Here is a 129,368-nt window from a genome sequence, read left to right on the forward strand (position 1 = left end):
AATTTACCCAAGTGGCTCAACTGATGAAAATCACTATTGGAAAAGTAACATCTCTTACATCAGAAATAGAAAACAATATTTTAATGTGAGAATACACGTCAAATCCTCCCACAATACATCAATTACAATTGTGTCTTGAGTTCCTAGTTGATACCGACTGACTTGAAAGCAGTATTTGATGCATTAAAATTCACTTGTAAGAAAACAATATATTTAGTCACTTGTAGGGAGTTAATCACGATTTTTTTAAGCTCTAATTATCTTACTGTTAACTTTGTTTCATTAAAGCAAAATAAAACACCTAAGTGGTCCAAGTGGTGATGAGATAGCCTGGGGTATTAGAAGTCAGGGAGTAGTGGGGAAAGACTTGGGGCTAGGTTGTGGGGTTTTTTTAATTTTTTTTTTGTGGTACGCGGGCCTCTCACTGTTGTGGCCTCTCCCGTTGCGGAGCACAGGCTCCGGACGCGCAGGCTCAGCGACCATGGCTCACGGGCCTATCCGCTCCGCGGCATGTGGGATCTTCCCGGACCGGGGCACGAACCCGTGTCCCCTGCATCGGCAGGCGGACTCTTAGCCACTGTGCCACCAGGGAAGCCCTAGGTCGTGGTTTTTCCTTGTGCTTCTCAGTTTTGTGACTTTGGGGGAGTCAGCCAACCTCCTGAGCTTCATTTTCCTTATTGAATGGGGATAATAAAACCCCTATGTGTATATGGTAGGCCATTTGTGGATATTAAATAAGGCAAAAGGTATATGCATAGAAGTTTGTAAGCTAAAGTGCCAGATAGATGAATCTAGCAGTATAATTAATATTATTGTGTAATTATGATTAGTCATCTTAAATAGTTTGTGGCTCTATTTCACTTCAAGAACTATGTTGTTTGGAGATATGACATAATTGCTTCTTCAAAGTCTTTTTCTTAGCAGTGCTATATTTGTACCTCTTCTGAGCCACCAGAGGGAACTGTGTCCACTTGTTTTGTATGCCTCTCCTGGGTCTCTGAAACTCGGGAAAGTTAGCTTTGTGACTACATTAGGAGTAATTAAAGATGCTTGAACTTTTTAATAAGAATCTCAAATTAATTTGAGCTCTGGAGACCTAAGTGACTCTTTTTAAATTGAGAAAAACCTTTTAAAACATCTTTTGAAGGACATTTTCTCATAAATTGTTTGTGAATTCATTTGAAATGAGTTGCTGTTTTCACAATGGGGTAAATTTAAATTATTAAAGAGAAATTCTTTGTATGATTTCTGAAGACTTAGATGGGATATTAAGATTTCCAGAGCTTGTTTTGCACCCTCCATTCCATGCTGCCTTTTAAAAAATGTTATTTTAGGTATAAGAAAAAAGTGCTTCAAAGGAATATTTTACGAGATAGAACATGGGATTAAATTTGCTACTGTGTAGCACAGAAGCTTTTCCATATTCTTGAATTAATTTCTTACCTTCGTTTAAAATTTCCTAAAAGGTCCATGTTCTGTTATAATGGGGCAAATAAACAGATCAGGGCATTATGACTGAAAACTGTTAAATGATTAATTTGTTTATGAACTTGAGCTCTAGAGTCAGACTTCTCAGTTCAGTCGCAAGTCATTTTGTTTCCTTGTGCTTGACTTCTCTTAACTTTTCTCTACCTGTAATTATAGTCTTTAAAATGTATAACAGTAGTACCTATCCCGTAAGGTTATTGTGAAGACTGAATGAATTAATACACATAAAGCACTTAGAATGCTTGGTCAAAGTAAGTCTAAAAGAATGTTACTACCAATATTCATTATTAACTATTATTCATCCAACTTTAAGCTCTAATTTTATATCATGTGGCATGAACTTAAAATTGTATGTTAATCAGTTGGAAATCCCATGAAAGGATAGTACAGTTCATAAGCTAACTCATTCTACTCATGCCTTGAAAATTATAGAGCAGTTGTTCTCAACATTAGTACAATAGAGTCATCTGAAAAGCTTTTAAAAAAATAAACCTCCTATTCTTTCCTGCTTCCTCTGTCCTTCCCCCAGCCCCTCTCAATTGTAATTGATTTGATCTGGTGCCTGAGTAACAGTATTTTTAAAAATCCTTTATTATGGAAATTTTCAAGGCATATTCAAAAGTAGAGAGACTAGTATAATGAACTCAATTTACTCATCCCCATGCTTCATTAACTATGGCATAGATATTTCCAAAAAGCTGTTGTACATCCAGGGCTTGAAGCTTATGCATTTGATTTAGTAAACATTATATTTATTTGATTTTTAACAAATATGTGTTAAGTGCCCACTATGTGCTGGGCTCTTGGTGTACATTAAGGAAAAAGAGTAGATCCCTGCTCTGACTGGTTGCCCTATTCATGCATAAATTCAGTAGTTTATGATTTGAATAAGATTTACCTCCTTATTTCCCTTACTAATATATATATTGTTTGTTTGTTTGTTTTTTGGTTTTACATTTTCTCTTATAGCTAAGAGCCCTGTCTCACATTTTACGAACACCAATAGAGATAATACAGGCAGATTCTCCTCCTCTTGTAGTTGGTGAAGAATATCCAAAAAACCCATTAATACTTGTGTAAGTACCTAGAAATTCCTACTGTTAGTATTTTTCATGATTAAGACAAAAAGGATTATGAAAAAATTTTAGGTTATATATGTTGATTAATCGAAACAAGTCCATCTTCAGCAGGATTAATTATGCTTATTTTATGTAAAAGGCAATTACAGAATTAGAAAGCATTGTCAAAATATGTGATTTAGATAATTGTTTAAACCTCTAGTGATTTAATCTTGTATATGAGTTAAGAATAAAGTCATTTCTAAAGGTTACAAAATTTTAGGATTAGTTCTCATGTTGTTCTGGTTTGACAGTAATGCTAAAAGTTTCAACAGGTGTAAAAGCTGAAATACATTCATGTTGCCTGATTGTTTATTCCTTAGAGATTTTTTTCTTCATATTGTAAAAACATGTTACATAATTGAGAGTTCTCTGAAACAGCATGGAGAGTTTGCCATTGGCTTTAGTGTTCATTAGCTAAGCGTACTAGGGTAGTCATTAATGTCTTGGGTTTAGGTAATAATTTAAGCTTGTTGAGCACTCAGCATCTCAGTTTCTCCTTTTTCACTCCAATGATTGTGTTTTACCTGACAAATTCAGCAGACAGTTATTGAACCAGATCTTACTGACTGCTGATGCTTTTCAAATGGTGTTGAACTTTTAAGTAATGAAGTCTATTGAATGATACCCTGTGAAGTGATTAATTCAAAATACTTGGTTTTATATACATAATAAACATTTATATACAGTGAATTGAATTACTTTTATCTAAATTACTTATTTCTCCTTTTTTTATTTCAGTTATATGAGACATGCATATGGCTTAGGAGAACACTACAATTCTGTTAAACGGTTGGTGAACACAGCTAGTGAAAATTGCAGCTAGTCTATAAAATGTTGCTGTTATGTTTTAGTACAGCGTGCTGATCTGAGTATTAATACCAAGTGTTGGATTGTTCTAAATGTTTCTGGAAAAAAAACAACTACCTTAAATCAGTTTTATGGCAAAGGTACTAACAGGTTTTTTTAAAATGTGTCAAAGATAAACTTTCACCAATGTCCCCTTAGTGGTGTTTTAAAAAACAGTTGTAAGTCCCTTGTGGAGAACATAATTTATAGACCAAGACGGTACGCTGTTTGCTGATATTTTTATTAAATATAGGATCCTGAACATTCTGTTCTGTGTTGAAATAGTTAAAATTTTTTTTTCTCCCTATTACTGAAAGCTTTCAGTAACCGTGTCAGTGTAATTTTTCTTGAAGAAGTGAAATGACTCAGTCTCTTTGACATTGCAATAATGTGGTGTTGGTGATAGCAAATTTAATGAGTGCTTATAAACGAACGTGATTGCAGTAACTTTGGTGTTGATGGGATTAATGCTCTGACGCTTTTTATATAGCCCCATCAAAGTGCAGCTAAGAAACTTGCTTTAATAAAGAATTTAAAAATATTTATTCAGATGGGAATCAGTGGTTATATTTTAGGAAATGAGACAAATTCATAGGTAAATATGTTTCCAATCAGATTTAAACCTCTAAAGAAGTACAGATGTCTTTTATTTGTATATAACTTAAAACGACTCAGCAGATTATTGCTTTTCTAATTCATTTGTTATTCCTTTCTGTTTCTTAACTTCAGAATGGTTGTACCATCATTTCTTGATTATCTTCTTAACTATAAATTTTTATATCTTTGTTGTATTTTCTCCATCACTACTCAGCTACTTTGCTTGCCTTGCAGTCTTTTCCACTAAGAAATAGTTTTTAGTTTCTCTTATTCTTTAACTTGTGAAAATTGAAGGAGTAGCAATATAAAAGGGTCCAAGGCCAAATTTACTTCAAATTCTTCCTCTTTTACAATTTGTCTTACAAGATCTCTCCCTTTGCTTCATTCTCTAGTATTAGAGAATGCCTTCGTTAACTTGTTATTTTGTTAGCCTTATTAATGTCACCTTTCCTCAAATATTTGAGAATATTTGTCTCAAGTATTTGGGCATTTTTTATGTGGCTGAAAGCCACTGTTGAGCCATGACTGTATAATAAAATCAGTACAATACTTTTCAGTTGAATGATTTGTCTAGCTCAGATTTTAGGTTACTTGTAACAGTATTCTAAGAAGATAGTACCCATATGTACAAATGTGTCTGATAATTTGTTATGTAAGGGGGTATTATAAAAATGAAACCTTTCTGGTTTGATCTGTTTTTCTCAAATAAGAAAATAACTAGTAAGATTTTGCATCAAGTTTATGAAATTTGAATTTTTTCTCCATGAATGCGACTAATTTTTATAAGTAAATATTGGGTTTTATAATATTAAAAACAGGGTATCAGTATCACATGCCCAGCAGGTGACTGTGTGGGAACCTGGCAGGAGCCAGGAGCATGGTCATCTAGAGCAAATAAGTACTACATGAAGGTATTCAACTGCCAAAGATTAAAACCATTCTGCTTGCCAAACAAAATATATTCTGAAGGCTGCTTGCTTTGTAATCCTTGATCTGAATTTTTTTGGGGTCTGAAATTTATAAAAGAATGATATTGTAAAATACTAAGCAGCTTGGCTTTATTTTGAAGTAATCCGCTACTTTAAAAGAGAAGCATTAAGAAGTAATAAAACAAGATACAAAGATATCTAGTTATTATAAATTCCATCTATATTTAAAGTATTCTAAAATAACTTATTGGTAGCTATTCTTTTTCCTAGCAGGATGAATAGAATTGTCGATTGTAGATATATTTTTTAATTTTTATTATTTTTTATTTTTTAAATGGCCAATATGGTAATGAACAGGGTTTGTATGGTTAGCTTCTCTTCTTTATTAAAACTTGAGATAAAAATTATTTTAGCTGTAACCTAAATACTAAAATTAAAGTCTTTAAAAAATGGCAGATGTTAACTTAATAGCAGCATATACTAATTTAATTTGCTGTATGATGCTGGTCTCTTAGGGCAGTTTGATAAGCTTTCTTTTGTCCTAACTCAGAAAAGTATATGTTAGAGTTCTGGAATATGTCTTTAGCCAAGAATTTTATCCACTTAAATATGTTTTTTAATTTATATAAAGCAAAAAAGAATGTGTGTAACTATAGTGAGCAATAAAATTTTGTTCATATTATCTGATGTTTGCTAAAAGAAAAATAAAAGATGAGTGGATTAAATCAACATTTGTTCAAATTGTTATTCTTTAATAATTTTAGAAGTAGAGAAAACTTTTGTTTTAGAATTTTATTCAGCTTTTATTTTGTCCTCATATATAATTGAAAATAATAGTCACAGATTCTAATATTTATAACATTTATATTATTTTAAAATTATGAAAGGCAAATTAATTAGAAAAATATCTAAAACTATTGGGTGTTAAAGAAGAAAAGAAAAATGAATAAACATCTGTGTGTAAGAATATGAAGCAGTAAGAAGGAAATCTGTGCAAATTAGTGCTGCCACATATTTGTTAATACATTGTCTTGGTATAGGTTGTCATGAACTAGCTGAAGGACAGTTTTTTTCTGAAAATTTAGTTTGTAATTTCATACTGTTTTTACTTTTACTGAACAAATGAGAGAGGGATGTTTCTTCATGTTCGTGTGTTTTTATATACGTTGATTCTTCTAAGTCTTGTTTGAAATATATCTTTCTCTATCTTATGGAAAAAGTAGAACTCACAGGGTTTCTAATTCATTTTTTAAAGTAAGTTTTAGAAACATCAGTTCTTGTTCTTTACCCCGTCTTGTTCCCTCCTGTAAGACCTTTGAACTGACATTCGGAGTTGGGTGCAACCTGCTTCACCTAGCTTACTGTCCTGGTCTCAGCTTAAATAGCACCGACCTAGGTAAGTTCCCCAGAGTTCTCCTACCTGGGCTAGGTTAGGTACCCCACTTGATGCATGTTGTTTTCTAGTAACTCTACACTTATAATTAGTTATTTACATTTAGTTGTTTATTATTGTTGTTATTATTTCCCCTTAGTCTTTAAGTGCTTAGAAACAAGGACTTGCTGATTACTATTAAAATATGTAACACATTGCTTGGCCTATATATTAAGTGCTTAATGTTTGTTGATTGTTGTAAGATCAGCTGAGAGGATAGGATATGACTCTGAGGAGTTTCATTAGGCTAATGGAATAGGACAAGATAGTGACTTAGAATTCTGCTTGCTCACAGAAGGGCTGCTTTCTAATTTATATTACCCTTGGATGAATTCTTAAGTCTTCTGGTTAGTTGAAAGGAAGAATGGAACCCAAGAAAGGAAGAATGGAACCCAAGAGAGCTTTCTTTTTTCTTAACTTCTGATAGTGTGTTACAGTTAATTTACCTTCATGTGTCAATTAAGACAATTTGATTTTAACGAATCTAAAAAATATAATGGTCCTCTAAAATAAGTATACAGACCAAAAAGAAAACCTTGGTTAATATACTGACCAAGAAGAAGATTACAGTTGTCTTATTTCAGTGTAATCAGGATGACTAGTATACCTTACTGAAACAAATTACTGCCTTTGTACAAGCCTGCTGAATTTATTATTTTTCTGAACAGGAATGACTTATAATCTTTCTCCCGATTTTGCTTAAAATACCAACCCCTGCCTTCTGTAAGGATTAAATAAGTCCACTTATATAAAGAATTTAGTACACTGCCTGACACAGTAAATTCTCAGTAAAGGTAGTTACGTTTTCTTTTGTACAGCTTCACATAGACATTTAAATCAAGATCTTCACCTTTTGTTAAATCTAAAGTGTGCAAGTACTACTCTTGGGACTGATAGAAGGTGCTAACATATGCCTCTTGCACCAAGGACTTGTCTCCCTGCTGTGTGTTAGGTTGAAGTAGTGATAGATAAGGAAGAGGATAGTGGAGCTAAGGTCCAGCAGGGGTTGTTTTGCCCAATACCCTGTTTTCATAGATAATGGGGATGAGACTTGAAGAGGTTAAGAATGAATAACTTGCTAAACCATACTGCTAGTAAATGGCAAGGCTGACCATAGAAGGCAGGCCTTTGAGAATCCAAAACCCTTTAAATCAAAACTTCCATTTCCATATTTAAACAGAAAACCAAGAGAAATACAATAGCCTTGTTTATTACAGAAGAGAGAATTTCTACAGTAGATTTCTAGTACATGAAGCATCTGCTTATGTTTGGAAACTTCTACCTTGGGACTATCTGTGCCCCAAGTCTCAGACCACATTTTAATCACAAAATAAGCTTGTCAGAACAAATCAAATAAGTGTATTGGTTTCTGCCATAACCTGTATTTATGAACTCCAGTTTTCCATGCATTTCTCTAGCATTCAAAGCTTTTTTAATTTGTCATAGGGACCCCTATAAGAGTAGGAATTACCCAGGTTCTCTGTATTATAGAGTATTAATAAATGGAACAAGCCCTCTCTGTGTTAATAAAATTAGTGAATTTTTTAACTTTAAGGTCCTTGAGATTCTAGAATGCTATATAGTTTAGCATTCTTATAGCACTTTATCCTTCCACAGTAGTTTACAGTCATTAGTTAGATATTTCTCACACATCTCAGTGGAATAGTTTGGTATCCTTTCTTGTTGTTTTACTGATGACAAGACAAATATAGCTTAGTTTGACTGACTTATTTAAGTTTCCATAATAAGTCAATTGCGCCGTTTGGATTAACATTCAATTTAAGGTTCCTTGTCCTGTGCTGAATTCACAGGATGATGCTGTCTCAAAACCTGGTGATTTTTCATCAGATTATCCTGCCAAATAGATTGATTTCTGGTTGCTAGGAAAGCTCTGGATGCTGACATTCTACAAAGCTAACACATACAGCAAAGAAAGCAACCCTTTCAGCTGGGCTTCCATAGGGAATGCATTTAAGATGCAGGTCAAAACTCAAAACGTTGAAATGGTGAACCCCATCTCCTTTTTTACTTTTCCTATGTCTTCATAAAGCTGGACCTGTGCCACAGCCTGACCCTGCCCAACTCTTATTTCCCAACTCACATCCTAAATTATGGTTCATCCCATCTAATGTACCTATGAGATCAGGTTCTAGTCACAATCTTACCTACATTATGCTTTATCATTTCCTCTCTATCCCTTTTTCTCTTTCACCTAGAATAGTACAGAAGCCTCATAATTGCTGTCCCTCCTCCAGTCTTAACTCTCATAAACTCTCCCTTCATGCTGCTGTGAACTGCCAGAAATGCAAATCTGGCTACTGTTTTCCCTACCTAAATTTTCCAGTGGCTCCCCATTCCTATGGGATGAAGTCCACATTCCTTATTGTGGCATTTAAAGGAGATCCTTCACGACTGGTCCTACATACCTCTCCAGCATCAACTTCCATCACTCCTTTCTTTAGACTTACGCACTAGAATTATTTATATTCCCCATGGCCCTGTGTATTTCATGCCATGAACATTTTTTCATGCTCCTTTTATTTAAATTCTTTCCCCCCTCACATTTATTTCATCAACTAGTTAGTCCTTTTAAACACATTATGACTGGACTCAGCAGTCAACAGCAAGAAATCTTCCTTGAACCAACAAATCAGATTTTTTGCCACTTTGTGTATTTATTTAAATTAGCATTTATTATATTGAAATGTTGGCTTCATGAAAGAAATGACCTATCTTGTTCCTTACTATGTCCCCCGTGCCGCAGTGCTGTAATGCTGCCTAGGCATGTAATGGGCACTTGATAAATATGTGATTATTGTAATATTTGCAACATATACATATACCAAAGCATTATGTTGTATAGCTTAAACTTATGTACTTACAATGTTAACTGGAAAACTTACAATGTTAACTGGAAAGCTTACAATGTTAACTGGAAAAACTGGAGGCATCTAGTGTTAATATCACGCATCCTTCACTAGTGTGAAGTAACAGTTGAGCCTGTAGCTTCTCCCACTTCTTTTGGATATTTGCTTAAGCATCTCAATTCTGGGGCAGGCATAGCACCAGACACAAAAGCAACAGACCTACACAGATGGTTTAACCAGCTTCTATAATTACCTAAGGTCAAAGTCTATATGATTCCTAGTTGGACTTTTTCTCTGATTGAACCCTGATACAGAATTTGCTGCTATAACAAATTATCTAAACCACGTAATGGGCTTTGGGACTGGGCCTCAGGTGTAAGTAAGAAAGGCCTTGAAGAGATTGTTAGCAGGGGCCTGTTGTCAGTCCAGGAGACTGTTGGTGAGGGTTTAAAGGAATATGAGGAAAATGTTATTGGAACCTGGAAGAAAGGTGACTTCTCTTACATAGTAGAAGAAAGTTTAGCAGTGATGCCAGCAGCATTAACATGGAAAATAAGAAGTATATCTCATCAACTGGATGATCTACCTAAGGAACTATCTGGATTCTTCTAGCTGCCTATAGTAAATGACGGGAAAGGCAAGCAAGAGGACAAATTATTAAATATAAATGAGCCACGAATTTTGGGGTTTGAAAAACAAAACAAAACTTTCTCATTCCTAGCCTCTCCAGACAGTAAATGATGCTAAAATTAAGGAATGAATTCCAGATAGGGAACTGTCGCAAAAATGAACTCCAAAGATGAAGCCAAGAGCATGACTGTAAAACGCTTTGTTAAGACTTCAGGAAGATTAAAGACATTTTCTAAACAACAGATGAGAGAGCTTCTAAAATTCTTAAGGCTATTGTCCCACAGTAGTTTCACATGGAAACCCAAAATAGAGAAGGGCAATTGCAAAGAGATTTTGGGGTGTTGCTTTTGTCTGATGGAGTGAATTATGAACTGTTTCAAGGCAAACATACAAAGTTTTTAAAGGGATTGTATCAGTTTGGGTCAAAAGTGACAGTATAAAGTGAAAAGATGAACCCTCATACATTGCTGGTAGCAATATAAACTGATGCAGCCACTTTGGGAAACAGTCTGGCAGTTCCTCAAAGGGTACCATATGACCTCTCCTATATATATGCCCAAGAGAATTGTACACAAATGTTCATAGCATTATTTGTAATAGCCAAAAAGTAGAAACAATCTAAATGTAAGTCAACTGATAAGTGGATAAATATAGTATAGCCATATGATTGAATATTTTTAGTCAATAAAAAGGACTGAAGTACTGGTACATGCTATAACATGGATGAACCTTGACAACATTATGTTGAATAAAAGACATATGATTCATCTATATAAAATTCCCAGAACAGGCAAATCTATAGAGACAGAAAGGAGAGTAGTGGTTACTAGGGCTGGGTGGACGGGAAGAATGGGGAAGTGATTGCTAAAGGATCCAGGGTTTCTTTTTGGAGTAATAAGAATATTGTAAAACTGATTGTGGTGATGGTTGAACAACTTGGTGAATATACTTAAACCAGTGAATTATACATTTAAATGGCTGAATTGTATGATATGTGAATTATAATTCAAAGTTGTTACAAAAAAATAAGAAAATGAAGAGAGGCCTTTGGACTCTTCTATGGACAGGAAGCAGTCTGAGGAAATTCAGCAAACATGGGCTGTGTTTTATGGAAAGAGAAAAACAATTCAAGAGCCCTAATCAAGGAACTGACAACATATATCTAGCTGGGTTCCAGAATTGCTATGATCCAGTGGCTGCTTTGTGCCTCTAATTTTCTTCTTTTTTGAGTGGAACTGTCTATTGCCTGTTCCATGTTTCACCAGTTGTTAAATTCTGGTTATGTGGGGACAGATATCTTGGCTCTTTAGCTCATAGGTCTTCAGATCAAGATGAGCTGTACTTGAGCTGGACTTAAGGAATTGCCCCAGAGAAGCCACATTCACTATGTACCTGATTTAGATGACAAGATTTTGGGATTTGATGCTCTAAATAACTGAAACTTTTGGGGAGGTGGGCTCTTGGTAGAAGGCAACTCTATTTTGTGTGTTGGAGGAATATATGTAACTCATGGCCAGGGGATAGACTGTTTTGGGTTTTAAGACATGTCTACTTACCATCAAGAGGCTGGGTCTAATTCTTCTTGCTTTGAATATGGGCTGGCCTCAGTGACTTGTTTCTAATGAATAGAATGTGGCAGAAGTGATGCTGCATGACTTCTGAAGCTAGGGCAATATAACTTCTGCTCCATTTTCTCTCTTGGGATGCTCTCCATTAGAACCAAGCCACTGTGTTGGGAGGAAGCTCAGGCCACATAGGAGAGGCTACAGGTAGGTGTTCTGGCTAACTGCCCTAAAGTTCCAGCCAACAACCAGCACCTACCACCAGATATGGGTGAATGAGCCTTTAATTTCTTCCCCAGACCCCAGCTGTCACCAAGAGGAACATTGACAAGCTGTCCCCATTGAGCCCTGCCTAAATTGTAATTTGTGAATAAAATAAATGTTTTAAGCCATTAAGTTTCACAGCAGTTTGTTATTTAGCAATAAATAACTGGAACAGGCAGTATTAATAGGATTGATTGCATATTGGAAGTAAGACAGGAGGAGGAATTAAGAATGTTTACCAGATTTTCTATGTTAAGCAAATGAATAAAAAAGCAGTATTCGATTGTGGTGGCCTCTTTACCCATTTAAAGCAGGAAGAAATCACCAGGGTTTAGGTAGTGTCAGCTGCGGTACAGGCCATACAGTGTTACTTTAGAGGAGATGAGTGTCCATGAGACTTTTTTTTTTGAAAAAAGAACCAAAGCTTTATGATCACTTTGTTTAGATAGTAACAGCATGATTGTTCTTAGGAAACTAAAAGAATATCAAAACAAAGACATTGGAAGATAGGTTTGGAAGAGATAAAAAGAGCAGTGATTAAGTATCTGAAAAATGATTTTATCATTTTAGCAATTGGAAATCTATTAATCAGTACCTCTTTTTTTACTGTTATGATATTGATGTTCATTATAATAGCCTGTTATAAATTTAATGATTCTTCTTTAGGACTTTGGCACTTGCTTTGCCCTCTTATTGGAAAAGCTCCTGTCTCTAATAGTACCCTTGCAGTAAAGCCTTCCCAGGTCATCCTAACATTGCAAACTCCTCACTCCCACACTTCCTAGTTTTTTTTAACCTGTTTTTATTATTTTTTCCTAAGCACCCAACGCCATCTAATGTACTAAGTTTACTTATTTATCTTGCTTTCTTTTCTCCCCCTTCTAGAATGTGATTTCATTGAGAGAGGGGTTTTTGTCATTTTAATTCACTCCTCTATCCCCAGTGTCTGGAACAGTGTTGCACATAGTAGCTACTCCTAAATGTTTGTTGAATGAATGAATGAAGGGATTTGTGAATTACAATGGAAGATGGAATTGTGTTCTGACTACTTTCAATGTGGAATACATTTTACAGTATTCATGTTTTTGAAAATCAGCAGTCTAAATGTGATATACATATGTAGCCCAAATGCCTCCAAGCCTCATAACTGGCCCAAATGGGGTTCTAATCAAATATCATTGGCTCCATCTCCTCTCCCTTAACTCTTTTGTCTTTGTCCGAATCTTTCACTTGGAAATTTTCAAATATTATACAAAATATAATAAGAATAGTATAATCAACCCCTATGTACCCATTACTGAGCATCAATAATTACCAATGTTTGGTCAATCTTATTTGATCTGTTTCTTCCACCCACGTTTCTGCCCTGCTTATTTAAAAAGAAAATTCAAGACATCATGGCTTTTCACTTGAAAATTCAGATGCATTTCTAAATGTTAGGTACATTAAAAAAAATACTACCACCATGTAATTACTACACATAACAGAATTAGCAGTTCCTATCATCTAATACCCAGTCCATGATCAAATTTCCTCAGTCGACTTAGAAATATTTTTATTCAAATAAGGATCCAAACAAGATTCACAGATTGCATTTGGCTGTTACTTTTCTTAAGTCTCATTTCACAACAGTTTCCCCTTCTTTTTATTAATGACATTGATTTGTTGGTTAAACATTGTGTCATTTGCCTTGCAGAATTTCCCGTGTTCTAGATTTGGCTGACTGCTTGTCTGAGATTAATTTAGCTTGTTTTCTAGTCCTCATATTTTCTGTAAATGGTATTTAGATATAGAAACATGATTAAACTCAGATTCAGTTTTTAGGCAAGAATATTTTATAGGTGGCACTGTGTAATTTTTACTGTATGACATCATGAGACTTAAAAACAATAAATGATTGTCTCAATTTTAGTGGTGCTAAAATTGATTAGTAGGTTAAGTTATTAGCCTGATTTCTTACTTGCAAATTTCCTCATCAACCTTTCACCTAATGCTTTTAGCACCCAATTATGATCTTTACGTATATTCATTATTTCATTAGATTTATCAAAATGGTGATTTTTTCTAAATCTATTTTTTTCTTCCTCATTTATTGGCTTCTATTTTTCTATGAGTAAGAACTTTATTAGGTTACACCAAAATGCAGTTTGTACTGGAAAAGCAGAATAAATGCTTCATTTTTTTTCCTTTATCATTTTTCAGTCTTATGAGTTGGTTCCCTGGCAAGTCCCAAGGTAGTCAATGGGTTTCTTTTATTTTTATAATAACATTATGAGTTCTTAGATTTTAATTATTTTGATGTTTCGGTCCACTCATCATTCTTTCTGATACTCAAATATTCCCATTTTAGACTAGTGGGAGCCCTTAGAAGTGGCTTCTGTGTCCTTTGATGTGATCTCATTAGTCCTTGGTAACTTTTGTCTCTGGCACAAGATATTCTAGGCTCATCTTGTACATTTCCTGCCCCAAACCCGGAATCAGTTATTTTCCCTCCGTACCTTTTACACAGGAACCTATCTAATGCCTCCCACCTTCAACATGGTAGATCTCAGAATGTTTTTGTTTCCATGACACACCAATTCTACAATTAGAGGTTCTAAAGATGTGTAATAAGGAAGCTATTTCTCTTCCAAGCCCATGGCTGAAAAGTTGTTAATAAGAGCACTGAAGGGCGGTAAAAGCACTAAAATTGTTACCTTAAATGGAAAGAACATGACAAAGATGCCCTCAATGTTAGAAAAACTGCCTGGCTTGAAGACTCTAGACCTTCAGAATAACCGAATCCCCAAAGTGTGCCCAGAGATAAGCACCTTGACCCAGGTGAGGAACAGCATTATCTTTTTCAATTGAGGATGGAAAATAGGAGGAGAGAAAAGAGTTGAGAAAACAAGAAGCCTTCAATCTCTGGAGACTTAGCTCCCTGGAGACTAATGTGGATGGTTGCTGGAAAGGGATCAGAAGGCTTTCTCCCTTAGTGAATTACATATGGTAGGGAGAGAAGATTCAACTTATCCATGTGTTCTATGACCCACATTTGGAATCAGAGGGTTAGGTCTCTGCTATACTCATCTTTCTGGAGGCTGTCATCTGGAAAGGGGTGGGGAGCCTGGATCTACTTGTCTACCTTGGGGGTTCCATCTGGAAGTGGGTTTGAGGATCCTGGAGATGCTGTTCACCCTGGGTACCATCCTGAAGCTTTTGCATGTGGAATGAAGAGATATTTCTGATGTAAGAAAGGAGTTCTTTTCAATTTCCTGGAGCAGGCTGAACATTGAAATGGAGTGTTCGCAGGAAATGGGAAGGAGGGAACATTCATTTTTTCTGAAGTAGTCTTTAAAAGAAGGTTAGTATTTTAAATAAAGAATATCCTTAAAGAGCAACAGGATGAATCCCAGATGCTTGTGTTAAACATTTCTGCTGAACAATGTGAAACTCCAGCTGCTAACATCTTGAGGTTGGGAGAAGGCAAGGGATATTAACTTTGCAGTTTTCTTTTTCTTCACTTCTAAACTGTCATCAGCACTGAAACAACCTTATAACAGCCAAGTCACTGTAGTTCATTATAGTTCATTACTTTTGAGTTCAGAGTTACAAAAAAAAAAAAAACAAAACAAAACTCTAGTTTCTTACCTTCACCTACCTCATTTCCTCTTAGTTTTCCAAAATTATTTGAGTTTGTAGTCTGTGGCCATATCTTTCCAAGAAATATGGTAATACTCAAAAACTCCCCCTTTAATAATAACTTCCAAAAGTGCATTTGTAAAACAGATTTGGACTTTTTTCCCCCTGAATTTTATTTATTTATTTTTATACAGCAGATTCTTATTAGTTATCTATTTTATACATGTTAGTGTATATATGTCAATCCCAATCTCCCACCCCACCCCCCACTGCTTTCCCCCTTTGGTGTCCATAAGTTTGTTCTCTACATCTGTGTCTCTATTTCTGCCTTGCAAACCAGTTCATCTGTACCATTTTTCTAGATTCCATATATACACATTAATATATGATATTTGTTTTTCTCTTTCTGACTTACTTCATTCTGTATGACAGTCTCTACATCCATCCACGTCTCTACAAAGGACCCAATTTCATTTCTTTTTAATGGCTGAGTAATATTCCATTGTATATATGTACCACATCTTTATCCATTCATCTGTTGATGGGCATTTATGTTGCTTCCATGACCTGGCTACTGTAAATAGTGCTGCAATGAATATTGAGGTGCATGTGTCTTTTTGAATTATGTTTTTCTCAGGGTATATACTCAGGGGTGGGATTGCTGGGTCATATGGTAGTTCTATTTTTAGTTTTTAAAGGAACTTCCATACTGTTCTACACAGTGGCTGTATTGGTTTACATTCCCACTAACAGTGCAAGGGGGTTCCCTTTTCTCCACACCATCTCCAGCAATTATTGTTTCTAGATTTTTTGGTGATGGCCATTCTGACCTGTGTGAGGTGTAGTTTTGATTTGCATTTCTCTAAATATTAGTGATGTTGAGCAGCTTTTCATGTGCCTCTTGGCCATCTATATGTCTTCTTTGGAGAAATGTCTATTTAGGTCTTCTGCCCATTTTTTGATTGGGTTGTTTGTTTTTTTTAATATTGAGCAGCATGAGCTGTTTATATATTTTGGAGATTAATCCTTTGTCTGTTGATTCATTTGCAAATATTTTCTCCCATTCTGAGGGTTGTCTTTTCATCTTGTTTATGGTTTCCTTTGCTGTGCAAAAGCTTTGAAGTTTTATTAGGTCCCATTTGTTTATTTTTGTTTTTATTTCCATTACCCTAGGAGGTGGGTCAAAAAGATCTTGCATGATTTATGTCAAAGACTGTTCTTCCTATGTTTTTTTCTAAGAGTTTTATAGTGTCCAGTCTTACATTTAGGTCTTTAATTCATTTTGAGTTTATTTTTGTGTATGGTGTTAGGGAGTGTTCTAATTTCATTCTTTCACATGTAGCTGTCCAGTTTTCCCAGAACCACTTATTGAAGAGACTGTCCTTTCTCCATTGTATATGCTTGCCTGCTTTGTCATAGATTAGTTGACCACAGGTGCATGGGTTTATCTCTGGGCTTTCTATCCTGTTCCGTTGATCTATATTTCTGTTTGTGTACTGGTACCATATTGTCTTGATTACTGTAGCTTTGCAGTATAGTCTGAAGTCAGGGAGCCTGATTCCTCCAGCTCCATTTTGTTCCCTCAAGATTGCTTTGGCTATTTGGAGTCTTTTGTGTCTCCATACAAATTTTCAGATTTTTTTGTTTTAGTTCTGTAAAAAATGCCATTGGTAATTTGATAGGGATTGCACTGAAACTGTAGATTGCTTTGGGTAGAATAGTCATTTTCACAATATTGATTCTTCCAACCTAAGAACATGGTATATCTCTCCATTTTTTTGTGTCATCTTTGATTTCTTTTATCAGTGTCTTATAGTTTTCTGAGTACAGGTATTTTACCTCCTTAGGTAGGTTTATTCCTAGGTATTTTATTCTTTTTGCTGCAGTGGTGAATGGGATTTTTTCCTTAATTTCTTTTTCTAATCTTTCTTTATCAGTGTATAGGAATGCAGGAGATTTCTGTGCATTAATTTTGTATCCTGAAACTTTACCAAATTCATTGATTGGCTCTAGTAGTTTTCTGATGGCATCTTTAGGATTCGCTGTGTATAGTATCATGTCATCTGCAAACAGTGACAGTTTTACTTCTTCTTTTCCAATTTGTATTCCTTTTATTTCTTTTTCTTTTCTGATTTCCGTGGCTAGGACTTCCAAAACTATGTTGAATAATAGTGGTAAGAGTGGATATCCTTGGGATATGGACTTTTCTAATGAGACAGAGGAGTTTCTTTGCAAAGGAATTTAAAATTTGACTGAACCAAGAGCCAATTCTCCACCCCTGCTTGAATTTTTTTCCATTAAAGTAACAGTGCATTGTTTTAAAAAAATCAAATAGTATAAAAGGTTTATAATAAAAAGTAACTCTCTTCTGTTCCACTCCCCCTCACCCACAATTAATTTTGACCTCTATTTATAACCACTTTTAATTTTTTTGTTTTCTTGATTTGTCCATTTTAGATATCATACTCCTTCATCTTCCAAATATATTTATATTAATATGTTTAGTTTCTCCATAGTTATCTTTTAAATTTAATATTATTACACCTTTGTTTCTTTTTTTAAGTTAATTTTTATTGGAGTATAGTTGATTTACAATGTTGTATTATTTTCTGCTGACAGCAAAGTTAATCAATTATACATATACATATACCCACTCTATTTTATATTCTTTTCCCATCTAGGTAATTACAGGGTATCAAGTAGAGTTCCCTGTGCTATACTGTAGGTTTTTATTAGTTATCTGTTTTACATATAGTAGTGTGTATGTGTCAATCCCAATCTCCCAACCTTTGTTTCTTTCTTCATCAACTACAATCTCTTTTTATTCCCCACTTGGTAAGATGGCAATGTTGGCATCTGTAATCCACTTTCAGCTCTCCTTCCCTCTTCCTCTTCACAAATTATAAACTTCTTACTTTTATGAGATGTATAGTATTTATAATCTATTCAGTTATCACCATGATTAAATCTTTGTCTCATGGAGAATTCTAAAATTCTAAAACATATACTTTTAATAAGTAAATATCATTTATATGGAACCAATTAATATACTATGATTATATTTTCTTCCTCAAATACTATTTTTGTTTCCTTGGGGTTTCTAATTGTCTTTCACTTATTCTTGTGCCTTTTGCCTTTATCATGGCCTCATTTTATTTTAAATGTGATCATATTACATACCCTATCAAATATGCTTTTTCCTTGAGTAACTTCCTTCCAGGAGCCTCTGTCCTCCTGCCCCAATTTAAGCTGCTTACTGTCTAGGTTTGCTGAATACTGTCAGCCCGGATATCCCTTTGTGGCTCCTGACTTGGACCCACTGTTACCTGGAACCATGTTTTCCCTCTTTTTTCATTCACTCACTTATTTTGTAGAAATAACTCTCCAGATAACACCCTAGTCTAGGTATGTGGTAATTAAATTTTTTGAACTCTTGCATATCTGAAAACATGTGCATCCTTCTCTCCTGTTTAATAGTTGTTTAGTAAAAAAGTTACAGATTGTAGGGCTTCCCTGGTGGCGCAGTGGTTGAGGGTCCGCCTGCCGATTCAGGGGACACGGGTTCGTGCCCTTGTCCGGGAGGATCCCACATGCCGCGGAGCGGCTGGGCCCGTGAGCCATGGCCACTGAGCCTGCGCGTCCAGAGCCTGTGCTCTGCAACGGGAGAGGCCACGACAGTGAGAGGCCCGCATACCACAAAAAAAAAAAAAAAAAAAAAGTTACAGATTGTAAATTATACCCCCTCAGGAAAAAAAGCCGAAGAGTCTGACCTTCATTACTTTGTCTTCTTGTGGCTCCCCCATTACTCTCCTCCTCATCCTTTGACTATTTAGGAGAGATCCTAAATTTTGACTTCCCAATTCAATTTCCTTAAACAGGGTGTTGGCTCAGCTCAGCCCTTACTTTGAAAGAAGAAGTCACATTTTACTTTTAAAGAAGAATTCAACTGATTAGAAACTAGGCTTCTTGTGGTCTATCTTTAAAGTGCTTTACAAGTCAGACTCAGGCTAATGGCATTATTGTTTCACTGCTATGAACTAGCAATTTTTTTCATGTAGAGTTTCCAATGTTGTGGAGTTTTGAAGAAAATCTGTTTTCCCTTTATAATGGGAGTTCTAGAAGCAGCTTGAATAAAATGTGCTAGAAACCCTCAAAAGATGGATAGAGATTATTTACACAGTTCAGAAATACTGCTCATTCTCCCAGCTGCTAATAGAAAGGGAAGACAAAACTTTCAGAAAAGAGAGAGCTTAGAGAGCTGCAAAGAGCCCTGGAAGAGTGTCTGCAAGTCCTGATACTTCAACCTTTTCAGCCACTCACCAACTAAACATAAGATATTTAATCTCACTGGGTCTCAATTTCTGCCTTCATTTATTCAAAGCCACACTTAAGTATTGAGCACCATCTATGTCTCAGGTAATTTGGCAATTAAAAAAAAAAACAGATGAAAATACCTGCCTTCATGGAGCTATGTTCTAGTCAGAAGAGATGCAAGAAAGAAACATGCAAAACAGATGGGAGGTAGTATTAGTGCTAAGGAGAAAAATATAGCAGATAAAGCAGGCAGGGTGCATTGCGGCATTCAGCTGAAATGCTGCCAAGTGTCCTTGTGGTCTTCATATCTTGATGATACTTATGTCATAGTTCAAAGATGATCATGATTCTTACTCTAACAATTTTCTATAAAATCCCCGAATGTGTTTTTTAAAAGTTAGTTTGAATTCTTTCTTGTGGTGCTACAGGTCATGCTTTTAATAATGATTGAAACTCCCCCTATCTTTTTTTTTTTTTTTTTCCTTTGGGTCTAGACTCTGCTTGACTTTTGGGTTAGTCTTTCTTTTATCATTATAGGAAGTCCAGTTTGCACCAATATACTGATTTTTTTGGGTTATATTTGCCACAGAATGCACAGCATTAAAATAGTCTTGATATTTAACTTCCTAAAACAAAAGTAATACTTAGAAAATTTTTGCACTCACAAAATGGTATCAAATAGAATAACAGCATCCACCATACACTGAGAGCCAGGCACAATGCTAGGAACTCTGTTCATTTTCAAGGAAGTTATAATTATCACTCTCATATGGTTAATAACATTTATGATTCAGAAAGGTTAAGTCATTTGCTAAGGTCAACCAGTGAATACATGTATAAAATGAGGTCTCTCTTTTTTTATTTTTGCGGTACGCGGGCCTCTCACTGTTGTGGCCCCTCTCGTTGCGGAGCACAGGCTCCGGACGCGCAGGCTCAGCGGCCGTGGCTCACGGGCCCAGCTGCTCCGCGTCATGTGGGATCCTCCCGGACCGGGGCACGAACCCGTTTCCCCTGCATCGGCAGGTGGACTCCCAACCACTGCGCCACCAGGGAAGCCCTGAGGTCTCTTTTGAGGTTGTTTTCAGCTGTATTGTCTTATTATTCTATACACTTGGTGTGAAATTCACCAGGGTGTGTTTTTCAATTTATAGTTCCTAAAAACAAAAATTGGATTGCCTAAAGGTGGCAGGTTTGAACAATACATGAATTGTTCCCACTCTCCATTTGTTTATATATCCATTCTTTTGACAAATATTTACCATTCATCTTCTTGTGTCTATGGTGGTCCTGAGGACGCAGATGTGAAAAAAAAGTAAGGTCTTTGTCTTCATTTGGGAATTAAATTAAATGTTAATATATGTAAGCTCAATGCCTGACACTGAAACTTTGAAATAAATTAGAGTTGCTATGGTGGTATAACTAGCAACAATGATAAAATGGAAGGAGATTCTTTAGAGAATACAGATTCTATTCTTTTTTTTCTTTGCTAATTTGACTAATGAAACTGGAAATTTTCAATCACTTCTAATGACATGATAAAAATGGATTAATGTCCTATAATTTATGGTGAATGCATTTGGCCTAGGACTAATGAAGTGCTGGTATATCAACAATTTTCAAAGATGCACTTTATTATAACTCTTTAGGGTGGAGACCTTTGTCTTGTCCCTAGTGCCTGGCACTTAGTAAACCATCAAATGTCAGTTTGAGTGAAATGGGATGTAAGCCATTTTCTAAGTCCAACTTAATCAAACACAGAGCTATCATGATAGGTTTAAAATCTCCAAAGAAACAAATAGCCATTATCTCTAATTGTGTACAGCATTGTTGACATGCATCATAAAGTCCAGTGGTAGTACAGCAATGTTTACCTTAAGTGGTTCACACGTGTAGCTGTCCAGGACAAAGATGTGGTCTGCCATAGCTTTTTATTTGACCATAAACAATTGACAGTAAATAAAGGCAACTCTAAGCAGAGTTGGGTAGTTTGTAAATTGTTATTGCATCCCTAGTCTCTCCTTTTCATACTTTTACTGTCCTTTTGGAGGACCCCCTAACCCAATCACCCCCCTCCCTTCCTCCTTCCCTCCCTCCCTTCCTGCCTTTCTTCTTTTCTATGTTTAACAAATAGTTATTGTGCCTGCCAGTAGTAGACTAGCACTCTGCTAGATGCTGATAATACAAAAAGGAATGAAAACATCATGTGTCCCAACTCTCAGGTTTAGTGGAAAAAGGTAATCAAATATACAGATACATGTAAAATTATAATTGTGAAAAGTGTCATGAAGAAGAATTATATTGTGTTATGAGGAGTTGTAGTCAGAGAAATCAGGGAAGGTAGACCTGAGAAGTGCAACTGAGATAAGATCTGAAGGATGGGAGTTATGCAGAGGAACACAAGAGGAAAACCATATGCAACAACTTTCCCTATCTCTCCCTCCTTGGGCATTCTGGGTCTCACTAAGTCTGGCAGAACAGAAAGGATCTGACATTGTTTTTACTGTTTGTCAGCGTCAAGCCTGTCCTTTCCCTGTCCCATCCACTGGAAATGCGCTCTTCCTCCATCGAGTAGGTAACACCTCATGTTTTCTAAGCCTGGCTTTGCTATAAAAACAAGGCTTTCTTATACTTGTTTATTGTATCCTGTCCTGGCACACAGACACCTAGTGAATTCCTTCTCTCTACACTACTTTCATTCCTCCTTTGCCTCTGCTTGTATGCCCAAGCCTGCATTAAGCCTCTTGAACCCCTACTGGAACTTCTGCTTCTTCCTCTAGCTGTCAGATGTCTAGAAGAGCCCCAACCCTCTTCTCTGACTTGCCAACTGAGCACATAATCTCTCTGTGCCTCCCTTGATTTATCTCATGTATAGTGTCTTAACCATGTAGGTTACTCAGAAAATTTTAGCCTCTACCCCAACTCAAACATACAATTGCTTAGTTTTTCCAAACACTTGAAAGTTTTACATTTTACTTGAATGAGTTTTGTGTTGCAATTCCCCTTTTCCAAGATTTGGAACTCTAATCCTTGCTTCTTTAGTCTTTCCTTTAGAAGCTTCCGACAGGATGCTAAAAGGTAAGCCTTGTTAATGCTTCTGCTGTGAATGCCAGAGATTCCTTGTAATACTGTTGAGTAGGAAGTGCCAATTTCATGACACTGGGATTAATTTGGGGCTCTAAGGGAACAGGTCTTAGGGGTCACAGGGATTCTCTAGAGATTAGATGGACCTTGATACTATTTCCAATGAAACTATAATTGTTTTGAGAAATCTGACTTGATGTATTGGGTTGTCCAAACAGCTCTTTCATTTTTGTTCCTGTAAGATGACTCTAGTAGCACTTAGTTGTCTTTAAATTCATTCAAAACAACTTTGTTAGACTGTATTGTGACAGCTGTAATATCAGCGTGAATTAAAAAAAAAAAAACTTATCAAAATTGGTGATTTTTTACCCTCAGAATGGGAGAAAATATTTGCAAACGAATCAATGGACAAAAGATTAATCTCCAAAATATATAAACAGCTCATGCAGCTCAATATTAAAAAAACAAATAACCCTATCAAAAAATGGGCAGAGGGGCTTCCTTGGTGGTGCAGTGGTTGAGAGTCCGCCTGCCGATGCATGGGACACGGGTCCGTGCCCTGGTCCGGGAGGATCCCACATGTTGCGGAGCGGCTAGGCCCGTGAGCAATGGCCGCTGAGCCTGCGAGTCCGGAGCCTGTGCTCCGCAACGGGAGGGGCCACAACAGTGAGAGGCCCGCGTATTGCACACACACACAAAAAGTTACTGAAAAATTAAATAATAGTTTTGAAATTAGCCAAGAATAAGCATGTAGAAAACAAACTATGATTACTAGGGTGGAGGGGGGGAGGGATAAATTGGGAAATTAGGATTGACATATACACGCTACTATATATAAAATAGATAACTAATAAGGACCTGCTGTATAGCACAGGGAACTCTACTCAATACTCTGTAATGGCCTATATGGGAAAAGAATCTAAAAAAGAGTGGATGTATGTATATGTATAACATTCACTTTGCTGTACACATGCAACTAACACAACACTGTAAATCAACTAAACTCCAATAAAAATTTTTTTTAAATTTTCCATTAAAAAAAAAATAGAATTAGTAGAGTGAGCCCTAATGCTGCCCTGTCCCACATACCTTGGCCATATACATAACTAAAAAATGTAAATGTCTTATTTTTCTTTTATTAATTTGATTCAATTATTTTATTAAGTAGTTTACAGAATGTGACACTATTTAGGTACAGTGAATGGAAATATTCCATGTCTTTTAAGGAATTTAAGGATTAATATTTCAAATACCAGCTCAAACATATTTGTATATGTTACAGGTGAATGATTTAACAGTTTGTTCCAAAATGGTATCACCAAGCCATAATTTAGTTTAGAAAGACTTCCCATTAAAAATGGACATTTGAGCTGGTATTTTTTTACATAAAAAAAAAATTTATCCAAGTTAGTCATGGAAATCATTTTAAAAGTCAAAAAAGTAATTGAAAGATATAATAAATAGCATAGAGTTTTCTAGTAATAATTAATAGCTACAAGCACAGCATAATTAAATGTTAGGATACCTGGCCCAAGTTCTAGGCATACATATGATAGGCATCTCATTGAATTGATTATAGGGGTTATTGAGAACGAGCAGATGGTTAGAATAAAGAAGGCATGCAGCCCATTAGAAGGAAGTGAATCCAGCTGGGTAGATTGGCACTGACTGAGCTCAATAGATACTTGATTTTGAAAAAAGACAAATGATGTGGAGCCATAATGAGTATCTTCACAGTTTGAACCATTAGCTTATTAAAGAAATGATCTAAGCAGACAGCATTCAACTAACATTTATTAAACAGCTATTGTATTCCAGACACTGTTTTTTGAATGCTGGATGAATTACAGATACCCTATCATTGCAAAATTTCCAACTTTATAGTAAAGGTAAGATATATACATGAGTCCCTATAATACACAGCAGAAGATAATAATTGGCCATAGAAAGTACACAGTGTTATGCAACTACAAAAGGAAGATGGCTTCCTGGAGAAGGTGATATATGCCAAGGGGGAGCATTAAACACAGAAATCCATTATAATATTTGGAGAACCAAAGTATAGTGATAGTTTAATGGAAAGAGAATCCTAACCACATTATCACTGTAGAAATAACAAAAAAAATTTCCAGCAAAATTAACTGATTAACAGAAAGTCATTATTCCTGTGGCCAACAGAATAACAGAGATAATTTTCTCTTTCCTGAAAATATCATTCATAAGTGGCTGTGAATTTAGAAATATTTCAAAAAAAGGAGTTAGAAATCATTAAGAAAACAGGTTTAAAAATTGAAAACTGAGTCAAAGTGTCAACATATATACTATATGAAGCATTCCTAGCATCATGTATGTCTAACATCTTGTTCCATGGTCTTCTCCTGAGTCTAAAAGATTATAGTTAGCGTTTCATAATATCCACTATTTGCCAGGTACTTCATTATATTATCTCTAATCCTTAAGGCAGCCCTGAGAAGTTGATGCTAGTATCTCCATTTTTAAAAAAAGAAAGGGAGACAGGAATTTAAGTGACTTTCTTGAGATCCCATAGTGAGTACATTGCATAGCAGATGGTCTCCTAAGCCTGTGCTTTTGCCTACTGCAAAATACTGACTAAATGGTGTAACCCACAGAACAAGAATATTTAAAATGAGAAATCCATGTATTGCATACAATTCTATTGTGTGTGTGTAATGGGTGTATGTATGTATGAATGAATGTATATATTATGTGCATATATATGATCGTTCTGAGCAACAATAAATTCTTTTTAAAAAGTTTAAAGTAAATAGTGTAATGTAGAAATTAAGAGTATAGGCCATTGAGTGAAGCTATGTTATTTCACCATAAATCACAGCCTGTACCTCAGATCCCTTTTCTGTAAATTAAGGGTACCTTGAAGTCCACCTGAGGCAATGTACAAGGTTGCATGGCACATTATTTGGCATATATTAAATTCTATTTAAATGTTAGTCATTAGTATTAATAAGTTAATCAGTACTTTTTCTTCTCAAACTTCTTATCATCTTCTCTCTTTATCCAAAGATTGCTACACATTAAATCTAGAGTCTATAACCCAAAGGCATCAATGGACACTGATATGCTTACCTCATATCCAAAATGTAAGAGGAAACACACACGTCCATTTCAAGGCAGGCTACAGACAGGTTATAACTTAGAGGTATGGGTAGGCCAATGCAATTAAATAAATCAAATCAAATTTAGGACGAGTTGGGATACACAGACACTATTTGGGACAAGCATACAAAGATGAGGAAAAGGCCACAGGGAGCCAAGAAACATTTAGGACATACTAAGTAGGGAAATTCCTCATGGACTGATTATTTGGGCAACTCTTTATATATAATCCAGTAGGACAGGTAAAAGGAGTTTAAATGATAAAATAGCCCGTTCTTTACATTCTTAAGTTAGGTAATGCTATAGGCAGGCAGTAATGAGGATTAGTGTTAGGGTAATTGCAATGAGAGTTGAAAAAGTTGCATCTAAGAGGCATTTTGAGAATAGGACTTGGTTACTGATTGAATTTAGGTGGCGAGAGAGAGAGAGAGAGAGAGAGAGAGAGAGAGAGAGAGAGAGAGAGAGAGAGAGAGAGAGAGAGAAAGTTCTAGGTGATTCCAAAGTTTGGCTACCATATGATTATGAGAAAGATGAGTACATTAGCCAAAGTGGGGAGGGGAAAAACAGATCTCATTTGTCCACTGACATTGTCTAATTTAGATTCTGAATTTAGAGTGAGAGCATCACATCCACTTATGTCTCTTGAGCCAAAACCAACAAGATGACATTTTTACAGGGATAACCGTAAATTCCTACATTTAAGTTAAGAAAAGCATTCAATTGCACAAGTTCAGGATGTGAGTTATCTCCTTGACAGTAGGTTTTTCTTGGCCACAGACAAAATTAATTATGCACCAACCATGTGCCCCATTTCTGAAAGAGTGCATGTTGTAGTCATGTTAGGCTGCAACAGAAGTATAGTCATCTGCCTGAGGCAAATTCCATGGTCCCAACAGATCTATGCTATGAGATCACATTTCCTGTCTCACTCTAGGTACCATGTTTCTAGAGAGGAGTACTTAGAAAAATAAGAGTGTAACCAGGATGGTAAAGGGTCTGGAAATTATGTCCAGAGGGAAATGGTTAAGGAAGAATGGAACAAATTCAGGGGGAAGTCCCTGCTCTTATCCAAGGCTATCACCCATTTGTATTTTGGATCCTATCCTTGCTCGTCTACTAAAGGATTTTGATGCTGCAATTATCCCTGTCCTTATATCATTAGTTTCTCACTATCTATAAGATTATTTTCATCCGCATATAAATAAGCTGTACTATATTTTATTTTAAACAAAATACAAACCCTCCAGCTCCCTCCTAATTTTCTAGTGTCCCTTCATAACAAAAGTTCTTTAAAGAATTGTATTTTAGTCATTGTCTTCACTTTCTCACATTTTCTCCACAGCATACTTCAGTTTCCTCCTCAGCACTTCACCCCTGTTATCAAGGTCACCAATAACTTTAACGTTGCTAAGTCCAGTGGTTACTTGTATGCTTTTATTTTACTTAACCTTCCTTTGGGATTTGACTTGAATCTTCCTCCTTAAAATAGGGGTGTGTTGGGGACCCCTGGATTAGAGGATCTAGAGGATCTTTCTAACTCCTTTTTTGTTGGAGTTTTTTTTTTTTTTTTTAGATGTTGGGGGTAGGAGTTTATTAATTAATTTATTTTTGCTGGGTTGGGTCTTCGTTTCTGTGCGAGGGCTTTCTTTAGTCGTGGCAAGCGGGGGGCCACTCTTCATCACGGTGCGCAGGCCTCTCACTATCGCGGCCTTTCTTGCTGCGGAGCACAGGCTCCAGACGCGCAGGCTCAGTAGGTGTGGCTCACGGGCCCAGCCGCTCCGCGGCATGTGGGATCCTCCCGGACCGGGGCACGAACCCGTGTCCCCTGCATCGGCAGGCGGACTCTCAACCACTGCGCCACCAGGGAAGCCCTCTAACTCCTTTTATGTATCCTTCCTATGTCTGACCAATCTGATGTTAGTAGGTACATAGGGCAGATCTTCCCTACCCTACCATATCATGCCAATAGTTTCTCTTATGAACTTTGTGATCACAGAGTGATGTTAAAGGCCACCCTCCCACCCCAGCCCCATCCATGTATTATAGAAATCTTATTGGCCTAAGTGAAAAAGCTCATTTGGGATTAGTATGACAGAAGGACCTCAGATCTCCAGCTAATTTCTGATTTCAGGAAATTAGCCCCTTTGCTGAATTTTTAATGTTAGGATACTCCTGAGTTGCTCAAGTGACTTATGAATGGATCATTAATTGTGTTTTTGAATACCCGTGAAATGGTTTGTAATACAATTTTAATGAAGTTAAGTACTTTAATTGAGAATTAAATTGTGCTTAAATTAACATAAACTGTTTGAACATGAACTCAAATGACCTTTATTTATATAGGTAATTTTAGGTACATGTGTAATAATTAAGATTATGTTGTTTTTTTAGGTTATATGTATCTCAGCAAAGGGGCTTAATTATTTCTTTTTTCTCATGTAAAGTGGATAATGTATGAGTTCATTAAATCTCTATATGTTTGCAGTTGACAGCACTAAATCTGGGAAACAACCTTTTGGAAGAAGTTCCAGAAGAGATGAAATACCTTACATCCTTGAAGAAGCTCCATTTATTTGGAAATAAGATTCATAGATTTGCATCTGGAGTATGTGGTGAGTCAGACGAGCATAATTATAGTGTCAAACTTAATTTCCTTATATTGAACAATTTGAAAGTAAAGGGAAAAAGGGATTTTACGTTTTAATCTTTCTTGGTTGGAGATATTTACACTTGAAATTAGGGAATTTGGGGAACAACTTTTTTTCCGACTACCATATTATGTATTTCTTTACATATAGATCTAAGAAATAAATAAGCATTAGTGTTAGTAAATTTTCCCCTTTTCAGAATCAGTGTACATTTAGACTCTCAAATCTGGGCACCCTTTCTCTGGCCCAGAGAGAAAACTAGTTGAAAATCAAATAAAGAAAAGCTCTACACAGCTCTCCTTGTTCTTTACACTTTTTACACTGTCTCAAACACTAAGTCACAATCTTTGCTCAGGATGTTAAGCGTAAATCAACTTGGGGAGAATTTTAAAGAAAAGATATGAGATTCAATAAATGGCATTTTTTATTTTTTTCTTTGTGTTTCCCTTAAACTAATAATTTCTCCATTTAATATGACATTTTTCCTATTTAATATAGGTAGAGTATGCTTAAGGACAGAACACAGGACAGAGATCCAGATAATTTTTATAGGTTCATTAACTCATGTAAGGCATTTTACTACTATGTGTCCCCAATAGTAAAATTAGAACTATATAATAGAATTTATAAAGTTCTGTGAACTTTTGAGGCATGGGTGCTATATATTATCATTGTTATCATTGAGCAGCATTTATTAAGGGTATTATTTCATGGGCCCTCAGTTAGAGGTATATATGAAAGAGCACAGGTAAATTCTGGTACTATCTCTTTAAAGTACTTTAAAATATTAGCTCATGTATCTTGCAGAAATATTTTTCCACAAAAAATGAAACTCAAGTGCATAGTCCTCTAGTACATCGACTTTGTCTTGAGCTCCCTGCAGAAGCTGGTGACCCAAGAGGACCTGCTCCCCACTAAATACAGCAAGAGAATTCCCCAGCTCCTTCCAGTCTCCGGTGAAGAAGATCAGCAAGTAGCTGTTTCACGCACCAGCGCCCATCTACTTCTTCCACTTCAAGGAGACTCTGGCTCTGGAATAGAGTTGAACACACTCTATGTCCACTTCGCCCTCTTCGCCAGGGAGTTGTGGGCCGTGGTGCATTGGGCTGGTTTCCCGTGCGGTTTTCATGTTTGGTGGATGAGTTCGGCTTGTCAGGAAGACCCTTTGGTCGTCATTCATGCATTTCACAAACATTTGTGGGACTACGGTTCTGAGTTTCAAAAACAAAACTAAAACCCTGGGTTCCAGTGCCTTTTATAATAGTTTCTGGTTCCAGTTTGTGGTGAGTTTGGCCCTCTATCCTCAGGTGCCAAGACTTAGCTTTCTAACTGGGATAAATTATGCCTTTTTGATTAAGTTAATCTGAGAGGGTATCAGTTACCAGCAACCCAAAGAGCCTTGGCCAAGGCAAGAAACCAGAAGGAAAACAAAGGTGTACAGAAAAGTGACTAAAAATTATTTTCTAACGGATATCTAAAGTGACTAAAATTGTTTTCTAACAGATGGCTTACAAAATTTGATCCTGCTTAATCTGAACAACAATCAGATTACATGGATTCCTCAAGAAATCAGCAGGTAATTTTGTTTCTAGTGAGAGCTGGTTACCACTACTCCCCCCCACGCCCCCGCCCCCAAGCTGCCATTTCTCCCCATCCTGGTCATTTGAACACGGTATGCCTAGCCTCTAGTCCTTGTGGGATTTATACATAGTGAAGCGGCACCTGAAGGACTGAGGCAAGCCACTGATTTTAAGCAGACGATTCTTTAAACACTTCAGAGAAATGAGAAAGAGCATGACTTGGTAGTCTAAGTATAAAAGTGAGGGTTTGAAACAAAGTTCTAAAGTTGATTGTGTTATTGATTTCCTAACTGGGGGGTTCTTGGAGCTTGCTCTGTTACAGAATTGGGGACATTAAACTTTACTGTAAAACATTTTCAGCTTGATGGAGAAGGTAATATGAAAGCAAAGATTTTAAAACCAATATGTCATTTTCATTAAAAAAAACACATTTTATTATCATTAACAAAAACAAAAACAAAATGTTATTTTTCCTCATCCTGCACATTTGCACAGATGAGCTGCTGTTACAGTGACTTTCTGGAGCCAGCTGAGGGCCTTGTCCTTCTGCAGACAAAACACCCTCTTGGGCTTTTCTTCTGACAGATGGAGACAGAACCCTACTCAGGTTTACTTTGGAGACTCTCTTTATTGCCTGTCAAACAGAAACAGACGTATTACAACATAAGAACATCCAGATTTTTAAAGGATACAAAACTATTAATAGTTCTCAACAAAGGGCTTTCTGCAACACCTAAAGTCTATTCCAATTTACTTGTCTATACCTCTAGCTAATGTATTTTTCCCCAGATAGATTTTTACAGAAAAAGTAATGTTTTAAATCAGAGCAACTAGAAAAAAATTTGAAGCTATCTAATTTATGAAGAAGAGGAATATTTATGGTAATGAAAATGCCAATAGTTGTCTGCTTGCTTTTTCACTCATTCAGCTTATCAACTGATTTATGTGTTGGTCATGTAATGAAAAAAGGACACCTTGGAAGATCTGGTGAACTAGGTTCAGGTCATAATTTTGTGCAACTAGCCTTATGACCTTGGCCAAGTAATTTAACTGTCTTGGACCTTGGTTTTCTCATCTCTAAAGGAAGAATTGTGAGGAGATGAACTTTGAAATTCTTGCAGCTATAACATGTTAGGATTTCACAATTTAGTAAGCTTAGCTCTGTTTGGAGAACAAAGTACAATATTGTCTTTTGTTAAATGTATTCTTAACTATTTTAAGTGCTTTTTTATGTTATTATAAATGGAATTTTGAAAACTTTTATTTTCAGTTGTTTGTGGCTACAATATAGACATAAAGTAGATTTTTTAATAGTGACTTTGTAGTCTGTGACCCTTCTTTTAGTTCTAGTAGGTTTGTTTGTTTTTTTTTGCAGTACCTCTCTTTAACATTTTGACTATCTTTCTAATTTTGAAATACTCTCCTCTCATACCTTTAGAAATTCCTTGTTAACCAGGTTCATCTATTTTTCTGCTCATGCCTTCTCTGGGTGCCTTTGGTTTTCGTTTGTTTGTCAGATGTTCATATTTCTCAAGAATCTTTCCATCTGCTTCCTCTCTATCTCCTTCTGCTCTTTTGTAGTTGTTATTCTTTCTGTCAGTCTCATGTATTCACGTGGCTTCCACGATAGAGTTCATAGAATCTTCCCCCAAATGTCTTTTACTAGCACTGACTATTGTTGTAAGCAACAGTCCCCTATTTTAAACTGTCTAGAAATGTCACCTCATTATGTTACTAATTTAACTTCAACAGCTTGAGAGCATTATAAATCTTCATTCTTAGCTTTGCAAGAAGACACATCTGCATTTGAATCTTGACATGGTTTTCTGATGTTTAAGTTGGGCAAGTTATTCACTGCCTCTGATCCTTTATTTTCCTCATTTCTGGATTAAGGGTGATAACTCCAGCCTTAGGGTTGTGCTGTAGATTAAATTTAATGCACAAGTACATAGTTGGTGCTCAGTAGTGCTAATTTGTTCCTGCTTCTTTATTCAAAATACTAATATTTTCTCAGTTCGCTATGCCTTCCTGTTGCTCTAATTTTACAGGTTCTATTATTCAAGGCCAAGTTCAAAATGTTGTTTCTTCTGAAATGCTTCTGAGGGACCTCAGGTACTATATCTGCAATTACAGACTCAAATCTTAACCCTTTTCTCCTTGTTTGTTGGCATTTTCTATCCTCATTTTATGGCTCTATCTAATATCTCCTTCTAGACAATGATATACATAAAGGCAGAATTTGTGACTGATCTGTCTTTGCATCTTCCACAGCAACTAAGTGGTACAGGATGTATAATCTATATCTAAATCTATACCTGTCTATATCCATGTGTGTGTATATGTTCTCCTTTGTCCTCTGGCTTCCTCTTCAGTATAGCTACTGTATATGTACAAAGAATAAAGATAGAATTTTTTTTTCTTAAATATAAGTTTTGATTAGATAAAATTTTAACTTTTAACATAAACCATCTGATTATAAAAATCTTTAAAAGTTAAATTACAACAAAGTTTTTTTATGCTCAAATGATTCATAGTAGTTGTGAACACTTGACTGAAGAAAAGCTCAGGTGAGCTACAAAAAATATGAATTGATGCATGGTTCTGATAAGTGGGGTCTGTACAATGGACTTTCTTATTCTTGTGAATTTCATTCATACACTTTGTTTATTTTTTAGATTAAAAAGCCTTACATATCTGAGTATAAATCATAACCAGCTAGCCAGCATTCCTAGGGAACTTTGTTTCCTTGAGAATCTTTCTGAACTTCAACTTAACTACAATCAGCTCATTTGTATACCCAAAGAGATTAATTTCTTGAAGAAGCTCCAGAAGCTTCTTCTGGTCAGGAACAACATTGAATCTTTGCCAGAGGTAAGCAAAAGATGGAACCAAATTTTCTTTTGTTGGTGAAGAACTCATTACACCATGATAAGGAGCAGTTGAAGAATAGATTTGTGCATCTGAGTACAAGAGGTCATTTGCTTTCCCTCTGATTAGGTATAATCAGTTCCCAAATCCCTATGACAAAGGAAGGTTATAACCTGGATTTTTTCACAAAGCTAGGGATGCCAGATTTAGTAAATAAAAATACAGAATGCTTAAATCTGAATTTCAGATTACCGATGAAGAATTTCTTTTAGTATAAGTATGTTCCAAATATTACATGGGACATACTTATATGTTTTAAAAATCTTACTTTTTTTGTCTGAAATTTAAATTTAAGTGAGTGTCCTGTATTTTATCTGGCAACTCTATATACAGCACAAAATATTAGTACTTTTTGGTTTTCAAGTATGTGCTAGATATCTTTCATTTTTTCTTTACATCCACTCTCCATCCTTTTCCAACCTGCTCTGTGCCTGGGAGACTGACCCGTATGGGCATCAATGAGCTCCTTTGTCCTCAGGCTTCCTCTAGGATATGGCCAATGAGGGGCAATAGCAGGAGGTGAAAGGGCAGGGGGATATTGAGTACCATATAGTTTTCCCCTGGTGTTCTCTCTAATAGGGTGCTGTGAGTTGCCTGCATGCTTTTCTGGAGGGTCATAGCAAATGTCAGGTGATCCTCAATGGACATTATTACATTCCCTTGACTCTTTAGGCCTGTGGTATTACAGAACTCCCTGCTGTTGCTAGCTTTTGGGAACCTTGTGGTTTTAGGGAACTACCTTTCTTGGTTTAGGGAACCTCGTTGATTTCCCTGAACCCTGTCAAACTTTTATAAATAGTGGCTTTATTAAACTCTCCTCAAATTTCCCAGTTTAAGAGTACCGTTTCCTGTTAAGAACCTGTCAACAGCTTTACCTTCCTTACTTATGCAAATTAGAATTAATTTGATAGGAGGAAATGCATGGCATACAGTAACTTGAGGAATAAAAAAACAGATTAATTCCTACTGTTTCACTTTTCTCTCAAGAAGATATTCCCTTGGGACTTCTCTGGTGGTCTAGTGGTTAAGAATCCACCTTACAATGCAGGGGATGCGGGTTTGATCCCTGGTCGGGGAACTAAGATCCCACATGTTGTGGGGCAATTAAGCCTGTGTGCTGCAACTACTGAGCCCACACGTCACAACTAAAGAGCCCGCCTGCCGCAACTACTGAGCCCGCGTGCTCTGGAGACTGTGCGCCACAACTAGAGAGAAGCCCATGTGCTGCAATGAAGAGCCTGCGCTGCAACTAAGACCCGATGCAGCCAAATAAATAATAAATGAATAAATTTTTTAGAAAAGAATATATTCCCTTTAAAAGGTCTGTGCACCCTGTAATGTGATATGTAAAAATATACCAAGGTATAGGCTATAAATAAGTATATTTCGAAAATTTTATTGTTATATTCCTTAAAAATTTGACTTACTATAAACAAGTAAGAAAATGTCTTGGAATTACAGATTAAACCTATTAAAAGCATGTCTCCCTCATTTGAGGGAAAAGCAATAACAGCAGCAATAGGATCATCATGAAGCATTACATTACTTAGTGTTCATAACAACTTTATAATGTATCTCTTACTATACCCATTTTAGAATAAAGATCAGAGAGGTTATGTGACTTGAACATAGTTTGCAAAAGTCAGGAAAAGAGCTCAGATCCATGTCTGTCTAACTTAAAAGTCCGTACTTCAAATCAATAGTCTTACAATTTTATAAACCCAAGGCGTTTAGACTTTAAAAAATTTGAATGCTAGTAAGTCCTGTCCTGAATTATCATGTAAAGAATGCCTATAATCATTTATGTCCTTGTACATTTAATACATTTCAGTCTATCATTGTTCTTTTTGGTCTGAATTATAAATGATAAGACATTACAGAAAATACTCATTTGTTTTGTTACTAAACATATTATGAATCATTTTCTGGTACATTATAAATTATGTGTATGTCTGCACACATGCATATGAAGGTATATGCCCATCCAGTCACATCGGGCATGTGGCTAGACTAACAGATTTCCCTTATAAGGAAAAGGTTGTGTTAGCACAATGCCACACAAAAGGTAGATGTGAAATAAATACCAGTGGAATTGTTGATAGAAATAGCTTTCTAAGATTATGTCTGTGTTCTGTCTCCCAAAGGTTCTTTCTGTTTTAATGATAGAAATGTCCACTAAGTGCTCACTATGTATTAAGCCCTTCAGTAAGCCCTTTTGATTAGTAATTTATTTAATGCATTCAGCATCCATATTGAAGATAGTGGCTTCCATTAACATTTCCATGTTACAAATGGAGAAACTAAAGTACAAAGATTAAGAAATTTGCCTATAGATATATAGTAAGTGTTGGAGGTGAATTTGAACCTACAGATATTTACTACAAATACTCTAGTTCTTGGTCACCATGTATGTTGCCCTGGAGTGGTCAGAGGAAATGGAGAATTGAAAGAATCTGGTGATCCAGACCTAGTGATCTCCCTGGGGAGATATACTGAAGAATTGACCAGGTAATTAGGAAAGGTGGTCAACTTCATCAAGTTTAAGCTTACAAGAAATGTTTGTGATTCTACATATTAGACTTTTAAAAAGCTCTCTCCCTCTTTTGTTTCCTGACACAGGGACTTTGTGATCTTTTGAACCTAAGAATCCTAGACATAGCTGGAAATGTTATTCAGATATTTCCACCAGGAGTAAGTAGAGTCAACTTGAAATATAATTGAAAAATAATTTTGTTTATGCTATTGGGAATAGGAAAAATAGGCAGCCAGTAAAACCTATAGTAATTGGAACCTTGAATTATACAGATAACTCAAAGATTTGCTTTGTTCTGGAATTTCAAGACCTGTTCTTTCCCATTCCTTCCTTTGTGTTCTGTGCCTGCTGAACTTGTTTGAACTGAGTGAACTCTGATTGTTATCATAAATATTTTAATATACTAGCTATGGTTAAATGGTTTTTTTTAATCATATACTGTTTTTGGTCACCTCAGACTTTTTGAAAATATTACGTTCCAGAACATATTTTTATCTCTTGAAATTAATCCAAAAGAGACACTACTATTAGTTGTTTTTAAGTCATAAACAGTGGCTTTTTTCATTTGGAGATGAATTTTGACTTTGCTTTATATCAAATAACTGAGAAGCAGTTGGTCTTAGCAACTTGTAACTTCTGGGAAAGAAATGGCAGTTTTTCATGTTGGCATGAACATGTTTCCACTGCAAGGTAGTAATTAGAAGCCCATCAATCCACAAGGTATTCAATAAATAGTTGTCAGTCCATTAATTACTTTTTCTGATTGATCAACACAAAATTGAGATTTCAGTCCTTTTTACCCACTGAACAATATTTTACACTGAAGATGACTCAAATAGGAAAAATGAGTGTAATTTCTGTGTTTTAGAAAAAAATGTAGAGTTTTTTTGTGGTAAATTATACATAACATAAAGTTTACCATTTTAACCATTTTTAAGTGTACAGATCTGTGGCACTATGTATATTCATGTTGTTGCATAACCATCATCACCACCTGTCTCCAGAAGTTTTCTATCTTTTCAACTGAAACTGGACCCATTAAACACTATAACTTCCCATACCTCCCTCCCTCTAACACCTGGCAACCACCATTCTACTTCTTGTCTCTAAGAATTTAGCACTCTAGGAATCTCATATGAATAGGATCATACAATATTTGTCCTTTTGTGACTGGCATATTTCACATAGTATAATGCCTTCAAAGTCTGTATATGTTATAGCCTGTGTCAGATTTCCCTCTTTTTATGGCTGAATAATATTCCATTGTATGTATATGCCACATTTTGTATATTCATTCATCTGCCCATGGACAATTGGGTTGCCTCCTACTTTTGGCTATTGAGAATAATGCTGCTGTGAATATGGGGTACAAATATCTGTTCAAGTCCCTACTTTCACTTCTTTTGGGTATATACCCAGCAGTGGAATTGCTGAGTCATATGGTAATTCCATGTTTTAGTTTTTTTTAAGGAATTGCCAAACTGTTTTCCAAAAGTACAGTTTTGAATGTTTAATAAGCACTGGATGTTGTTAATGTTGACCTGGTAAATGATGCAAGATTTTTTTCATCCTGCTACAAGATATTATTCATGTCTTCATTTAACTCTTTTTCTGCCCTATGATGCCTTCTCTGATTGCCAAAGCAGCCTTCTGATGCTAATTCTTCTCTGGTACCATTATAGTTTGTACATACCACAAAGTAGAGTAATTCTTTTTAAGTCTGTCTTCCCATTAGACTGTAATTTTACAGAGGAAAGGAGTACTCTTTTTAACCTTTATACCTGCAGTGCCTTAAATTTCAATTGAATAAATGTTAAACAAATAAATAAAAATAATGTTCTTAAACTACATTCAGTATTTGCCTTCGTAGTATCGTGAATTCACAGTTTCTTCTACAGTGATTCTGTACTTACAATTTTGATAAAACACCATTATTTAGATCCCATTAATTTAGAGTAATTTTGGCAGAATCTGAGTTAGTATCACCTTTGTAACATCTATTTCAGAATTTTCTGAAAACTCTGAAGTAAGATATTCTGTGAATTCATCTGAGCTTTGGTCCAACTGGTTCAAGTTATTAAAATTTCCACATTTTATTAGATGGGACAACTAATGGGGAAATGATGAACACAGAGGATAAATGACTGACTCTAGGTTATGCCATGATTATCAGTGAAAGAGAGTAAGTTTCAAAATAATGGTAGTGAACTTTAAAAGCAATTAGACCATCCTTTTCAGGAAGCAACATAGTATAGAAATGAAGAACATGGACTTTGGGGTCATATACACGAGTTTAAAGTTCTAATTTTCTATTTACTAACTTTGTAATTTCTAACAAGTGGCTTAACTTCTCTGAGTTGCTGTTTTATTTGTCAGATGGGTATATTAATACCACTAACTTTAGGAAGGTTGTTAAGTTACATAATGATTTAAAGCATTTTGTACACAGTCGGCATTCAAGGAATGGAAGCTCTAATGATTATATGTTGTATGTACAATATATACCAATAGTGAAATACTACTAATATGTATAATTATAGTGATCATCCACTGTCTACTAGCATTAATAGGAAGAATTAACCTTGTGAGGTGCATGTCCTAAAAACTTATTTTTATTATAAAAACTTTCAATCATACATAAAAACAGAGAGAAAAGCAAAAGGCAATTCCATATACCTATTGCCCTGAAGTGTAGTATTAACCCAAAGATTTGAAAATGTGCTCTGTAGAAGTTTCTTTAAGTGGCTTATTGCTTACAGCTATTGCTTTTTCTTTTTCTTTTTCTTTTTTTTTAAATAGGGCTTTATTTAAGTCTGTTGCTATTTTATGACCTGAAACTTGGTGTGCTATTTGGAAAATGCAGTTGTTTCACAGAAGTTTGGTTTTTATTCATATGGCTTTTAAATATTTGAAACTGAATTTTCACCAGGATTTTTGTATAAGAGTATACATTAAATGTAGATCTGCAGTAAGACAGTGGGACTGTTATAATTATTTGTTCATATGTGTTGAATACAAAGAATTTCTAGATTATTAAGAAAAATGCCATCATGATCAGATAGTGAGTTAGCTGTATTAGAAATGCATTGGTCCTTTTATTACCATGTAGTCAGATCTAGTACATTGAGACTTTAATTTCTTTCCTTATCTCTTTTTTTCTCTTCTTCATTTAAACTTAAAACTTTTTTTGAAAGTTGTACAAATTATACATTCTTCTTAAAGTTTCAAACAACAAAGAAATACAGAATAATAATAAAAGTATCCATTCCAGGACCTCTACATGTGTGTTCTTTAGAAAAGTCTGTTAAAGCATATATATATATATTTTAAAGAATTTTAAGGGAGTTTATTGCCAGAAAGAGCCAGCGTCTGAAAAGAGAGCTATAAATGCTCCTAAGCAAAGGTAATCACCATCCTTTCAAAATATGCCAACAGGAAAAGAGGTGCCAAAGCAATGTAGTTCCAGAAAGGGAGTCTTCCTCCTGCTTCCTTGAGGTGTGGCAGGAAGGTCCTCAAAATCAGGCTGTCCCCTAAGGACTTCATTCTACTACAGAGCAGGAAGTCACTTCACCTCTCCATGGCCCTTCTCCTTCTCTATCTTTCAAATGGAAGATCTTTTGGTGATAATGATATTGTTTATCCTTTCCTGTGTATTGTGAGCTTGTTGGGATGATCACATTCATCATTTAGCTGGACCATTTACCGTTTGCTGGACCATGAGGAGCCACATTTGAAACCCACCAAGAGGGATTCACAGCCCATGGAGATCTTAAACTCAGAGCACAATTCAGAAACTGGACATGATTTTGGTGTCTTTCTTTGAGAAGAGGATGATACATTTTCAGTTGGGCATAGGTATTTGAATGAGATTAGATGTGCCATTTTTGGAATTAGATATATGGAAAAAAGAAAGTGTGTGGATGTGGGCACTGAAGAAGGTGGTTAATAATGAATAATACGTTTTTCACGTTATGCTATGTCTGGATTGGTTTCATGATACTTAATTTCCCAGTATAAATTTTCTTATTTATTTATTTATGGCTGTGTTGGGTCTTAGTTGTGGCACACGGGATCTTTCGTTGTGACACATGGGATCTTTCATTGCAGCACACAGGCTCCTCTCTAGTTGTGATGCGTGGGCTTCTCTCCAGTTGTGGAATGTGGGCTTCTCTCTAGTTAAGTGTGCAGGCTCTCTAGTTGTAGTGTGCAGGCACCAGAGCACATGGGCCCTGTAGTAGCAGCACGTGGGCTCTCTAGTTGTGGCATGCAAACTCAGTAGTTGTGGCACTCAGTCTTAGTTCCCCGACCAGGAACTGAACCCGTGTCCCCTGTATTGGACGGCAGATTCTGAATCACTGGACCAGCAGGGAAGTCCCTGAATTTTCTTTTTAAAGAAGTACCATCCAAGTATGTAAAAGTTGTCATTGGTAGTAGAAAGATCAGTAGAGAGAAAGCAAAACTCTGGGCCTGATTTCTTGATTTGATATACCATTGCACACTTTGAGGAAATTTTCAGTGCCTCAGATAAAATTATTTGATATCCAATTCCTATCTAAGACATGTCAAACTTATTCATTTTAATAGTTTGCAAAGTGTCCTGTGCTTCTTGGATGAATAGGGATTGTTAAGATTTTTTTTAAGATAAATTTTTTTTCTCCCATTTAGTTCTCTTGTCTTCAAATAACCTGTGTAAATAACATTTTTCTGGTCATAGAAGTAATTAATTCATTGTAGAAAATCCAGAAAATAAACAAGGATAGAAAGAGCCAAATATAAGGTATCTTTAGGTTTGTCTCCCAGAGTATTTATTGCTGTTTTTTTTTCTTCAAGTATCTTATTTTTATATGTGCACTTAAAAAGTTGAAAGCATATTTCATAAGAAATATGTATCTTGTTTTTTCTTTTAACATTATATATTGAGCACTTTCCTTAAATGAAAGTTCTTCAAATATGTGACTTTTAATGACTGGGTGCCCTTTTACCTTTTCTAATCATATGTTCACTTTTTCTTACATTTTTTATTATATTGATGGAATTGGATGTGGATTTTGAATGAACAAGCCTTTGAGGAAAAGGATGATCTGAAACAAAATGTCTTTTATTTGTATCTCTTTTGGAGGGAGTAACAATTTTGAGACATGGCCTGTGATGGATAGTGAACCATAAGGAAACATTGCCAGTTGCTCAGATAGTGGGGGAAACAGTGATGCTTGGTTTACGAGTTTCCTAGTTCTGCTGTGATGAAGTACCACAAACTGGGCATTAAAATAACATGTCTTTGTTTTCTTATAAGAACACCAGCCCTAGGATTAGGGCCCACCCTAATCTAGTATACTCTCATTTTAACAAATTACATCTGTAAAACCTCTTTCTAAATTAGGTCACATTCTGAAGTTCTAGGTGGACATACATTTTGGGGGTATGTCTCATTATATTTGGGTAGAATAACTCATTATATCTGGGTAAAACAACGAGTTTTAGTATTCTATCTAGCACCTGTATGTGTGAGAGATATAACTCTCCTAAGTGAGGCTTATATGACAATTCAGTTCAACCAAGCTAAACTCTCTTCTGTGATTTGGTCATGAAGATTTGAAGAATTTCTATCCTCAGGAATTTCTGGGGAGACAAGTAAACAAATATGAATGTTGTTCTGTAAGAACTTTGGATTTCATGTTTGAAGTGGGCCATAGAGAGATCATAAGAAAAATATAAAGACAGAAATTTAAAAGTAGAAAAATTAAAGAAAGTGGCATTAATTAGCTTGGAAAGAGAAGGGAGGTAGGTAGGTGCTAATTTCATTGTTAAGTTCATTATATGAAGGGAGACAGCAACCAGCTGCCTTAATAACTTTTTTTTTTTAACTTTTAATAATGGAGAAAAAAAACCCCACACTGTGATTTGCTGCAGAAGGGTTTTGGATTAAGATATTATAGAGGAATTTCTAGGAGGAAAGGGTTACCAACCTCTTTCTAGATTCTAAAAGAAAGAATAGAAAACTCAGTCTGAAGTAGTTATGATTCAGCCATTTCAACAGGGAGAAAAGTAAGTCACTGAGTTTTTTAGTTACCTTGAAGCAATTATATATATATATATTTATCTTTAAGAAAGATTTTTCTCTGGCTCCTGTTTCCCTCAGGAGACTGGTTGTTTCTCAAACTGCAGTCATTTGAAAAAAAGTTGACCTGACAAAAGTGAGAAAAAGTTTTAATGGTCATCATCAGGTGGTATAATGATGTTTATTTTTGATGTGAAGTATAGAACAAAATATTATAACAGACAAAATAGACTTTAAAATAAAGACTATTACAAGAGACAAGGAAGGACACTACATAATGATCAAGGGATCAATCCAAGAAGAAGATATAACAATTGTAAATATTTATGCACCCAATATAGGAGCATCTCAATACATAAGGCAAATGCTAACAGCCATAAAATGGGAAATCAGCAGCAACACAATCATAGTAGGGGACTTTAACACCCCACTTTCACCAGTGGACAGATCATCCAAAATGAAAATAAATAAGAAAACACAAGCTTTAAATGACACATTAAACAAGATGCACTTACTCGATATTTATAGGACATTCTATACAAAAACAACAGAATACACTTTCTTCTCAAGTGCTCATGGAACATTCTCCAGGATAGATCATTTCTTGGGTCACAAATCAAGCATTGGTAAATTTAAGAAAATTGAAATCATTATCAACTATCTTTTCTGACCACAATGCTATAGACTACATATCAATTACAGGAAAAAACTGTAAAAAATACAAACACATGTAGTCTAAACAATACATTACTAAATAAGCAAGAGCTCACTGAAGAAATCAAAGAAGAAATCAAAAAATACCTAAAAACAAATGACAATGAAAATACAACAACCAAAAACCCATGGGATGGAGCAAAAGCAGTTCTAAGAGGGAATTTTATAGCAATACAATCCTACTTCAAGAAACATGAAACACCTGAAATAAACAACCTAACCTCACACCTATAGCAATTAGAGAAAGAAGAACAAAACCCCCCCAAAGTTAGGAGAAGGAAATAAATCATTATAATCAGATCAAATATAAATGAAAAAGAAATGAAGGAAGTGATAGCAATGATCAATAAAACTAAAAGCTGGTTCTTTGAGAAGACAAACAAAATTGATAAACCATTAGCTAGCCTCATCAAGAAATAAAGAGAGAAGACTAAAATCAATAGGATGAGAAACGAAAAAGGAGAAGTAACAACTGACACGGCAGAAATACAAAGGATCATGAGAGATTACGGCAAGCAACTCTATGCCAATAAAATGGACAACCTGGAACAAATGGACAAATTCTTAGAAAAGCACAACCTTCCAAGACTGAATCAGGAAGAAATAGAAAATATAAACAGACCAATCACAAGCACTGATATTGAAACTGTGATTAGAAATCTTTCAGCAAACAAAAGCCCAGGACCATTCACAGGTGAATTCTATCAAACATTTAGAGAAGAGTTAACACCTATCCTTCTCAAACTCTTCCAAAATATAGCAGAAGGAGGAACACATCCAAACTCATTCTATGAGGCCACCATCACCCTGATACCAAAACCAGACAAAGAAGTCACAAAAAAACACTACAGGCCCATATCACTGATGAACATAGATGCAAAAATCCTCAACAAAATACTAGCAAACAGAATCCAGCAGCACATTAAAACTATCATACACCATGATCAAGTGGAGTTTATCCCAGGAATGCAAGGATTCTTCAATATATGCAAATCAATCAGTGTGATAAACTATATTAAAAAATTGAAGGATAAAAACCATATGATAATTTCAGTAGATGCAGAAAAAGCTTTTGACAAAATTCAACACCAATTTATGATTTAAAAAAATCTCCAGAAAGTAGGCATAGCAGGAACTTACTTCAACATTATAAAGGCCATATATGACAAACCCAGAGCCAACATCATTCTCAGTGGTGAAAAACTGAAACCATTTCCACTAAGATCAGGAACAAGATAAGGTTGCCCATTCTCACCACTATTATTCAACATAGTTTCAGAAGTTTTAGCCACAGCAATCAGAGATGAAAAAGAAATTAAAGGAATCCAATCGGAAAAGAGAAGTAAAACTGTCACTGTTTGCAGATGACATGATACTATATAGAGAGAATCCTAATGATGCTAGCAAAAAAACTACTAAAGCTAATCAATGAATTTGGTAAAGTAGTAGGATACAAAACTAATGCAAAGAATTCTCTTGCATTCCTATACACTAATGATGAAAAATCTGAAAGAGAAATTAAGGAAGCACTCACTTGTACCATTGCAACAAAAAGAATAAAATAACGAGGAATAAACTGACCTAAGGAGACAAAAGGCCTGTATGCAGAAAACTATAAGACACTGATGAAAGAAATCAAAGGTGATACAAACAGATGGAGAGATATACCATGTTCTTGGATTGGAAGAATCAAAATTATGAAAGTGACTATAATACCCAAAGCAATCTGCAGATTCAATGCAATCCCTATCAAACTACCAATGACATTTTTCACAGAACTAGAACAAAAAGTTTCACAATTTGTATGGAAACACAAAAGACCCCGAATAGCCAAAGCAATCTTGAGAAAGAAAAACAGAGCTGGAAGAATAAGGCTCCCGGACTTCAGACTATACTACAAAGCTACAGTAATCAAGACAGTATGGTGCTGGCACAAAAACATAAATATAGATCAATGGAACAGGATAGAAAGCCCAGAGATAAACCCACACACATATGGTCACCGTATCTTTGATAAAGGAGACAAGAATATACAATGGAGAAAAGATAGCCTTTTCAATAAATGGTGCTGGGAAAACTGGACAGCTACATGTAAAAGAATGAAATTAGAACACTCCCTAACACCATACACAAAAATAAACTCAAAATGGATTAAAGAGCTAAATGTAAGTCCAGACACCATAAAACTCATAGAGAAAAATATAGGCAGAACACTGTATAACATAAATCACAGCAAGATCCTTTTTGACCCACCTCCTAGAGAAATGGAAATAAAAACAAAAATAAACAAATGAAACTTAATGAATCTTCAAAGCTTTTGCACAGTAAAGGATGCCATAGAGAAGAGAAAAAGGCAACCCTCGAATGAGAGAAAATATTTGCAAATGAAGCAACTGACAAAAGATTAATCTCCATAATATACAAGCAGCACATGCAGCTTAATATCAAAAAAACAAACAACCCAATCCAAAAATGGGCAGAAGACCTAAATTGACATTTCTCCAAAGAAGATATACAGATTGCCATCAAACATATGAAAGGATGCTCAACATCACTAATCATTAGAGAAATGCAAATCAAAACTACAATGAGGTATCACCTCACACTGGTCCAAATGGCCATCATGAAAAAAGTCTACAAAAAATAAATGCTGTTGAGGGTGTGGAGAAAAGGGAACCCTCTTGCACGGTTGGTGGGAATGTCAATTGATACAGCCACTATGGAGAACAGTATGGAGGTTCCTTAAAAAACTAAAAATAGAACTACCATATGACCCAGCAATCCCACTACTGGGTATATATCCTGAGAAAACCATAATTCAAAAAGAGTCATGTACCACAGTGTTCATTGTAGCACTATTTACAATAGGTAGGACATGGAAGCAGGCTAAGTGTCCATCGACAGATGAATGGATAAAGAAGATGTGGCATATACATACAATGGAATATTACTCAGCCATAAAAAGAAATGAAATTGAGTTATGTGTAGTGATGTGGATGGACCTAGAGTCTGTCATACAGAGTGAAGTAAGTCAAAAAGAGGAAAACAAATATCATATATTAACGCATATATGTGGAATCTAGAAAAATGGTACAGATGAACTGGTTTGCAAGGCAGAAATAGAGACACAGATGTAGAGAACAAATGTATGGACACCAAGGGGGGAAGGGGGAGGGTGGGATGAATTGGGAGATTGGGACTAACATATGTGTACTAATATGTATAAAATGGATAGCTAATGAAAACCTGCTGTATAGCACAGGGAATTCTACTTCACTTTGCTGTGCAGTAGGAACTAACACAACATTGTAAAACAACTATAACCCCCTCCAAAAAAAAAAAAAAAAAGAATCTCTGGAGTGCTTGTTAAAACCCAGACTTCTGGGCCCTACCCCTAGAGTTTCTGATTCAGTAGCTTGGAGAGTCCAGGAATTTTCATTCCCATTAATTTCTTAGGTGATCCTATTGCTTTAAGTCTGTGGACCACACTTGGAGAGTCACTGGTCTGACGTATAGAGCTGTGGTAGAGCTTGGACTTGCACTCAAGACTTTTGCTGCAAGCCCATATTAGAAGCCTGCCTCTGAGAGAAAATAAATGCTGGGGAATCTATTCTTTGTCTCAGGAGTGACAGGTAGGGGCAATCCCTGTTATGTTACACAAATAAATAAGACATTTCTTTCATCTCAGTGAGTATTTGGGTTCTGAAGATTTCCCTGTGTCCTTGACTAAAATGATACTCAAGGAACTATAGAATTCTTGTATACTCTGGAAAGTACTTTACATAGAAACTAGGATTTTGGTATGTGAGCACAAGGAATGCCTATAAAGTTGGAAGCTGAATCCTCTTCAGCCACTCTGGATGTAGTTGGTGCATATATGCCATTACATAACCTCTTAAATATGTATTCATCAATCTAAAAATTGGAGAGGTTTCTAGCATATGACTTTAAACACTAAGTTTTATTTTGGAGAAAGCTTGGCAAGGCCAAATCTTTACCATGTAACTTTTAGTTGTTTCTGAGTTTTGTCTTCATAAAGTTTCCTATTTACATTGGATCTAGAAGTGAAACTCAGGTTTAGCTAAAACATTTACAAGGACACGTATAAATATGACAACTTGTGAGAAGCACTTTGTGGTGAATAGACATTGAAGAAATGTTCTTAAAAGATATAAATCACAGCCAATGCTACATTTTCTAAAGTTGCTGCTCTTTCAGTTTCAAATTCATATTAACAATATTCATTTGAATCTGTGCTCTCCATAAACAGATTCTGTGTCAGAGTTAAGAATCGTAAGTATTTGTATATCTTAAAGTTGTGTGGGCACATAGTGTTTTTATGAGAAAAATTATGTTTCGATTATTTAAGGGGGATAATGGTTATAGTACTTAGTCCATTTCATCAGTGCTCCTTTTTTTCCTTCAAGAAACACCAGAGTTATCATAAGTCAAATTTGAGAATAGTGTGAGCACTTTCCCTTTTACAGTATGAGAAACACAGGAGAGAAAAACAAAATGTAAGCAACTTTCCCAGAAGCACAAATCGTTTGGATGAAGAGAAGATTTGAATATACTGTTCCCAAACAAAAATTAAATATGCCTAGATTATCAATTTACCAGTTGTGTGACCCTGAGCACATAACTCAATTACTCTTTGCCCACCCCCCCTTTTCCCTCTGTAACTTAAGGATGGTAATAAACAATTGTATCATAACATTGCTGGGAAAGTATATGACACAACAGTTGGTGCTTAGCAAATATAGAACAAACAAATGATTAAATGAGATAACATATATAAATCCTTTACTAATGCTTGGTCCATGATAGATATTAAATGTTATTTTCTTTTAATTTTAAAGTTTGGTCTGAGCTACCTGCTGCTGAATCCATCCCAAATGCAGGGATGTCTTTCCAAGCCATGAGAACACCTGAAAGTTTCTAACTTGCAATTTGCAGGGTAACAACTGTTCTGTATGCAAGGGTATAGGGGGAGGTGGGGGGAGTGCAGTCTCTGTTAGCAGCACACTATTTTGGGTTATTTTCCTCTACAGACCAATACATTCTTCTGGCCTACTTTAGTTAATCAACAAAATAGTACTAATAAACTATCTCTCTGAAAGAGGTCCCTCTTTCCCTGGATCTTAACCTTTGATTCTCTGTTTATTTCTGTCTCATCCTTTCCCCCTTCCTCCTGGCTGACTTGGTTTCTGATTGTCAAACGAGATCCCTCTGAAAACAGGACCCCTTGTTAATTGAATTCTCCTTTTCTTAGACCCTTTACACAACTTGTCACCTACTACTTATCTCTATGTCCTTTCCTTCCTTGAATACTTTTAATTTAAAATGGTTTCTCTGACATAGAGAATGGACTTGAGGACATGGGAAGGGGGAAGGGTAAGCTGGGACAAAGTGAGAGAGTGGCATGGACATACATACCCTACCAGATGTAAAATAGATAGCTAGTGGGAAGCAGCCACATAACGCAGGGAGATCAGTTCCATGCTTAGTGACCACCTAGAGGGGTGGGATAGGGAGGATGGGAGGGAGATGCAAGAGGGAGGAGATATGGGGATATATGTGTATGTATAGCTGATTCACTTTGTTATAAAGCAGAAACTAACACACCATTGTAAAGCAATTATACTCCAATAAAGATGTTAAAAATATAATTAGACAATTATTATTGAAGATCATATGTGATCAATTATGTGAAGATCATAAAAGAGAAGGGAAGACTGAGAAATGGTCACAGGTTGGAGAGACTATGGAGACATGACAACTACATGCATTGTGTGATCCCCAGACTCAACCTTGGACTAGGAAAAGGAAATTAGTGGGAATATTGGTGAAATTTGCATAAGGCCTGTGTATTAGTACAACCTATAGTATTGTATCTGATAATTCCCTGGCTTGGGCCATGTACAGTGCTATGTAAGATAGCGACATTTGTGGAATTTTAGTGAATGGTTTATGGGACTTCTTGGTACTTCTTTTGCAATGTTCTGTTATTCTAATATTGTTTCAAAATGAAAGTAAAAATTAAAAGTAAAAATAAATAAACAAAATGGTTTCTCTGTTCATAAGCAATGCTGATTGATTTTTTTTATTGAAGTATAGGTGATTTACAAAGTTGTGCCAACCTCTGCTGTATAGCAAAGTGACTCAGTTATACACATAGAGTTTCTTTTTTTAATGTATTCTTTTCCATTATGGTTTATCACAGGATATTTAATATAGTTCCCTGTGCTATACAGTAGGACTTTGTTGTTTATCCATCCAATATATAATAGTTTACATCCGCTAATCCCATACTCCTAGTCCTTCCCTCCCTTACCCCCCTTCCCCTTGGCAGCCACAAGTCTGTTCTTTATGTCTGTGTCTGTTTTGTAGATAGGTTCATTTGTGCCATATTTTAGATTCCACATATAAGTGGTATCATATGGTATTTGTCTTTCTCTTTCTGACTTACTTCACTTAGTATGATAATCTCTAGTTGTATCCATGTTGCTGCAAATGGCATTATTTCATTCTTTTTTATGGTTGAGCCATATTCCATTGTATATTTGTACCACATCTTCTTTATCCATTCATCTGTCAATGGACATTTAGGTTGCTTCCATGTTTTGGCTATTGTATGAATAGTACTGCTATGGACATAGGGGTGCCTGCATGTTTTTTTGTTTTTGTTTTTTGTCTTTTTTGCAGTACACGGGCCTCTCACTGTTGTGGCCTCTCCCATTGCGGAGCACAGGCTCTGGACGCTCAGGCTCAGCGGCCATGGCTCATGGGCCTAGAAGCTCCGCGGCATGTGGGATCTTCCTGGGCCGGGACACGAACCTGTGTCCCCTGCATCGGCAGGTGGACTCTCAACCACTGTGCCACCAGGGAAGCTTGCATGCATGTTTTTGAATTATAGTTTTGTCAGGGTGTATGCCCCAGGAGTGGGATTGCTGGATCACATGGTAATTCTATTTTTACTTTTCTGAGGAACCTCCCCTGTTTTCCATAGTGGCTGTAACAACTTGTGTTCCCACCAACAGTGTAGGAGGGTTCCCTTTTCTCCACACCCTCTCCAGCATTTGTTATTTGTAGACTTTTTTTAAAAATAAATTTATTTATTTGTTTTTGGCTGCACTGGATCTTCGTTGTTGCGTGTGGGCTTTCTCTAGTTGTGGTTAGTGGGGGCGACTCTACATTGCAGTGCATGGGTTTCTCATTGTGGTGGCTTCTCTTGTTGTGGAGCATGGGCTCTAGGCACACAGGCCTCAGTAGTTGTGGCACTTGGGCTCTGTAGTTGTGGCTCGCAGGCTCTAGAGCTCAGGCTCAGTAGTCGTGGCACATGGGCTCAGTTGCTCCATGGCATGTGGGATCTTAGTTCCCTGACCAGGGCTCGAACCTGCATCCCCTGCAGGTTGGCAGGCTGATTCTTAACCACTGCACCCTATAGAACCTGGTTTAGTGTTGCTCTTGGCTTCATATTTGTCTAATTTCTAAAGCCTAAATATTTCACAAATGTTCTAGTGCCTTTTGCTTCTTTACTTTTTTGTGCTTAATCCAAAGTCAAGTGATGAAAGCCATTTTATTTTTGTATGATTCTCATCATTTCCAAATGATCTCAACTGGCTTCAGTAGAATTATTTCCAAGTATGAGCAGTTACACAAAAATATGTTCACATACACACAGGGAGGTCATTTAGCTTTGGATTAAGATAAATATTTTTGTGAAATAGACTGGACACTTTGAGAATTGTTATATACACTTTCAACATGTCTATAACCAAAAATGTCCTTGAGTGGTCAAAAGCCCAAGACAGTTGTGGGAAAGGCACTTGGGAAAATTAAATTGTGATGTTTGACTTGTACCAAAATTTCTATCAAAACTTTTGAAACTCTTTTGCAAGTATAAAAGTGATATTCAGGAGGGCTTCCCTGGTGGCGCAGTGGTTGAGAGTCTGCCTGCCGATGCAGGCGACACGGGTTCGTGCCCTGGTCTGGGAAGATCCCACATGCCGCGGAGCGGCTGAGCCCGTGAGCCATGGCCGCTGAGCCTGCACATCTGGAGCCTGTGCTCCACAATAGGAGAGACCACAACAGTGAGAGGCCCGTGTACCGCAAAAAAAAAAAAAAAAAAAAAAAAAAAGTGATATTCAGGGAAACATTCATAAAGCTGTGGACAAGAACATCTCCAAATATCTCCACATTCTAGTGATTTGGTTTGAAGTATTCACTCTGCTCAAATAGCCATGAGATATTCCAGTTGTCTACCTCCATCCCCTTTTCTTTTCTGCCTCTTTTGAATAGCAACATTAGAGATTAACTTTTTTCTTGTTCCATGTCTATAGTTTATTTTCTGTCTCAGTTGAATATTAAGGAAAACTGTACCCTATCCTTGAAGCTTATTACATCCTCTCTAAAATTTGACTTTAATTTGAAAATAGTATATTTTTCCTTGTCAGTGCTGCCTTCAGTGACTCAATTTATTAGGAGATACACATTTAAAACAACATTCAATTACCTTTAAAAAATGGGACACAAGTCAATGCTTGACTAATGAAAACCGCTTGTGGGCTCTATCGTTTTATGTAAGTGATGTAAGCTTAGCTAATATAGAATTAGTGAGTTCCAAAACTTGACTACATGCTTCGCCTGTCACTACTTTTACAAGAATGAGATCATGTTTTCTGCTTTCTAATATGGGGGGGGGCAAAGAGAAGGGTGTTGGATTATATGTGATTGCTTCTTTTGCCATTCTAATTTTAAAATTTCATGAGATAGATGTTTTGAAATGAAAAACATAGAGAAAATCCATAAAATATTACCCTGGATGCCATGAGGGTTTTGTTAAAACTCTGATTCAAAAATTGAGGGCTTAAAAAAATCTAAGTTAGGGGGTATAAATGTTTTTCCCTGTTTAGCTAAATTAAATAATCTGGGTTCTGCCTTTCAACTTCTATATGTGCTATGGAATTAAAGACAGGCTGGTCCTGGATGCCTGTAAGTGCTTCAAAGGACCCTATTCCACATTTACGGTGGTTGGTGAACAGTGTTTAGCTATCATTTAGTTATTCTTGGAAATATTTTTCTTCTAGTCAAGTATATAAAGAAAATGATTCAAGAGGTAAAAATGACGCTGCTTATCTTCAAAATGGGGATTCCAAAATTTAAGCTACACCCACTTCACTTGTTGGGAGAAAGGGAGGTTAAGGTTATTTGCTCAAAAAGAGAGTCAGAGCTGCTATCTTTTATGCTTTGTGATAAAAGTGGAGTTTAAATGACTTCAAAATGAGTGCCAATATTTTTCAAGGAGTAAACCTAATAAAAAATGAGAAAACTTGTAAAGAAAGGCTTTGATTGAAATCCAGTAATGCAGCTCTTATGAAGCCTATTTAGACATTGGTTTTCATTTAGATGTTGAGTCCTTTCTGTTGACCCCTCCCCCGCATACCCCCATCAACAATGTAAATGTAAGCTCTATGAAACCCTGGTTTTAGGGATTTACTATTTATTCTTCTATGGTTTTCCAGGCTATAATTCTTATAAAATATATCATTATCAAATAGATTTTAGAGTGCATAAGAATCAGTGGTGCTTATTAAAATTTTGATGCCTTGGCCCATGCCCATATATTCTGAATATGGCTAATGCTTTTTGCTTTAAAGTTTAGTTTTCTTATATTAATTTAGCTATATCAGCTCTATTTTGATTCATATTTGCAGAATACATCTATTTTAATTCCTTACTTTCAACCTTTTTATATCCTTAGGTTTTAGATATATTCCCTATAAATAGTATATGACTCTTCAATTTTTAAAATCCAGCATGATAATATTTGTATTTAAATTGCAGCATTTAGTTCATCTGAGTTTAATGTAATTGCTGATTTATTTGGGACTAAATCAATTTATTCCTATATATATTTAATTTGTTCCACTTGTTCTGTATTCCTTTTTCTAACTTTTCTTCTTTCCTTTTGAAATGATTAGATATTTTTACAAATCCATTTTAAAATATGTCTAAGGGAATTTTGTACAAATTATTTTTTTAATTGACTACCTTAAAATTAAAAAAAATCTTACTTGCTTTATGAAAGTTAATTATTAATTGATACTTATACTCTTCATTTTAGACAATGCAAGAACTTTATGACAGTTTTAATCTATTTACTCACCTCCATTCTTTGATATTTGGTGTGTATTATAATTCTTTTTGTATTTTCAAAGATTTTGTTATTATTTTACACAAATAATATTCAGTTAGATTTATCTGCAGGTTTAACATTTTTGTTGTTATTTTTTCCTGTATCTCCAATCTTCCTTTAGGGATCCTATATTTACCTTCAGCTCAAATTACATTTTTTAGCCTTTCCTTTAGAATGAGTCTACTGATGGTTTATTATTCCAGTTTTGGTTTGAGTTAAACTATTTTTATTTTAGCCTATTCTTGAAGAATAATTCTTACATGGTATACAATTCTGAATTGACAATATTATATTTCACTAATTCCAAAATTTCATTTCACTATCTTCTAGCTTCCATCTTTGATGTTGATAGGTCTGCTGCAAACACTACTGTTTTTCCTCCTTAATCTGTTTTTCTTTTCCTGGCAGCTTTACAATTTTTCTCATTATCTTTATATTCTGCATTTCAATTATGATGTGTGTAGGTATAAATTTCATTTTATTTATCCTGCCTGGAATTTATTTGATTTCTTAAATATGTAGATTGATATATTTCATTATTTTTGAAAAAGCCTTAGTCATTGTCTTTTCCAGTATTGCTCTGCCTTCCTCTCTCCTTCTTTGGTAATTCTAATTCCCTATATGTTATTACTTCTCACTTTATCTTTTTTTGTCTTATCTTTCCCTTCTCTGTTTTTGATCATTTTGTCTCTCTGTGCTTCATTCTAGATAGTTCCTCCTGATATATTTCACAGTTTAATAATTTACTCTTCACCTGTGTCTAATGTGCTATTTAAATTTTATTGATTTCAGTTTTATTCAATGTTACAATTTCTGGTTGGTTCTTTTTCAAATCTACTACATTACTTTTTTTAAAAAAGATTTATTTATTAATTATTTATTTAATTTATTTTTGGCTGCATTGGGTCTTAGTTGCAGCATGCAGGATCTTTGTTGAGGTATGCAGAATCTTTCGTTGTGGCGTGTGGGCTTCCCTCTAGTTGTGGCGTGAGAGTTTTCTCTCTCCGGTTGTGACACGCAGGTTTCAGAGTGCGTGGGCTCTGTAGCTTGTGGCACACAGGCTCTCTAGTTGAGGCATGTGAGCTCAGTAGTTGTGGCACGTGAACTTAGTTGCCCCGTGGTATGTGGGATCTTAGTTCCCCGCCCAGTGATTGAACCCGCATCCCCTGCATTGTAAGGCAGATTCTTTACCACTGGACCACCAGGGAAGTCCCTACTATGTTATTTTTTATATTTTTCAGTTATCTACTGAAATTGTTGAGCCTGGCTTTTATTTCCTGGAACACGTTAAGTGTAGTTGTTTTAATATCTGAGTCTGGTAGATCCAATATCAGAGAGTATTTTTGGGTTGATTTCTGTTCTCTGTTATTTGTGAAGTTTCATTTATCCGTATCAGAGTTCTCCAGAGAGACAGTATTCAACACAGTGCACCATATTTTCTTCTCATATGCTTGTTTAGATTTGATTGCATCCTGGACGTTGTATTTGAAACATTATTTTTGAAAATAACTTGAGACCTCAGATGTAACTTTCTAGAGAAATTTTCATTTGCTTTTGCCATGTGGAAGCAATATGATACCTCTTTAGTAAGATGGAGACATTAATAATTTGGTACTACTTTAGTCTAGTTTCAATGCTTAAGAGTCACCTAGAAAATTCAAAGCTGGGCTTCTATCTGTGGGGGGCTGATTTACTTTTATTCTTATGTGAAAATCCATTTCTGGTCTCAGTGTGGTAAAGTGGTTTTAAATGTAGGACTCATTTCTCTAGATATCTGTCAGCTCCTAGATTTTGTCTTGGTTATTCCTGATGGTCTTATTAGCTCTTTGATGCCCTTAAGAAGATTTTTAATATATTTTGACTTATGTAAAATGTACTGGGAGGTTTTGTCTGAGTTACCTTGTTTTCCGTTACTGAGAATTGGGCATTTTTGATAGATTTCATTAAGATACTGAGAAAACTTGAGTAACTTCATTCTGAAAAACTTACTTACCTTCCTCAATAACCTATACAATTCCTTTTCTTTAATGAGCACTAACCTCTACTCATTTCTAGGACTGTTCTACAGGTTTCAAAATTTGAAGTTGCAAAACACTCTTACTCTGGCTCAAACCATTCTCTTGGTGACACATAGGTACTAGGTCTGGTTCTCTAATTAAGTGGCATTATTGTCTCCTTCTCTCCTGCCTCTCTGAGGAATAATAATCTTCTCTCTGATTTTCCTATTGCTGGCTCTTTTGTATCACAACAGGTCTCAGGTCAAATATTAACTCTTCAGAAAAATCTTCCCTGACCGCCCAACAAAGTAGCCATCTATCTCATCATTCTGTTAAAACAGTTTATGAATTTTCTTTATGGCACTTGCTATTGTTATAAATGTTTATTTATTTATTTGTTTACATGTTTATTGTTTGTCTTCATGCTCCATTCTTTTATTCCCAATGGAATGTAGTTCCCATGAGAACAGGACACTTGCCTGTTTATTCATTGTTATATCCTTATTGCCTAGAATAGTGCTTGGCAAATAGTAAGCATGCAATATATATTTGTTGAATGAGTAAGTGACTGAATGGCATGATCTTAGCCATTGTTTGATTTTCCTACTCTTCTTATAATGCCCATAAGTCACAAGCATTTAGAAGGTCTCAATAAATCTTCTCTTTGGTGTGAGAACACTTATCTGAATTTTGTCCCTAAACTTCTACTGTATTTGCTTGGTCAGATACTGCTTTCCTGCTCCATTTATCCTCCAGAGGACTCTGTGTTCCTGTCTTCCAGACTTACTTAAGGTAAATCTCTGTTTAATAGCTGCATTACATTTCTATTAAAGTTCTATTTCCTTTTTAATTTTAAAAGATAAAATAATTATAGAAGCCCTTTAATAATCTTTTTGACTTGGATGCCAAGAAGTTCAGAACAAAATTTAGAGATTACAGTTTTAGAATCATCTTTTCCTATATTTTTGAACTCTAATTTTATTGGCATTAATGTATAGGTCTTCTTTATATAATAAACCATCTAAAGTTCTAGGAAGATAATTGAGAATATATTAAAAGACAAACAAAAATAAAAACTCAAGTCCTGACTGAGAAGGTATCCCTAAGAACCTAGGGGCAGGACAGGAATAAAGACACAGATGTAGAGAATGGACTTGAGGACATGCGGAGGGGGAAGGGTAAGCTGGGACGAAGTGAGAGAGTGGCATGGACTTATATATACAACCAAATGTAAAATAACTAGTGGGAAGCAGCCACATAGCACAGGGAGATCAGCTCAGTGCTTTGTGACCACCTAGAGGGGTGGGATAGGGAAGGTGGGAGGGAGACGCAAGAGGGAGGAGATATGGGGATATATGTATGCATATGTATAGCTAATTCACTTTGTTTTAAAGCAGAAACTAACATACCATTGTAAAGCAGTTATACTCCAATGAAGATGTTTAAGAAAAAAAGAATTTCAAAGCTCTCTATATAAAATTGCATGGCGTTTCAGAACATTTTATTTATAATCAGCAATCAAGGTAGGAGGGAGGAGCATCAATTTTCTCATTATTCCTAGGATTTTTGTGAAGTGAAGATCAAATAAATTTATGGAAAACTGCCTGCTACTCCAAAAATTTAGCTTTCTCTTGCTTTTTCCTCTAAGTGCCATTAAGCAGAAAATCACACTGTAGTGTGCAGAGAAGGCATAATGGTGAAACAGGTATAGTGATTAGTGACAGTAAAGACAGAAGGTTCTAGAACATAATAAAGGGAAAAAGTCACTTCTCTATCAAGAAGACAACTACCCAGAAGTGTCAGAGAACTAGGCCCAGAAGGCACATAGTTCATTCTTTTGTTAGAACTAGTGCAGTTTTCCTTTAGGAAATTCTGGCAAGAAAATTCCATGGATAATTAGGGAAAAACCATCAGGGATAGGCAAAGGCCATCACAGGAGGGATATACTCAGGATTGTTAGTGAGAGTTTCATCTACCTAGGTCACAGATGCTTGCTAGAAACAGTAATATGCCAAGGGAGATATGTAAAAGTTACTATATAAAAACAAACAATATTCTTTGAAAAGTATGTGGTTGGTTTTGTGCTAATCACTTTAGGACCATCATCTTATTTAATCCTCATTATAGTTCTATAAAGTAAGTAATATTACTATTGACATTTTACAGATGAAAAAATTGAGCTTTGGAAAAGATTACTGTACTTTTCCCAACATTATATAGAAGAGCTGAAATTAAAACCTAGATTGCTTCAAAGCCAAAATATACTTAATTACTAGTAGTACTTTTAGAAACATACCATGCCAGATTATCATATATTGTTCCTGTTTGTTAAGATTGTATGTTCTTTTAATTATTTTGGAAGGCATGGCTGAGCTGAACTAGCCAGAGAAAGGACGGCTCTCTGAACCCTCTTTCCCCTGCTGCCTAGCCCCCTATACTCCTATAGTCTCTAGCTTACTTTAGAAAACTGAAGTCAAGACTCCTGGAAATGTGTTCTTTAGGAGAACTAAAAACATAGGTTCATTTGAGGTGAGGAGTTGAGATTAGCAGTTGACTCTGAAAGCTCTTGCTGTAACAGACTTTTTGTGCCTGGTAATTAGGAGGAACAGTTGGTAGCATCCGGAGTCCCCCCTGCAAAAGGAACCTCTAAATTTAACTGTTGAGAGGAAGAAAGGATATTGGAGCTGGACAGTATTTTCAGACACCATATCTGAGAGTCTGTTGCTGGCATTCCTGGCATAAAGGGGAACTTCAAATAGATTGCAGGTGTGTCTTTCTAGGAGGATACACTTAACAAGAAAGCAGAGCTATAAGTCAAGGAAATAATTACAAACAGAAGACACTGTGTTAGTAGAAGACTTAGACAATTAAGCTGTGTAGTGGAAGTCACAAAACTGACTCAAAGGTGTGAAGACAGTAGGTGACACTGAGGAAAGTTGAATGTGTCACTGTGGGAAGACTGTGAGGCTTTTGATATTGTAGTTTTTTGTTTCAAAATATAAAAGTTTTGCTTACTTTCCCTTTCTTATGTTTTAAGTAGGGTGTTGGTGCTAATCTCTTAAAATCGCTTGGTGGCTAGATTCTTCCAAGTGTTTGAGTGGTTATCTGTTCTTGAGACTTTCTTCCATGTGTATCTCTGTCCCAAGAATTACAGCTGCATCAAGTCACATGCACAACTCTAATAAACACATGCAGTTAATAAGTATTCCATTTCCATGTAATATTGGAGATATATATATATATATATATATATATTTTTTTTTTTTTGCAGTACGCGGGCCTCTCACTGTTGTGGCCTCTCGCGTTGTGGAGCACAGGATCTGGACGCGCAGGCTCAGTGGCCATGGCTCACGGGCCCAGCCGCTCCGCGGCATGTGGGATCTTCCCTGACCGGGGCACGAACCCGTGTCCCCTGCATCAGCAGGCGGACTCTCAACCACTGCGCCACCAGGGAAGCCCTATTGGATATATTTTGATCTTTCTTTTTTACATTAGTGGAAAAGCATGATGTGTGAAAACAGCAGGCAGACAGAATCTGGAACCAGACAAGCCTGGCTTTGCATTCTGGCTCTGACACTTATGTTTGATTTCCTATGATTCCCACAGATAACAGGCCATTGCAAGAGATACCTGAGTTGGCCATAGAAGAAGACAGGTTTTTCTTGGTGGATTTACAAGTTAGCTTTCCAAGGGAAATGTGGTGAGTCAAGGTTTTGGTAGTGACTTCTTTTTTAGGTCATAACAGAATGAAGAGCAGCTAGTGTGCTGTCTTCACTGGAGGCGGCATTGTGTAGTAGAAGACACATGAACTTTCATGGGCTGTATGTGAATTCCAGTTTTGGAACTTCCTAGTTGTATGAATATAGGCAAGTTTTTTAAAGCCCTGAACTTTAGTTCCCTTATCCAAAAAAAAAATGGGATATTAATACAGATGATCCTGGCTGCTGTGATAAATGACTGTGCTAGCAAATATAAAGCACCAGAAACATAACTAGTGCTTTATGTGTTATTTTAGTCCTAATTCCTATCTTTGCCTATCACCATCAAAGCACAAGAATGTTCTCCCACCCCATACACACTATTACAGTGATATGAGACTGCCGCCATGATGCTGAGGTCTTAAGATAAGTTGTGCTAGAAAGTGTAATTATTGCTTCCTCCCCTACTTTTTCTCCTAGGGTTAGGGTTCCTTACATATTCCTTACATATACCTGGGTCAATCTGACCCAGACTGTGAATGAATGAATGGGAAAAAGCATTGGGAAAAAATTGAACACCGGATGAATATTGTTGAAAATCTAATTTAATATTAGAAGTTTAAAAAAAACTGTATGGCAGGAAGAGGAATTATAATGTATGTTCCTGGATCAAAGACATACTCTGTAAAGCAAGAATGAGATAAAATAAAACACACATATATCTAGTGTTTAATATTAGAGTGGAAGCAGCCACTTAATGAAATTATTTTACAGCACTCCCATATAATTTTTATTCAGGTATTCACTGTTTTAGAATACAAGTTCCATTGAATGTCTTTTGGGGAATAACAAATAGAGTCAGTCAAGCACTAACTCCTCCTTGGATTAAGCCCAGGACTGCCAACCATGAGCTGTCTTTCAAAGGTTCTGCTCCGGCGCATTTTCATAGACACAGAGCTGGTTATAAATTCTGTTGCTCTCTTTCCCCACCTATATCCCAGTGACCTTGCCCGCTTTGCTTGTTGAATAGTCACAATTTTTAGTTTTTATTTGCTCCACCCTGGTTGGGCTGTGATTCTTGTTCAAAGATTTAGAGATTTGGAAATTGGGGAAAGCAAAAGAAGGGCATCATGCTGAAAACTCAGTGAGTTTCCACAGAAGCAGCCAAATAAAGACTGCTCATAGGGAGAGAAATCTGGATAGCTCACGTATGTGCTTTTAGCATTAATAGAGACAAGGAAGTGGGGTGGGAAGGAAATCTCCAGTGGTTTGCCGGCAAATGTTTAGTAACCAGCTCTCTGGTCAGGGAAGGGAGCCCTGATTTGTGGAATCTGCCAGTTGCTGGGAGTAAATATTTCCAACATAGACTGTTTCAAGTTACCAACATGATATCACTTAAAGCTAGGTTGCAAATTGATGTTCATAATTAGCTCTCCTGAGCCAATACCAGTCAGCACATCAATAGTAGTAGCCTTGGCACTGCTGATTGAGATAAGGAGGATCTGGTATGAATTTTAAAAGAAAATGTCTTTCTTTTGTGTCAGAGATTCTTAAAATATTAGCTTTGCCACTTATTAGCTGTCTAATCTTGGGTAGAAACCCTTAAATTCCCCAAGCCTAATTTTCCTCTTTCAGTATTTCATTTATTCAGTATGCACTTGCATGTTTTTGTATGCCAGGAACTGTTCTAGACAATCTGAAGACAGAGTTGAATAAAACAAACTCCTTACCCTGTTAGAGCTTACATTCTAGAAGGGAAGACAGATAATAAGCAAGTAAACAAAAATATTATAATTTTAGGTAGTTTATAAAGAAAACACATAGGGCACTGTAAGCCCAGGAGAGGACATTTTGTGTGTTTTGTGCACCTCTTTATTCTGAGTGCTTACAACAGTGCAAGAACAAATCAGGACATAAAGGAAGGGTCTGCTACTCTAAGTGGTACTGTCAAGAAAGGCACTTTGAGGGGCTGATATGTAATCAAAGAGACTTAAGTGCTTTTGGGTAGCTGGTTGAAGCCCCCATCTCCAACCTTCTTCTCTTGCACTACTTACAGGGGGAGTGGCCATGTGTCATAGCTCTGGCCAGAGAAAAATAAGTAGAAATCTTTTGGGTGAGACTTCTAGGAAAACTTTTATTTTCCCAGTAAAATTGGACAGACTTATCTGGTTCGCACTAATCTCTCTTACCTCTCGCCAACTTAGATCTTTCCTTCTCTAAATTGCTTGGACTTGATTGAGAATTATCAGCTATTATGAGACTATAAAGTGACAAACATGAAGATAATATTATAATGCATACTCAATATTATAATTTATTAATATATCTTAATTAATGCATGTTCTTCATATTATAAAGGACTCAATAAGTGATAAAAAATGGTTAAATATTTTTAACCCCTAATTTGTGCTTTATTACAGAAGTCATAATAATGTGAATGATTCCAGAGTCAACTTTAAAAAAACTTTATCTAAGATCTTGGGGTGATGTTAATAGCTATAAGTATACACTTCTTCAAAGCTTTAAACACTTATATTTGCAAACAAAAAGCAATACAATGCTTAGAAAAAAATCTAGCACTTTATAAAATATTCTTTTTGGTCTAGAAAGTTCAATATAGAAGCGAGCTATTGAAGAGCAAATGATAGAGCTTTCTAACATAAAGAAACATGTGTACATGTATGTGTGTGTACATGTGTAATTAAAAAATAAAAGTAGTGAATACTTTTATTCTAAGTTCTAACCAAGAGAGAGGTTATAAGAAAAAAAAAAGAATTTGAGTTTTATGTTCTAAAGCTGAACCAGTGTTTCTCAGCCTTTTTTTCATTGTCCTCCTCACCTCCAGGAGCATTTTAGACATTTTTCCTCCTAATAGCCCTTCCCCAACCCCATTAAATTTTAGTACCAGGTATATACTGTATATGTGTTTATACTGTCAGGCAATATTGAGTTTTGAGGGCCACAACCCATTGTAATATGTAATATTTTTATCTCCTCCCCCCAAACCAATTTTCACCTCCTTGGGGGGTGCTGTCAGCTCTGACCCTTACTGTTGAAATGTATGAGCTGAACCAGCACAGGACCTGACAAAGTATTTCTTACATTCCTACTTTTATACTTCATGGGCAAGATACGTGGGAGAGTTTTCAAACTTCTGAGAAAATCTTAGAATCACCACAGATGTTGAGATAGCTCTTGAAATCCTTGAAATAGTTTTAGCCCTGGGAAAATTTTATTCACTTCGGGGTAGTTGTATTTCCAGTCTTTTAACCCAGTATAGGATGAGTCTGTGTCTGTTGCTGCCATTCCCAAATTTATCTTCTGAAGGTTTGCAGATTGGTAATCAGAATTAGGGTAATGTAAGTTATATCATTCCTGGAAAAACATTTAAAAATTTCTTTTCACTGTGGTTTATTTCTTCCTGTTCTTCCAGGTTTTTTTTTAAAGTCTGTGAATGCATGTGTACACATGCACATATAGTTTTTTCCCCAAAATGGAGTATTCACACATGTTAATGTGTTAGTATTATTAATATTATTGTATTAGTGTATTATTCACGTACGTGTTTCATAACATTCCTTTTCAGTTTTTATTGTAAACATTTCCCCATGGTTTAAAGTATTTTCCTATATCATTATTTCTAATGGCTGCATAGCATTGATATTGTATATATTTAAGCAGTCCTCTATATTTTGACAGGTAGGCTATTTCAAACTTCTTGCCACAGTAAAAAAAGCTTCAATGAATGCCACTGTAGCTAACCTTTGTACAGAGCATTGATTACTTCCTTAGGAAAGATTTCTTGAAGTGTTGTCGCTGGATCAAAACTTGTGCATACTTTTACTGACTTGATAAATATTGCCAAATTTTGATTCAGAAAGCTTATATAATTCAGCATTTCCAAGTTTTAAAATTGGTTCTTATTCTTCCTTTGAGCAAGCAATGTTTCACATATCTAGTTTGAAGATATTAATTGTACTATTTATTTTACAGTCCTGTCCTATTAGTTTTATTTCCTGGTATAAATTCTTGCATCTGTTAACTCTAATGATATTGGCACTCACTGATTATCAGGTAATTTCATTTTTCAATTTTCAGCTTATTTAATTTGAGACACTCGAGATTACCTGAAAGACTGCCAGCTGTCTTTTCACTTCAAGTTATGGGAGAAGAACAAGTTCTTACAGGAGCTTGCATTGGTCAGTGTATTGAGAGTGAAAAATGGTTGGATATTCCAGCAGGTATACTGCATTCTGATAGGTCCTCAGTCTTCCCTGGTGTTGCTAGCCCCGCAGGGCCCAATCTCACCTTTCCTCTAGTCTTTCTATAATAAATTTATTTATTTATTTATTTATTTGGCTGCGTTGGGTATTCATTGATGCACGCGGGCTTTCTCTCTATTTGTGGTGAGCGGGAGCTACTCTTCACTGCCGCTGCGGGCTTCTCATTGCGGTGGCTTCTCTTGTTGCAGAGCACAGGCTCTAGGCACACGGGCTTCAGTAGTTGTGACACATGGGCTCAGTAGTTGTGACTCGCAGGCTTTAGAGCGCAGGCTCAGTAGTTGTGGCGCACGGGCTTAATTGCTCCGCGGCATGTGGGATCTTCCCAGACCAGGGCTCGAACCGTGTGCCCTGCATTGGCAGGCAGATTCCCAACCACTGAGCCAACAGGGAAGTCCCTCTCTTTTTTTAATTGGGGTATAATTGTCTTACAACGTTTTGTTAGTTTCTACTGTACAGCAAAGCGAAGCAGAGTACCCTGTGCTACACAGCAGGCTCTCATTAGTTATCTATTTTATACATATTAGCGTGTATATGATAGTCCCAATCTCGCCATTCATCCCAACCCCCTTTTCCCCCCTTGGGGTGCATAAGTTTGTTCTCTACATCTGTGTCTCTATTTCTGCCTTGCAAACCAGTTCATCTGTACCATTTTTCTAGATTCCACATACATGCGTTAATATACGATATTTGTTTTTCTCTTTCTGACTTACTTCCCTCTGTATGATGGTCTCTAGGTCCATCCACATCTCTAAAATGACCCAATTTCATTCCTTTCTATGGCTGAGTATATTCCACTGTATATGTGTACCACATCCACTTTATCCATTCATCTGTCGATGGACATTTAGGTTGCTTCCCTGATCTGGCTATTGTAAACAGTGCTGCAATGAACACTGGGGTGCATGTGTGTTTTTTTTTTTTAACATCTCTATTGAAGTATAATTACTTTACAATGGTGTGGTAGTTTCTGCTGTATAACAGAGTGAATCAGCTATACGTATACATATATCCTCTTATCCCCTCCCTCTTGTGTCTCCCACCCACCCTCCCTATTCCACCTCTCTAGAGGGACACAGAGCACTGAGCTGATCTCCCCGTGCTATGCAGCAGCTTCCCACTAGCTATCTATTTTACGTTTGGTAGTGCATATATGTCAATGCTATTCTCTCACTTCGTCCCAGCCTACCAGTACCCCTCCCCATGTCCTCAAGTCCATTCTCTAGGTCTACGACTTTATTCCTGTCCTTCCCCATGGTTCATCAGAACCATTTTTTTTCAGATTCCATATATATGTGTTAGCATACAGTATTTGTTTTTCTCTTTCTGACTTACTTCACTCTGTATGACATTCTCTAACTCCATCCACCTAACTACAAATAATTCAATTTTGTTTATTTTTATGGCTGAGCAATATTCCATTGTATATATGTGCTACATCTTCTTTATCCATTCAACTGTCAGTGGACACTTAGGTTGCTTCCATGAACTGGCTATTGTAAATACAGCTGCAATGAACATTGTGGTACATGACTCTTTGAATTATGGTTTTCTCAGGGTATATGCCCAGTAGTGGGATTGCTGGATCATATGGTAGTTCTATTTTTAGTATTTGAAGGAACCTCCATACTGTTCTCCATAGTGGCTGTATCAATTTACATCCCCACCAACAGTGCAAGAGGGTTCCCTTTTCTCCACACCCTCTAGAGCATTTATTGTTTGTTGACATTTTTATCATGGCCATTCTGACCAGTGTGAGGTGATACCTCATTGTAGTTTTGATTTGCATTTCTCTAATGATTAATGATGTTGAGCATCCTTTCATGTGTTTGTTGGCAATCTGTAGATATTCTTTGGAGAAATGTCGATTTAAGTCTTTGCCCATTTTTGGATTGGGTTGTTTGTATTTTTTGATATTGAGCTGCATGAGCTGCTTGTATATTTTGGAGATCAATCCTTTTTCAGTTGCTTCATTTGCAAATATTTTCTCCCATTCTGAGGGTTGTCTTTTCATCTTGTTTACAGTTTCCTTTGCTGTGCAAAAGCTTTTAAGTTTCATTAGGTCCCATTTGTTTATTTTTGTTTTTATTTCCATTTCTCTAGGAGGTGGGTCAAAAAGGATCTTGCTGTGATTTATGTCAAAGAGTGTTCTGCCTATGTTTTTCTCTAAGAGTTTGATGGTGTCTGGCCTTATATTTAGGTCTTTAATCCATTATGAGTTTATTTTTGCGTATGGTGTTAGGGAGTGTTCTAATTTCATTATTTTACATGTAGCTGTCCAGTTTTCCCAACACCACTTATTGAAGAGGCTGTCTTTTTTGCACTGTATATTCTTGCCTCCTTTGTCAAAGGTAAGGTGACCATATGTGCATGGGTTTATCTCTGCCATATGTGTGTGGGTTTATCTCTGGGCTTTCTATCCTGTTCCATTGATCTGTATTTCTGTTTCTGTGCCAGTACCATACTGTCTTGATTACTGTGGCTTTGTAGTATAGTCTGAAGTCCGGGAGCCTGATTCCTCCAGCTCCGTTTTTCTTTCTCAAGATTGCTTTGGCTATTCAGGGTCTTTTGTGTTTCCATACAAATTGTGAAATATTTTTTCTACTTCTGTGAAAAATGCCATTGGTAGTTTGATAGGGATTGCATTGAATCTGTAGATTGTTTTGGGTAGTATAGTCATTTTTCACAATGTTGATTCTTCCAGTCCAAGAACATGGTATATCTCTCCATCTGTTTGTATCATCTTTAATTTCTTTCATCAGTGTCTTATAGTTTTCTGCATACAGGTCTTTTATCTTGTTTGGTAGGTTTCTTCCTAGGTATTTTATTCTTTTTGTTGCAATAGTAAATGGGAGTGTTTCCTCACTTTCTCTTTCAGATTTTTCATCATTAGTGTATAGGCATGCAAGAGATTTCTGTGCGTTAATTTTATGTCCTGCTACTTTACCAGACTCCTTGAATAGTCCTAGTAGTTTTCTGGTAGCATCTTTAGGATTCTCTATGTATAGTGTCATGTCATCTGCAAACAGTGATAGTTTTACTTCTGTTTTTCCCATTTGGATTCCTCTTATTTCTTTTTCTACTCTGATTGCTGTGGCTAAAACTTCCGAAACTATGTTGAATAATAGTGGTGAGAGTGGGCAACCTTGTCTTGTTCCTGATCTTAGTGGATATGGTTACAGTTTTTCACCACTGAGGACAATGTTGGCTGTGGGTTTGTCATATATGGTGTTTATTATTTTGAGGTAAGTTTCCTCTATGCTTACTTTGTGGAGTGTTTTTAACATAAATCAGTGTTGAATTTTGTCAAAAGCTTTTTCTGCATCTATTCAGATGATCATATGGTTTTTCTCCTACAATTTGTTAATATGGTTTATCACACTGATTGATTTGCATATACTGAGGAATCCATCCATTCCTGGGATAAACCCCACCTGATCATGGTGTATGATCCTTTTAATGTGCTGTTGGATTCTGTTTGGGAGTATTTTGTTGAAGATTTTTGCATCAATGTTCAGTGATATTGGTCTATAATGTTCTTTTTTTGTGTGGTATCTTTGTTTGGTTTTGATATCAGGGAAATGGTGACCTCGTAAAATGAGTTTGGGAGTTTTCCTTCCTCTGCAAATTTTTCGAAGAGTTTGAGGAGGATGGGTGTTAGCTCTTCTCTAAATGTTTGATAGAATTCGCCTGTAAAGCCATCTGGTCCTGGACATTTGTTTGTTGGAAGATTTTTAATCACAGTTTCAATTTTAGTACTTGTGATTTTTTTTTTTCATATTTTCTATTTCTCGCTGGTTCAGTTTTGGAAGATTATACCTTTCTGAGAATTTGTCCATGTCTTCCAGGTTGTCCATTTTATTGGCATACAGTTGCTTTTAGTACTCTCTTATGATTCTTCCTATTTCTGTGGTGTGTGTTGTAACTTTTTCATTTCTAATTTTATTGATTTGAGTGCTCTCCCTCTTTTTATAGATGAATCTGGCTAAAGGTTTATCAATTTTTTTTTTTACCTTCTCGAAGAACCAGCTTTTAGTTTTACTGGTCTTTGCTATTGTTTTCTTTGTGTGTATTTCATTTATTTCTGATCTGATCTTTATGATTTCTTTCCTTCTGCTAACTTGGGGTTTTGTTTGTTCTTTTTTCTCTAGTTCCTTTAGGTGTAAGTTTAGGTTGTTTATTTGAGATTTTTCTTGTTTCTTGAGGTAGAATTGTACTGCTCTAAACTTCCCTCTTAGAACTACTTTTGCTGTGTCCCATAGGTCTTGGGTTGTTGTGTTTTTGTCATTTGTCTCTAGGTATTTTTTGATTTCCTCTTTGATTTCTTCATTGATTTCTTGGTTATTTACTAGCATATTGTTTAGCCTCCATGTGTTTTTGTTTTTACAGTTTTTTTTTCCTGTAATTGATTTGTAATCTCATAGCATTGTGGTCAGAAAAGATGCTTGATATGACTTCAATTTTCTTAAATTTACTGAGGCTTGATATGAGACCCAATGTGTGATCTATCCTGGAGAATGTTCCATGTGCAGTTGAGAAGAAAGTGCAATGTGCTTTTTTTTGGATGGAATGTCCTATAAATATTGATTAAATCGATCTGGTCTCTTGTATCATTTAAAGCTTGTGTTTCCTTATTAATTTTCTTTCTGGATGATCTGTCCATTGGTGTAAATGAGGTGGTACAGTGGTTAAGATTCCACAGTCCCAATTCAGGGAGCCGGGGTTCAATCCCTGGTGAGGGAACTAGGTCCCACATGCATGCTGTAATGAAGAGTTCACATGCCACAACTAAGGAGGCTCCAAGCCACAACTTAGACCTGGTGCCAGTAAATAAATAAAAACTTTGGACTTCCCTGGTGGTGCAGTGGTTAAGAATCCACCTGGCAATGCAGGGGACACAGGTTCGAGCCCTTGTCCAGGAAGATTCCACATGCAAAGGAGCAACTAAGCCCGTGTGCCATAACTACTGATCCTGCACTGTGGAGCCCATGAGCCACAACTACTGAGCCCACGTGCCTAGAGCCATGCTCTGCAACAAGAGAAGCCACCACAACGAGAAGCTTTTGCACTGCAATGAAGAGTAGCCCCTGCTCATCACAACTAGAGAAAGCCCGCATGCAGCAATGAAGACCAAATGCAGCCAAAAAAAAGGCCCCCTCTATTATTGTGTTACTGTCGATTTCTCCTTTCCTAACTGTTAGCATTTGCCTTATGTATTGAGGTGCTCCTATGTTGGGTGCATATATATTTATAATTGTTACATCTTCTTCTTGGATTAATCCCTTGATCATTATGTAGTGTCCTTCCTTGTCTCTTGTCACACTCTTTATTTTAAAGTCTATTTAATCTGATATGAGCTTTGCTACTCCAGCTTTCTTTTGATTTCCGTTTGCATGTAATATCTTTTTCCATCCCCTCACTTTCAGTCTGTATGTGTCCCTAGGTCTGAAGTGCATCTCTTGTAGACAGTGTATATATGGGTCTTGTTTTTGTATCCATTCAGCCAGTTGACTTTTGGTTGGAGCTTTTAATCCATTCACATTTAAGGTAATTATTGGTATGTATGTTTCTATTACCATTTTCTTAACTGTTTTGAGTTTGTTTTTGTAGGTCCTTTTCTTCTCTTGTGTTTCCCACTTAGAATAGTTTCTTTAGCATTTGTTGTAGATCTGGTTTAGTGGTGCTGAATTCTCTTAGCTTTTGGTTATCTGTAAAGCTTTTGATTTCTCCATTGAATCTGAATGAGATACTTGCTGGGCTATGTAATATTCGTTGTAGTTTTTTTCCCTTTCATCACTTTAAATATGTCCTGCCATTCCCTTCTGCCCTGCAGAGTTTCTGCTGAAAAATCAGCTGATAACCTTATGGGGATTCCCTTGTATGTTATTTGTTGCTTTTCCCTTGCTGCTTTTAATATTTTTTCTTTGTATTTAGTTTTTGATAGTTTGATTAATATGTGTCTCGACGTGTTTCTCCTATCCTGTGTGGGACTCTCTGCACTTCCTGGACTTGATTGACTATTTCCTTTCCCATGTTAGGGGAAGTTTTGACTATAATTTCTTCAGATATTTTATCATACCCTTTCTCTTTCTTTTCTTCTTCTGTGACCCCTATAATTCAAATGTTGGTGAGCTTAATGTTCCAGAGGTCTGTGAGAGAGCCCTCCATTCTTTTCATTCTTTTTTCTTTATTCTTTTTATGTTTCCACCAATCTATCTTCCAGCTCACTTATCTGTTCTTCTGACTCAGTTATTCTGCTATTGATTTCTTCTAGAGTACTTTTAATTTCAGTTATTGTGTTGTTAATTACTGTTTTTTGCCCTTTAGTTCTTCTAGGTCCTTGTTAAATGTTTCTTGTATTTTCTCCATTCTATTTCTAAGATTTTGGATCATCTTTACTGTCATTACTTTGAATCCTTTTCAGGTAGACTGCCTTTTTCCTCGTCATTTGTTTGGTCTTGTGGGTTTTTACCTTGCTTCTTCATCTGCTGCATATTTCTCTGTCTTCTCATTTTAGCCTACTGTTTTTGGGGTTTCCTTTCCACATGCTGCAGGTTCCTAGTTCTTCTTACTTCTGGTGTCTGCTCCCAGTGGGTGAGGTTCGTTCAGTGGCTTGTGTAGTCTTCCTGGTAGGAGGGACTGGTGCCTGTGTTCTGGTGGGTGGAGCTGGATTTTGTCCCTCTGATGGGCAGGGCCGCATCTGGTAGTGTGTTTTGGGGTGTCTGTGAGCTTAGTATGCCTTTAGGGAGCATGTCTGCTAATGGGTGGGGTTATATTCTTGTCTTGCTTGTTGTTTGGCATGTGACGTCCAGCTCTGGAGCTTGCTGGCCATTGCATGGAGCCGGGTCTTAGTGTTGTGATGGAGACCTCTGGGAGAGTTCTCAACAATTAATATTCCATGGGGCTGGGAGTTCTCTGGTGAGCCAATGTATTGGACTCGGCTCTCCCACCTTGGAGGCTCAGGCCCTATCCCTGGCCCAGAGCACCAAACCCCACAAGCTGCATGGCATGGAAGAAAAGGGAAAAGGAAAGGAGAGAAAAAAATAAAAGAAAATGAACAGACAGACAAAACCCCAAGACAAGTGGTAAAAGCGAAACTGAACAGACAAAAACACGTAAAGAAACACACACCCACACTGAGAAAAAGAAATAAAGAAAAAGAAAAAGAGAAAACAAAAAAGAAGAAAGCAACCAAACCAATAAACAAAGCCAATAATGAAAACAAACACTAAAAACTAAACTAACAAAAACAAAAAATCTAAAACAAATCAAATGCAGAGCAAACTAAAAAAAGGAAAGGAAGCGTAAAAGAAACACAAAAATGATTTAAAAAAGTAAAAACAGAAGAAAGAGGAAAATAAAAAGATAAATAGAAAACAACAAAGAAGTAAAGTAAAAATAGAAAAATGTAAAATTTAGTTTAAGACAAAAACGAAGCAAAACAAAGGAAAAAAGAAAAACAAGGAAGAAACACAATATAATGAAAAAGTACAGTAGAATAGGAAAACAATAAGATAAAAAACATATTAAAAATCAAAGCATAAAAGAGGAGGGCTTCCTGGTGGCACAGTGGTTGAGAGTCTGGCTGCCAATGCAGTGGACACGGGTTCATGCCCCGGTCTGGGAGGATCCCACATGCCGCGGAACGGCTAGGCCCAGGAGCCATGGCCACTGAGCCTGCGTGTCTGGAGCCTGTGCTCCGCAGTGGGAGCGGCCACAACAGTGAGAGGCCCACGTACCGCAAAAAATAAAAAAATTTAAAAAAAGCATAAAAGAGAAAAGAAAAAGTAAATTAAAAAATTAAAAGAATAATAAAAAAAGAGCAATAATAGAACAAAATGAAAAAAAAGAGAAAGTATATATAATAGTAATAGTAGTTATATTTTCCTGTGGCCTTGGTTGTCAGTGTCCTTGCCCCCATGGTGAGCCACTGTTATTCCCTGCCTACCCAGGAAATCCTCCAGTACTTCTAAGTAGGTCTCTGGCCCTGCTGTGGGCACTGTGGGGCCAGCTCAGACTCTGATCTGGCCTTACCTCCCCCATCTAATTGCTCCCAAAGTCCACAGCCTCGATTGTGGGAACACTCATTGTCTATTCATATATTCCACAGAGGCAGGCTTTACCAAGCCAGTTGCAGGGGTTTAATCTGCTGCTCCTGTGGCTGCATGGAGAGATTTCCCTTTGGTCCCACAGCCCCTGGAGTTCAGCTTTGGTTTTCGCCCTGCCTCTGTCTGTTGGCCACCCTCAGGTGTCTTTTCCCTGCCCGGGCAAGAGGCTGTGTAAGCAGTGACTGATTAGGGCTCACTTGCTCTCTCAGGCCAGGGGAGGGGAGGGAGGGATACAGCAGTCACAATTGGGATGTGCAGGGACTGCCTGTGGTGACAGAGGCTGGTGTGAAGTTGCTACAGCCTGAGGTGCGCCTTGCGTTCTCCCAGGGAAGTTAGTCCCGGATTGTGGGACCCTCAGCAGTGGTGGGCTGCACAGGCTTCCGGGAAGGTGTGGGCAGTGACTTGCGTTTACACACAGGACACTTGGTGGCAGCGGTGGCACCCATCGATCCCCTCTCACGTCAGAGATAACAACCATGGTTTGTGCCCACCTCTGGAGGTCACGTAGGTGGTGCCCAGCTGTCTGTGAGCGCACGGATCAGGAAGCTCCTATGGCGGGCCCACCCCTCTCCTCATGCAGACCACAACAATAGATTCCTGACTCTCTGGCAGGCCTGATTTTTTTCCCGGACTCCCTCCCAGCTAGCTGTGGTGCACTAGACCCCTCAGGCTGTCTTCATGCCACCAACCCGAGTCCTCTCCCTGGGGTCTGACCTCCAAAGCCAGAGCTTCAGCACCCATCCCCCACCCGCCCCGGCAGGTGAGCCAATAAGCATCTCAATCTGGTGAGACCTGGTTGGCACTGATCCTCTGTGCAGGATTCTCTCCACTTTCCCTCCACACCCCTGTTGCTGCCCTCACCTCTAGGGCTCCTCTCCCTCCCATCTCCTCCAGTGAGGGGACTTCCTAGCATGTGGAAACTTTTCCTCCCTCACAGCTCCCTCCCAGAGGTGCAGGTCCTTTGTCTCTTTTTCTTCTTTTGCCCTACCCAGTTATGTGGAGAATTTCTTGCCTTTTTGGAAGTCTGAGGTTTCTGCCAGCATTCAGTAGGTGTTCTGAAGGAGTTGTTACACATGTAGATGTATTTTTGATGTATTTGTGGGGAGGAAAGTGATCTCCATGTCTTACTCCTCCGCCATCTTGAAGCTCCTCCACCTTTCTCTATTCAAAGCACTGTTCTCACCAGGCTATAGGTGTGTGGGATTCAGGGAAAGGAGCTATAGGAGTGGGAGGTAGAGTGTGGCCATGGGGATGAGAGTGGGTAGGTGAGTTCACAGTGTCTGCCTGCTTCTGAAAGAGTACAGTAATATTGCTGTTTCTTGTTCTACTATCCCATACTTCTCTGGAGGCCTCTACTACCTCTGTGTATCGAGTTACCTCAATTCCATTTCTTTGTAGGAATTCTTCCTCTGGCTTCCATGTTCATCCTGGGTTGATGCTTCCTCCTTCACTTGATACTGTCTACACATAGTTTCTGTTCCTGTGAGAATTTATCATCCTGTTTTTAAGTGGTTATTTATTTTCTTGAAAGTTATCTTCTTATCATTTCTAGGATTTGGCATGGGAGAGGAAGAGTGCTAAATGTGCTTAGTTTTGCCTTCTTGAAACTAGAAGTACACGTATCAGTTTGCTAATAGATTTGCAGCATATGAAATTGCCTTTATCCTTGTCTGGTAGAGCTTAAATGAAGCAAAGTAATGAGAAAAATGGAAGACAAAATATTGGCTGACCCTAACAAGACTCTTCTGTTGAGAGAAAAGTAATAAATATGACTTGCCTACTTTAGACAATGGACTACATGCTGGTGTAGTACCTCATTTTTCTAGGATGTCTCATAGTTTACCAAGTACTTTATACATTCCTTATTTGATCTTTAAAATCCAGTGAGATGGATATTATCATATCTATTTATACATGAAGAACAGGCTCGGATATTTGAATGACTTGTATGGGGGGGTTGTGTGGATGAAATGAATTTGAAACCAGTCCCCAGCATTTGGGCCCAGTGTTTTCTCTATTCTACTATTAAGTATAGATGAAGTTATATGAAAAGCTTAAAAGAAAAGAATGTTTGGTAAAAACAGCAGTCACTTAAGAGAAGGTAAATAAAAACAGTCAAGAATCCCTTGAAACAGTGATATTTAATATGAATGAAGAAGAACAAAGATATATCAGGAGGAATTAAAGGTGTTATGCCTTTGAGAGGCTTTATTTAAAACAACATTGGGGCTCATTTGGAAACCAAGGGAGAAGCTACAAACTGACGTTCTTTCTGCGGTTCCCATTATGAATCTGGTTACTCAAACTTTAATTTCCTGTCAGAATAAAAAAATAGAAGATCAAAGATCTCACAATTGGTTTTCAGACCATAAACAGCTTTCACAAACTCTGAATATCTTTTTTCTAGTTCAGTGGTCTGAATTGTTGCCTGGTCTGACTAAATTTTAAAGTGGAATTTTTCAGTTTAAATCATAGACTATCCCAGGGCAGGGGTTGGGAACTTTGATTTCTTTGTTACTGCCTTTTATAGTTTGCTTACTACTACTTTCTGCTTTTTCTCTGTAACCAGGTCTGTGAGGTTTAGAAATATGGGTGAAAAAGCATCTCTAGATATATGGCTCCCCTATCCAGTGGAGAGGTACTAATTATATATTTTGCTTTCAAAACCTGAAAAGAAGATTGCTTCTAAAGAGTGAGTGACTAAAGTTTGGAAGTCTTATCTAGATTTAGAGAAGGAAGAGGTAGATTTTTGTGTTTTGCAAAGGAGGATTCACAGAAAAGCACATAAGAAGGTTACTTTGAGCAATTCAGAGACGTTAGAATTGTCTATCTGCTGATGGTAGAGCAAGAGAATTCTATGATGTTGAAATTAACGTGCATGTTTTCTTTTGGTTCTTTGGCTGCATTTTAAATGGAGTTTAATTAAAGTTTCAGAAGGAAGAGTAAGGAGGATCTCATGGGGATTCAAGCAGGGAATATGGTAAGGCTGGGCAGAGCTCAGAGATACTGAAGCAAGTGTGTGGTTCTCAGGTCAACAAGCTTCTGGGATTCTTAGAAGCATGAACTGTTAGTTCATCACACTTATTATACTGTTGGAATAATGTAGCCATATTCCAAATGCTTGCTCTACTTATACCTTGTTTCTGTTCCCCTTTAACATCAATCTATACATAGCCCACTGTGGACTCTCCAGCTCCTTGCCATAATAGTTGTTCTGTTCCAGTTTCCAGAGCTAAATGGCAATTTTCCATGTTTCTTGTTCAAATTTCACAGAGTATATGATTAGGAATGGAAAGACCTGAACAGATTCAAGAGACATTTACGAGGTAAATTTAGAAACAGTGATGGGCTTGTGAGCTTTCTATAGTCCAAGATAGAAAACACTGGAAAAAGACCAACTCTAGGAGGGCAGATCATGAGTTCAATCTTGGACACAGTGAATTTAACATATATTTAAGACATCCAAGTGAAGATTTTGAGTAAACAGTTGGCTGTAGGGTGTGGAACCAGAGTCATTGGCATAGAGATTTCACTGAGTCATGGAAATGGTTAAGATTGCCAAGGGAAAAAAAATAAAGTGAAAAGAGAATGTGCTAGGCTCAGGGGAGAACTATTTCATGGTTGGGCAAAGAAAGATGAGCCAACAAAGAAAACATGGAGTTGTGTTGACTAGAGGAGAATTTCCAGCAATCACTGAGGGCATATTGGAAGTTGGTGAAGATGAATTTATTGTGATTCTAGCCTGCCCTAAGGTGTAACTGCAAACAGCACTTATTTGCTTGTGTACAGAGACAGGGAAAGCTGATGGCATGGATGACCCAGGCTTAGGTTTTGCTAGACATAGAGAGTGAAAAGGCAGAATACCTGAATATTACATGTGTAATATAACTTATCATACATTTTTTTAATATAGGAAAGGATTTTAAAATTTTAAATAATTCTGAGAAACACATATCGTGTATACGTATTTGCTCCCATTTCAAATATTTTTTTGGATGAATTCCTATCAGTAGAATTAACAAAGAGTAAAAACAATTTTCACACTTTTTAATGACATTGCAAATTTTCTTTTTTTGCAAAAAACAGATTGCCCCAATCTTGTTTGTATTGGGGCAGTGTGCATTCGACTTTTTATTCTTTGCATTTTGACAGGCAAAATGAATGTATTACCCAAATTCTTGGTTTTTGTTACTCTCTTTCAGTTACTGTGTCTTGAGTAATTTTCTTTGGTTAAGGTACATAGTTCATGCATGTGAGAATGTCTTTCCATTGCCTCTGCACATTAATGAAAACTTGTCTGGTTATCAAATCCTTGGGTCATAAATGTTTCCCCTCTCAAACTGCTAAACATATGATTTCATTTTCTCCTGAGTGTTAATGGTATGGACAAATCTGAGACAAAAGTGTTCCAAGAAGAGGGAAGTGCAAAGGTCCCAAGGCAAAAAACACTTGGAAAGAAAGCCAATGTTGCTAGAGGGGAGAGAGAAATAAAGAGAGAGGGAGAGAGAGAGGGAGGGAGAGGAGGAGGGAGGAGAGGGGAGGGGGAAGGGGAGGGGGAAGGAAGAGGGATAGGCAGAATGGTAGGATATAAGGTCAAAGAGATTGTACAGGGTCCAATCATAACAGAGTCCTGTAGGCCAGCTTGAGGGCTTTGCATTTCGTTCTGAATGAGAAATGAGATGGTTTTGAGCAAGGTAGTGCTGGATGGTTTTGGACTAGGTACTGCTGTGATCTGATTTACATTGTAAGATCACACTGTTGGAGTTGGAACATACAGGGCAGAGTGGAAGCAGAGGCCTCTTCAGTTACTGGTTCTCAGGTGGTTCAAGGATAGAAGTGGGGTCTTATGCAGGTATGGATGGGGATTGTGAGGCAATAACAAATAAGTCCTCCCAGATCAATTTTCCTTTTTACGATGTTTAAATCAAGAGGCTGAAGAGGATGCTGGAGCTACTTTCCCATCAGCTATAAGGTTCAGGATATTGAAGGCAGGGAGAAGCATGAGCTTAAGGGCCTTCAGCTGCTTCTCCCTAGCCACCAGAATGAGGAAGGGGTGTGTGTGTGTGTGTGTGTGTGTGTGTGTGTGTGTGTGTGTGTGTATGTTTAGATCCTGGGGGTTCAGTTATCTCCTTCCCTCCAGATTTCTCTTGGCAGCTTCTCTTCAACTCCCTCCGGGGGTCTTCTCTTGGGTCAACTATCCAGCAGATACTGAAGAATTCTTATTTTAGGTCACGTTCTGCCTATTTTCCCTCCCACTCATGCACAGTGTGTGAGAGAGTGGTTCCCACAACAGAATTTTTGGCTTCCTTATGTTCAAATGATATCATCAGCTGAATCACTCCACAGTTCTGATTAGATATCAAGTTTATCATACATTTTCTTGAATTTCTCATTGGTCACAGATCTTATTCATGTCCTTTTTTAGAATTGCTAATTATATATTTTTGGATGACATACTCCCAACACTTAAAACCTTACCCTCCTCACATGTCAACTGTTAGCATATTTATAAATTCCAATTCTTGCTAAAGTGTAACCCTGTGAGCTTTGAGATGGTCTGAAGGGTCCATGGTTATTTGCCATCACCTAGTTATCTGTTCTGTTTTTGAGCTCATGTGAAATCTCAGCCTCCCTTCTCCTTGTTTACATTAACAAATTTCTTCCTAAATTAGCCCCCTTCTGATCTCCCTCATTACTTAAGGCTGGCCTGAAGCAATAGAAGGGCTTGCTGAACTTATACATTGTTCCTGAGGCCTGGGGCTTTGCAGGAACACTTATAACAATTTACCAAGTCTGGAGAAGAAGGTCTTTGCAAATCTTGAGTGCCCAGGGAGAGTTGTGTGTGGTTGATTATTTATTGGGCCTCAGCTATGTACTAGGTACTAAATTTAGAGCTAGCATTAAATAGTCACTTAAGATATAGCTCTTAAAGAGACTAAACCTGATAGATGAAGACAAACTTTTCAACAATGATTGTCTCATAGTATTTACAGGTGGTATGATTAATTAGGCCTAAGGAGATATAGAAACATTTGATAGAAGTTGCAGAAGCTTACAGGGGTGATATTTTAGTCGTGAAGAGATGATCCAGGAGTGGACTGAGTAATGGGCACAGCATGAGTAATAATTGTAAGTTAAGACACAGGCCTCTTATGAGACCCCTAAGTACTACAGGATGGCTGGTGTATAAGGGTGAAAGTAGAGCTTACTAGGATATATGGTTGGAAAAACAGGCCAAGGAGAACCAAGTATGATATACTAGGGCTTTTGAATTTATCCTATGGACTAAAGGGAGCCTTGAAAAGTTTTAAGCAAGGTTGTATTTTGACCAGCTTCTCATTTTAAAAGACCACTTTGGCAGCAAAAGTTTGCACTGAGACCAATATAAGTACTATTGCAATAATTCCTGTAAGATGAGGGCCTCAGTCAAGCCAGAGGGATTAGTGGCTGGGTCAGGGAGTAGGAGAAGAGATTGTGCAGAGGTGGCGAGGAGGTGGGTGGATAGGGGGATGGAAAGAAAGGATAAATTCTAGAAGTTTTAAGAAGGTAGAATTGACAGGACATGGCAGGAGATTTGATGTGGGGAAAGGAGCAAGGAAAACTGGGGGAAATTAGTGTTCGACTTTTGAATGTTAGAATTTATGGTGATTGTGGGACTCCCATCTGGAGATGTGCAGTAGGCAGCCAAATATTTGAGAACATTACTCAAGAAGTTGTTTTGTAAAGGTGGTCAATATAAACAACTTAGGCTCAAAGTTCCTTGATTTTAATGAGCTTTTCAGGTCTTCAGTTCAGCAAACCACCATCACAGTCATGTCTAGGTCACAACATCATCTTCAGCTGCTCTAAATATGAAGCATTAAAGTCCAGTAAGGCAGTTTGACCCCTGGTTCCTCCTATGTTCCAGCTCTCTTATTGCTTTATAGCCTTATCTTTCCTTTTAGATCACAGACTTCATGTCGCTCTACATCTTCTTTTACTCATAGTCCATCGAAGCTTCGTACTATTTCTTTTTCTATCTGGTCTAAACCATAAAGGACCCAGTCCAATTCAGTTACTTTTTAATATGTATGAGCTCATGCCCTTGCTTTCTGACATATACTTCTGCAGATTCTTAATGTTGTATCTAGACTGCTGGGTGTTAAAGGAGAGCACACAATCTGTGGACAGGGATTGCCACAAATGTGTGTTCCCTCAGCACCCCTGTATAATATTTTTGCTTGTCCCATGCCAGGTTCATTTTCCAAAACCTATTCGATACTTTCACTACCTTCTTCATGCCTCCTTCCATATCGACACCTTGCCTTCACAACTCAATTAGCAAATGGTCTTATTCTCTATTTCAAAGACAAAATTGAAGGGATCATGTCTGATTCCTTCACATCCAATTCCACACCTTCAAACTCATTCATGCCTGCATCTTCTTGCCACGGAGGAGAGGATAATTCAAAGATGTTAATTTTCAAAAGTCTTTCTGTGTTCTTCACCTGATCGTTACTCTTTCAATTATTCCTTTCTCTTCTAAATTAATTTCTCTATGTTGGTACTTACCGTCTACATGATCAAGTCTTCACGTTAAAAAAAAATAAAAACTCTCATTTGAACCGTCATTTCTCTCCAGCTGCAAATCCCCTTTCCAGATAAATGGTCAGTGAATGTTTATGACCTTACACCTCTAAACCAGGGTTTTCCCAACTTCAACACTCTTTTGGGACTGATAATTCTTTGCTGTGGGAGCTATCCTGTGCATTGTAGGATGTTTAGCAGCATCCCTGGTATTTACTAAATAGATGCCAGTAATACTGCCCCCTCCCCCAGTTGTAACAATGAAAAATATCCGTAGACCCCTGAGAGGGCGGGAGGGACAAAATTGTTCACGTTGATATTAAACCCATAACACTGGTAGTTTGAGTAAGCCTGTGCAAAGAGACTCTGAAAAGCTGTAACAACATTTTTTTTTTTTTTTTTTTTGCGGTACGCGGGCCTCTCACTGTTGTGGCCTCTCCCGTTGCGGAGCACAGGCTCCGGACGCGCAGGCTCAGTTGCCATGGCTCACGGCTCAGCCGCTCCGCGGCATGTGGGATCTTCCCAGACCAGGGCACGAACCCATGTCGCCTGCATCGCAGGCGGACTCTCAACTACTGTGCCACCAGGGAAGCCCTGTAACAACGTTTTATTAGCAGAAGAGATTATGCTACTGGAGTGATGACACTAGCAAAGACTATTCTATTAAGAAGCTAGGCTGGCAGGAAACCTAGTAGTGCATATAGAGAAGATATTAAAAAATGTTGCTCTGGGGAATATTCAGAGTGGACTTTGAGAGATTGTGTGACTTCAGGTTATTGAAACTTACCTGCTGCAAAACACATGCTAATGAATTCCTTTATTAATTTCTTTTCATTAAGATAATTTCTTTCTGATATATTATGTGTAGTAAGTTAGCAAGCTGGGTAACTCACTACCATGTTTGATGGAAGAATGATGATAGGATTTGAAGGAAGAGAAACATGACCCCTAAAGAAAAATGTATGCCCTTTGAACTGTCAACTTTGAAATGAGGTTCACATATGTTAATGCTTTTGCAGATACCAAGTTAGTCGTCTGTATCAGATTTTTATAAAAGGAATGTGAGTTAAGGTATAAATTATAGAATGTTATTCTTTAGAGCCAGAAGGAAAAAATGATGTTTCCATTAAGCAGAAGAGGTGTTCTTTTCATTTCAGCACACCCAACACTGACTTGTGGCTACCATTAGGTTCAACTCTCTAGGTTGCTCCTTGTTGGTGGATAACATAGGAAACTGAATTAAGAAAGTCAGAATGTCTGTAGGTGATTCCAATGTAGCCTTAAACTCTTTTTTATTTTTAAACCTTGTCTATGTTGTAGAAATTTTGTGAGACATTTAGACCTGATGACATGATGCCCTGGAAAGATGTTTTAAATCAATTATTTTTAATTTGTTGAGTGCTGTGTTTCAAACCATGGGCTGAAATCAAGGAAATCTCTAATTCTTCCATAACTGTGAGGTGCAGTGGTGTAATGCCACTACCTCATCCTGGCTCACAAGAACCAATTTTCAACATCTCTTCCCAACTCTGTGTTCAGTGACTGGAATCAACTATGGTAGGAGTATTTACACCATAGAATCAAAGCATGCCACAAATCAGGGCTTTTTTTTTCTTTCCAGAGAACTGTTTTATCTGCACACCACTGAAGATAGGTCTTATTGTCCCCATTTCACAGCTGAAACTAAGTCTCAGAAAAGTAACTCCCTAAATGAGTTTAACTTTGAAAACCACATGAGCTCAAAGTCATGTGAACTCAAGGGAGTCAAGGTGTAATTTTTTTTTTTCTGTTGGCACAGTTTTTTTTTTTTTTATCCTGTTTTGTTTTGTTTTTTGGCATATAGTTGCTTTACAATGTTGTGTTAGTTTCTTCTGTACAGCGAAGTGAATCAGCTATATGTATACATATATCCCCTCCCTCTTGGACCTCCCACTCCCCCTGCCCAATCCCACTCATCTAGGTCATCACAGAGCACAGAGCTGAGCTCCCTGTGCTATACAGTAGGTTCCCACTAGCTATCTGTTTTACACATGGTAGTGTATATATGTCAATCCTAATCTCCCAGTTCATACCACCCTCCCCTTCCCTCCCCCATATCCACATGTCCATTCTCTACATCTGCATCTCTATTCCTACCCAGAAGATAGGTTCATCTGTACCATTTTTCTAGATTCCACATACATGCATTAATATACAATATTTGTTTTTCTTTTTCTGACTTACTTGACTCTGTATGACAGTCTCTAGGTCCATCCACATCTCTACAAATGACCCAATTTCATTCCATTTTATGGCTCAGTAATATTCCATTCTATATATGTACCACACCTTCTTTATCCATTCATCTGTCTATGGACATTTAAGTTGTTTCCATGTCCTGGCTATTGTAAATAGTGTTGCAATGAACATTGGGGTACGTATGTCTTTTTGAATTATGGTTTTCTCAGCAATCCCACTGCTGAGCATATACCCTGAGAAAACCATAATTCAAAAAGATATAATATGAACATAAGAGAATTACTTTTTTTCTACTCAAGGGGTAGAATCCAGCTGAATTTAGGTTTTCTTCATAGAAGATTCCATATCCTTGTGAATTATATATTTTTCTTTTCATTGTACACAACAGAGAAATCAACTGTACTTCAATATAATGATAATTTTTTGATGTTCCTCTGTTTCCCTTACCTTCCTCACTGATCATAAATGAATGAATCATAAGACAGTATTTGAGACCTAGATTTTGGTGTATATTAGAGTGTCATTTTTCATCATACTTGGTTCCTAACAAACGTATTATTTGCAAACAGTTCCCATCATTTGATTAATTAACCTCTCTTCTATTACTAACAATTCTCTGATCCTGAACAACTTTTCTCAGCTGTCTAGTATGGGGGATGTCACTGGTGACCTCTAAGGTCATTGCCATCCATGCTAACATAAAGATTCTTATGCTTCTAATAACTAGAGTATGCCCTGCTGTTAAAATACTAATGTGGAATACGTCATAAATAAAGTAATTTTAGTCTAATTTTATTGAAGATGTAGGCTCAGAAATGAAGTTTATTTTGTTGTGTAGTGAAGTTTTTATTTTGTTTTGAAAGTTTCAAGACCTGAAGCTGAGGGAGTTCTACTGTGAGGGAAACCCACTGTTCCTGAAGCAGCCAGTTAATGCTGTAAAACACGAGGACATCTGGAGTCTACAGGTGAAGCCTTATAGCATTCACACAGGTCTTCAAACTAAAGCCATGATTTAAGTTTTAAAGAGTTTTCTTCTAAAGCATTCTTGCCAAGCCAGCGAACGATCCATACAACCATAATCCATTGGCATTGTGGACCCTAGTTATAATCTTTTTGACTTGCTTGAAGAATCCATTGTAATCCTATCTGATTTCCAGAGTGACCAAATTCAGAGACATTTGAACATTTTATTGGATGAAAACATTTTGTTGAAAACAAAGGAATTTGTTTTCACTTTAACCTCCAAGTATTTTTTCAGTATTATCTAAGGATATATTTGATTAGTTCTTACTGGGGTGTTTTGTCTCTTCCATCCCCTTTTCTCTTGTCCCCACTCCTAGTGGATAAATGAATATGATCCAGAAACTGTGTTCCCTTTAGTCAACAAGTTGATGATATTAAAGGAAGGAATAGGGAAATACATTACGAGACTCTCTTTGTGAGTATTTTGGTGATAGATGAGTTAAAGATTTCAGATCTTTCCACATTTAAGTATGAGTCTCCATCGTGAATTTGGACTCCTCAGGTCCTTTTAGGTCTGTAGCTGAACATGCAGAATTGTCTTAAAACTTTCAAGAATTGCATAGGATTCAAGTTTCCTGGTTACAGGAAACAACAAACCTTGTTTGACAATTTAGTTTAAAAAAATAACATTTCCCCCTTATTGCACAAGTAATATATGTTTAATACAGAAAAGTAGAAAATACAGATGAGTGAGGAAGAAAATATTAGTTATAATGCCATACTTATTTTAAAATTTATTATAAAAGTATACAGACTTATTTAGAGAAATTAGAAAAATGGCAATAGAAATTGATTAAAAAAAAACTCAGAAATCCAATATGCAGAGTTACAATCACTGTTCTCTCTGACATTTATTCTGCTAGAACTTTCCATAAGTCCAGAAATTTCTGTCATCAAAGATGATTTCAAACTCCACATACTATTTAGAGACTTGCTTTTTTTACTCAAAATATTGTGAATATCTTTCCAATCAATAAGAAATATATCTATGACATCTTTTTTGATGAATACATAATAATATTCTGGTATATGGTTATACCATAATATTTTAAACTACTTTCCTACTGTTGGCTGTTTAGATTATTAATAATTTTATAACTTTTAGACCTTTATAAACAAGGCTACGATGACTGCCCTCTTCTTATGTCTATATTATCCCTGTGAGTGAAATTGCTGGGCCAAAGAACTTTCATCTTTTAAAGTCTGATTAGCTCTTTTCAAATTCTTTTCCAGAGAATCAATCTATATTTCCACAAACAGTATTATTTCCCACTCTCAAGTAAAGAAAAACTCACTTGATGTTTAATTGTAAATAATTTTAAAAACTGAAGTATTTAATTTGTTTAATTCCTTATAACCTAATTATCTCCTTGAATCAAGTATTTCAGAATAGTAGTAGTAAAATAATAACAATAATAATAGACAGCTAACACTTATTATGCTTACCATGGGCAATGCATTGTTCTAAGCACGCAACAGGAATGAACTAATTTAGTCCTCCATTAACGCTTGAAAGGTAGGTACTGTTATTGTCCCCTTTTATAGATAAACTGAGACTCGGAGAGGTTAAATAACTTGTCCAAGTTCACAGAGCTAGTAAGTTTTGGAATGCTGATGCCATTCTAAGCAGTTTTGCTCCAGACTCCATGCTGCAGTATTGCCTCAGAAAGGGGCTGCCAGAAACTGAGGGAAAGGGAAACAGGGGTAGTCTCTGGTTGGAAGAGGTTCTGGTTTGTGGAGGGGACTGGATGAGCAGTTAACCCAATGTGGCAGGTGTCTTACAGGGAGCACTTGAGAGCAAGAATGTTACCTTGGGCCTGGGACCCAGGAGCAGGGTGAGAGAGCAATATTTCTTCCTTCTCATTTCAAAACTAAGGACCCAGGAACACAACAGTTTTGGATTTTTGTTTTGTTTATTTAGTAGAAGTAATGATTTTTACTTACAGTACATAAATGACTTGGGTATTTTTGAAAGTATCTCTAAGAATTTTTCTTAGAAAGGTGATAAATTTATTATACATTTTATATTTGTACTTAAAGTAAAAGCCATTTCTACTGGGTATTTGGTTAACATTAATGATTAAATTACTTGGGCTGTCAAAAAACTATAGGGATTGTTTCAGGCTTTGCATTCGTTAAGGTTTTTTAAAGACTTTTCCTCACCTCAGAGATTTGTGAACTAAAATTTAATATTTATAACTACATTATAACAAAATATTAGCTAGAATATACTGCATCAGCAGATGCCAGACTGAGTTTTACCTGTGTTATGTAATTTAATTCTCTGAACTCTATGTGATAGTACTGGGAAAAAAAATCCCTATTTTACAGGTGAGGTATCCAAGATCAGAGAAGTTAAGGACTTGTCCAAATAGGGTCACACTAATAAGTCACAGAGCCAGGATTTGCACCTATTTATCTATCTGACTCTGACTCAGTATCTTTGCTCTTCATGCTACATTTTAGTGCCTATCATACAGTAACAATTGATCATACAATAGTTCCAAAGTTCAATATTCCTTCTAAGGATTCACATTTGTTTTTACATTTTATAATTTTTTATATTTATATAAATATAATTTGTATATGGATAATTTTATAATTCAAATGAAATCATCATATGTAAGGAAAAATAAAAGAAACACCCGAAACTAATTTTAATCTATGATGGTTTAAACATAGAAATAATCTCTGACCTACATATAGTTATCTAACAAATATTCTAACAGAATAGCATATAAACTATTTAAAAGGAACAATTTATTTGTCATAGAAGATTTCTTGACTTTTAAATAGTGCCGAGATTAGGCCATCATTAAGTTGTGTATTCTCAAAAACTGCATTGCACGTATCTTTACGAGTTTTCCTGAAATGTACTATTGGTCGTGCCAAAAGTATCTTATTTTATATACACTTGAATTTTCAAGTAATAACTTTATATTTCAATGATATATGTTATTCTTCCACAGTAACACATTGGCAGCAAGTAGGAGAAGGATATAAATAATGGGTAATGTAAGAGTTGTCAAGAGACATACTGAGTGCGACAAACATGTTTGGTTCCAGAAATCATAAATGGAAAAAGTGAACTGTATGAATTGTGACCCATTTATTCGTTCCATGTACTTCAGCAAATTCTACCACCTGCTATTTTGGGGTTTGAATTCTTGTCTATTAGTTTTCTGCGGCTTTATAGTGAGACTAGCCGTTGAATTCTGGTAGATAAAACTTACCTCTAAAATCAGTGTTTCATTCAGAATCACAACCTATGCTTTGTGTAAGTAGTTAGAGAGGAGTGATAACAAACATCTAATTTAGGAGTCCTGTAATATTAGTGTGAAAGGGTAATTCTTTCAGAAAGGATGACCTCATTATGTAACCATCCCCGAGAATAAGCTGAAGTGTGTAGGAGGTTATGCTGTTGAAGGATCAGGCAGTTAGGAACCAATGCTCAGGGCTGTTTTTGTATAATGGCATCTTTCCCAGATGTTTGTTAAGTGGAATGGATAGAGAAATAAGGGAAAGAGACACAGGAATTTATAGGATTTTGTTATTATTTACAAGATTTTAATTGGAATAGATGAGTGAAAGATTATGTCTGTATGTATTGTGTTGGCCAAAAAGTTCCTTTGGTTTTCAAGTAAAAATAAAAGACACTTTATTCATTTTACCCAAGAACTTTATTGAACAATGTATTCACCGTTTTGTTCCACTACTTTCTGCCATTTCTTAGGCAACTTCATAATTCCATCTTCCCAAAACTTTTTATCTTTTTGAGCAAAGAACTGTTCCAGGTGCCTTTTACAGTCTTCCAGGGAATTAAAATTTTTTCCATTAAGACTATTTTGTAAAGACTGAAATAAATGGAAATCCGAAGGTGCAATGTCTGGTGAATATAGCAGATGAATCAGAACTTCCCAGCCAAGCTGTAACAGTTTTTTCCTGGTCATCAAAGAAACATGCGGTCTTGCGTTATCCTGATGGAAGATCATGTGTTTTCTGTTGACTAATTCCAGACCTTTTCATTGAGTGCTGCTTTCAGTTGGTCTAATTGGGAGGAGTACTTGTTGGTATTAATACTTTGGTTTTCTTGAAGCTCCCTTCCAATCCCACCATATACAAAACATCACCTTCTTTGAATGAAGACTGGCTTTTGGTGTGGTTGGTGGTGGTTCATTTCACTTGCCCCGTGATCTCTTCCATTCCACATTATTGTACAGTATCCATTTTTCATTGCCTGTCAAAATTTGTCTTAAAAATGGAATGTTTTTGCTATGTGTAAGTAGAGAAACACATGCAGAAATATGGTCAAGAAGGTTTTTTTCACTTAGCTTATGTGGAACCCAAACATCAAAGCGATTAACATCACCAAGCTGGTGCAAATGATTTTCAGTGCTTGATTTGGATATTTTGAGTATGTCGGCTATCTCCCATGTGGTTTAACGTTGATTGTTCTCAATTAATGTCTCGATTTGATCGCTATCAACTTCAGTTGGTCTACCTGACCGTGGAACATCGTCCAGCGAGAAATCTCCAGCACAAAACTTCGCAAACCACTTTTGACATGTTCGATCAATCACAGCACCTTCACCATACACTGCACAGATCTTTTTTTGCATTTCAGTTGCATTTTTACCTTTCTTGAAATAATAAAGCATTAGATGCCGAAAATGTTGCTTTTTTTCTTCCATCTTCAGTATTAAATGGCTACACAAAAACTCACCAATTTTGGTAAGTTTTATTTTAAATGCACGCTGATATGACAGCTGTCACAATACAATCTAACAAAACTGTTTTGAATGAAGTTAAAGACAACTAAGCACTACTAGAGCCATCTTACAGAAAGAAACAAATGAGCGGTTTGGCCAACCCAATATGTATGTATGTAGGTATGTATTTCCAAAGATTCCTATCAGAACCTGATGTGGACTACCTTAATACCACTGGGAAATCTTTCACTTTGGCCAGGAAAGAAGTCTTATACACTATTAAAATTCATGCAGTGTTTTTGTAACATTTACACAGAACGTCATGCTATTGGCACAAACAATGAGGGGCATTTAATGGAGTAAATCAAATGTTTATTTTGTTTGCTTGCTCAGTGAAGATATAGTTATGTATTATATATATATATATATTTTTTTTACTTTAAGCTGATGATGTTGATGGTCATCGTGACCATCCTCACCACCCCTTTTATTATTTAATATTATAATATTATTATTATCTAAAGTGAAGTATCTGGAAATATTTATGTGGATAGGTTTAATACATACCAAATTCAGAGACTTGGGTAATAGAAATCAGTACTCTTTACCAGTCTGTCTCAATTCAGACAATGCAGTAGATAACTTAGTCCAGTGCTTCTCAAACTTTAACATACATACAGAATACATACAGAATACCCGGGAAACCTTGTTAAACTGCAGATTCTGGTTCAGTAGGTCTGAAAGTGCAACAAAGTCTGAATTTCTAATAAGTTTCTAGGTGATGCAGATTCTACTGATCCATGATCTACAGTCTAAGTAGTAAGGGTTTAGAGCTTAGTAAATATGACAGACTCAGTTTTTGGGTCCAGTCTGAATATTTGTACTGTCCTTGCCTATTGTAATGAGAGGTACAAAATTTGAGCCTAAACTTTATCTAATAATGTAAATTTATTGTAACTTGAATTCCTGTATGTCAGAGACATAGAGATATTACAATGGAAGTAACTTCCTTTTCATATAATGTTGAACACTAAACTTACAATGCCAGTCATTGACAATATAATTCATTATATATACTATAGAAAACTAATTTAACAGAAACTGAGGAATAAGCCAAAAATATAAATTAGTGAAATGGGAATCAATGTAACATAAACCAGTTATTTTGAGAATAATCTGAGGAAACATATTCTTTTTTAATCTAGGAAATAACATCAAGATTTATAATGAATCAGCTAGCAGAAAAGGATCCTTTCCTAATGCAAGCCGTAGAATGGTACCCACAGGTCAGGAACATAATCTCGCAGGGAAGAAAATGTGCAATATGTGGAAAGTCCTTTTTAACCACATGGCTGGAATGTGTTGAGTTTTTTCCTCCATCAAAGGTAAATGGTATTTTTTGTGTGAATATGAGCATAAGACCTCCTCTTATTCTTTGTCCTTATCTAAGTTGACCAGTACTAACTTCATTTGTATCTAAGAATTGACCTCTATGATGATGTAATGGGTTTTTTTTCCAGCTTTATTGAGATATAATTGACAGATAATATTGTGTAAGTTTAAGGTGTACAATGTGTTGATTTGATACATTTATAAATGCAAAATAATTACCACTATAGAATCAGCTACTATCTCCATCCTGTCACATAGATATCATTTCTTTTTTGTGGTGAGGACATTTAAGATCTACTTTCTTAGCAATGCTCAAATATGTGATACAGTATTATTAGCCATAATCACCATGCTGTACATTAGATCCTCTAACTTGTTATCTTATAACTGGAAGTTTGTACAGTTTGACCAGTATCTCCATTTCCCCCAGCCCCCAACCCCTGGTAACTCCCACTTTACTATTTCTCTAAGTTTGTCTTTTTTAGATTCCACATATGTGTTATTGTGCAATGTTTATCTTTCTCTGTCTGATTTATTTCACTTAGTATAATTCCCTCAATGTCCATCCAAGTTGTCATAAATGGCAAGATTTCCTTATGTTCCTTGGCTGAATAATATTCAATTGTATTATATATATATATATATATATATACACCACATATTCTTTATCCATTCATCTGTTAACAGACACTTAGGTTGTTTCTATATCTTGGCTATTGTGAGTAATACTGCAGTGAACATGAGAGTGAAGATATGTCTACTAAATCCCGATTTCAGTTTCTTTGGATATATAATAAGAAGTGGGATTGCTGGATCATATGGTATTTCTATTTTTAATTTTTTGTGGGACCTGCATACTGTTTTCCATAGTAGCTGTACAAATTTGCATTTCCACCAACAGTGCACTAGGGTTTCCTTTTCTCCATTCTCGTTAACACTTGTTATCGCCTGTCTTTTTGATGATAGCCATTCTAGCTGGCGTGAAGTGATACCTCATCATGGTTTGGATTTGCATTTCCCTGATGATTAGTGATATTGCATACCTTTTCACATACCTGTTGTCCATTTGTATGTCTTCTTTGGAGAAATGTCTATTCAGTTCCTCTGCCTATTTTTAAATTGGGTTGTTAGATTTGTTGCTATTGAGTTGTGTGAGTTCTTATTATATTTTGATATTAACCCCTTGTTAAGTATATAATTTGCAAATACTTTCTCCCATTCCATTGGTTACCTTTTAACTTTGTTGAGTTTCTTTTGCTGTGCAGAAACTTTGTAGTTTGGCTTAATCCTGCTTATTTATGTTTGCTTCTTTTGCTCGTACTTTTGCTGTCATATCCAGGAAATCATTGCTGAGACCAATGTCAAGGAGTTTTTTCCCCTATGTTTTCATCTAGAACTTTTATGGTTTCAGTCCTTAAATTTGAGCCTATAATTCATTTCAAATTCTTTTTTGTGAATGGTGTAAGATAGGGCTCTGATTTCATTCTTCTGCATGTAGTTATCCAATTTTCCCAACCCATTTATTGAAGAGAGTATCCTTTCTTCATTGTGTATTCTTGGCTTCCTTGTCAAATATTAGTTGACCTTATATGCAGGGGTTTATTTCTGGACTCTCAATTTTTTTCCATGGGACTATGTGTCTATTTTTATGCCAGTACTGTACTGTTTTGATTACTGTAGCTTTGTAGTATAGTTTGAAGCCAGGAAGTATGATATGTCCAGATTTGTTCTTCTTTCTCAGGATTGCTTTGGCTATTTGGGGTCTTTTGTGGCTCTGTATAAATTTTAGGATTATATTTGCTATTTTTGAAAATATCATTGGAAATTTTGAAAAATGTCATTGGAATTTTGATACAGATTGCATTGAATCTATAGACAGCTTTTGATAATATGGATATTTTGACAATATTAATTCTTCTGATCCATGAACATAGGATATCTTTCCATTTGTTTGTGTCATCTTCAGTTTCTTTCTCCAAAGTCTTGTAGTTTTCCATGTACAGATTTTTTTACTCCTCAGATTTATTCCAAGAACTTTATTGTTTTTGATGCTATTGTGAATTTATTTTTCATATATTTTATTGTTAGTGTATGGAAATGCAACTACTTTCTGTATGTTGATTTTGTATCCTGCAACTTTACTGAATTTGTTGATTAGTTCTAACAGTTTTTTGGAGGAGTCTTTAGGACTTTGTATATATAAGATCATATCATCTGCAAACAAAGATAAGTTTACTTCTTTCTTTTCTGTTTGGGTGCCTTTTATTTTATTTTTTAGCCTGACTGTTCTGGTTAGGATTTCAAGTAGTATGTTAAATAGGAGTGGTTAGAATGGGCATCCATTATATAGAGAGAGCTTAGCAGAGTGCTTGGTACATATTTTATTTCTAAGAATGACTGATGAATCACAAGAACTGGATTTTTAAAGATTGTTTTTTAACTTTTTCTTTTATTTATTTATTTTTGGCTATGTTGGGTTTTCATTGCTGCACATGGGCTTTTACTAGTTGTGGCGAGTGGGGGCTAGTCTTCACTGCAGTGCACAGGATTCTCATTGTGGTGGCTTCTCTTGTTGCAGAGTGTGGGCTGGCGCAGAGGCTTCAGTAGTTGTGATGTGCAGGCTCAGTAGTTGTGGCTCATGGGCTCTAGAGCGCAGGCTCAGTAGTTGTGGCGCATGGGCTTAGTTGCTCTGTGACATGTTGGATCTTCCCAGACCAGGGATGAAACCCATGTCCCCTGCATTGGCAGGCAGATTCTTATCTACTGCACTACCAGGGAAGCCCAAGAACTGGATTTTAATACCAGCTCCTGTGTTCTATTAGGTTATTAATATGTTACATCAAATGTATTGTAGAGAAAAATCTGGCAGAGCTGTTGCCAATGAGGGATAATGTCAAGGTGAGATAATGGTTGAGGAGAAATTTAAAAGTTAAACCAGTTGGACATTAAACACCAAGAGATAAGAGAGACCATCAGTGGAAAATGAAAATTGAAATGTATGTTGGTTCTCAAGATGGGAAATACATCTGTAATCTTGATTGCTTATGTAACCTATCTGTGAATTATTCACATCACCTTCTGGAATAGATTGTTATATTCCAATCTATATTCTGGAGTAAATTATTACACTAATGAGTATAACACGTCATATTATTTGGCAAAGGTTTCCAAAACACTCTACTTTTCACTGGCTATGACATGAACACCTTCAACAACTTGCCATGTTCATTTTTTCCCAATGAATATCTTTCTTGGGAAAGATGTTCTTGCTCTGATAGATTCCAAGTCAAAATCATCTGATGAGCTGCTAGTCTCATTTCAAGTAGAGTAATTGCAATGTTATAATAGCTCTGGCCCTCCAGGAACTTACATATTCCTAGGAGAAGTGATATAGTAAGGTAATTGAAATCTGACAAATTGGGCTTGATGACCAGCCCTACAATTTACCACCTGTGTCATCTTAATTTCCTCTTTGAAGCTAAGTTTTCATCTCTAAAATTGGTATAAAAATAGTACCTCTCTCACAGAGCTGTTACGAGTGAGACATGAGGTAGACAGTGCTTGGTACAGCAGGTGCTTAATAAAGGTAGTACATAGTAGCTACTTAATAAGGGTATTCTTAAAAATCAATACCTTTAGACAAGAAAGAATGACTATATTCTTGTGATAGGTATTGTGATAGAGGTGTGCACAGGGTGCATAAGAAGAAGGAATCTCAATTAAATAGGAACATTCTCTGGTGTATCCCTGAGTCCTAGCACAGTGATTGTGCTTGGTACTTGGAGAGTACCTAATACACATTAAAATTATTTTAATAGGCATTGCTTGTAAATGTGCTTGGAATGACAGGGAGGCATAAGAATAGATAAAGAACCAGTGGACAGGCATTTTAGGTGCAGGAACTGCCTGTTCAAGGTAATATTGTACAAATAAATTGTACAGTGAGTGCAGGGAACTCACTGAGTGTGAAGTATGGGAGATGAGGTTAGAGAGGTATGAAATCAGGATGGCTCTTGTATGTAAAGTTTGAACTTAATTTCAAAAGCTATTATATTAGTTTGTTACACCTCTCATAACAAAGTACCATAGACTGAGTAGCTTAAACAATAGAAATTTATTTTCTTACAATTCTGAAAGCTAGAAGTTCAAGACCAATGTGCCAGAAGGCTTGGTTTCTTCTGTGGTCTCTCTCCTTGGCTTGTTGATGGCTGTCTTCTCCCTCTGTCTTCATATTATCTTCCTTCTCTACAAATGTGTGTCCAAATTTCCTCTTCTTGTAAGTACAGCAGTCATATTGAATTAGGGCCCACCCTAATGATACCATCTTAACTTAATTGCCATTTTAAAGACTGTCTCCAAGCACAGTCACATTTCGAAGTACTGTGGGTTAGGACTACAACATATGAATTTTGGGGAGGATACAATTCAGCTACTTATAGTTGTCGAAGGAGTGGAGTAGCAAGATGAGGCTTTGTCTGTTTTTTGACAAAGAATGGTTGGAGCTGGTGATTTGGATTCAAAGATTGTTTATGTAAGTGTGACACTTGAAGCCATGGGAATGAAGTTGCCTGAGAAAATTTACACAGTGAAGTGAGAAGGCCAGAAGGACAGAACCCTTGAAGACAACAGTATTTAAAGGGTGGGCAGAAGCAGGAGTCAGCAAAGGAGAATAAGAAAATGCAATCAGGCTTCCCTGGTGGCGCAGTGGTTGGGAGTCCGCCTGCCGATGCAGGGGACACGGGTTCGTGCACCGGTCCGGGAAGATCCCACATGCCGCGGATGCGGCTGGGCCCGTGAGCCATGGCCGCTGAGCCTGAGCATCTGGAGCCTGTGCTCCGCAACGTGAGAGACCACAACAGTGAGAGGCCCGCGTACCGCAAAAAAAAAAAAAAAAAAAAAAAGAAAATGCAATCAGTGGGGGAGGGGCAAAACCAGGTAGAGTGCCTACAAATTTTAAAGCTATCAAAGACAGATGTGCAAGAAATAAGATTATTTTTACTTTTTCTTCTGCTGGATCCAAAGGCCCCACCTCCTAATACATTAGTCATGACTATTTCAATATAGGAATTTTGTGAGGGACACAAACCTTCAGCCTATAGCAGAAGGCTTAAGGGAAACTTCCCTGAGAAGGTGATATTTGAGTAATGTGAGTCCCGGTCCTCTTTATTAACTTTGTGACTTATTTTTCATTGTCTCCATTCGCAGGTGAGGCAACTAAGTTAGTTAAATAGTTTCTTCACAAATTTAATATCTACGAAATAACAGAATTAGAACTTTAGTTTACACCTCCTGATACCACCTTCAGGTCACTTTTTGCTGCACTGTAGATTGCATGCACGTTTTTATTTTGAACCATAAGAGAAAGTGTAAATAAATTCATTGATTGATGGTGATATCAATACAATTATCCAAACAGCTGCTTTCTTATGTTTAAAAGACTATCATGTGAAAGAGATATGAGGCTTTTCTTCTCTTGACTTGTGGAGTGGAACATAGACTGACTGGTATTCAGGCCAGATAAATGGAAGAATTTTCCTTCAGGATTTCACCCACACACACTCACACACACACACACACACACACAAGTGTGTGCACAGCTTAACATTAGTCATCACTGAAGAAACAATAAGGATGGAAGAAAGAATAAGAAAATAAAGAGATTTTGTTTCTACATAATTTCATTTTAAAAATTAAAAGTAAGAATATATTTTAATCAATTAAATATGTCTGAGTGCATTATAAAAACTGCAACACAGTGGCATAAGAATATAGCATGAGATAAAAACATAATGGTTAAAAAATCCCAAAAGATTCTGTAGGTTGTCTTTTCATTTTGTTTATGGTTTCCTTTGTTGTGCAAAAGCTTTTAAGTTTAATTAGATCCCATTTGTTTATTTTTTGTTTTTATTTCAGTTACTCTAGGAGAAGTATCCAAAAAGATATTGCTGTGATTTATGTCAAAGAGTGTTTTTCCTGTGTTTTCATCTAGGAGTTTTATATCATCTGGTCTTACATTTAGGTCTTTAATACATTTTGAGGGTTTTTTTTTTTTGTTTTTTTTGCAGTATGCGGGCCTCTCACTGTTGTGGCCTCTCCTATTGTGGAGCACAGGCTCCGGACACGCAGGCTCAGCAGCCATGGCTCACGGGCCAAGCTGCTTCGTGGCATGTGGGATCTTCCCGGACCGGAGCACGAACCCGTGTCCCCTGCATCAGCAGGCGGACTCTCAACCACTGCACCACCAGGGAAGCCCTTGAGTTTATTTTTGTGTGTGGTATTAGGGAATGTTCTAATTTCATTCTTTTACATGTAGCTGTCCAGTTTTCCTAGAACCACTTATTGAAGAGGCTGTCTTTTCTCCATTGTCTATTCTTACCTCCTTTGTCATAGATTAATTGACCATAGGTGTGTGGGTTTATCTCTGGGCTTTCTGTCCTGTTCCATTGATCTATATTTCTGTTTTTGTGCCAGTACCATACTGTTTTGATTACTGTAGCTTTATAGTATAGTCTGAAGTCAGGAAACCTGAATCCTCCAGTTCCATTTTTCTTTCTCAAGATTGCTTTGGCTATTCAGGATCTTTTATGTTTCCATACAAATTTTTAAAATAATTTGTTCTAGTTTCATAAAAAATGCCATTGGTGATTTGATCGGGATTGCACTGAATCTGTACATTGCCTTGGATACAATGGTCATTTTGACAATATTGATTCTTCCTGTCCAAGAACATGGTATATCTTTCCTTCTGTTTGTGTCATCTTCGATTTCTTTCATCAGTGTGTTATAGTTTCTGGAGTTCAGATTTTTGCTTACTTAGGTAGGTTTATGCCTAGGTATTTTATTCTATTTTATGTGATGGTAAATGGGATTTTTTACTTGAATTTTATTTCTGATCTTTTGTTGTCAGTGTATAGGAATTCAGGAGATTTCTGTGTATTAATTTTGTATCCTGCAACTTTACCGAATTCATTAATGAGCTCTAGTAGTTTTCTGGTAGCATCTTTAGGATTTTCTGTGTATAGTACCATGTCATCTGCAAATAGTGACGGTTTTACTTTTTGTTTGCCAATTTGGATTCCTTTTATTTCTTTTTCTTCTCTGATTGCCATGGCTAGATCTTCCAAAACTATGTCGAATAAAAGTGGTGAGAGTGGACATCCTTGTCTTGTTCTTGATCTTAGATGACATGCTTTCAGCTTTTCACCATTGAGTATGATGTTAGCTGTGGGTTTGTCATTTATGGACTTTATTATGTTCTCTCTATGCTCACTTTCTTGAGAGTATTTTTTTAAATCATAAATGGATGTTGAATTCTATCAAAAGCTTTTTTGGCATCTATTGAGATATTCAAATGTTTTTTATTCTTCAATTTGTTAATGTGATATATCACACTGACTGATTTGCAGATGTTGAAAAATCCTTGCATCCTGGGGATAAATCCCACTTGATCATGGTGTAGGATCATTTTAATGTATTGTTGGATTCGGTTTGCTAGTATTTTGTTGAGTATTTTTGCATCAATTGCAGCACTATTAACAATAGCCAAGACATGGAAACAACCTAAATATCCATCGACAGATGAATGGATAAAGAAGATGTGGTATGTTCATACAATGGAATATTACTCAGCCATAATAAAGAATGAAATAATGCGATTTGCAGCAACATGGATGGACCTAGAGATTATCATACTGAGTGAAGTAAGCCAGAGAAAGACAAATATCATGTGATATTGCTTATATGTGGGATCTAAAAAAAAATTATACAAATGAACTTATATAGAAAACAGAAACAGACCCACAGACACAGAAAACAAACTTATCATTTCCAAAGGGGATAGGCGGTGAGGGGAGTGATAAATCAGGAGTTCGGGATTAACATATGCACACTACTCTATATAAAATAGATAACCAACAAGGACCTACCATATAGCACAGGGACCTTTATTCAATATTTTATAATAACCTATAAGGGAAAAGAATCTGAAAAGATGGACATTTATGTTTGTATAACTGAATCACTTTGCTGTATACCTGAAACTAACACAACATTGTAAATCAACTACACTTCAATTAAAAAAAGAAAGAAACAGAGACCTGGGTGTGAATTCTTATTAACGGAATAAAATATTAAAATATTGAAGAAAGACTTGATCCCTCACATTGAAAAAGCACACTGAGTGTCAGGTAGAATAAGAATAAATCCATACCTAGACACATTTTGGTAAAAATGTACACTACCAAAGGGAAGCTATTTAGAGCAAAAGGTAAAATTTTAAGAAAATAGATCACCTACAAAGAAATGACAATGAACTGAAAGCAGAGTCCAGAAAAAAGATAGCATAATATCTTCAGTGTAGAAAGAGAAAATAGCTCAAAATATAGAGTTATATTCCTAGATAAGTTGACAGGCAGAGTACATGGAAGTGTTGGAAAATTGGGGAGAAGAAAATTTTCTAAAGGAAAATTTCTGTGAAACAATCACTGATTCTAACCTTTAAAATAATCGAAAAAGTTAAACAAGTAACAGTAAGTATATGTAGTGAAAAAAATGTGTCATGTAATTCCATGATAATGGAATTACAATTAGAATAAGTGTATAGTATGAATTTATAAATTATGCTAAATAAATGTAAGGGTATTTAAAAATGGCTAACAATTGGATAAAAATTTAGGTTGGAATATATATTACTAGATGCTTGGCAATCAAAACATTATTTTTAATTATTTTTAATTAATTAACTTATTTTATTGAAGTATAGTTGATTTGCAATACTGTGTTAATTTCTTCTGTACAGTGAAGTGAGTCAGTTATATATATATATATATATTTCTTTTTTCTTTTTCATATTCTTTTCCATTATGGTTTATCAGAGGATATTTAATATAGTGCCCTATGCTATACAGTAGGATCTTGTTGTTTATCCATTCTATATATAATAGTTTGCATCTGCTAATCCCAAACTGCCAGTCTATCCTTCGCCCCCACCCCGCTTGGCAACCACAAGTCTGTTCTCCGTGTCTGTGAGTCTGTTTCTGTGTAACATTATTTTAATGGAGTTGTTTAGTTCCCTGTTTCTAGAGTGAGAACATACAGAAAATACATAGGGATGATAATCAGATTAACCATGTTATTAAAAAGTTGCTTTTACATACATTTAGGATTTTATGCTATTTTTCTATTTAAGTAAAGGGAGAGTATACAAAGACTAGTTTGCCTAGAAGCCTCCCTTTCTGTTAAAAAAACATTCAGCTTTTTATTATCTTTTCAGGATGCTAACCTTTAGAGTTTAGCGTGAAGGAAGAACCCAATTTGATAAGGCCAACATCTAGTTACCCTGTTGTGTTTTACAGAATGTTCTGTCTCTGATGGGTTTGTTATCTGAGGGCACAGTTGAAGAAGGGAGACACGATGACAAATGGGACTTTGTTCTTGATATAAAAGGCTAGACACAACAAAATATCCAATTGTAATTGCTTCTATTCAGGTGAATGTGAAATTATGCCATGCTTATCTCATGAATTAGTGAGAAGAGGATTGGAAATAGTTGATGAAAAATTTTACACAATCTCAAATATTAACTTTTACCATAATTCATTCAAATGCTTTTGTCTTTTTCAAATGTTATAGCCCTTGCCATTCAGTTAGTCCTTAGCAATTACAGAATTGTCAATAATTTCAATATAATTGATATTTAAGTAATAACTACTAATGATATAATGCTTCAAAACAGCAACAAAAATTAATCCTTTTTAATTACTACCAACTTGGGTCATAATTGAACCAGTGACTTAGAGGTTACTAAATAGTCTCGTAAAATTCTTTCCAAATACTTGAGTGATCCAGTGCCCAATATATGAATTTGATATTTTCATTTCACATAGTTACACTAGTTGAATGTAACATTTCCCTAGATTCCTTTAAAGTTGAAGAGTTTAGGGAGGGAACAGTATGGAACATGAACTCTCAGCCCTGTATTGAATGATGTAATGTAATTAAAACTTCATTCAAAGGAGATTAGATTGAGTAGGTTTCACCTATAAATGAGTGAAAAAGCTGATCTACTTTATGAAAATAAATGAAAAATTGCAGCCTTAATTCCTTTTTTATGACAAGCTGTCAGTAATGAAACATAAGATTACATTTAATAATTTTACTCACTACTGACAGAGCAAAATCTTACTTAGCAATAAAAAGTTATTACTGTTTATATACCACTGACATTCATTTATGAAACTGATCATTTCAACCAGTCAACTGTGAAAATAAATGTAGGTCTTAAAACATGCAATGGTTAGTTAATTTAATGTAAATTGGACACCTAGAGGATCAGAAGGCATCACATTTCTAATTCTAAACAATCATGAAAATAATGTGTATTTATTGTTCAGAAAAATGGAAATGGCATGAACGATTCTTATCATTTTATTCAGAAAACAGCAAAACAATTAGAGTATAAATGATCTCGCACACTGTCTCTTGATTGCTTCTACTTCTATGGGAAATCACTGAATTCCCCTTTCCCTTTAGGGAACTCTCCCTTTTGTTCTTAAACTGCTAGGTAGAGTTAACAGTTGTATTCAGTATACATGATTTTTTTTTTCTGCTAAAGAATCTTAAGTTGTATTCACTGCAGCACATTTATCTGAAGCTGTGCATAACCAAAATATTTGAACCTCCCACGTGAAATTCAGAGGACACTGATTATGCCAAGATGGTGATGAAGAGCAGGATCACTCTGTAGTAGAGTGAATGCTGCATAGCTGGATGGGTGGCTGGAACATGAGCAGGATTTTCTTTCTGGTTTCTGCCCTTACTACAGTCCAAACTACCCTAAGGGTAGAATTACCATATATAATGTATCATCTAAGCCAAGAGGTGTTTGAGAGTGAAGGTGGGCAACATTATTAATAACTGGAAAATCATCAGGAAGCCAGGACTGTCCTAGGCAATCCTGAATGTATGGCTACACTTCCTTAATGGAGCAGTTAACTTTAGAGGAGTGCTCATTGCTGGCGCTTATCACTGATGGAATAGAGAAGTTGTCATTCTGAATGTTCATCTTGTATTTTTAAAATTACTTTCAGTCATTCCATAAATATTTGAGAACCTGTTTAAAGCAGGGAACTCTGGATGCTAAGTACAATGCAAATAAATAGGGAACCTAGTTTGTCCCCATGGCTAAAATCTAAGAGTTTAAACTCTGTAAAGATGTAAAAGACACTAGTTATAAAAACAAAATGTTAAATGAGACCAATTGCTTTAGGGCTTCAAAGTGTAAGGTGAGATTGCTGTAGGTTGTCAGGCCTAGGAAGTGCCCAGGCAGATGCTGGAACTTGTACAGGGACTTGGCATAGACAGAATTCAGATACATGGAGAAGGAAGCTGAGAAAATATTTTAGGAGAAGAGAACAATTTGGAGAATGAGTCCTGTTCATAAGGAAGTAAATCAGTTAAGTTGGTTTTTGCCTGGGAGTGGGAGAAAGACAAAAAAAAATTAGGGTCAAATTCTATGAACCTGTCAAAGGATAGAATAAAGAGTTTGAACTTGATCCTGTTTGGAAACGGAGTCCTCCTGAATGTGTGGGGACAAGTCAATGATACAAAAAAAAAGATGTACTTTAGAAGGAATCATTTGGCTGTACTGTGCTGGGTTAATTGGAGTTTGAAGAGAAGAGAAACTGAGGAACAGAGACCTGTTAGAGTGCTTGCCTAGTGGGGTATAAGGGGTAGCAGTAGAAATGCAAGGAAAGGAAGCACCATGAGGGAGGAAGGACGGCAGAACTTGGCGATTGATTGAATGTGGGAAACCTCAGAGGGTGTGAGGGAAAAAACCAGAAGATTCCAGATGGAGCTGATTTGGGAGGCAGGAACTCAAGTTTCATTTTAGACTTGTTGAGTTTCAATTGATGGGTGGATAATTCAAGTGAATATGTTTAGCCATCAATTGGAGACAGACCAGAACAGCAAAGCAATATGCTTCTTCTATGCTTTATTTGAAAATATGTGCATTTTCCAATAACTGTTCGTTCTTGCAAACAGTTCTGCAAATTGTTATTAAACTATAATCAAAACACTACATTGGTGAAAGAAGCTGGGAAGCATACTATGACTAAAAATAATCTAGAATTTAGTGAAATTATATTCTAGTCATGTCTCTGCCTCGAACTATGAGGTCTAAGGTAAGTCACCTTACTTGTCATTATATCTGGGCCAGTTTCCTCATCTGGACAATGAAGTGATTAGACCAAAGCCTCTTCTAGCTCCAGAGTGCCTTGAATCCATAATGGGGAGAGGGGCTCTCATAGTCATGCCTTTCTTGGTCCTGTTAATTTGGAACATGATGCTAGTATTAATTTGGAACATGATGCTAGTATTAGTTTTCTATTGCTGCTGTAACAAATTTCTATAATCTTGGAGTCTTGAAAACAAAATTTATTATCTTATAGTTTAGTAGGTCAGAAGTCCAATATGAGTCTTACTGAGCTAAAATCAAAGCTAAAATCAAAGGGCTACATTCCTTTCTGGAGACTCCAGGGGAGAATCCATTTTCTTACTCTTTCCAGCTTTTAGAGGCTACCCACATTCCTTGGCTCATGGTCTCCTTCCTGCATCATCAAAGCCAACATTGGCAGATCTAGTTCTTCTCAGACCCCATCCCTTGGACCTTCTCTTCTGCCTCCCTCTTCCACTTTTAATGATCCTTGTGATGAAATTGGGTCCAGCTGGATAATTCAGGATAACCTCCTGATCTCAAGATACTTGAGTTAAAAAAAAAAAAAAAAGATCCTTATGTCAATCACACCTGCAAAGTGTGATTAACTTTTTCCATGTAAGGTAACATATGTAGTCACAGGACCTAGACATCTTTGGGGAGCCTTTATCCTGCCTGCCATTATAACTTTTATTGAGAAAATAGGAAACCATCTATCTCTTCTTTCCTAGTCCTTGTGATTCATGTAATATTGAAACTTTATCCAAAGCTTTACTTTATACTGTATGATATAAATATATATGTAGTTAATTTTTGATTTCTCAAAGTTTAAAATATGGTAGTGATTATCACTTAGGCATATTTTAAAAACATCTCTCAATTCCACCATTCAACAAATATAAAACTTAGTAAACATGCATATTCAAACTTAAAGCACAAGACTACTTTTCCATAAAATAGCAAGAGGATTATAATCATATGTTTATTTGTTTCAGGAAATAATGCATTTCACTGTAAAGAGTAAAGAATGAAAATTAGACTTTATATAGCATTTCACATTTTAAAGATTTTGGTAAAAAGATATAAAAGCATGTCTAATCATAGACCGACTCCTTTGCCTCTTCTCTGACTTTGGCTTGACAGAAAGGATCTTTTAGTGTTTCAGTTTCTAACTGTAAACAATGACCAAAGCAGTAATTATCTTTGACAGCGTTGTAAGGTTTTATTAATTGAGGTTTGTGAAGACATGTCTACTATAAGAATGTGTGTTGTAATTCCTTTGTAAAAGCTTATTTCAAATGGACATATTTTATACTGGTAGAAATATATGTCATACTGGAGATGATGCCACAAATGAAAATAGAAACTTAAATGGGTATCAAGAGATAAGGTATTAGAGACATTCTTTTCTCATATAACATTATTGAGTTCGATGACTCTCGATGGAAAACTATGTTACCAAGGAATTATGATGAGTCCATTTTTCTCAGTAAAATTTCCAGGAAACAATTACTAGCCATGAAAGATATTATATCAGAAATAGTAAGTATTAAGTTAGAGAATAATCACATGCAAAGTTTCCTATTCAATACAAAGCTGATAATGGCCTTTGGTAAAATATGTTCCCAGCCAACATCATTCTCCATGGTGAAAAACTGTAACCATCTCCTCTAAGATCAGGAGCAAGACAAGGTTGCCCACTCTCATCACTATTATTCAATATAGTTTTGGAAGTTTTAGTTATGGCAATAAGAGAAGAAAAAGAAATAAAAGGAATCCAAATCAGAAAAAAAGAAGTAAAACTGTCACTGTTTGCAGATGACATGATACTATATACAGAGATTCCTAAAGATGCTACCAGAAAACTACTAGGACTGATCAATGAATTTGATAAAGTAACAGAATACAAAATCACTGCAGAGAAATCTCATGCATTCCTATGCATTAATGACAAAAAATATGAAAGAGAAATTAAGGAAACACTCCCATTTACCATTGCAACAAAAAGAATAAAATATCTGGGAATAAACCTACCTAAGGAGGCAAAAGACCTGTATAAGACACTGATGAAAGAAATTAAAGATTACACAAACAGATGGAGAGATATACAATGTTCTTGGATTGGAAGAATTGACATTGTGAAAATGACTACACTACCCAAAGCATTCTACAGATTTAGTGCAATCCCTATCAAACTACCAATGGCATTTCTCACAGAACTAGATCAAAAAATTTCACAATTTTTAGGGAAACACAAAAGACTCTGAGGACTTCCCTGGTGGCACAGTGGGTGAGAATCTGCATGCTAATACAGGGGACACAGGTTCGAGCCCTGGTCTGGGAGGATCCCACATGCCACAGAGCAACTAGGCCCGTGAGCTACAACTACAGAGCCTGCGCGTCTGGAACCTGTGCTCTGCAACAAGAAAGGCCGCAATAGTGAGAGGCCTGTGCACTGTGATGAAGAGTGGCCCCCTCTTGCCACAACTAGAGAAAGCCCTTGCACAGAAATGAAGACCCAACACAGCATAAATACATAAATATATTCCTACTCCCAACATCTTCTTAAAAAAAAAAAAAAAAAAAAGACCCTGAATAGCCAAAGCAATCTTGAGAAAGAAAAACAAAGCTGGAGGAAGAGGTTCATGGACTTAAGACTATACTGCAAAGCTACAGTAATCAAGGCAGTATGGTATTGGCACAAAAACAGAAATATAGATCAATGGAACAGGATAGAAAGCCCAGAGATAAACCCACATGCATATGGTCACCTTATTTTGATAAAGGAAACAAGAATATACAATGGAGAGAAGACAGCCTCTTCAATAAGTGGTGCTGGGAAAACTGGACAGCTACATGTGAAAGAATGAAATTAGAACATTCCCTAACACCATACACAAAAATAAACTCAAAATGGATTAAAGACCTAAATGTAAGGCCAGACACTACAAAACTCATAGAGGAAAACATAGGCAGAACACTCTATGACATAAATCACAGCAGGAACCTTTTTGACCCACCTCGTAGAGAAGTGGAAATAAAAACAAAAATAAACAAATGGGACCTAATGAAACTTCAAAGCTTTTGCACAGCAAAGGAAACCTTAAACAAGACGAAAAGACAGCCCTCAGAATGGGAGAAAATATTTGCCAACGAAGCAACTGACAAAGGATTAATTTCCAAAATTTACAAGCAGCCCATGTAGCTCAATATCAGAAAAACAAACAACCCAATCCAAAAATGGGCAGAAGACCTAAATAGACATTTCTCCAAAGAAGATATACAGATTGCCAACAAACACATGAAAGGATGCTCAGCATCACTAATCATTGGAGAAATGCAAATCAAAAGTACAGTGAGGTATCATCTCACACCTGTCAGAATGGCCATCATGAAAAAAATCTAGAAACAATAAATGCTGTAGAGGGTGTGGAGAAAAGGGAACCCTCTTGCACTGTTGGTGAGAATGTAAACTGATACAGCCACTAGGGCAAACAGTATGAAGGTTCCTTAAAAAACTAAAAATAGAACTACCATAGGACTCAGCACTCCCACTACTTGGCATATACCCTGAGAAAAACATAATTCAAAGAGTCATGTACCACAATATTCATTGCAGCACTATTTACAATCGCCAGGATACGGAAGCAACCTAAGTGTCTATCGACAGATGAATGGATAAAGAAATTGAGCACATATATACAATGGAATAATATTCAGCCATAAAAAGAAATGAAATTGAGTTATTTGTAGTGAGGTGGATGGACCTAGAGTCTGTCCTACAGAGTGAAGTAAGTCAGAAAGAGAAAAACAAGTACCGTATGCTAACACATATATATGGAATCTTAAAAAAAAAAATGGTTCTGAAAAACTAGGGCCAGGACAAGAATAAAGACACAGTTGTAGAGAATGGACTTGAGGACACAGAGAGGGGGAAGGGTAAGCTGGGACAAAGTGAGAGAGTAGCATTGACATATATACACTACCAAATGTAAAATAGATAGCTGGTGGGAAGCAGCCACATAGCACAGAGAATTCAGCTCGGTACTTTGTGACCACCTAGAGGGGTGGGATAGGGAGGGTGGGAAGGAGATGCAAGAGGGAGGAGATGTGGGGATATATGTATACATGTAACTGATTCATTTGTTGTACCTCAGAAACTAACACAACATGTAAAGCAATTATACTCCAATAAAGATGTTTCAAAAAATATTAATGTAACTGGTGAATGACTGCTTGAAGCAGTCAAAATGTTTGAACCTATACATAGATTACCATGAATGTGACAACTATAAGTACAGATTGGTACCACAAATTTAAAAAAAGTTTAATAAAACATTGTATTCTAATTAACTAAACAATAATACCCTCAAGTAGGGGAATGAGGGACACAGACATTTTGTGTTTCTGCTTGCAACAAGAGCCAAAGGAAACTGCGCATACAATTTCTTAATGACCCAAGGGAAAACAGCTAAAACCACAGTGGAAATAGAAAATGCCTTTAGTAATTTCTATTATAAACTTTTCACCTCATGGAGAAACTGGACAAAGCAAATCTGATAGCTGTATGGCCACGTTTAATTCCTTGGTGTATGTTTGTCTTTTACCTCCTCTGTCCTAGTTTCTTAAACAGAAGTTGAGTGAAGTTCATATAGCATGGTTTATTTTAATAGCCCTTTAGTTCTAGATGAGATGTGTTACAGTAGTGGACAAGAATAGCTTGTTGGATGAGAGGGTTATCTACTATGTATACGGAAAAGGAAAAGGCCACATTTAGGTTTTGGCTTTTGTCACTAGTTCTTCAAGCACAATTTTAACATTAAGCCATTATAATCTAATTAATCAATATGATCTCATATAAAGTAGATCTGAAATATTATACATAATGTGTCTATCATTGAACAACTACTTATGAATTCTTTTTGTCCCTGGACTAATATGCTTATTGTTGATATCCCATGACTCAAGATTTTATGATCCATTTATTGTTTATACTGTATTTTTTCCCCAGTTACCAAATGCACATTCTTGAATTACTGCTCTCATAGTTCACCTTTTCTAAATGTTCTTTCATAACTTTTCCAGGTAGCCACATCCTGGACATCCCTCAACATCTAGTTCACCGTTTTGTTATATTGTAAAGTGTTGCTTAATATGCAGCTTGTGGTGGTGTCTCCTTTCTCTGTACTCATATAGAACCTATCATTGTATTGAGCCTTATGTTTCTAGTTATTTTTTTGTTTGTTTTGTTTGTTTGTTTTTTGTGGTACGTGGGCCTCTCACTGTTGTGGCCTCTCCTGTTGAGGAGCACAGGCTCCGGACGCGCAGGCCCAGTGGCCATGGCTCACGGGCCCAGCCACTCCGTGGCATGTGGGATCTTCCCGGACTGGGGCACGAACCCGTGTCCCCTGCATCGGCAGGCGGATTCTCAACCACTGCGCTACCAAGGAAGCCCTCTAGTTATTTTTTGTGTTTATGTCTTATCTTTCCAACTAGATGCTGAAAGGTTCTAAGAGGCAGGAATTGTTTGTTATATATCTTTGTATCTTTGCCACTTTGTCTAACAGGGTGCAGGTTTTTGGTTGTTTGTAATTTTTCAGAACTCTTGGTTGCAAGTTAAAGAAACTGAACACTAATTCAAGTGATGAAGAAGGTCCAGGGATGGGTCTGGCTACATATTTAGTCCTGCTGGATCAGGTATCCAAATTTTTCATCGAGAATTTGTCCTCCTGCTTTCCTTTGTCTTGGCTTTGCTCTCAGGTGAGAGCTCCCTAAAGTATGCCTTCTGGTAGTAGAGGAAGAGCTTCCTTCTCTCAGTAGATTCAGGGAAAGCTTTGGGGCTGATGATTATTGGTTTTGGGTCATGTGCTCGGCCTGAGTTACATGGTTATGTCTTGAGATGGGGGGTGGGATCAGTTGCCCTCTCTCTTTCATGACATTTGCACTGAAATTGGAGAATGGGTAGTTCCTTAAAGGAAAAGGTGGGCTTTGGTGCTGGCAGATGGGAAATGGATGCTGACAGGCAAAAACAAGATGCCCATTGGGAATTTCAGTAAATGTTTCCTGGTTGATCACGTAAACTTCTAGGAAAGAAGTCAGATTTGTAGAGATTCCATTTTTTCACCTTCATCCAAAATACTTGTTAGAATAGTGCCGTGTATTCTCTGAGCCCTTCCTAGTCACTGTTGGAGGTGGATGTAAATGTGATATGATGTATGGCTTTGGCTCCCCATTGATTTATCACCAGAGCTGAAAACTCTCTCAAGGATGGATTAATAACTATGCTTAGGTGCTTGAACCTTTGAATAGGCCCTCAGAGTTCTTTTGTGGAAGAGTGAACAGAACAGTAATGAAATCTCTCAGTGTGGATTGTGATGATGATAGACCAGTGGGTTATGATAAAACTAAGTAGCATTATCAACAAATTAAACTGTGACTCTGTTTTGGATTCTCTCTCTGAGAGCTATGTTGTTTATAAACAACTTCAAAAGTTGTTTATAAAACATATAAATAAATAGATGCAGAGAAAGCTTTTGACAAAATTCAACACCCATTTATGATAAAAACCCTCCAGAAAGTAGGCATAGAGGGAACTTTCCTAAACATAATAAAGGCCATATATGACAAGCCCACAGCAAACATCATCCTCAATGGTGAAAAACTGAAAGCATTTCCACTAAGATCAGGAACAAGACAAGGTTGCCCACTCTCACCACTCTTATTCAACATAGTATTGGAAGTTTTAGCCACAGCAATCAGAGAAGAAAAGGAAATAAAAGGAATCCACATCGGAAAAGAAGAAGTAAAGCTGTCACTGTTTGCAGATGACATGATACTATACATAGAGAATCCTAAAGATGCTACCAGAAAACTACTAGAGCTAATCAATGAATTTGGTAAAGTAGCAGGATACAAAATTAATGCACAGAAATCTCTGGCATTCCTATATACTAATGATGAAAAATCTGAAAGTGAAATCAAGAAAACACTCCCATTTACCATTGCAACAAAAAGAATAAAATATCTAGGAATAAACCTACCTAAGGATACGAAAGACCTGTATGCAGAAAATTATAAGACACTAATGAAAGAAATTAAAGATGATACAAATAGATGGAGAGATATACCATGTTCTTGGATGGGAAGAATCAACATTGTGAAAATGACTCTACTACCCAAAGCAATCTACAGATTCAATGCAATCCCTATCAAACTACCACTGGCATTTTTCACAGAACTAGAACAAAAAATTTCGCAATTTGTATGGAAACACAAAAGACCCCGAATAGCCAAAGCAATCTTGAGAACGAAAAAAGGAGCTGGAGGAATCAGGCTCCCTGACTTCAGACTATACTACAAAGCAACAGTAATCAAGACAGTATGGTACTGGCACAAAAACAGAAAGATAGATCAGTGGAACAGGATAGAAAGCCCAGAGATAAACCCACGCACATATGGACACCTTATCTTTGATAAAGGAGGCAGGAATGTACAGTGGAGAAAGGACAGCCTCTTCAATAAATGGTGCTGGGAAAACTGGACAGGTACATGTAAAAGTATGAGATTAGATCACTCCCTAACACCATACACAAAAATAAGCTCAAAATGGATTAAAGACCTAAATGTAAGGCCAGAAACTATCAAACTCTTAGAGGAAAACATAGGAAGAACACTCTATGACATAAATCACAGCAAGATCCTTTCTGACCCACCTCCTAGAGTAATGGAAATAAAAACAAAAATAAACAAATGGGACCTAATGAAACTTCAAAGCTTTTGCACAGCAAAGGAAACCATAATCAAGACCAAAAGACAACCCTCAGAATGGGAGAAAACATTTGCAAATGAAGCAACTGACAAAGGATTAATCTCCAAAATTTACAAGCAGCTCATGCAGCTCAATAACAAAAAAACAAACAGCCCCATCCAAAAATGGGCAGAAGACCTAAATAGACATTTCTCCAAAGAAGATATACAGAATGCCAACAAACACATGAAAGAATGCTCAACATCATTAATCATTAGAGAAATGCAAATCAAAACTACAATGAGATATCATCTCACACCAGTCAGAATGGCCATGATCAAAAAATCTAGAAACAATAAATGCTGGAGAGGGTGTGGAGAAAAGGGGACACTCTTGCACTGCTGGTGGGAATGTGAATTGGTTCAGCCACTGTGGAGAACAGTATGGAGGTTCCTTAAAAAACTACAAATAGAATTACCATATGACCCAGCAATCCCACTACTGGGCATATACCCTGAGAAAACCAAAATTCAAAAAGAGTCATGTACCAAAATGTTCATTGCAGTTCTATTTACAATAGCCCGGAGATGGAAAGAACCTAAGTGCCCATCATCGGACGAATGGATAAAGAAGATGTGGCACATATACACAATGGAATATTACTCAGCCTTAAAAAGAAATGAAATTGAGTTATTTGTAATGAGATGGATAGACCTAGAGTCTGTCATACAGAGTGAAGTAAGTCAGAAAGACAAAGACAAATACCGTATGCTAACACATATATATGGAATTTAAGGGGAAAAAATGTCATGAAGAACCTAGGGATAAGACAGGAATAGAGGCGCAGACCTACTGGAGAACGGACTTGAGGATATGGGGAGGGGGATGGGTGAGTTTTGACAGGGCGAGAGAGAGTCATGGACATATACACACTAACAAACGTAGTAAGGTAGATAGCTGGGGGGAAGCAGCCGCAAGGCACAGGGATATTAGCTCGGGGCTTTGGGACAGCCTGGAGGGGTGGGAGGGGGAGAGTGGGAGGGAGGGAGACGCAAGAGGGAAGACACATGGGAGCACATGTATATGTATAGCTGATTCACTTTGTTATAAATCAGAAACTAACACACTATTGTAAAGCAATTATACCCCAATAAAGATGTTAAAAAAAAAAAAAAGTTAAAAAAAAAAAAACCATATAAATAGTAAGCTTTGAGGTTGCCATTATTTCAAAATAGTGGTCAGGACATGTACACTAAGTTGGCTGACAGGGTATTTGACTGCCTTTTTTTTTGTACATTGAGAAGTTAAGATCAGAGATATTTTAAGTACAAAAACTTAAGTCATATATTGGTCAACTTGCCTGAAACCCAGCCAGTGAAGATCTTAATGAACATTGCAGACAATGAACAGAGTATTAGCAAGATTAATTTCCATGAGAAATGGATGCTAGACAGGTAAAACTGAGATGTCTACTGAGTGTTCAATTAGTCTCTGCTGATTGATCAACTTAGCATCCCTGTAGATCAGAGTCAGGTTTGTGTGGATTCTGTATATTTTTTCACCTTCATCCCAAACACTTTGCAGCTAGGCAATGTAATAATATCTTTGGATAAAAGTGTAGATAATCTTTTATCATTGAATGTTGTTTAGTGTTGCATATGCCCTTCTTAGCTAGTTAAGTTTGTTTATATGTGTGTGGGAAAAGAGCAAATCAAGCATAAATACTTTAGTGTGTTCTTTAGAAATCAATGTTCTGAAATCTCTGAGATAGTTAATATTTATTTTATTCAAAAATATTTATTGAGTACTGCCTTAATTTTATTTTTAATCTTTACTTTTTAGAACTGGAAAATAAGCAGAAATCTACAGCTGGTACCACTTCGAATATTAATTTGTTCTTACAAATGTTTTAATCAACGTGACCCTAATCTCTTTGGAATTGCTCAAGTGTAGAGCAGGTAAGAAGCTCACTTAGAGCCTCACATGACTTGCCCCATCAGCTCTGCACAGTCAGATTATGCCCTACTTAGGATACCATGCTCTTCTCTTTGTCAATACCTTGAGTAAAGGAAGAAAAATAATTTAATTGTGAAGGTCCCAATTTAAGCATTACAGTCTACCTTTAGATTGTTTAGACTCTAAGTGTGCTGTTTCTTCTTTGACTTAAAAACAAAATAAAAAATGGAAAAATAAAGATCAATGTGGAAAATGAGTATTATTTTCTTTTGTCATTTTATGAATACCACCCTCCATTTCTAAATAGTATTAAGGACTTTGATGGGGACAAGTGTTTATTTTATGCATGTTTTGCAAATGAAAAAGAATCACTTTTTAGTGCTAGATAGTTCAACTATATTTGTATGATTTCATTTGAGTTCTTATTTTCTAAGTGGCACTAACATCTTTTTTTTCTTTCTTTTATTAAGGTAACAGTTTATAACATTAAGTTTCATGTATACAACATTATATTTCAGCTTCTGTATACACTGCTGTGTGCTCACCACCAAAAGTTTAGTTTCCATCCATTGCCATACAGTTAACCTGCTTTACCCATTTCACCCTCTTCCACCCCACTTCCCTTCTGGTAGTCACTAATATGTTCTCTGTATCTGTGTGTTTGTTTTGCTTGTTTTATTTTATTATTGCTTGTTTTATATTCCACATGTGAGTGAAATCATATGGTATTTGTCTTTCTCTGACTTATTTCACTTTGCATAATATGCTCAAGGTAGCAAATGGAAAGATTGCATCTTATATTTTATGACTGAGTAGTATATATATATATATATATATGCTATATATATACTATATATAGTAGTATATATATATATGCTATATATATATGCTATATATATATGCTATATATATATATATACTATATATAGTAGTATATATATATGCTATATATATATATATATATACATATATATATATATGCTATTGTAAATAATTCTGCAGTGAGCATAGGGGGCATATATCTTTTCAAACCAGTGTTTTTATATTCTTCAGATGAATACCCAGAAGTAGAAGAGCTGTATCATGTAATAGTTCTATTTGTAATTTTTTTTAAAAAAATTATTGGGGTATAATTGATTTACAATGTTCTGTTAGTTTCAGGTATACAGAAAAGTGAATCTGTTATACATAGACATATATCCACTCTTTTTTAGATTCTTTTCCCCATAAGCCATTACAGAGTACTGAGTAGAGTTCCCTGTGCTATACAGCAGGTCCTTATTAGTTATCTACTGTATATATATGCCATTTGCAGCAACATGGATGGACCTAGAGATTCTCATACTGAGTGAAGTAAGTCAGACAGCAAAAGACAAATATCATATGATATCACTTATATGTGGAATCTCAAAAAAGGCTACAAATGAACTTATCTACAAAACCAAAGTAGAGTTACAGATGTAGAAAATAAACTTATGGTTACTGGGGAGTAAGAGGCATGGGAAGGGATAAATTGGAAGACTGGGTGTGACACATACATATTTTTAATTTTTTGAGAAACCTCCATACTGTTTTCCACAGCAGCCGCACCAATTTACAGTCCCACCAATGGTGCATGGGGGTTCCCTTTTGTCCACAACCTTGCCAACACTTGTTTCTTGCCTTTTTGATAATATCCATTCTAATGGGTGGGAGGTGGTATCTCATTGTGGTTTTGATTTTCATTTCCCTAATAATTAGTGATGTTGAACATCTTTTCATGTGCCTGTTGGTCATCTGTATGTCTTCTTTGGACAAATGTCTATTCAGATCCTCTGTCCATTTTTAAATCAGGCTTTTTGTTGTTTTATGAGTTCTTTATATATTTTGGATATTAACGCCTTATTTGATATATGATTTGCAAATATCTTCTCCCATTTAGAGGTTGTCTTTTCATTGTGTTGATGGTTTCCTTTGCTGTGCAAAAGTTTTGAGTGTGATGTAGTCCTTTTAATTATTGCTTTTTTTTCCTTTGCCTGAAGAGACATATCCAGAAAGATGTTGCTAAGACCAGTGTCAAAGAGTGTGCTGTCTATGTTTTCTTCTAGGAGTTTTATGGTTTCAGGTTTTACATTCAAGTCTTGATGTTTATTTTTGTGTATGATGTAAGATAGTGGTCTAGTTTCATTTTTTATATATGGCTGTCCAATTTTCCCAACACTGTTTATTGAAAAACTATCCTTTCTCCATTGTATGTTCTTTGCTCCTTTGTTGTAAATTAACTGTCCATTTATGTGTGAGTTTATTTCTGAACTCTCAGTTCTGTTCCACTGATCTGTGTATATGTTTTTCTGTCAATACCATGATGTTTTAATTATTTTTGCTTTGTAGTGTAATATGAAATCAGGAGTGTCATACCACCATCTTCTTTTCCCTAAGGGACACTAACATCTTATTGACTAAGATAAAACCTTCATTCCACTTAAAAATGAGTAGAAGCTGAAAACCCAGGCTTGGTTACTCCTAACATCACTTTGTTCTTGCTTTTAAAGCTTTAAATTTTTTTCCACAAGAGAAACTGACAGAAACCAGGGAAGTAGTGCTGGGGTGAGAATTTGACTCCTTTTCTCTGAAGGACAACAGGAAAGTAGGGGAAAAATTATTATGAAAATATATATACAGTTTGCATAGAACAGTAGTTCTTGGAAGTGTGGTTCTGTCCAGCAGCCTCCACATCACTTGAGAACTTGTTAGAAGTGCAGATTATCTGTCCCCACCCCAGACCACTGAATCAGAAACTGGGGGAGTATGGCCCAACAGTCTGTGGTTGAACAGCTCCTCCAGGTGATTTTGATGCACACTCTTATTTGAGAACCCCAGGGACAGATTAAGATAAGTTTGCTGTGGGTTCAGAAAAGCAAGAAATTTAATTATAATTTATATTTAAACCCCACTAGAAATGTGTTTCTTCATGTAACTATTTGGTGGTTCTTCTTGTGGAAGAAGAAGGGCCTTCCTAACTAGGCCCTTTATTAGTTCACTTCAGGACATACTCCTTCACGCATCAGGGTGGCCTCTGGCATACCTGGGAAGCTAAATCAATGGAGCACAGCTGAGAGGCTATCAATTCCAAAGAAAACAAGGGTCAGTCCCCACTGAGACAGAGTCGGGACCTCGAGGTAAATTTCTAAAGGCTCCATTAACCAAGAATGCATTTTAAACAAAAATAAAAAACAAGGTACAAATGAAAGTCATAGGAGCTCACTTAAAAATGAGTTACAGGAATAAACTGTATGTTTATTGAGGGAAAACTACTGAGAAAATTGATTTTGATTAGGGAAATATTTTTATACAACCTATGTTGTTGAAAAGAGTGTTTTGTTTACCATTTTAATCTCATGACTTCAGCTGCAATTTATGTGCTGTCTTGGTTCTGGGGAGAAAACTGTATTCATTTATCTATGTACTCATTTATTCAACAAATATTTCAGGTACTCTTGAAGCTCAGGGGAGATGAAGAGACTCTTGACTCTCTGCCTCCACATTTTCACCCCATCCTCTTCATATCTCAAGGCACTGAGACTTAGTTTCTGCCCTATTCCAAAACTGGTCTTTCAGAAGTCATCAGTGACTTCCTACCAATCCAGCTGCTCCTTATCTGGCTGTTCTTCTCTGTAGGTTTGGGCTCGATTGACCATCTTCTGCCTCTTGGAACTGTATGCCTTAGGATCGTTCTTTATTTCTCTGAAGGCCTCTTCCCCATACCTTTAACTGAATTCTCTTCTATACCTTCATTCAAAAACAAGGGTTCTATGAGATTTCTCTACTTAGTCCCATTTTATTCTCTCTTAGCACTTTTTCTTTACCTGAAGGAACTCACCTACTCTTATCAGTTTCATTTAGCTTCATTTATCACACCTAGGTGGGTAGCTGCTAAATCTCTTTCTTCATTTTTAACCCATGTTTCCAAGCTCTTCAATTTCAACATATCTAAAATAGAGTTGATTCTCTTCTTCACAAATTATTTATTCATGTATTAGGCAAATATTTATTGAGGGGTTACTGTCTACCAGGCACTGTTTTCTGTTCTAAAGATATAGCAATGAACAAAACTGACAGGGTCTCTGATTTCAGAAAGCTTATGTTCTGATGGGGTGGGGGAGGCAAACCATAAAACCAGGAAAATAATATGGTGATATGTACTTTGAAGAGAAGTAAAATAAGATTCGAGAGATAGAGAAATTATGAGAATACTTTTTATACAGGGTAGTCTGTGTCTGATAAAGTAATATTTGATAAATAATCTGAAACAAGTGAGGGAATGAGTCCTGTGGGTATAATGAATAGGAATCAATTGAGTGTTTGAAAGGCATAAAGTTCAGGATGATGCTGGAAAGCATCAAATAACTGAATATGTGCTAAAGAGAAAGCATGACTCTGAGGTCAAGAGATTTAATGTTGCTGGATGCATGGTCATGCATCAAGTGTCACCATGAGAACTAGACTGGGGAGGATGCATCTGCTTCTGCCCTGTGGGACGACCCTGTGTTCTGAATCATTATTTAATTAAATCAGAAATTAATCTTACTCCGCATAAATGTGGGTGCCTGTATACATGTGAGTTTGTGGTCTCTTCTTGCCAATCTATAATCCTTCCGAAATGTTGGAATCTGAAACCCTGCAAAATATTTTTATTTTCTAACAATTACAGCCAACCTTTATTTATTCAAGTGAAGTTGAAGCAATTGGAGCATTAACTTTTTGTGAATTTTTTTGGATTTAATATTTTTCATTTTTTCTCTTCTGTGGGTACTCTCTGGAATTTTTTTGGTTCACTCACATTTGCCTCATAAAGACACAGGAGAGCTCTTGGAGGAAGACGCGGTCGCTGCTGCAGCAGAGCCTCAGGCCACCCACTCATGCTCCTGACTCACCGCTGTTCGTCCTCGCTGAGGAACAAGTTGGTCAGGAAGCCATGCCGCAGCCATGGCTTTACAGGTACCGGACCGCCGTGGAGCCAGAGGTGGCGATTCACCGGATTAGAATCACCCTCACCAACCGCAACGTTGAAGTCTTTGGAGAAGGTATGTGCTGAACTGATCAGAGACGCTAAGGAGAAGAATCGTTCGGATGCCTACCAAGACTCTGAGAATAACTACAAGGAAAACTCCTTGTGGTGAAGGTTCTAAGACTTGAGATCGTTTCCAGTTGAGGATCCATGAGTGACTCATTGACCTGCACAGTCCTTCTGAAATTTTCAAGCAGATCACGTCTATCAGTATTGAGCCAGGAGTCGAGGTTGAAGTCACCACTGCAGATGCTTAAATCAACATTTTAAATAAATTGATAATCAGTTGTTAAAAAAAAAAAAAGTAAAAAAGAGAAACTCAAGTCTCTTTTTCTGTTATACATTGTTATCATCTGTGTTGTGGGGAAGTAGTTTCAAAGAGAAAAGAAAAATTTAGGATTAGTAATAATTCAACAATAATTTCTGATTGTTAACATTTCTGTGTTTCCTTTGTTTACATAATCCAAGAGAGATTTTCTCTATGTAATTGCCCAAGAGCTCTAACAAGTTTTCAGAATGATGTTAGTTGAATCCAGTGGGTAAAGAATCAGTAGATCTTGGGACTTCCCTGGTGGCACAGTGGTTAAGAACCCACCTGCCAGTGCAGGGCACATGGATTTGATCCCTGGTCCAGGAAGATCCCACATGCCATGGAGCAACTAAGCCTCTGCGCCACAACTACTGAGCCTGCAATCTAGAGCTGGGGAGCCTAGAGCCCATGCTCCACAGCAAGAGATGCCACTGCAATGAGAAGCATGTGCACCAAAATGAAGAGTGGAGCCCGCTCACCACAACCAGAGAAAGCCCATGCAGCAATGAAGACCTAACGCAGCCAAAATTAAATAAATTAATTAATTTTTAAAAATATCAATAGATCTAGCTAAAGTACTGATAATTGTTTTTCTATAATCAAAGCAATAAGCCATTAAGGATATTTGCTTTTTTTGAAATTTATGTTGAAAAACATTGTTTTCTTTTATACTATCATATTTGTTAATGGAGATTACTGAGAAAGTTTTAAATGAAGGTAGATTTACTTTTTTTTTTTTTTGCTGAATAAGGCTTCTAAAATCTCTAAAATAAACACTTGGAACCCTCATTGGCATTTTTTCATAAAATAGCTCTTTTCATGATCCTTGTTGTGTAGGTTATTTTCTAGACTGCAGCTATGAGATACAAAATGGCTGGAAGTCTCCTGCACTTGCTAAAGAATTGTTTTGCTTCTTGGCACAGAGAAAGTCCCTGTACAGATTTTCTGCACACTTGCTGCTGGAACTTTGGGAGCCTTCTGTAGGCCACAGGGCTCCATATCTCATGAAGGCTATTGAAGCTATTGGAGTTCAAGAGGGCCCTTGAGACCTAGACCAGACCTGACACACCAGGATTAACAAGGAGACTTTTAAATAATTCTCATCCCACTCAGTGGGTGTCCTGAGGGTCCAGAGAAGTCCCCTATGGTGGAAGGGAGTCCAGGACATGTGCCCTGCTTCTTGGTACAGCATTGGAGTGAGTGAAGATGGCAACATTATAAGTAAACATGGGGATTGGTGGTGGATCAGTGAGCTACAAAAGCTAAAAGAGTAAAGCTGCTTCAGAAAGCAGGATTTTAGATTCTGTGTCTTTATTCATGCCTTGCCACTAGGTTCAACAGTACCATTTTTTTAGATTACATATATATGTGTTAGCATACGGTATTTGTTTTTCTCTTTCTGACACTTCACTCTGTATGCCAGTCTCTAGACCCATCCACCTCACTACAAATAACTCAATTTCATTCCTTTTTATGGCTGAGTAATATTCTATTGTATAAATGTGCCACATCTTCTTTATCCATTCATCTGTCGATGGACATTTAGGTGCTTCCGTGTCCTGGCTATTGTAAATAGTGCTACAATGAACATTGTGGTACATGTATATTTTTTGAATTATGGTATCTCAGGGTATATGCTCAGTAGTGGGATTGCTGGGTCATATGGTAGTTCTAATTTTAGTTTTTTAAGGAACATCCATACTGTTCTCCATAGTGGCTGTGTCAATTTACATTCCCACCAACAGTGCAAGAGGGTTCGATTTTCTCCACACCCTCATCATTTTTTGATGATGCCCATTCTGACTGGTGTGAGGTGATACCTCACTGTGGTTTTGATTTGTGTTTCTCTAATGATTAGTGATGCCAAGCATCTTTTCATGTGTTTGCTGGCAATCTGTATCTTCTTTAGAGAAATGTCTATTTAGGTCTTCTGCCAATTTTTGGATTGGGTTATTTGTTTTTTTTGATATTGAGCTACATGAGCTGTTTGTATATTTGAACATTAACCTTTTGTCCATTGATTCCTTTGCAAATATTTTCTCTCATTCTGAGGGTTGTCTTTTCATCTTGTTTATGGTTTCCTAAGCTGCACAAAAGATTTTAAGTTTCATTAAGTCCCATTTGTTTACATTTTTTAAAATTTCCATTACTCTAGGAAGTGGGTCAGAAAGGATCTTGCTGTGATTTATGTCATAGAGTGTTCTGCCTATGTTTTCCTCTAAAAGTTTTATATTTTATAAGGTCTGGCCTTACATTTAGGTCTTTAATCCATTTTGAGTTTATTTTTGTGTATGGTGTTAGGAAGTGTTCTAATTTCATTCTTTTACATATAGCTCTCCAGTTTTCCCAGCACCACTTATTGAAGAGGCTATCTTTTCTCCATTGTATATTCTTGTCTCCTTTATCAAAGATAAGGTGACCATATGTTTGTGGGTTCATCTCTGAGAGTTCCATCCTTTTCCATTGATCTATATTTCTGTTTTTGTGCCAGCACCATACTGTCTTGATTACTGTAACTTTGTAGTATAGTCTGAAGTCAGGGAGCCTGATTCCTCCAGCTCTGTTTTTGTTTCTCAGGATTGCTTTGGCTATTCGGGGTCTTTTGTGTTTCCATACAAATTGTAAATTTTTGTTCTAGTTCTGTGAAAAATGCCGTTGGTAATTTTATAGGACTTGCATTGAATCTGCAGATTGCTTTGGGTAGTATAGTCATTTTCACAATATTGATTCTTCCAATCCAAGAATATGGTATATCTCTCCATCTGTTTGTATCGCCTTTGATTTCTTTCATCAGTGTCTTACAGTTTTCTGCATACAGTTCTTTTCCTCTTTATGTAGCTTTATTCCTAGGTATTTCATTCTTTTTGTTGCAATGGTAAATGGGAGTGTTTCCTTAATTTCTTTCTGATTTTTCGTTCTTAGTGTATAGGAATGCATGAGATTTCTGTGCAGTAATTTTGTATCCTGCTACCTTACCAAATTCATTGATTAGCTCTAGTAGTTTTCTGGTGGCATCTTTTGGATTTTCTATGTGTAGTGTCATTTCATCTGCAAGCAATACAGCTTTACTTCTTTTCCAATTTGGATTCCTTTTATTTCTTTTTCTTCTCTGATTGCTGTGGCCAGGACTTCCAAAACTCTGTTCAATAAAAGTGGCAAGAGTGGGCACCCTTGACTTGTTCCTGATCTTAGAGGAAATGCTTTTAGTTTTTCACCATTGAGAATGATGTTTGCTGTGGGTTTTTCATATATGGTCTTTTTTTTTTTTTTTTTTTTAAACATCTTTATTGGGGTATAATTGCTTTACAATGGTGTGTTAGTTTCTGCTTTATAACAAAGTGAATCAGCTATACATATACATATGTTCCCATATGTCTTCCCTCTTGCGTCTCCCTCCCTCCCACTCTCCCCATCCCACCCTTCCAGGCTGTCACAAAGCACCGAGCTAATATCCCTGTGCCTTGAGGCTGCTTCCCCCCAGCTATCTGCCTTACTACGTTTGTTAGTGTGTATATGTCCATGACTCTCTCTCGCCCTGTCAAAACTCACCCTTCCCCCTCCCCATACCCTCCGTCCGTTCTCCAGTAGGTCTGCGTCTTTATGCCTATCTTACCCCTAGGTTCTTCATGACATTTTTTTCCCTTAAATTCCATATATATGTGTTAGCATACGGTATTTGTCTTTTTCTTTCTGACTTACTTCACTCTGTATGACAGACTCTAGGTCTATCCATCTCATTACAAATAGCTCAATTTCATTTCTTTTTAAGGCTGAGTAATATTCCATTGTGTATATGTGCCACATCTTCTTTATCCATTCATCCGATGATGGGCGCTTAGGTTGTTTCCATGTCCTGGCTATTGTAAATAGAACTGCAATGAACATTTTGGTACATGACTCTTTTTGAATTTTGGTCTTCTCAGGGTATATGCCAAGTAGTGGGATTGCTGGGTCATATGGTAATTCTATTTGTAGTTTTTTAAGGAAACTCCATACTGTTCTCCACAGTGGCTGAACCAATTCACATTCCCACCAGCAGTGCAAGAGTGTCCCCTTTTCTCCACACCCTCTCCAGCATTTATTGTTTCTAGATTTTTTGATCATGGCCATTCTGACTGGTGTGAGATGATATCTCATTGTAGTTTTGATTTGCATTTCTCTAATGATTAGTGATGCTGAGCATCCTTTCATGGGTTTGTTGGCAATCTGTATATCTTCTTTGGAGAAATGTCTATTTAGGTCTTCTGCCCATTTTTGGATTGGGTTGTTTGTTTTTCTGATATTGAGCTACATGGGCTGCTTGTAAATTTTGGAAATTAATCCTTTGTCAGTTGCTTCGTTGGCAAATATTTTCTCCCATTCTGAGGGCTGTCTTTTCGTCTTGTTTAAGGTTTCCTTTGCTGTGCAAAAGCTTTGAAGTTTCATTAGGTCCCATTTGTTTATTTTTGTTTTTATTTCCATTACTCTAGGAGGTGGGTCAGAAAGGATCTTGCTGTGATTTATGTCATAGAGTGTTCTTCCTATGTTTTCCTCTAAGAGTTTGATAGTTTCTGGCCTTACATTTAGGTCTTTAATCCATTTTGAGTTTATTTTTGTGTATGGTGTTAGGGAGTGATCTAATCTCATACTTTTACATGTACCTGTCCAGTTTTCCCAGCACCATTTATTGAAGAGGCTGTCCTTTCTCCACTGTACATTCCTGCCTCCTTTATCAAAGATAAGGTGTCCATATGTGCCTGGGTTTATCTCTGGGCTTTCTATCCTGTTCCACTGATCTATCTTTCTGTTTTTGTGCCAGTACCATACTGTCTTGATTACTGTTGCTTTGTAATATAGTCTGAAGTCAGGGAGCCTGATTCCTCCAGCTCCTTTTTTCGTTCTCAAGATTGCTTTGGCTATTCGGGGTCTTTTGTGTTTCCATACAAATTGCGAAATTTTTTGTTCTGGTTCTGTGAAAAATGCCAGTGGTAGTTTGATAGGGATTGCATTGAATCTGTAGATTGCTTTGGGTAGTAGAGTCATTTTCACAATGTTGATTCTTCCCATCTAAGAACATGGTATATCTCTCCATCTATTTGTATCATCTTTAATTTCTTTCATCAGTGTCTTATAATTTTCTGCATACAGGTCTTTCGTCTCCTTAGGTAGGTTTATTCCTAGATATTTTATTCTTTTTGTTGCAATGGTAAATGGGAGTGTTTTCTTGATTTCACTTTCAGATTTTTCATCATTAGTATATAGGAATGCCAGAGATTTCTGTGCATTAATTTTGTATCCTGCTACTTTACCAAATTCATTGATTAGCTCTAGTAGTTTTCTGGTAGCATCTTTAGGATTCTCTATGTATAGTATCATGTCATCTGCAAACAGTGACAGCTTTACTTCTTCTTTTCCGATTTGGATTCCTTTTATTTCCTTTTCTTCTCTGATTGCTGTGGCTAAAACTTCCAATACTATGTTGAATAAGAGTGGTGAGAGTGGGCAACCTTGTCTTGTTCCTGATCTTAGTGGAAATGCTTTCAGTTTTTCACCATTGAGGATGATGTTTGCTGTGGGCTTGTCATATATGGCCTTTATTATGTTTAGGAAAGTTCCCTCTATGCCTACTTTCTGGAGGGTTTTTATCATAAATGGGTGTTGAATTTTGTCGAAAGCTTTCTCTGCGTCTATTGAGATGATCATATGGTTTTTTTCCTTCAATTTGTTAATATGGTTTATCACATTGATAGATTTGCGTATATTGAAGAATCCTTGCATTCCTGGAGTAAACCCCACTTGATCATGGTGTATGATCCTTTTAATGTGCTTTTGGATTCTGTTTGCTAGTATTTTGTTGAGGATTTTTGCATCTATGTTCATCAGTGATATTGGCCTGTAGTTTTCTTTCTTTGTGACATCCTTGTCTGGTTTTGGTATCAAGGTGATGGTGGCCTCGTAGAAGGCATTTGGGAGTGTTCCTCCCTCTGCTATATTTTGGAAGAGTTTGAGAAGGATAGGTGTTAGCTCTTCTCTAAACGTTTGATAGAATTCACCTGTGAAGCCATCTGGTCCTGGGCTTTTGTTTGTTGGAAGATTTTTAATCACAGTGTCAATTTCAGTGCTTGTGATTGGTCTCTTCATATTTTCTATTTCTTCCTGATTCAGTCTTGGCAGGTTGTGCATTTCTAAGAATTTGTCCATTTCTTCCAGATTGTCCACTTTATTGGCATAGAGTTGCTTGTAGTAATCTCTCATGATTTATTTTATTTCTGCAGTGTCAGTTGTTACTTCTCCTTTTTCATTTCTAATTCTATTGATTTGAGTCTTCTCCCTTTTTCTTGATGAGTCTGGCTAGTGGTTTATCTATTTTGTATATCTTCTCAAAGAACCGGCTTTTAGTTTTATTGATCTTTGCTATCGTTTCCTTCATTTCTTTTTCATTTATTTCTGATCTGATTTTTATGATTTCTTTCCTTTTGCTAGCTTTGGGTTTTTTTTTTGTTCTTCTTTCTCTAATTGCTTGAGGTGCAAGGTTAGGTTGTTTATTCGAGATGTTTTCTGCTTCTTAAGGTGGGCTTGTATTGCTATAAACTTTCCCCTTAGAACTGCTTTTGCTGCATCCCATAGGTTTTGGGTCGTTGTGTCTCCATTGTCATTTGTTTCTAGGTACTTTTTTTCCCTCTTTGATTTCTTCAGTGATCACTTCATTATTAAGTAGTGTATTGTTTAGCCTCCATGTGTTTGTATTTTTTACAGATCTCTTCCTGTAATTGATATCTAGTCTCATGGCGTTGTGGTCAGAAAAGACACTTGATACAATTTCAGTTTTCTTAAATTTACCAAGGCTTGATTTGTGACCCAAGATATGATCTATCCTGGAGAATGTTCCATGAGCACTTGAGAAAAATGTGTATTCTGTTGTTTTTGGATGGAGTGTCCTATAAATATCAATTAAGTCCATCTTGTTTAATGTATCATTTAAAGCTTGTGTTTCCTTATTTATTTTCATTTTGGATGATCTGTCCATGGGTGAAAGTGGGGTGTTAAAGTCCCCTACTATGAATGTGTTACTGTCGATCTCCCCTTTTATGGCTGTTAGTATTTGCCTTATGTATTGAGGTGCTCCTATGTTGGGTGCATAAATATTTACAATTGTTATATCTTCTTCTTGGATCGATCCCTTGATCATTATGTAGTGTCCTTCTTTGTCCCTTTTAATAGTCCTTATTTTAAAGTCTATTTTGTCTGATATGAGAATTGCTACTCCAGCTTTCTTTTGGTTTCCATTTGCATGGAATATCTTTTTCCATCCCCTTACTTTCAGTCTGTATGTGTCTCTAGGTCTGAAGTGGGTCTCTTGTAGACAGCATATATAAGGGTCTTGTTTTTGTATCCATTCAGCCAATCTGTGTCTTTTGGTGGGAGCATTTAGTCCATTTACATTTAAGGTAATTATCGATATGTATGTTCCTATTCCCATTTTCTATATTGTTTTGGGTTCGTTATTATAGGTCGTTTCCTTCTCTTGTGTTTCTTGTCTAGAGAAGTTCCTTTAGCAATTGTTGTAAAGCTGGTTTGGTGGTGCTGAACTCTCTCAGCTTGTCTGTAAAGGTTTTAATTTCTCCATCAAATCTGAATGAGATCCTTGCTGGGTAGAGTAGTCTTGGTTGCAGGTTTTTCTCCTTCATCACTTTCAATATGTCCTGCCACTCCCTTCTGGCTTGTAGGGTTTCTGCTGAGAGATCAGCTGTTAACCTTATGGGGATTCCCTTGTGTGTTATTTGTTGTTTTTCCCTTGCTGCTTTTAATATGCTTTCTTTGTATTTAATTTTTGACAGTTTGATTAATAGGTGTCTTGGCGTATTTCTCCTTGGATTTATCCTGTATGGGACTCTCTGTGCTTCCTGGACTTGATTAACTATTTCCTTTCCCATATTAGGGAAGTTTTCAACTATAATCTCTTCAAATATTTTCTCAGCCCCTTTCTTTGTTTCTTCTTCTTCTGGAACCCCTATAATTCGAATGTTGGTGCGTTTCATGTTGTCCCAGAGGTCTCTGAGACTGTCCTCAGTTCTTTTCATTCTTTTTTCTTTATTCTGCTCTGCAGTAGTTATTTCCACTACTTTATCTTCCAGGTCACTTATCCGTTCTTCTGCCTCAGTTATTTTGCTATTGATCCTATCTAGAGTACTTTTAATTTCATTTATTGCGTTGTTCATCGTTGCTTGTTTCATCTTTATTTCTTCTAGGTCCTTGTTAACTGTTTCTTGCATTTTGTCCATTCTACTTCCAAGATTTCGGATCATCCTTACTATCATTATTCTGAATTCTTTTTCAGGTAGATTGCCTATTTCCTCTTCATTTGTTAGGTCTGGTGGGTTTTTATCTTGCTCCTTCATCTGCTGTGTGTTTTTCTGTCTTCTCATTTTGCTTATCTTACTGTGTTTGGGGTCTCCTTTTTGCAGGCTGCACGTTCGTAGTTCCCGTTGTTTTTGATGTCTGTCTCCAGTGGCTAAGGTTGTTTCAGTGGGTTGTGTAGGCTTCCTGGTGGAGGGGACTAGTGCTTGCGTTGTGGTGGATGAGGCTGGATCTTGTCTCTCTAGTGGGCAGGTTCACGTCTGGTGGTGTGTTTTGGGGTGTCTGTGGCCTTATTATGATTTTAGGCAGCCTCTCTGCTAATGGGTGGGGTTGTGTTCCTGTTTTGCTAGTTGTTTGGCATAGGTTGTCCAGCACTGTGGCTTGCTGGTCGTTGAGTGAAGCTGGGTGCTGGTGTTAAGATGGAGGTCTCTGGGAGATTTCCACCGTTTAATATTATGTGGAGCTGGGAGGTCTCTTGTTGACCAGTGTCCTGAAGTTGGCTCTCCTACCTCAGAGGCAGAGCCCTGACTCCTGGCTGGAGCACCAAGAGCCTTTCATCCACACAGCTCAGAATAAAAGGGAGAAAAAGTAGGGAGAATTAGTAGAAGTATGAGTAAAGAAAGAAGGAAAGGAGGAAAGGAAGGAAGGAAGAAAGAAGCAGAGAAGGAAAGAAAGGAGGGAGGGAGGGAAGAAGGAAGGAAGGAGGGAAAGAAGGAAAAAAGACAGAAAGAAAGATGATACAGTAAAAATAAAATAAAGTATAATATAGTTATTGAATTAAAAAATATTTAGAAAAAAAAAAAAGGGACGGATAGAACCTTAGGACAAATGTTGGAAGCAAAGCTATACAGAGAAAATCTTACACAGAAGCATACACATACACGTTCCCAAAAAGAGGTAAAGGGGGAAAAATCATAAATCCTGCTCCCTGAGACCACCTCCTCAATTTGGGGTGATTCGTTGTCTAAAGGAGGGAAGGAAGGAAGGAAAGAAAGAAAGAACGAAGGTAAAGTATAATAAAGTTATTACAATTAAACTTAATTATTAAGGAAAAGAATTTTTTAAAAAAATCATGGACGGATAGAGCCCTAGGACAAATGGTGGAAGCAAGAGTATACAGACAAGATCTCACACAGAAGCATACACGTACACATTCACAAAAAGAGGAAAAGGGAAAAAAATCATAGATCTCGCTCCTAAATTCCACCTCTTCAATTTGGGATCACTCCCTGTCTATTCAGGTATTCCACAGATGCAGGGTACATCAGGTTGATTGTGGAGCTTCAATCCGCTGCTTCTGTGGCTGCTGGGAGAGATTTCCCTTTCTCTTCTTTGTTCTCACAGCTCACAGGAGCTCAGCTTTGGATTTGGCCCTGCCTCTGCGTGTAGGTCGCTGGAGGGCGTCTGTTTTTTCGCTCAGACAGGAGGTGGTTAAAGGAGCTGCTGATTCGAGGCTTCCGGCTCACTGAGGCCGGGGGTTGGGGGATGGGGGAAGGAGGGGCACTGCGTGCGGGGCGGGCCTGCGGCGGCAGAGGCAGCATGACGTTGCGGCAGAGGCCGGCGTGACGTTGCACCAGCCTGAGGCCCGCCGTGCGTTGTCCCGGGGAAGTTGTCCCTGGATCCCGGGAACCTGGCAGTGGCGGGCTTCAGAGGCTCCGCGGAAGAGGGGTGTGGAGAGTGACCTGTGCTCGCACACAGGCCCCTTGGTGGCGGCAGCAGCAGCCTTAGCGTCTCCCGCCCGTCTCTGGGGTCCGCGGTTTTAGCCGCGGCTCACGCCCGTCTCTGGGGTTTGCGCTTTCAGCCGCGGCTCGCGCCCGTCTATGGGGTTCGCGCCTTTAGCCGCGACTCGCGCCCGTCTCTGGGGTTCGCGCTTTTAGCCGCGGCTCGCGCCCGTCTCTGGAGATCCTTTAAGCAGAGCTCTTAAACCCCTCTCCTCGCGCACCAGGAAACAAAGAGGGAAGAAAAAGTCTCTTGCCTCTTCGGTAGGTGCAGGCTTTTCCCCGAACTCCCTCCCGGCTAGTCGTGGTGCACTAACCCCTTCAGGCTATGTTCAAGCCGCCAACCCCAGTCCTTTCCCTGAGCTCCGTCCAAAACCAAAACCCGAGCCTCAGCTCGCAGCCCCGCCCGCCCCGGCGGGTGAGCAGACAAGCCTCTCGGGTTGGTGAGTGCCGGTCAGCACCGATCGTCTGTGCAGGAATCTCCCCGCTCTGCCCTCCGCACCCGTCGCTGTGCACTACTCCGCGGTCCCAAAACTCCCCCCTCCGCCTCCCGCAGTCTCCGCCCGCGGAGGGGCTTCCTAGTGTGTGGAAACTTTTCCTCCTTCACAGCTCCCTCCCACTGGTGCAGGTGCCATCCTTATTCTTTTGTCTCTGTTTTTTCTTTTTTTCTTTTGCCCTACCCAGGTATGTGGGGAGTTTCTTGCCTTTTGGGAGGTCTGAGGTCTTCTGCCAGCCTTCAGTAGGAGTTCTGTAGGAGTTGTTCCACGTGTGGATGTATTTCTGGTGTATCCGTGGGGAGGAAGGCGATCTCCGCATCTTACTCTTCCGCCATCTTCAAGGTCCCCCCGGTTTTTCATATATGGTCTTTATTATGTTGAAGTACATCCCTGTTTGCCCATTTTCTGGAGAGTTTTTATCATAAATTTGTATTGAATTTTGTTGAAAGCTTGTTCTGCATCTATTGAAATTATCATATGGTTTTTATCCTTCAATTTGTTAATTTGGTGTATCACATTGATTGATTTGCATATATTGAAGAATCCATGCATTCCTGGAATAATCCTCACTTGATCATGGTGTATGATAGTTTTAATGTGCTGCTGGATTCTGTTTGCTAGTATTTTGTTGGGGATTTTTGCATCTATGTTCATCAGTGATATTGGTCTGTAGTTTTCTTTTTTTTGTGACATCTGTATCTGGTTTTGTTATCGGGGTGATTGTGGCCTCAGAATGCATTTGGAGTGTTCCTCCCTCTGCTATGTTTTGGAAGATATTGAGAAGGATAGGTGTTAGCTCTTCTTTAAATGTTTGATGTAATTCACATGCGAAGCCATCTGGTCCTGGGCTTTTCTTTGTTGGAAGATTTTAAATCACAGTTTCAATTTCAGTGCTTGTGATTGCCCTGTTCATATTTTCTAATTCTTCCTGGTTCAGTCTTGGAAGGTTGTACTTTTCTAAGAATTTGTCCATTTCTTCCAGGTTGTCCATTTTATTGGCATATAGTTCCTTGTAGTAGTCTCTCATGATCCTTTGTATTTCTGTGGTGTCAGTTGTTACTTCTCCTTTTTCATTTCTAATTCTGTTGATTTGAGTCTTTTTCCTTTTTTTCCTGATGAGTCTGGCTAATGGTTTATCAATTTTGTTTATCTTCTCAAAGAACCAGCTTTTAGTTTTATTGATCTTTGCTATTGTTTCCTTCATTTATTTCTTATCTGATCCATTTCTTTTTCATTCATTTCTGATCTGATATTTATGATTTCTTTCCTTCTGCTAACTTCAAGGTTTTTTTGTTCGTTTCTCTAATTGCTTTAGGTGTAAGTTTAGATTGTTTATTTGAGATTTTTCTTGTTTCTTGAGGTAGTATTGTATTGCTATAAACTCCCCTCTTAGCTTTTGCTGTATCCCATAGGTTTTGTGTCATTACTTTTCATTACCATTTGTTTCTTGGTATTTTTAAATTTCTTTTATAACAATATAGTATTGTTTGGCCTTTGTGTGTTTGTATTTTTTACAGTTTCTTTTTTACTATAATTGATATCTAGTCTCATAGCGTTGTGGTCAGAAAAGATGCTTGATATGATTTCAATTTTTAAAAATTTAATGAGGGTTGATTTGTGATCCAAGATGTAATCTATCCTGGAGAATGTTCACGTGCACTTGAGAAGAATGTATATTCTATTGTTTTTGGATGTATGTCCTATAAATATCTGTTAAGTCGATATGGTCTAATGTGTCATTTAAAGCTTGTGTTTACGTATTTATTTTCATTTTGGATGATCTGTCCATTGGGGTAAGAAGGGTGTTAAAGTCCCCTACTATTATTGTGTTAGAGTCAATTTCCCTTTTTATGGCTGTCATCATTTGCCTTATGTATTGAGGTTCTCCTATGTTGGGTGCATAAATATTTACAATTGTTATGTCTTCTTCTTGGATTGATCCCTTGATTATTAGGTAGTGTCCTTCCTTGTCTCTTGTAATAGTCTTTATTTTAAAGTGTATTTTGTCTGATATGAGAATTGCTACTCCAGCTTCCTTTTGATTTCTATTTGCCTGGAATATCTTTTTCCATCCCCTCACTTTCAGGCTGTATATGTCCCTAGGTCCAATGTGGGTCTCTCGTAGACAGCATGTATATGGGTCTTTTTTTGTCCATTCAGCCAGTCTATGTCTTTTGGTTGGAGCATTTAATCCTTTTACATTTAAGGTCATTATTGATATGTATTTTTCTATTATCATTTTCTTAATTTTGGGGGGTTTGTTTTTGTAGGTGTTTTCCTTCTCTTGTGTTTCCTTCCTAGAGAAGTTCCTTTAGCATTTGTTGTAATGCTGGTTTGGTGGTGTTGAATTCTCTTAACTTTTGCTTGTCTATAAAGCTTTTGATTTTTTCATCAAATATGAATGAGATTCTTGCTGGGTAATATTGGTTATAGGTTTTTCCCTTTCATCACTTTAAATATATCCTGCCACCCTCTTCTGGCCTACAGAGTTTCTGCTGAAAGATCAGCTGTTAACCTTAGAGGGATTCCCTTATATGTTATTTGTTGCTTTTCCCTTACTGCTTTTAATATTTTTTCTGTGTTTAATATTTGTTAGTTTGATTAACAGGTGTCTCTGCATGTTTCTCCTTGGGTTTATCCTTTACGGGACTCTGCACTTTCTGGACTTGACTGACTATTTCCTTTCCCATGTTGGGGAAGTTTTTGACTATAGTCTCTTCAAATATTTTCTCAGACCCTTTCTTTTTATCTTCTTCTTCTGGGACACCTATAACTTGAGTGTTGGTGTGCTTAATGTCCCAGAGGTTTCTGAGCCTGTGCTGCATTCTTTTCATTCTTTGTTCTTTATTCCGCTCTGCGGCAGTTATTTCCACCATACTGTCTTCCAGTTCACTTATCCAGTCTTTTTCCTCAGTTATTCTGTTATTGATTCCTTCTAGAGTATTTTTAATTTCAGTTATTGTGTTGTTCATTACTGTTTGTTTGCTCTTTAGTTTCTTTACGTCCTTGTTAAATGTTTCTTGTATTTTCTCTATTCTATTTTTGAGATTAGAGCATGTTTACTATCATTACTCTGAATTCTTTTTCAGGTAGTTTGCCTATTTCCTCTTCATTTATTTGGTGTTGTGGGTTTTTATCTTGCTGCTTTGCCTGCAAGATATTTCTCTCTCTTCTCATTTTGTCTAATTTATAGTATTTGAGGTCTTCTTTCCCTAGGCTGCAGGGTTGTAGTTCCTCTTGCTTCTGTTCTCTGCCCCTGGTGGTGAGGTTGGTCCAGTGGCTTGTGTAAGCTACCCGATGGGAGGGACTGGTGCCTGCATTCTGGTGGGTAGAACTGAGTCTTTTACCTCTGATAAGCAGGGCCCTGTCAGGTTGTGTTTTGGGATGTCTGTGAGCTTAGTGTGACTTTAGGTTGTCTGTGTGCTGATGGGTGGGTTTGTGTTCCTGTCCTGTTTGCTGTTTGGTGTGAGGCACCCAGCACTGGGAGCTGCAGGCAGTTCAGTGGAGCTGGGTCTTGGGGTCAGATAGTGTCCTCCATGTGAGCTCTTTCCCTGGGGCTGGGAATTCTCTAGTGGTCCAATGTCCTGGACTCTGTTCTCCCACCCCAGAGCCTCGGGCCCGACTTCTGGTTGGGGAACCAAGACCTCACGTTTCGCTTGTCCTGGCAATAAAGGGGATTAAAAAAAATTTTTTTAAAGACTAACAGAACTCCAGAAAAATAGTAAAAAGTAAAATCAAACAAACAAAAACAGAAACAAGGAAACACGCACACACACAAAAGAAATAAAAGAGAATCAAATAAAACAAAAAGCAAGAGAACAACAAACAAAAGAACCCAAGAATGAAATCAAACAATTAAAAAGAAAACTAATGAAAACACAAAACCACAAAACAAAACCAAAGCAGAGTGCCAACTAAAGAACGAAGCAAAGAAACAAAACAAACTGAGAAAAATGATAAAAGAAAAGAAAGAAAAAGAAAAAGG

General features: G+C 36.8%; 2 protein-coding genes and 1 pseudogene across 4 annotated transcripts in view; all 3 read left to right on the forward strand.

Annotated features, from left to right (window-relative positions):
- The window catches only part of OTUD6B (OTU deubiquitinase 6B), a 16,426-nt gene extending 10,716 nt beyond the window's left edge, over positions 1-5,710 (forward strand). For both annotated transcript variants that reach the window (XM_032610328.1, XM_032610329.1), the window contains exons 6-7: positions 2,458-2,564; positions 3,348-5,710. In XM_032610328.1, the coding sequence (XP_032466219.1) occupies positions 2,458-2,564; positions 3,348-3,432 (192 nt within the window). In that variant the 3' untranslated portion in view covers positions 3,433-5,710. The remainder of the gene's footprint in view (positions 1-2,457; positions 2,565-3,347) is intronic.
- An 8,650-nt stretch (positions 5,711-14,360) lies between these two features.
- LRRC69 (leucine rich repeat containing 69) lies at positions 14,361-109,698 on the forward strand. Of its 2 annotated transcripts, XM_032610326.1 has the most exons (8): positions 14,361-14,556; positions 28,373-28,499; positions 30,039-30,111; positions 32,791-32,986; positions 35,663-35,734; positions 81,297-81,398; positions 87,371-87,550; positions 109,361-109,698. In XM_032610326.1, exons 1-8 carry the CDS (start codon positions 14,374-14,376, stop codon positions 109,469-109,471), a joined length of 1,044 nt encoding a protein of 347 aa, XP_032466217.1. In that variant the 5' UTR covers positions 14,361-14,373; the 3' UTR covers positions 109,472-109,698. The 2 variants fall into 2 exon arrangements, with proteins under 2 accessions (XP_032466217.1, XP_032466218.1); XM_032610327.1 differs by lacking the exons at positions 28,373-28,499; positions 30,039-30,111; positions 32,791-32,986; positions 35,663-35,734 and having other exon boundaries at positions 14,374-14,556; positions 109,361-109,471.
- Positions 109,699-112,261: 2,563 nt separating this feature from the next.
- On the forward strand, positions 112,262-114,778 carry LOC116742227 (annotated as a pseudogene).
- The last annotated feature ends 14,590 nt before the right edge of the window (positions 114,779-129,368 follow it).

Source organism: Phocoena sinus, chromosome 17, assembly GCF_008692025.1.
Source record: "Phocoena sinus isolate mPhoSin1 chromosome 17, mPhoSin1.pri, whole genome shotgun sequence".
NCBI classification, from domain to species: Eukaryota; Metazoa; Chordata; class Mammalia; order Artiodactyla; family Phocoenidae; genus Phocoena; species Phocoena sinus.

Excerpts from the sequence above, each read along its gene's own strand:
- LRRC69 (XM_032610326.1), top strand. The coding sequence starts at position 14,374 with ATGGCTGAAAAGTTGTTAATAAGAGCACTGAAGGGCGGTAAAAGCACT. Across the intron at positions 32,987-35,662 it reads ACATTGAATCTTTGCCAGAG|GGACTTTGTGATCTTTTGAA; the intron begins GTAAGCAAAAGA and ends TTCCTGACACAG. Across the intron at positions 87,551-109,360 it reads AGTTTTTTCCTCCATCAAAG|AACTGGAAAATAAGCAGAAA; the intron begins GTAAATGGTATT and ends TTTACTTTTTAG.